Below are 144,179 nucleotides of genomic sequence, written 5' to 3' on the forward strand. Positions count from 1 at the left end.
TGATAAGATCCCTCAGGGGACCATCTCCAACTTCCCAGACTCACTCAAAATTGGCTTCCTAAATCTGACCTGACTCGATTTACCTATCTACACTGACTGACTAATTCTGGCTTCAATGTCTGTTTTAGTTTTTCTCTTGGATCCTCTGTTTAAGAGCATGAGTACGGAAGCATCTGTCTGATTGGGTTCCCTGCTTGTGTCCACAAGCACTTTTGTCAAGCAGTAAGTTGATGTCATTAGAAGACCCTCTCCATGCTCCTTTCTTTTGGTCCTGCCCACAACCTCCTCACTTGCCATCTTGCCCTGGCTGCCTAAGCCCTTTTACCTGTCCCTTAAAAATACCAGACTCTATGCACTTTATATAGGAAAGAGGTTCAGTTCTGGAAGTTCAAGAGCATGGCATCAGTATTTGCTCAGCTTCCAGTGAGAGCATCAGGACAGTTCAATCCATGATGGAAAATTGCAAAGAGGAAATGGGCTCATGGAGAAGAGTATGTATGTGAGAGAATCAAGGGAAGGTGCCAGGATCACTTGAGGAGAACCCGCTCTCACAGTAACCAGTCCGGTCCCATGAGAACAAGAACTCCTCCTGAGAGAAAAACATTACCCCCTCTTAAAGGCCCCAAGCCTCATCATGTGGTGACAAATTGTATTCAAACCATAGTACACCTTGAGCAGATAATCATCATTTCCCTCTTTTAAATAGAAGTTATTGTAATTTACTCTCTTTCTTCCTTCCTTCTGTCATTATTGACTATAGTATGTTTGAGTGTAAGCTAATTTCCCACATATTTTACAAATCTGATAATCTGTCTAAGAAACTGAAAGAAATGAAAAACTCTGAGAAGCTTGGCCCTAAGACACTAACTGGATTCAGTAGTCTGCCATTAGGAAGGGGGTGGGCTGGAGTAGAGCAGAACATTCTAGACCATAGTGGGAGGGAGGGAGTACTTTAGTTGTGTAGGAAGAAATAACTTATGCCCAGATAAATGGAATGCATAGATATTTTAAGAGGGTAAATACCTAGCTTTCAACAATAGATCCTTCTTTGAGAACCCCCAGTGAACCTACTCCAGGAGAGAGCTGCTGGGAACAGAAGCAGATGCTGTGCCCTATGTGGATTTTCTTTCCAATGATTTTAGTTTTGAAGGAAGAAACCCTGAGATTGGAGATAGTTGGAGCTGAGTCACATTTATGGCAGACCTCTCGGGAAGTTCATGATTTCCAGCTGATGAGGCCCCTGAGATTCCCTGTTTTTTGCTCATGGCCCGGTTTTAGTGATGTGCTTGTAAAATTTTAACAACTGACTTTAAAAATAAAGAATAAGGAAAGTGAAGAAAAAAGAACCCCAGTTCCTAGTGTTTGCCGATTTCTGTTGTGTAAATAATTTCACCATATGTGTTAGTTAGCTTTTCATCATTGTGACCAAAATACCTGACAAGAACAACTTAGAGGAGGAAGTTTGAGATCACAGTTTCAGAGGATCAATTCATGGTCAGCCAAGTGCATTGCCATAGGCTCAGGATAAGACAAAACACGATGGCAGAAGGACATGGTGGAGAAATGCTGCTTTACTCATGGTGGACAGGAAGCAGAGAAAGGGAAAGGGAAGGAGGCTACAGGGAATGCCCCCAGTGACCCACCTCCTCCAGCCATGCTCCACCTACCTATACTTCCCACCCAAGCAGTCCATTCAAACTAGGATGGACTGATTAAGTTATAGCTCTCATAATTCAATCATTTTACCTCTGAATATTTCTGCATTAACACAGAAGCATATCCAAACTGTAACACCATGCCTATTTTAAGCCATCACAATGACATCACCAAACAGGCAGTTGGGAAATAATGTATAGAATTGGCTCTCACAAGCCAGTGTGAACTGGTTTCAGGACATCACTGTCAACTCAACTCTTGCTTGTCTTTGGTAAGAAACTCTTCAGAGCCTTCATATATGCTCCTTTAGGGGTTTAGACAGAATAAGGGTGCTTCAGTTCCCCACAACCAAAATATCTTAACCTCTAACCACCTCTTATTCTAAACAGTCAATTCACTGAGAGTGTTATAACTTTGACTGTTTTCACAGCCACATCCTTTAAACATTTTTAACTACTTTCATTTATATGCAGAATTAATATCTATTTCATCAAATGTGCAGTCTTCACCAGCTGCAGAAAAGAATGTTTTAATCACTGAAGTTGCTTAGGTTAATAGGGTCCTCTTTGGAAATTTCTGCCCTCTGAGGTCTTGGATAGGGAACTAATTTATTTTAGCTGTGAGTTCTATTTTATTTTATTTTTGGAGCATTATAACTATACATAGTAGTGGGATTCATCCTGCCATATGTGTACATGCACATGACATAATTTGATCAGATTCATTCTCCTGTACCTTCCTTTTCCTTCCTCTTCTCCTTCCTCCGGTCTGCTAGCTCTGCTCTACTAATCTCCCTTCTACTGTTACTATTATTTTAATTAGTGCATTATATTTACATATAAAAGCTGTATTCATTGTGGCTTATTTATACGTAGACATAGCATAATTTTGTAGGTTTAGTTCTCCAATAGTTCCCTTTATCCTCTCTTTCTCCCTTCCCCTTGATTTCACAAAATCTTTTTATTTTTTTTAATTATTTATTCTTTCTTTTTCTGCCTTACCTTGTGAGAGGAAACATTTGGTTCTTGACTTTCTGAGTCTAACTGATGTCACTTAGTGTGTTTTTCTCCAGTTCCATCCATTTATCAGTAAATGACTTAATTTCATTCTTATTTATGATCAGGTAGAACTCGTTGTGTATATATACCACATTTTATTTATTCATTTGTGCCGCAGTCTGGCTGGGCACAATTCACGAGCCACTTATCAAGCAGAAATGAACTTTATTTTTAGAACACACACGCTGCTGTACCACATGAGCTCTTCAGGAATTCCCTCAGAGCCCAACTGCCACCTCAGGCACTCCCTGTGAGCACCTCCCCCAATCTCTTCCCGCTCTTGAGGCCGATTGGCTGGGTCACGTGGGCGGAGCCAAAAGAGTCCCCCAGTGAGCAGCTCTGTGTTCTGAAAGGGCGGGGAAACAGTCTAATGAGCATCACCACAGAGGAGCCAATCAGCTGGTTGCTGAGGCCAAGGTGAGCCAATCAGCTGGAAGTTTGCTGGGGCCGCTGTGAGCCAATCAGCTGGAAGTTTGCTGGGGCCACTTTGGCTGTGGATCTCAACATCTCCCCCTCTCTGTTTAATTAAACAATAAGCATGTGGCTTAGGGACTGTGCCTGTCTTAGGTTGACCAATACTACATATGGTTCTTACCCGTCTTCGGATGAGCTGACCTCAAGGCGTCAGCCTTCTGTCTTAGTTTGGTACCATTGCAATTGGATCTTACCCGTCATTGACTACAGGTCCAGCATACAGCCACACCTATAGATAGGCCTTTGTACCAGTGTGGGGGGGTGAGGTTCTTTGCCTCACCTCTGTTGGCCCCCAAATTTTAGCTGAACGACCATCATAAGCAGAAGGGAGGAGGATACACCAAGCCAATTGACGGCTCCTTTTGGAAAAATTGTACCAACGATGACACCATCAGCAAAAATACCCCGGCACTACTACAAGTCGCTGCACCAACAGATAGTTCATAATGCATACAAGTGATACATAGTCGATGCAAGTTCTGCAAGCAGTTCAGTGATAACTATTGCAGAAGCTGTAGTTTGGTTTTATCTTTGTCTTCACCAGCACTGGGATGAAGATAGGAATTCTGGCAATAATGGTTAAAGAAAAAATTAACATTCCAGCAGGCACTAAAAGAAAACAATTTTCTGAACAATTTACATTATCCTGAACAGAATTATTAAATATAATGAAAAGGAAAGGTGAAAGTAAACAAATAGATCTGTTAACCTCCTTTTTTGTTCACATATTGAAACAATCCTCAACAGCTGTTTACCCAATTTAAATTAAACCATTTAAATCACATGAATAAGAAAAAAATATTTGGATCCATTTTTTCATGAGCGCTCATCATATATGATATATGGACATACGCACATATAAACATACAACACAAAACACAAGTGTGCACACATAATATAATACATACCACACATAACATAATAGTAAAGGCCTTATAACTTTTTACAGGTGAAATCTCCATTGCAATGTTTAAAAACTTTATAGTCAAAAAATAGAACTGATCAGCAAAACATTAACCTAGGTCTGTATGAGCTCAAAAAACAAAATAGAACTTCATGATGTGGGAAAGGGCAATACTAAAATAGATATTGAAAAAAGCATTCTGGTTCTGTCGCAGATGTAAGCGTAGCCAAACTGGAGCTCTGGATATCAGCTGTTATGGATTTGAACCAAATCATCTTCTTTTTGGTCTGTAGAAATCGCTTTAGTTAATCTCTCTGGAATCCAATTCGGCTGCTGTTCTCCCTGTGGAAAACACACAAACAGACCCCTGACTCCAGACAATCACTGGGTCAGAACCTTTCCATTGTCCTGTTAGAATATCCTTCCAAAGTACCTTGGGCTTATGTACATTTTTTGGACACATATGCCTTTCCGCAGCACTAAGCCCTGATGAATCCAAATTTAAAAAGTTTAGAGTAAAAAGGGTTATTTTAAGTTTATCTTTGGGGGATATATACCCCTTCCCAATTTCCTCTTTTTGCTTTCATAAGTACACTTTAATAGTTTGATGAGCTCTTTCAACTATGCCTTGTCCCTGTGGATTGTATGGGATTCCTGTTATATGAGTAATGCCATATGATGAGCAAAATTGTTTAAAAGAGATAGAAGTATAGCCAGGACCATTATCTGTTTTTAACTGTTTTGGAACGCCCACAGTGGCAAAATTTTGTAAGCAATGAGGTATAATATCCTTAATTTTTTTCTCCGGTATGAAGGGAGCCCATCAAAAATCTGGAAGAAGTATCAACTGTAACATGCAAATATTTTAATTTTCCAAATTCTGGCAAGTATATGATGTCCATCTGCCAAATATGGTTAGGTAGGTATCAGTCCTCTAGGATTGACTCCAAGATTAACTTGTGGTAAAAAGGTCACACAATTTTGACATTGTTTTATTATTTGTCTAGCTTGTTCATTAGTTATTTTAGAACACTTTTGTAAAGTATTAGCATTGACATGGAACTTTTAATGAAAATGTGTAGCTTCTTCTAGTGTAGAGAAAATATGTATGTCATGTGTAGTTTTATCTGCTAAATCATTGCCCAAACTAAGGGCTCCAGGCAATCCTGTATGTGCCCTGATATGTCCTATGAAGACTGGATCTTTTCTGTCCCAGATTAGACTTTGTATAGTGGAAAACAAAGAAAAAACAGTAGAGGAAGGGGAAATCCTACCAGCATCTTCAAGGGATACTATAGCATTAACTATATACTGACTATCGGAAAATAAATTAAATACAGAATCTTTAAACATCACAAAAGCTTGTAATACTGCATTAAACTCTACCTTTTGAGCTGATTGTTTGGGTACTAAAAATGTAAAAGTTTGATCAGGTGTAACTACTGCTGCTGTACCATTATTTGACCCATCAGTGAATATATTTGGAACATTCATGATGGGTGTTTTTATTGTAATTTTTGGAAAAATTACAGGATAAGATGACCAAAAAGATAACAAAGGATTAGATGGTAAGTGGTGATCAAATGAAACATTAGATTTGCACATGATTATTGCCCAAGTATTTAACTCATTAGCTAACTCATCAATTTGATCCATTGTATAAGAAGTAATAATTTTATTGGGAAAAATTCCAAACACTCCCTTTGCTGCTTTTATTCCTTTGAGTATTAATTGTCCTACAGCCTCAGGATACCTAGTAAGAATAGTATTAGGAGAATAAGATAAATGTATCCATAATAATGGGCCTTCTTGCCAAAATACTCCTGTAGGAATATTTTTTGTTGGTTGTACAATAAATAATAAAGGCAAACTTATATCAATTCTATCCAAGTGCATATTTTCCATATATGTTTCAATGATTTTTAATGTCTTTCTTGCTTCAGGCGTTAACATGCGGGGTGAATTTGGATCCGATGGACCTTTTAGGATATCAAATAAAGGTCCCAACTCTCCTGTTGGTATGCCTAGATAAGGCCTTATCCAATTTATGTCTCCTAATAACTTTTGAAAGTCGTTAAGTGATTTGAGTTGATTTACTTGTATTTGAGTTTTTGGTGGACGGACCATGGTTGAGGATAATAGAACTCCTAAATAATTAATTGGAAAATTTAATTGTACTTTAAATTGCTATCTCTAGATTATAATTTTTCAATAAATTTGTAAGTGTGGCATAACATTCTAGCAATGTGTTTTTATCTTTGTGTGCTAAAAATACATCATCAATATAGTGAAATATTTGTAGTTCAGGATTTTGATTTCTAAGTGTCTGGATTGCTTTGTTAACATAGATTTGACACATGGTTGGACTGTTAGCCATCCCTTGAGGGAATACTTTCCATTCATACCTCTGATCAGGACCTTCATGATTCAGTGCAGGGATAGTAAATGCAAAACGTGGACTATCCTTGGGATGAATTGGAATTGAAAAGAAACAATCTTTAATATCTATAGCTAAAACATACCAGGTTTTTGGCAAAGCAGACAATTGGGGAATCCCCGATTGAGCAGGTCCCATAATAACCATTTCATTATTAATGGCTCTTAAATTTTGCAATAATCTCCATTTACCAGATTTCTTTTTGATGACAAAAATGGGAGTATTATGGGGAGATATGGAAGGTTGTATATGTCCCTCTGCTAATTGTTGTTTGACCAGGTCATGGGCTGCTTGTATCTTTTCTTTAGTCAGGGGCCACTGAGGAACCCATACTGGTCTTTCTGATTTCCAAGTAATTTTTATTGTCTCAGTGACCCCTCCTGAAAACCCAATCCATATCTGTCTGTTCCTTGATCTATTTATTGGTGCTGCTATACCTTTTTCTTGTTCTCTTCATCTTTTTCCTTTCCTAAAACCTTGTCTAGCCATAATAGTGGGCACATTTGAATTGATGTTATTTGTTAATGTTAGTCCTAATTGATCTAGGACATCTCATCCCCATAAATTTATAGGAAGATGATCCAATACATATGGCTGTATAATTCCCTTACATCTTTCAGGATCCTTCCAATCTAATACCATCGCACTTCTGTGGGGATTAGTCGCCACTCCTAGGCCTCAAAGCGTTTGAGTGGCTTGTTGTAATGGCCAATGTTTTGGCCATTCTTGACGAGAGATGATGCTAAGGTCTGCACCTGTATCCATTAGCCCATTAAATTCATGTTCTTGAATATTTAGTTTTAGCATGGGGCGAGAATCTAAATTTAAAGAAAGCATAGCCCAATCTACACATGTGGAGCCTAATCCCCTGGAACCTCTTTCCACAGTACAACTGGAAAATTTATCATGTAGGCTGGGTATTATTAATAACTGTGCTATTCTATCTCCTGGTGAAATTACTGATATACCCTTTGTAGAACTGGCTATAATTTTTATTTCACCTTCATAATCAGGATCAATTACCCCAGGACTTATCATAAGTCCTTTTAGAGTAGAAGAACTGCATCCCAATAATAAGCCTACTGTTCCTTGGGTAAAAGGTCCTTTTACTCCTGTGGGAATGATTTGAAATCTCATCTCTGGAGTTAGTACTGTTCTGGCGGAGGCACAGATGTCCAATCCTGCACTTCCTCTGGTTTGTCTAGTGAGGGATCTAATGGAAAATGTGTCCTGGGCACTACCCTGATGGTGTTGCTGGGTTCCTCCAGGGTGTTGCTGGGTTCCTCCAGTGCCCTGTATATTCGTGGTCATGGGCCCCAGAACATTGGGCCCCCCTGTCCATTTTTTGGCAATGGAGCCTGATGCCTTTCTCCATGATATAATGGGTAAACACCTGGTCCTTGTCTGTTTTTTGATAACAGAGTACCCTCTATGGTGGTTTGAGAACGGCATTCATTAGCCCAATGTCTTCCTCTACTGCATCATGGGCAAATACCTGGTATTCAACCCCTTTGATACCTAGTATTGTTAAACCCTTCTTCTATGGGGTAATTCCTTTTAAAATGTCCTGTTTCTTCACAATTGCAGCATGTTTTTGGCCTGGCATCTAAAGCCTGTTGTACTGTAGCTGCCAAGACTTGCCCTTGTTCATTAATGTCTCTACATAATTTAATATATGTGTGTTAAATCTTCATGTTTCCATGGTCTAATGACCTCTCTGCACCAACGATTTGCTTGCTCATAAGCCAGTTGTTTTATTAATGGCATTGCTTGTTCCGTATCCCCAAAAACTCTGGTAGCTGTTTGAATAAGCCTATCTACAAATTCAGCATAAGGTTCATTAGCTCCTTGTATTGCCTTAAATAATTGACCTTGTAAACCTCCATGTCCTTGTAAAGTCTTCCATGCCCTAACCGCATCTACAACAATTTGTGAGTATACGGCAGGATCATATGCAATTTGTTGTTGCTGACCCTCATAAGGTCCCTTTCCTAACAACATATCTAGATTTCTCTGAGGATAACCAGCTGCTGCATTTTGCCTAGCTGTCTCCATGCAAAATTCCTCATTGGCAACCTTCCATAGCAGGTATTGTCCTCCATTTAGCACAGCTTTACACATACTAGTCCAATCTGCTGGCGTCATGCTCAAATTGGTAATGGATTCAACCATGTTTACAGTAAAGGGTGTTTGAAGACCATAGATTGTTACAGCCTCTTTTAGCTGCTTCACTGTTTTGAAATCTAAAATGTGGTGAATTCGCTGCCCTCCTGCCTGCTCAAATACAGGGCATGCTAATCTTTGAGGTCCTGTCTCAGGATCCCATCTATCAACTACGGGGGTTGGGGGCCTCCCAGCATATGGAGGCAGAGCTGTTGGTTGGACACTTACGCCCTCTGGTGATAGTACGGTGTTAGTAGCAGCCTCCTATTGTAACTTTTTCCCTGATAGTCCTTCCTCCTTTAAATTTTCTTCCTCTGTCTAACTCGAGAGACCTTCTCTTTTGCTTGATCTAACAGGTTTTCTACCATAATCTGAACCTCTAACAATTTACTTAACACTCTTTTGGTTTGTTTTTTACTAATTTCTAATCTACTATAAAGATAATGCAACCCAACAAGATAACACAAAACAAAACCAAAACAGAATGAAACAAAAACGGAACAAAAATCGTTGCATCAATTTTCCTATTTTTCTTGAAATGTATTTTCATGGTCTATCTTTATCTCTTCCTTCGGGCCGAACAACTTCGAACCCTGAGCCAACCACTTTCCCTAGTTTGCCTGAAAAAGTTCTAGGGACAGGCAACTTAAAATAAAAACAAAATAAATCAAAACAAGAACACATTGTTTTTTTAAAATGGTCACCCATTCTCTCGCTCTTCCTCAGGGGCGAGCAATTTCACTTACCCCCAAGCTTCAGGCGTTCCCTGTCTGGGCCACCAAATGCCGCAGTCTGGCTGGGCACAATTCATGAGCCGCTTATCAAGCAGAAACAAACTTTATTTTTAGAACACACACACTGCATCACACGAGCTCTTCAGGAATTCCTTCAGAGCCCAACTGCCACCTCAGGCAATCCCTGCGAGCACCTCCCCCAATCTCTTCCCGCTCTTGAGGCCGATTGGCTGGGTCACGTAGGCGGAGACAAAAGAGACCCCAGTGAGCAGCTCTGTGTTCTGAAAGGGCGGGGAAACAGCCCAATGAGCATCACCACAGAGGAGCGAATCAGCTGGTTGCTGGGGCCAAGGTGAGCCAATCGGCTGGAAGTTTGCTGGGGCCGCTTCGGCTGTGTCTCTCAACACATTTGTCTGTTGACTCTTAGGCTAGTTCCATACTTGGCTATCGTGAATTGTGCTGCTATAAACATTGGTATGCATGTATCACAATAGAATGCTGATTTTAGTTCTTTTGGATAAATGCCAAAAAATGAGATGGCTGGGTCATAAGATGGTTCCAATCTTAGTCTTTTGAGAGATCCCCACACTGCTTTCCAAAGTGGATGTGGTAATTTGCAGTCCCATCAACAATGTATAAGTATCCTTATCCCCCACATCCTCACCTTAGCTGTGAATTTTAATGGAAAAAAAGGAGGTGAGCTAGAGACTCTTGATGTCTACCAAAGGACTGTCCCCAGGGTATGGAGAGGCAGGTATTATTACTGGCTCCCCAGTGTTTCTTAATGAAGTCTAGGAGAACTTAATGCCAGGGTTTCTTGATCTTGGTACCAATGACACTTTGATTCTTTGTTGTGGGGGCTGTCTTCTGCATTATAAGTTGTTCAGCAGTTTTCCTTGTTTATACCACTAGATGCCCATAGGACTCCTCCAACCAACTGTGACAACCAAAAATGCCTTCAGACATTGCCATTGCCAAATGTCCCAAGGGGCAGGAAGGGAAATGATTCCTAGTTGACAACCACTGTTCTATGCTGAGGAAGCAAATGTAACTCCTGCAACTCCTGGTCCCCATATGTGCACCACAGGAGGAAAACTTCCAGGTGCCACATAGAAAACCATCCACCTTTTTAATAACAATTGATAATCAAAATTAAAAATTAAGGAAAAACATTTCTTATGAGGCATGATGCCATCATCCACTTGTTTATTAAATGGCCTCATTGTTTAAGCACTGCCTCTGAGCTAGGTGACTTAATAGGTTCTGGGGTTGACGCAAAGACAGATGACAGTCCTGCCTTTAAGGAACTAACAATCTGAGAGTGATTCAATGGAAATATTTTCATTAACAGGTGAGAGAAAGGCCAATTCCAACTGGCTTAAACAATAGTGGGACTTTACTGGTTGCACACTTGAAAAAGCCCACAGGCAGTATAGATGTGAAGGTTGAATCTGGCCAATGTTGTCCCGGAGAGTGGGTTCCCTAGCTTCCCTGCTCTTCCTTCTCTATTGTCAGTCCCTCATAGGGCAGCTCCCAGTTCACATGCTTCCTCATATCTAGCAAAAGACTTAAAATTCACTTTGTTGGGCTCATTTAGGTAACCTGGCAACCCCTGAATTAGTCATTGTCACCAGGGGAATGTAAAGTGCCAATGGATGTAGCCTAGATCACTTATTCCAATTGTGGCACCTGTTTCCATAGAAATCTCAGGGATTCCCTAAAGGACACCAGACTGCAGGGAAGGGAGAGAGAGCCATACATCCTGGGTGACTGTGTCACTAGCCAGCCAGAGCCCTTACATGGTCTTTGCTTCTTTTCACACAGCCTCTTATAGGTGATCTCACCAGTCCCAAAGCCCTAGCACCATTTTTGTAGATTTCTATGAAAGCCTTATGACAACTTTCTGTGCTTCACTCCTGCTGCTTCTCTCATTCCATCCTCTCTTCACAGTGGTCCCTTCTCTTTTTTCAAAGCTCAGTTCAGACTCAGCACCTCTGGGGCTACACCTGCCTGACACCCTTTCTTCCTCCATACTTTCCTAGTCCAGTATATATTTACATCACATACCTTGCTCAGGTTTCAAGTTTCCTTGTCTCCAACTATAGACTTAACACCCTGACTTTGAAAAGTTTTTAAGTTTTCTGCTCAATTCTTTATAATGCCCAACAACAACAACAACAAAACAAAAACAGAATTTTTGATAGTGATTCATTTGGTGTCCCCAAATTTCAAAAATAAGGTGGTTAAAGTGTATGCGTAAGAGACAGTGAGGAAGGTAGTTTGCAGATGTCAAAAGACCACAGGATCTAGAGTCAGCAGTCCTGGGTTTAAATCCTAGCTCTGCACCTTTTCAGATCTGAGACTTAGACACCAATCAATCCCCACTTAGCCCTATTATCTCTCCTGAAAATTTATGCAGAGCGTGTTACACATTCTGTGACTTTTCGTGCCTGTGAGTATGCCTTTTTAATTCATTTACATAGGGCATGTTTGATAAAACAGTACACTTAATAAATGTTTGCATCTAAAAGTATTGTCAGAGCTGAGGTTCCCACATAGTGACTTTGGCTAGGAGAAATCCAAATGTGTCATTCCAAGGACAAAGAAAAGATCTTCATGCCCTCCCAGCTGCATGTAGTTCCACAGTTGAGGTGGAGTGGAAGAAGGTATTGAAGCCAAATTTAAAATTAGGTAGTCAGTGTAGTTAGGTAAATCGGGTCTAATATCGAGTGAAATCTAAAATGGAGGCCATATTGAGAATGAATTTCTGGAAAAGTTGAGCAACTCTCCTGGAATGTTAATGAAGTCCAGGAAACAGCCTCCAACAGATTTGAAGATAGCCCATCCCAAAGAAATGTTAATGAACAGCAAACTTAAAGATGCTGACTCCCGAAGTACCCAGATTACTTTTTTGGCCCACCTGTGTCCCACTCCTCGGGCCTTCCCATCTACATTCCATCACCGAAAACTATAAAATGGAGAGACAACCGCACTTCCATGGATTCCAGGTCTTGGGTCCCCTTCTTCCTCCGGAAGAAGTCTTTTCTGCTGTCCTTTAATAAACTTCTACTCTAAACTTACCTCGGCGTGCTTCTCTAGTGTTATACTTCAACATTGGGGAAGCAAGGACTCCTCACGGGTCAACAGTGGTAACAGTATGATGGTCCCATCCACCCACCCTGATTCCTGATGAGGCAGTCCTAGGCAATGCCATAGAGTAACAGCCCAGTGCAAGCATGTGGTGCTTACATAGCTCTTTATGCACAATATAAAGATAAGAATAACAAACTTTTTTTTTTACATGATGCAGTTTATCTTATTTAATGCATTTGGAGCAGGTTTAATGCATTAAAAGTGGGACATAGGGCAGGCCTAGGAAGATATCTAGCTTTTAAGATATTCTTATGACTAAAAATACCCTTTATAAGATTCTTTTACAAGTTGCATTTACACTGATCTGAAACATGGCCCTGTGTATTTATTGTGTCAACACACTGTGACCTTGTGAGCTTCTTGGTTGAAATTTCAGCTCAGTCACTTACTAACTGGGTGGCTTAACTTTTCTGAATCTGATTTTTCTTATTTATATAGTCGACTAATTCTCTACAATGAAGAAATCATACCTTGTGCATCTCACTATATCAGCCTGGCCACCTTTAATTTTCGTATTACAAATACATTTACCCAGACTCGCTAGAAAGCCATCCTTTCCCCCTTGGCCAGCTGTGTTCCCCAGAGGTCAGAACTAATAACTCCCAAATATAGTTCTAGGATTATTTTCTTCCTCTGCCCTGGTGCCCCACCCTGAGCCTCAGGGTCAAGCCTCTGCCCAATGGTCTTTCCACTGGCAATTAATTATCTCAGTACATCACTTTGAAAAGCTCAATATAAGCATTTGTTATTTTTAAAAGTTGGGGCTGGATCTGCAGCCTGTTCTTTGTATTATCTTTGTAATGCAACACACATTTTCAGAAAAGGTGTGAGGGCTTTTCAGAGTCTAAGAACCTAAAGTTCTATATTTGACCATTCTGAACATCTTTGGGAGAAAATCCATGACCAGACCAGAATATACTGAGAAAATAATTTATTCAATTATAAATCAGAAATTTGATTAAAAAGTGTTTAAGCATTATCATTAATTAGATCTTGAATTTGTCCATTGAGGATTTAAATTTAAGTGAATTTAAATTAAAAAAAAATCCCTCAAAATCCCTTTACCCCTTTTCTCTAAACTTTCAGGATAGATTACTTCTTTGGATCAAGATTTAAACCATTAAACTCTCCCTACTCTAGACTGGTTCCAACATATCTTGAATAAAAGAGAAGCAAGATTCTTAACTAATGTGCGGTCTCCATTTTCTTTTTTAAAGCCCACTAATTCAGGATTTTTGGTATTTGTTGGAATGTATTTTTTTTTTCAACAATTGAAGGCACAGTGAAATAGTAGAGAAAATGTAGGTTTCATTTCATCAAAGAGGTCCCTTTTGCTGTTTATCAAGCCAAGCAATGGCTCTTCAAATAAATTGCTTAAAAATGGAAATGAATGATCCAAACAGGAACAAAAGCAAAATATAAATATATGTGCATATGTAAATATGGCCTACCAACTTCTTTTACATTGATTTGCTTTAATGTGTAGGATGTCACCACTTCTCCTAGAGAAGGGTACTGATGCTCAGCTCTTTAGTCATGATAACTGGGCCTCCCATAGCTATCCCCTCATGCTTTTGTTATAAAATCAGTTAACCATTTTGTAAAATACATCTGGTTGTTACACTTCCATAGTGCAGATGGAACAGGGGAAAGTGAGGGGTCACTCAACAGGAGGACTTTTCTCCAGTCTACTCCTTGATGTCATCCCTCCAAGTTAGGATGTGATAGGCTGAGGAACCCTGAGATTTAGAACAGGTGCTTGGACCAGATAGTGGCAGATCGTCCTCTGATGAGCCCTGGTCCCCACAGGCCTCTTCAGTCCATTGTGTGCCTTTCCCTTCGCTGAGTCCATCCACTTCCCCTCACCAGGGTGCTGAAGATACAAGGCTGGTAGGCCAAATATGACTTGAGAAACACAAGAAGCACCTTCCATTCAGCTCTTTGGGGTTGAGGAGGCTGAATGCCTCCTGTTTGGTGCCTGCATCTTCAGAGTAATTTAAGTACCAAGGTCATGCCCTGTGTCCCTCCAGAGTGGCATGGCCCCACAGTGGTTAGCCCCTCTCTTTGCTATTTCATGGCAAACTCATTGTTGAGGCTTTGTTTCGTGTAAAAACTGAGCCCACTGCCTCATCAGATTCCCTGGGACTCTGAACATGCACCACAGTGATATCCATTGGGAATCTCCTCCACTCTTTCCATGGAAGCCAAACAGCATCCTGATGAGAAAAAATATGGATTACAAATGGCCCAAGGCAATCAGCTTTGAGGCCTTTGAGGATTGCCAAGGTAGGCAGTGTCCTTACTAGGGTTCTTTGGCTACAAATAAACTCTAAGCTGCTTTAGACACATCAAAACCAGGAAGACATTGGAATCAAAGGGACAGACACCCCTCCACACACAACTTATCTTGTTGCCAAACACTTCCCTTAGCACACTTTTCTTCAGTACATTATCTGACACACATAGAATGTTCTGGCTTTTCTTTGCCTATGGCAAATTCTTTTTGATTTAGCTAATAATATTTTCCCTAAACCCAGAAGAGAAGGAATTACTGGGAATTTACATCTGATTACCATAGATTAATTCTTCCATATTACAAGGCTCAAAGTACAAGGAGGAATAGTATGTGTCTGCCATGTTGGTATTTTGTTAGTATTTTTTTTTTAAAGTTAACATTAAGTGTTATTTTTCTGAGGAACTAGCCAGAATAATACTCTCTCAAATTCAGAAACCTGTTGGCCCAATTTGAAATCAGACATTATTCCTAACCAAATTATACTCTTTCTGCTGCCAAGATATCTTGACAGCTTTAATATCTGGAGGTAAACCTATATGATAATCCCAGCAGAATTCTGGGGATAAGATTTTAGTAGGTTTGTTGTGAAGGAAATACTTGTTTAGATGGCTTTCATCATGCCACTCAGCTTCAATGTGATTTTTCTTGTCCTGGAGGATTCCCTTAAAGCACTCCTGGGTGAGGTTGAGAACCTGAATGGGTGTTCCTCCAAAAATGGCTGCATGGTAATAAAAATCCCCCTCTCCAAATGGAATATATGCTGCTGACTCACTCCGCCTCTCATAGGTAAATTCATCAGGATCTGCTTTGTACCACCAGGCCTGTAGCTGAGCCACTAACTGGCCCAGAGTCTCTACACCAAAATTATCTTGGAAGACCTGGTCCACATCCATGCAGAAGAGGTAATCAACCTCATGCTGGATGTGGGTTAAGATGTGCTCCCCAATAGTCTTCATGCGCATCATGCTGATGTCCTGCCATCTCTTCTCAGGCTTGATCTCAAACACTTTGAAGGAACGCAGACGACCCAACTCTATCAAAGGCATCCTGGAGAGATCATCTATCATGATGTAAAATATGACTTTATGGCCAACCATGAAGAACCTATCAGCAGATACTATGAACTCCTTCAAGTAACGCTCAAGGTATCTGAAACAAAGAGGAAAGGATGAATTCAATCTTTGAATTCTTTCAGGAGACCACATGCCACTATGATCCAATTATCTACATTTTACATTTATAAGGGAATGATGTCTCCCCACATAGATGTATACTATCATGTAAAGGGACATCTGATAGTGTAACATTTCTGGCTACTTGCCATCGTTCAGTCACTCAGTATGGGGGAAGTGGAATGACTTATTTGATTGTCAATTTTAGAAGAGCAATTAGGCATGCACAGCCCTGTCCTCTTGCTCTTCTGGAAGCTAGGTAGTCTGAAAGAGCATGTGTTCTTAGTTGCTCTGCCCTGCAGTAGGCTTAGTGGTATGGGTTCTAGTCAAGGCCGGTTGTTTCTAATGCTGCAGGTGCCAGTTTTTCTAATTCTTCAGTCTTGTTTATCAACTGGTTCAGACTTTGGACAGTCCAAGGGGGGGGGGGTGCTAATTATTGAACCTCCTTCAAAAACCCCCATCTACACCTCAGTATTACTACTGCCAGATCAGATGCAAAGGCGATATGACCCTTGGGTCCACTAGGGATGCATTAACCAGATCATGGCACCATCTCTTCTACCTCTGTGTTTGGTTAAGCCTAGCCAACTTCACTGTCTCACCCTCTTCTGTGATACACAGAATGAAGTATGGAATGTGGATCTCCTTCAATGTCCCACAGCCATCTTGTTGGTCATCCAAAACACCAATCCACTGTCTAGACACCACCATCATAAAATCAACCTCTGATTTTACCTTATTTTAACTATGTTTTCTCTTAAAAAATAATTGATTTTACTTTTTAGAGCAAATTTGGGTTCAGAGCAAAATTTAATTGAAAGTATTGAGAGTTCCCATATACCTCCTACCTGCACACATACAGCCTGCCCCACTATGGACATCCTTGCACCAAAGTAGTAGGATGAACCTACACTGATACATCCTCACAACCTCTGATTGTTTATCTGTCTCCATAGTTTTGCCTTTTCCTGAATGTCATAGAGTTAGAAGTTACATTATGTAACCATTTCTGACTAGCTTCTTTCACTTAGTCATAAGACATTCCTCCATGTCTTTTCATGGCTTGAGAGCTCATTTCTTTTTAGCACTGAATAACAAATATCCTACTGTCTGAATGTACCACCATATACTTTACCGTTTATCTATAAGAAGATAACTTGGTGGCTTCAAAGTTTTAGCAATTTAAATAAAGCTCCTAAAAATATCAGTATGCAGTGTGTGTTTATGTTTGTGTGTGGGTGTGTACATAATTTTCAAATCACTTGGAGCAGAGTCACTAGCTTATATGGTAATAGTATATTAACTGCTGAACTTTCTTCCAAGGTGGCTGTACCAGTTTTGCTACAGACTGTCTTGTGAAGCTATGCTCTGGAGCTTATAGGGAAGAAGAAAGTCAAATGGCTTAATACAACTCATCCAAATTTAAAACTCAGCCCTGGTGAATATGGACTGAATTTAATCTACCGATCACACTACCAGCCAGTCATGATGTTTGGAAGTAACAGTGACTGACACCTAGCACTTTTCTTTTTTGGGCTGCTTGGATTTCCCTTCTTTGCTACCAAAATAAATTTTATTATTGGTGCTTTTATTCTTGGCATCTGGAAACCCAGGGATTTTTAGTATTGATTCTTTAAAAGTAGAGCATGTATCTGAGCAATACAAAGAGGGAGTTTGACATGGCTCTGAGGCTGGTGGCCAGGACATTCTTCCTTATAATGGAATTTTAAGAAAAATCTATTGTACCCCCAAAGCTTGGGAAACAATACCAGGGTGAGCAGGGGAGTCACTGTGAGGTTTAAGATTGCTTAGAGATTAAAGCACTGCAGTTGGCTCCATGCATCGTTATTTGAAAAGAAACCAAACTTCACACCTCCTAAAAGTCCAAATCTGCTTCTTGTGGGGATTTATTGCTGCTAGTACAAACAGCCCTCTCTTGCCTGGCAGACATAGTGCTGTTGCCAGAATGTGTGGTTTATGGTTTTGTTTTGAAACGTTGCAATGGGAAGGTTGAAGCCATTGTGGGGCAAGGGGCAATGTTCTATTCTTTTTGGGAACGCCAGGATCAAATCAATCTACAATGTGTTTGGCTTTTGCTCTTTTGTGCCAAATAATTAGGTGAGTTAAGCATTGGCTTCTGTCCCATAATACAGATCGTCTGTTAAAAATGTTAAAATTCCATAATCACCCTTCTCTAGTAGAGACACCCTTAGGCTGCTGGGATTGGCACATTCAGCAACATTAGAACTTGAGTAGTATTGTTCCTAACAGTGATTGCAGTGTCTGCTGGGCTTTGGGCTGGGGAAGTTTGTCTTTGGAGAACTGTCAGATCTTTACAGATTTCTCCTTGAGGCCCTACCTTGACAGCGCTCAAGTTCCAGTCAGCTGAACTTTCAATTCTTATTGTACAAGGCTGGGGGATCAATTTACCACGTGACTTTTTCCAGAAGGTACAGATGGAAAGGCCCAGAAGGCAGAAAAAAAAAAAAAAAAACAGGAAAACTGAACTTTCAGTATTATTTTAGAAAAAAATATTTTAATTCTCAAAAAGGGTAAAAGAGGCCAGGCATGGTGGCTCATGCCTATAATCCCAGTGGGTTGGGAGACTGAGGCAGGAGGATTTCAAGTTCGAAGCCAGTCTCAGCAACTTAGCAAGGCCCTAAACAACTCAGTGAGACCCTGTCTCTAAATAAAATACATAATAGGGCTGGGGATGTGGCTCAGGGGTTGAGTTCCCCAGAGTTCAATCCCTAGTACAAAAGAAAAAAAAATAGGTAAAATAGATTATATTTTTAAACTAATATTTTAGCTACAAATTTCAAGTGAGAATGACTACAATTTTTCCTCATCAGGTGTTTTGAACAAGGAAATGGAAGCTGGAACCAGAATCTATCCAACCTCAGAAATAGGAAGTTCTGACCAGTCAGGTCTCCCAGGGCCAAATCCTCCAGGATGATCAGGTGGAAGGCACCTAAGGAATCCATGGGTGGTCAGCCATGCTCCTGCATGGAAAATCACGGTGTGTAGCTCCTGTGTATCTAGAACTTGCTGTAATCCCTCTGTCCTTGGTCCTGCCCCTTAGAGAAGGAGAAGAAAGATGTAGGTTTAGGCCATCTAGCAGCTGGCACTTTTGAAATTTCCAAAGGAAGCCGTGGAGATTTTGAAGGAGGTGGCTGCAGGTGTGCTGTTGACTCTGGGTTTGGGGGGGTGTTGCAGACATTTTTTTCCTGCAACCAGAGACATTCTCCCTGAGGCAGGAACAGGGGCTCACCTACTATCGTTTTGTTCAGTTTTAGGGGCCTTAGCAGAAAGAAGACTGAAACAGTGCCACATAATTCAGAGAAATCCTAAACAACCTTCATGAAGCCATGTGTCCCCTCATAACCATTTTGATAGTAGAACAAGAAAGTCAAGGACAATTTTGTCAGCAATACCTACTTTCCAACAGCAAAAACCGTCAGCCCCACAGTGATTTTCTGTTTGGCATAATAATTTTCCAGGACAGCTCTGTTGTAAGTGCCTTCCCATACAACCGGTGCCTTCCATTCTGTCACTGTCAAAACCTCTGGGCGTTTCCTGGTGATAAAACAGTCACATGAGTCAGAATAGTTTCACTAAGGCAGGACAGACTGTCCAAGAAAAAAAAAAAAAAAAGGATGGTCATGATCTTCAGCAATTGTCCCTGAGTCCCAACTGTAGTTTAACCCCAAGCACTTGAATGGGAGGCGTGACATCTGCAGGGGCAGCCTCTGGCCTAGGTGCCTCCGGGGACTGTCCTTGGAGGCCTTATAGGATCTTGCCTATACATCCCTGCTCTCTTTGTTCTCCTTCTACTTCTAAAACAATCCCTTTCCCTTTTCCCCAGCTGCTGAGCTGTCAGTGTCATCTTTGAGTTGTTATTTATCCCTGTTGGTGCCATCTGAGTCTAAGAAGACCCTAACCCATGATCGAGTGGGATGAGAAAGTGACGCTAAAGCTGAGAAAAAAGGTTGTTTCAATTTGCCTTTGGCCAAAAAGGGATTTCTGGGTAGAAACCTGGTTATTGGCCAAAAAGGGTCCAGACTAAGGGGATTCTGTTACTATTTATTTTACAGACAAGGAGACAGCAGCATCCAGAAAGAAAAGGACTTGACAGCTTCCCAACATGGCCAAGGCCTGGGCATGGCTCTGGCAAAGGCTCGCTCCTTAGACCATATCGCCTCTTTACTAGGAACATCAAGGGGGCCAGAGGGAGATGTGTTTTCTGCACTCAGAAAGCTTGAAAGGGGGACTGGGGATATAGCTCAGCTGGCAGAGTGCTTGCCTGGCATGCACAAGGCCCTGGGTTCAATCCTCAGCACCATCAAAAAAAAAAAAAAAGCTTGAAAGGGACTTGGTAAAGCCAATGCAGACACAGAAAGTGACAAAGTATGATACTGAAGGAAAAATGCAGAAAGGGCAGAGCAGAAGAGGACCTTGACCCATGGCAGGGCTAGAGCTCCAGGTAGTAGGGGCAGCAGAGGCTAATATTATAGCTATAAATTTCAAGTGAGAATGACCTGTTAGCTATTAGCTGACACCTGTTAGCTCAGGAGGCAGCTGCAGTTCCCCTCAGGAAGAGGAAACTGGCACACAGTTGCTTAGATGCAACTCCAGTGCGGGTTCAGTCCCTGCTTGGCATTTGCTTCTGCTTCACTTGGGGAGCATCTCAGTGAACCGGAGAAGGTGGCAAGCAGTTGGGACAAAGTCCTGCTGCGTCCTAGCCTGCTGCGCTGCTGAGGCTGTTGGGAGAGACTGACAGGAACATCCCCTGCTCCTTGCAGTGTTAGGCAGGGCGTTCACTCAACTGTACCTACCTACAGCCAGCCTGATGGGCAAGGCTAGGTTACCCCTGCCTCACCCAAGTCTCAGAGGGGCAGAGGAGCCTCCAAAGATTCTCCCCCGTGCCTCCTGTCCCTGTCACAAGCTCTGCACTCTCTAACTCTTCTGCTGACTCTGCCCTCCCACCCAGCCTATGTCTGCCTCTGGGCCGACATAGCTGGGCCACCTCTAGCATGGCGCAGTGTGGCAGAGATGACAGAGTTGGGGGACTTTTAGCCTGTTCTCCTGGCTGCTCAGCTAGTCTGGAGCCTGAGACTCGGCTCAGTCCATAGCACTCCAGGTGTTCCTGCTGCATGGAGAACACAGTTGCTCTCGGTGAAAGGCGCAAGTACAGACTCTGCACCAACCTGTTTTCCTTTAGTCCTTGCAACAGTCCTGTGATGTATTGTGTGACATCCAGATAAGAAAACCAAGGCTCAGAGAAGCTGAGCAAGGCCACATAACTAATCACTGATGACAGCAACTAGCATACATTGAGCACTTCCTGTGTGACCAGGCACTGTGCAAAGGGTTCATCCTTCTGAGACAGGGCGACTTTGATTTCCATCTTACCAATGAAGCATCTATAGCACAGAAAGGTTAAGTACTTTCACAGCTATAAAGGGGTAAATCTTAGAGCCAGGTACTCTGAGCCACCACCCTATATTGTTTCTTACCTAGACATTTAATTGCTGTGCTAAAGAAATTAGGGTTTAAACCCAGTTTTGTCCTGGTCTGAAGGTAACACTACGTCCACTCAGCAGCTTTGGTATTTTCACCAGTGAAAACTGGGAAATGCTCCATTTGTATACAATGAGTTGAAATGCATTCTGCTGTCATGTGTGACTAATTAGAACAACAACAACAACAAAGACTAGAAAACGATGAACTCTTGTGTTGTTGATTTTAGAAACTTAACATGACCTAGCCTTGCTCATCAGGCTCAGCGTGGAAAACTCTGCTTTGCTGAAGGGTAGAGCAATTGTGTGAAGACCTGGCCCTCTGCAGGCTATTTGTTGGCCTCTCCCAACAGCCTCAGCAGGGTCACATGAGACCAGCCCTCAAGACTTTGCTCCAGTGGTGCTTTTAGTCCTGTAAAACCCTAAGCTTTGTCAAATGACAAATTTCAACCTGCCCCCAGACAGAAAAAGACAATGTAAACATGCACATAGGGCTCATTATTCTCCTGCCAGTGCTTTTGAACCTGAGCTTCCTTGTTCTGTCAGGCATCCACCTCATTCACTGCAGTGTTCGTTTTAGCCTGTGCAAGATCTTTCGGTAATTCTAGCCCAGCCTTCTTGCTAAGGCTTGTTGTATGTGAACCAGACATTTGGTAATCAATCAGGTAATACAACTAGTGAAAACAGAAGAAAAAGAGGAGCAGGCACACTTATTTAATACTTACTGTGCCCCTGGGGGCCAAGTACTTGGCTCGTGCTCTCTCATTTAATCTCCATGACCACCCTATGAAGTGGGTGCTGTCATCAGCCATTTTACAAATAAAGGGAGTAAGGCTAGGAGAAGGAGAAGGGGACTAAGCTTTTGGTCATTTAATTTATATAAAGGGCCAAACTGGGACTAAGTACTGGGATGAGGGAAATGAGAACAGTCCTGCCTCTTGAGAATCTTGACAGTCCCAATGGATAGTCAAGTGCGTGCTCCTCAACTGCAGGATCACTTTGACCACATCTTCTAAAAAGAAGTCAGAAACCCAGTATCCAGTTTGATTACTTGGATGGGAAGGATACCTTCAGGCAGGAAGAAAAAGTAGCAATATTAAAAATTAATGTTTAATTTAGAATTAAGGTGTGCTATTTCCCAGCTGTTAATTACTCAAATCCACTGACAATTCCCATATACTGGTGACCCTGACTAACAGCCAGATGACAGCCTGGTAAGGAAGGCAGTGGAGAAGAGGAGGTGCAGGGAGAGAGGGAGGATGAGGTTGGGATCAGCTTCCTGGGCGAAGCTCTGCGTTAAGGAGTCTCAATCATGAAAACTCACTACCCCCACCCGCCTCGAAAAAGAGGCGACTTAGGAAAACCCACACATGTGCAAAAGCTTGTCTTTGACAATGTCAATTGCCAGAAACATCCAAGATAATGAGGATGGGGCTCTAAAAGGAGGGGGAAATGCCAGCAAAGAGCTGCCCAAAGGTCTTCCTTCCAAACAACTGTGTGACCTCTGTGTGTACAGTTCCATCATTATAGGCCAAAAGCTTCCTGAAATATAATAGGGTTTCTGCAACCAAAACACACATGTTCCTAGGTTATTGGCGGCTTGTTAATTGTCTTTATTTATGGATCCATGTATGTGGTACCCAAGGGTTGGTTAGAGAAAATATTAAAATTCAATGAACCATGAAGTAGGTATAAAAGGAGGTGGAATCACACCACCTATTAAGCAGCAGCATGGTAAACAGCAAGACAGCAAAAGAGCTGATGGCAATGTGAACAGAGATAGCAGCTATGGCGTGCAGAGAAGGGAATGATGTGGGAGGGATTTGGGAGCAACTATGGGGTGGACAAAGGAAAACATCTCCTGGCCTCTGACTTGAGCTATTTACTGTGATGGGAAATGAGAAGAACAAGGGTGGGGTGGAATTGAGAAATATATTTGGGTCATGTGAGACATGCAGAGATGCCAGGTGGGCAGGTAGACACAAGTCAGGGCTTAGAGGAAATATCTGCGCTAAAGATACAAACGTGAGAGTCATTCTCTCACAGGTGGAGTATGATGCCAAGGAAATGGAAGGGAATATATTGGAACATGGTGCACAAAGAAAAGAGAAGAAGGTACACTTAGCCCCATGACTAATACCTGATAGCTGAGAAGAAGGAGATGGCCCTAGCAAGGAGGCTGAGAAAGGAGAATGGAGAGGAAGAAAATGAGGAGGCAAGGTAGGAGATTATGCCGTGAAAATAGGTTGCACGATACACTGTGATATGTCTGAGGTGTTTCACAGAAAAGGATGCACTAATATGAAATTTGCTAATTATTTCATCCAGTCATACAATTATGCTAGAAATAGACTGGTGGCCCAAGAAGGCTTTAATTTGGTGCTGATTCAGACTGATATTGTTTAAATATTTGTTTGCCATTCATTTGGAGGTGAGGTCTAGCCATGCATGGCAGAGTGTGGACACAGTGACAGCTGGCAGCCGTGGTCTCTCTCCTTTCTTCCCCTAGCAATTCAGCCTTGGCCCCCACCTTCCAAGTCCCATTCAGCAGAGCAGGAGGCCACAGTAGAACTATCCAATCCTCCTTAGAAGGTGCTTGGTCACCATTTCTGTCTCATCCAGTCTGCCTGCCCCTTTGGGGCCTTAGTTCTCTGATCTAAAGGGCTTGTCAAAATAGAATGCTTCCATCTTCTTACATTTCTAGTAGTGGTTCAGCATCTCATGGGTGGCTACCCTGTTGTCCAACTCACCAAAAGACAGATGAGAAGTCAAAATTCTCATCTTTTCCAAACTGGCATGAATCTTCTACTCCAAAACAATACACAGACTTGCAACAACATATTCAGTCCCCGGAACCCACAGTCCTTCACACAGGAATGGATAATGGTCCCTCCTGACCTCCTCCTGCTCCTACTGGTCTCCCTGCTCCTCCATTTGAACACCTCTTCCTCCTGCAGCTACTTGGATGCCAATGTCAGATGGCCTTTCCCTGGGTGGCCTCATCCAAGCCCACAGATCCCTCTGGCAGGTAGTCTGATGATGCCTCCAATCCACACCCTCCACTGGCTCCTGGAAACCCTGAGACTTTCTGTCTAGATGCCCCATAAGCACATGGATCCATGCACAGCCTTCATGGAGCTCGTCACCTCTCTGAACTTTCAGGCATTCCTTCTTCAATTCCCTTTCCTGGTCAATGACATCATCACCCACCAATCTCTCAGGTCTCACAGTCACATTGAAAAACTTCCGTCTCCTCAGCCCCCAAACCACATCCTGCCAGTCACTGATCACATCTCCTTACCAATCTTGGCAAATATTAGTTTCATATCTATCCCACATACAAGACCCAAGTGAAGAACAACAACTTCTTTTTCTTTTTTTTTTTTTTGTGTGTGTGTGTGCTGAGACTCGAACCCAAGACCCTGATCTTCTTGAATACAACCATATTGGGAGATTTCACCTGTCTTCTGTGCCTAAGACAATGTCTGCCACAGTATATTTTTTACAATAACTCATAAAATACATTTTATATCACAACCAAATGCATGCACATACTCTTATATACAGAATCAAAAATTCCACTAAATAATACTTACCCTTTGGTCTTCTATTTTAATTTTTTAAAAAGCTAGTTTTGATCTAATAAGCTAGTTTCTGAATACACAAATGAATAGTTACTGACCATTTGAGAAGTACCAACAAGCACATCATAAGATTTGGTTTGTTTTGTTTTGATTGGTGGGATGGGTACTAGGGATTGAATCTAGGCCACTTTACCACTGAGCTACATCTTAGTCCTTTTTATTTTTCATTTTGAGAAAGCATCTCATGAAGTCGCTTAGTGTCTAAGTTCCTGAGGTTGGTCTCAAATGTTCAATCCTCCTGCCTCAGCCTCTGTAGTTGCTGGGATTTCAGCTACTACATGGTAGCAATGATGCTACCATGCTCAGCAGCATCATAAATTTTTCTTTTCTTTTTTTTTTTTTTTTTGGTACCAGGGATTATACCTAGGTACCAAACCACTTAGCCCCTGAGCCACATCCCCAGCCCTTTTTATTTTTTATTTTGAGATAGGGTCTTGCTAAGTTGCTTGGGGTCTTGCTAAGTAGCTAAGGTTGTCTTTGAACGTGTGATCCTCCTGCCTCAGCCTCCTGAGCCCAACTACAGGTGTGCACTACTGCACCCAGCACATTGTAAGTTTTGATAAACATTTTTTATATGGTTGCTTAATGAATGAATTTATGGTTCTATGACATTTTTTTTTAAGTTTCAGATGGACACATCTTTATTTTATTTATTTTTATGTGGTGCTGAGGATCAAACCAGGGCCTCGGGCATGCTAGGCAAGCACTCTACCCCTGAGCCACAACCCCAGCCCTTCCATGACACTTTTTAAAAACAATTTTTTTTAGTTGTAGGTGGACACAATACTTTTGTTTTATTTATCTATTTTTATGTGGTGCTGAGGATCGAACCCAGTGCCTCACAAGTGCTAGGTGAGTGCTCTACCGCTGAGCCACAACAGCAGCCCTTCCATGACATTTTTAAAAAATGAGTTAACTTAATCTCAGAATTTCCCCCCAATTCCCAATCCTGTGGCTTTCCACAATATCTTTGGCCTATAAGAACCCATTCTAGCACTAATATTCTGTGACTGGTTGGCTGCCATTGGCCATTTACCGTCAGAATTACTGTGCTGCTCAGTACAGTAGATTCAAAGTACCTAGGTCCCTGTTTCTTATCTAAAGTCTTATCTAAAGTCTAATGCTAAATGCTAAGACCGTTTCTCCCAAGTCAGGGACGTTCTCAGGGCTGCCTGCACGGCCTGCTCCACTCCTGGTGAGCCCTGGAACCACTGCATGAGGAGCCACACTTCTTACTTCGGATTAAACCAGTCCCACAGTTGAAGCTCTTCATCTTCCTTTCTTTGTTTCTTCGCTTTTCCTTTTTCTATATCCTCCTCTTCATTTCCCTGGTAATTGTGGGTCCTGAGTACAAAGGGGAAGAAAGACAGGTAAGGCAAGGAGGGTGGTGTGTGGTGGCAGGGCAGTGGGGGACAATCTCATGAAACATGTCCCAAGGCAGAGGGTGCATGTACCAAGTGCACTGGTTGGAGATAGGCTCATGATGCTAGGCATTTATTCACAAGAACATACATGAGATGAAAACACGCAGTATTCGTCTTTCTTATTAGCCTTGCAAGTTGGCAGTTAGCAGTTTAATGACCCAATAACCCTTGGGTTATTTTAGGGGACAGGGGAGACTTGTTAAAATAGCCCTCCTAAGAACATTTCGGTTTATGATTTTCTTTCCTTCCATTTAAACTTCCATTCACGCCTCATCCTTAAGTTAGCTGGAAATTAAATGTCCTAGCCCACCCACAAAATGGATTCCTTGTATAATTTTGATAAGCCAGAAATATAAGTGACTGGAAAAGTCATGAACATGGAGCCATTTCAACCAAATTCTCCACAAAAGTTGGTTGGATGGACAAACATATCCATAGTCTGATCTCCTTACCCATTTTTTTTTTTTTTTTTGAAGAAAGAGAGAGAGAGAGAGAGGATTTTTTAACATTTATTTTTCAGTTTTCGGCAGACACAATATCTTTATTTTATTTAATGTGGTGCTGAGGATCGAACCCAGCGCCCTGCGCATGCCAGGCGAGCACGTTACGGCTTGAGCCACATCCCCAGCCCCTCCTTACCTATTTTTAAACCAGCTTGGAAACCACCAGCCCTTCTGAGTGCTGCCGTCACCAATTGGGTCCCTAAGAAGTGAAAAAGAATGTAAACATTTTTAGAAAATGATCAGTCCCCAAACTGGAGGGATCCCAAACTTCTTTTTTTTTTTTTAATAGCAGAGATCATTATTTAAAAAAATAATTTTAAGCTGCTAATTCAGAAAAGGAAAACAAAAGTGAAATCCTTTAGCTGAATGGGGGAAAGAGAGCTGAAGACCCCTCGGCCTGCTGTCCCCAGGGCAGCCCGGCACTCCACTCATCCAGTGAGCCCTAGCAGGACAGGGGAGAAAGAGGGCAAGGGGGGGCCACTGTAAACGCACAAGCCTGAGTTCCGGATCTGCCACTCACCGGCTGTACGACTGTGGTAGGAAATTTTCCCTCTCTGAATTTTTACTTTCTATTCTGAAAAGTGTTTTTAATAACAATAATAAACCTGCCATGAAGATAATTTTGAAGACTGAATGAAATACCATATGGATAAGAGCTTGATAAGCTGAGAGTGACTGTAATGAGTTGTAGTGTGAATAAAAAACCAAGCATATTTTCAAGAATCATCTGATACCTTGACTTAGTCACCCAGGTATGTAATTGCACTTGACCTTGGTCATCCCCAATAAAAGTTTTACCTTTATTTTCAATTTACAGCTGAGATATTGGCTGAGTGGATTTGAGCAATTCACCAAGGTCTTGTGGAATGTAAGGATAAAAACCAGAACTAATACCAGGTGCAAACTGCTGAGAACATGCACTCAGAGCTTCCTGGCAACCAAGCCAAAGACAGGAAAGTAAAGATTTAGTTGGTTGTAGTAGTTCATGCTGTGATCCTAGTGATTCGAGAGGCTGAGGCAGGAGGATCCCAAGTTAGAGGCCAGCCTCAGCAACTTAGTGAGGCCCTAAGCAACTTAGTGAGACCCTGTCTCAAAATTTAAATAAATAAATAAAAAGCTCTGGAGGATGTGGCTCAGTGAATGTCTCTGGGTTTAATCTCCAGTACCAAAAAATAATAATTAATTAATTTTAAAAAATTTGCACACACAGCTCTCATTTTCTTTTTAAAAAAGGTAAAAAAAAAGGGGGGGGGCAGGGTTGTGGCTCAGTGGTAGAGCGCTTGCCTAGCATGTGTGAGGCACTGGGTTCAATCCTCAGCACCACATAAAAATAAACAAATAAATGTATTTTAAAAAAGTGAAAAAAATTTCTAAAAAGGATACACACTAATTCATCAAGAAACCCAGACTTCTAGGTATGGATCATATGTCAAAATATACCCTACTGTCATATATATCTAAAACAACAAAAAATAAAAAAACCCAAACTTTTTTTCTTGCTCTTACACAGTTCTTTAGACAACGTATATAGAGAAGAACGATGGAGATTATCTCCCAGATTCTTTTTCTCAGTGAAACAGGAATATTCCCCCAAATAACACCACTTAAAGAGGCCCTTGATAAGAACTCAAGGCAAAACACAAGTTGTGCTTCTATAAAGACAAGTCTGGGGGCTGGAGGAATACAATCCAGAGCCCCAGATTCCTAGGACCCTTTCCCCTTTTTGGCCTGAGCACATCACTGGCTGGTGCAAAGAGACTGCGGACGGTGAGAGAGCACATATGGGAGTCAGCCAATGGACACCTAGAATTCAAAGCACTTACTTTGAGTGATAAATCCACAAGAAAGAGCCTTCTGGGCTAAAAGCAAAGGAGAAATAAAAACATCATGTTACTTTTAGTTCCAAGAAAGGCTATTTTGTAACCATTATCACTGAGCCCTGGGCTGAGTAGAGAGCCGGGTTCTAGCTTCTCCCAGTTTCCACCTTCCTCTGAGATATACCCAGTGGAAATAGGAATTTCCACTTGGAGTTGCTTCCAGAGTTCCAGGGGAAGAGGGCATCTGGAGATGTTTTTTTAAACAATCAGTTCTCCATTGCTCAGGGGTGGCTTCACTGAGGGGCAGAAGCTCCACAGAAGGTCCCCTCCTGCAGCCTACGCAGCTGTCTGGCAGTGAAGAAGGCCTGCAAGGTGGACGCACCCTGGCCCAGCCACTCCTCACTGAGGATTTATCTTTACCCAGAAAACAGAGCATCAGTGGCAAGGCCTACTACCACCCCCAGCGCACAGCCTTCCTCAGCGCAGTCCCCAAAGGCATTTCTTCAACTCACGAAAGCAGGGAGGCTGGGATAGGTCATTGGCCAAGACCAGTACAGTCCTCAACCTTGTGGAACATATAATGTAGGAGGGAAGGCAGACCTTGGTCACATAGTCACACGGCTACACAACCTCATACTCCAAGAAGCACCATGAAGAAAAGCATAAGCAATCACAAGTACTCTCTACTTCTGTCATTCTTCTTCCACTTAGTAGCGTTGGTTATTTATCCCCACATCCTGTTGCCCCATTCAGATCATACCTGGAGGGCAGGAGTTCTAATGGCCCATGTGCCATCCCTCATATCACTCGGCACAGATGAGGAACTCCGGAAGGAGTTGTGGACAAAGGATCAGGAGATCTGAATTCTAGTTACAACAGGGACATAAGTTCACTAAAAAGACACTTCACCTATTTGGTCTCCATTCTGTCACTTGAAAAATGGAGACTCAACTAAATGAAGGCTGTATAGTGGGTAAGTGATTGAGCTACAGACAGCCTGAGACCTAGCTCTTCCTAAAATGTGATCTTGAACCTTAACTTTTACCATTTGGGAACTTCATGTCCTTATCTGGAAACTTGGAAAAGTACCAACTGTGCAGGACTAGGATAAGAGCTGGAGATGATGCCACACACACACACTAGAAACTAGTACCTGCTGTCAAAAGATTTAATGAGCCAGCAGTGATGCCATCAGCATCACTATTATTGTAACTTTTAAGTCTAAGATTTTTTTTTTCCATCAGGCCTCAAATCAAATGCTGTCCTGGGTGATATTCTCTCAGAGTGCTTTATTGACAACAGTGTTTCGATTAACTACTTGGTAGATGTGTTCAATTTATTTGTTTTTAAGATTGTTCCGAACTCAGTGCCACCCATCCTTCTCAGGGTAATGTCCTCAGGTCACCTTAGACTATCTCATGACCAGTTCTTAAATGGCAACCATCTGCTCCCTTGAAGCCTCTTGCAGACAAGTGGATTCTGCACATCAAAGAAAGATGCAGCCAAGGTCCAGGTGCCTGAAGATGGCCCCAAGGAACAGTCAGAACCTGCTATAGCCACTGTGCTGAAAGAACATGCCCAGCACTGAAAAATAACCCCCTTTCTGAGAGGCCAAGGCCAATATACACATTTAAGACTTTGGTTCCCAAATATGGAAGTACAAATCTGGCTACAATTCAGAACATCCAGCAAAATTATCCAATCAAGTATTCAGATTCAGAGACAAACTGTCAGCCAAGCAAGTATTCCGGCAAGCACCCCAAAGGGCTCATGTTCTCTTGCTTGTGACTGCTGGAGTCATCTCTCTCGGTCAAAATCCCCTGTCATGTTTTGCCCTCAGCAGCAAATGATGATGGTTGTGACTGTTATGAAGTGAATGTTCATGTCCCCCCAAAATTTATGTATCGAAGCCCTATCCCCAGTATGATGGCATTTGGAGGTGGGGCCTTTGGGAGATAATTAGATTAAATAAGGATGGGGGCCCCACGATGAAATTAGTGTCCTTATAAGAAGAGGGAGATACTATAACTTGCTTGCGGTCCATCATTGTGGATGTTTTGGGAAAAGGTGACTGTCTGCAAGCCAGGAAGAGAGCCCTTATATGGGAACTAAATCAGCTGGTGCCTTGACCCTGGACTCCCCAGCTATAGAACTTGGAGAAGTAAGTTCCTGTTGTTAAGGCCCCCAATTTATAGCATCTTGTTATAATGGCCTGAGCTGAAGAGGAAGATGCTGGTGATGGCATTTGGCATTTATTGAAGGCTTATGAAGTCCAGCCACTGAACCTGGTGCTCTGTACACAATAATATTTAATCACAATGAAGCAGGTAATATTATATTCCCTACCTTTAAGGGTAGAGAAACCAGAGAACAGAGTAGTTGAGTAACTTTCCCAAGGCCACCGAGGAGGTCCCCACACCTAACTTTGAGTCATCTCTTCTTTGAACTCATTTCCTCAATTCAAAAGACCTAGTTTCCAGATGCTTTTAACTTGACCACACTTAAGCTTGTCCTATTTTCCTTAAAATTAGTGATTCAGAATGAAACAAAAGAACATTCTAGAAGTGGCTAGATCTGTCCACATCTGAAGATTTTGTTTCTGCATTTTGGAGATTCCTCCTGCTATTGATGCACCCAAAGTTGCAGTTTTTTTTTTTTTTTTTTTTTTTTTCCAGTAGCAAAGACAGTCCTGCTGGCTCATTTAATCTTAGAATTTGATGTCTAAAAGTAATATTCAAATGTTACACCAGGCTGCCATCTTGAACTTGAGGGCCACTAAAACATTTCACCCTGAAAATAATAATGGTGCTGAGACAACTCAGCACAGTGGACTTACTGGAAACTGAAGGCTGAGCTTTATCATTATATCTCAAGTCAAAAGCATCACACATTTCTGTATTTATGTGGAGACTTTGGGTCAGAAGCCTCTCTAGCTAGAATCTCCAAGGCAAGGTGGTTTCAAAAGCACAGAGGTAGTTCTTATATTTGAGTAGTCCACAGATGAATTTGAAAACTCAAAAACATTCTATTCATTCTGCTCTCCAGAGTTAAAGATAGAGAGAGGGAGAGACCCAGAAGTTTCAGCCAGGCACAAATGAATCACCAGCAACTCAGTGTGTATTTTTGAGCAAAAGTCAATAACTCAAATTGTTCTGTTAAACTCTACAGATATCTTAGGATTGCAAAATTCAGGGTGGATTTCTCATGGAATTCCTGTCTGAATTTCTTAAGATAATTTCTTTATCTAATCATATAAACCATTTCAGATCACATTTGGAGCTTAATTGATTTTCCTCTTTCTGGATCAAGCCACCAGTATAAATGTCAAAATAATGGGAATACAGCAGGAAGAAGATGATTAATTACCCCGAAGTCACTTGGGAGCCTGGTGATTTTTAACAACGATCCAGGAAGATAAGAAGGGTGGGCCCCATTATTTATGGTTTCAGTTAATCTCAATCTTAACTTTACTTGATAACTTGGCTGTAACTAGTAAAACAGAATCAAAGCAATATTTCATCATGTTTCATAATTACCTGTTGATATATTCCCAAAACACAACAATCACAGTTGAGACAATCAGCATTGACAACATTAATTTTCCTTTGTCATTCATTATTTTCTCCTGGGGAGAGGGAAGAAGAGAAGAAAAATAGATTAAATATAATGAAATCCAGAGTGATACATGGTTTTGAAGAAATGCTTCTGTCCACATCCTAAGAAGATAAATTCATGAATAATTAACTAGGGCTGAGGAGGGTGTTCTACCTTAAATTACATGAGCCTGCAATGGCAAATTAGGCCAACTCAGTTAACAAGGAGGCTGCCTGTGTGGGAGGGAAGCCAAGGCCACATGGGACCACATTGGGGCTTAGCGGGAAAGTATCCTGATCCACCATTGATATAGGAGAGTGGAGTGGAGGAAAATGGTTCCCAGAAATTCAGGTTACCTCCCATTTCAGCTCGACCTTGACATGTGACTGCAGGGAGGTGTACTGACTACATGTCCCCTGCACAGTCCTTTACAATCTAAGCCTCCCCAACCTCCCAGCCCCAGACATTTCGCCCAACCACACTCATGGGCAAGCAGTTGGCACACAGCAGGTACATGGATTTTTTTGGATTACTGCGTGAACTTGTGATCAAAAGGAAAGGGGTGCTGTGTGGAGAATAATGGATTGGGAAATACTACCTGAATTATCAGGTGGTCAGGGATGGCTCACTGCTAAAGGGACATGGAAACTGAATCTCAAGAGATAAAGACAAGATGAAAAAACAGGACGTGTGTCGTGAGAAGGAAGAGAATCTAATAACAGTGGAGAAGAGAAACAGCTTCTGTGGTTAAGGAATGAAAACAAAACAACCAATAAAAGCTGAACAAGAGAAATATACTGGTCTCACAGTGGTTGGAACAGGAGGGATGTTGGTGGGCAAGAAGATGGCGAGCAGGGGCAGACGGAACCTTAGAAGGTGTAGGTGGGGCGGAGGACAGGGAGCCACTAGAGCTTTTGAAGGCAGAGAATGACAAGATCCAGAGTCACTCAGGGGGACCTTTCTGCCTGCTGGGCTGTAGAGGATGGATGTCAGGGGAATAGGAGTAATAGTTGAAGAGGCACAGATTCATCTAATGGCCAAAGAGAGGGGTGGATGTATTTACATTTAGACATCTTTAAAATTTTTTCTGGGTAGGGACAGACTACCCTTCCCAGGGCTCTCCAGTTCTTAGGGAGAGCAAGGGCTTAGCCAGGAGGGATCATGCCTTGGATATACAGATGGTTATGGTTCGGGTCTGGAATGACCCCAGAAACTCATGGTCCCCAATGCAGCAAGGTGCAGAGGTGGGGCCTTCAGGCAATAATTGGGTCATGAGGCTCTGACCTCATCTGTGGATTAATGAGCCATTGATAGCTGCATGGAACCCTGGGAATTGGGACCTATTTGAAGGAAGCTGGTCACTGGAGGCCTCTAGCCTCTCTTGCTCGCTCGATCGCGCTCGCTCGCGCTCGCGCTCTCTCTCTCTCTCTCTCTCTCTCTCTCTCTCTCTCTCTCTCTCTCTCTCTCTCTCTGTTTTCCAGCTGCCATGAGCTGAGCCGATTTCCTCTGCCACACCCTTTTACAATGAAGTTTCTGTTTTGGAGCCAGCTGACCATAGACTTAGTCCTCTGAAACCGTGAGCCAAAATAAATCTTTCCTCCTCTTAAGTTGTTCTTGTGGGGTATTTTGGTCACAGCAATAAAAAACTAACACACACACACACACACACACACACACACACACACTAGCCAATCTAGAGCAATGCCAGGTAGCAATATGAATAGGCCTTCATCATCCTGGGGCCAAGGACCAAACTATTAGAGAACCCCCCCCCAATAACTTAGAGCCTGCCAAAGTTATTGGGACTAACCAGTCCTGAGCTGTTCCCCCTGCCCTCCACTGCCTTTCCACAGAAACCCCAATAAGGGCTCTGGCCTCTTGTTTTCCCTTGTTCCCGACTCCTGCCCACCCTGGTGTGCCATGTCTCCTTGCCTAGGTCCTATGAGTATAGCACATTTTGCTTTTTCCTGAGCCTGTTCTCTGTCTCCTTTGGGGTACATACCTGACAATGGAGTAAAAGAACATAGAATGATGCCCTGGGCTAAAAAGGAGGCAGAGAAATGGGCAGAGGGAGATTCAACCACAATGTACTTTGGAGCCAGGCACAGAAAGACGTGCCCGACAGGATCTCATTCATGTAGAATCTGAAAATATTGAAAGTGGATCTTGTAAAATTGACTATAGAATGGTGGTTATCAGAGCCTGGGAAAGTGGGGGAGGGGCTGAGGAGAGGCTGGTCAGTGGGTACTAAGTTATAGTCAGACAGGAGCAAGAAGCTCTGGTGAAGCCAGGTGCAGTCCAGCAACTCTGTAGACTGAGGCAGGAGGATGGCAAGTCTGAGGTCAGCTACTTAGTGAGGCCCTAAGCAATGTGGTGAGACTCTGTCTTAAAAAAAAAAAAAAAAAATTTTAAAAGGGTTGGGGATGTGGCTCAGTGGTAAAGTCCCTGGATTTAATCCCCAGTACTAGAAGAAGAAAAAAAAGCAGCAGCTCAGGTGTGCAATTGTGACTACAGATAACAATGAGATTCTGTATATTTCAAGAAGCTAGAAGGACTTTGAAAGTTTCACCATTAAAAAAGTAAACATTTGAGGAGATAGATTTACCCCAATGTTTAACATTATGCAATGTATACATGTCTTAGTACATTACATGGTAACCAAATAATATGCACAATTTTTATGTTCTTATATATCAGTTTAAGCACACTTTGGAGAAAGAGCTGGCAGGAATTGGCTGGTAATTTAGGTATCAGGGCTGAGGGAGGGGAGAGAAGCAAGGATTCTGCTTGAGCAGCTGGATGGACAATTGCAACATTTCCTAAAGCTGTAGGGCAGGTCAGGGAAGGAACTGGTTTGGGGGATAAGAGTCCCGAGTTTCCACTTGAATGTGTTAATTTCAACAAGTGCAAGTGGGTATATTCAAGTTGGGAGTTCAGCCGACCTGTGGGCTGACGTGCCAGGGGAGGAGGTAATCAGGTGTGGAAGGTGTGTGATGTTAAGGAAATGAATGAGGTAACCTAGGGAAGGAGGGTAAAGAGAGAAGCAGGAGAGAAGGTGGCCCAGGCCTGGAGCCTGACAATGCCAACAATTGAGGGAGGAAATTCGAAGGAAAGGCCCAGGGGGTCAGAGGGAAATCAGGAGTGTGTCCATCTGGAGGCTAAGGGGAGACAATGGCCAGCCAATGCACCAAGTATCACAGCTCTGTGAAGCCACTCTTACTCCCACCCTGACTCCTAGCCCAGCCCGTTTTCTCCCTGGCTGCCTGGTCACTCCGCTGTGCTGTATGGAAGAGGCACACACGGCTGCATCCTTACATGGCTCTGTCTCCTGTCTGTCTGTGGCTGTCAGTCTGGGAGCTTCTGGAGGGCAAGAACCTGGTCGGATCCTGGATTCCCACAGTGCCACCTAGATCAGGAGGACCTCAATAAGTGATCAGTGAGTGAATGAAATGAGATTTGCACTGAGATCCGCCCCTTTGCGGTTATTTTCCAATTTCCAGGTTATTTTCCATTTCTTTTCTAAGAGAGTTCTTAAATTTCATCACCTCATCTTTCTCTCAGGTCTCTCTCACATCACTTTTATCATCAAATCCACTTTGAAAAGGGAGGAACAGGGCTTTCAACTACATTATTCTACTTCGCTTAAACAAAGAGCTGTGTTGGAAAGAGAAAAGCCAAGGCTAAATTCAGTGCCATGACACAACTTCCAGCTTTCAGTACCACTGAGATGGGTGGTGCCCTGGCACCCTGAAAAGATGAGTCTGCTGGGCCACATGTAAACCTCAGCCCGGGGCTTCTTTCCTCCAGGTACCATGCGAGCTGGCACAGACAGCTCACAGCCCACAGCAAGGTCAAAACTGCAGCAGGCCGCATGGAATGCAGCCCCCTCCTAACCTAAGTAGGCCTCAATAATACTAGCATCGAGTGCTGAAAGAGTCCTGGATTTGGGAGCCTGTAGATCTCCATCTGAGGCAGTACATGGGGGTTTGAATCTCAACTTTGACACAAGTAATTTTATATCTCCTCAGGCCTTCATCCACAACTACCAACCACTCTGAAAAGCAAATACCTTTTTATAATCTAATTGGTATTAAGGCTCCAATCAATATGAGGACATTTACAATCTTTATCCCACTGAATGAAACTGTTTAAACATTTGTATGCATAACTGTTGATGTATTAAGTGGTGTTGCTGTACTAGAGATGCTACATAATAGACAATTTATAACTCACATCCAAAGACTTCTGAATTCCAACATGTCTACCCCAGGGTTTCTGATAAGGGATTGTGGATCTCTACCGGACCATATTAAATTGATTCCTTGTCTTTAAAATGAGGATACAATAGTGATTATCACGACAGATAATGCCTATAAAATGCTCAGCACTGTGCCTTGGCATAGGATAAATGCTTAAAAAAAAAAAAAGCTAGTTCTTATACTGGTGCTCATAAAACAGGCTGTTGGGAGGATTAAGTGAGACAGCAGCACAATGCCTGGTATTAACAAGTGCTCAAAGTGTATTTGAAGGAAAAGGAGCGAGTGTTCCGGAATAAGAGCATACTATACAATGAAGTGCAAATAAATGCAAATAAGAGACTGGAAAAGCTTACCCATCTGTTCTGAGTCTCAGCCTGATTAAAAGCCATTGGGAAGTGGGACTAACTTTTCCTCTGATCAAGCCCCAGGCTCTGCTACAAGACTGCAGGCGTGCTGAGAGGCAAGAGTGCCCCTGGCTGAGTGGCCAGCTTTACCAACCCCACCTGCTGAGGATCAAATGCAAATTGTCTCTCGACTGGAAAGAGCATTAAACAAAGCCACAGGAAAACTCTCCTGGTGCAGAACATTGATGCTCATGTCAGAACCCAACTCGGGCACACTCCCTAATCCTGGCCCCAAATGTGCAGGTGTTGATACCTGTTTTCATTTCAGGAATAAGCATCAGAGGCAACCCATTTCTTTCTGGCCCTCATAGATGGCTCAAATCTACTTACTCTTTTGCTAAGGCCAACCTTTATTCTGGTACGAGACTTATAATTGAAAGCTGTCTGAATGAACCAATTTTGTATCCTGTAGCAAAGCACTAGAAATGGGTATCGACATGCTTCCTGCAATCTGGAAGCCAAGTCTCCAGGAAAAGAAGGGTTGGCAGGGCAGCCAATATGACTTTTTAAACATTTTTTTCTCTGTGAACAAAACAAGGCATTGGACAGCCAGTATGGTCAAAAAGTCCTTCTTCTATATGTTTGTCTCTCAGAATTTTCAAAACTGTGTAATTCTGAAGCCTGATGGTGGACTGTCACCTAATGGGGAAAAAAAAAAAAAAAACATCAATTTGTTTCTAAATTCTTGTGAAGGGCAGTCCTCAGAATTAAGAGCTGCCCAGTACCAATACCCTGTTTTAAGTGGGAGAGTGGAGCTCTGACGTCCTCTGACCCTACTGCTGGTGAACTCAGCCAGCCCTGGGTGCACAACCTGTGGGATCTCCTGCCACCTCAGAACTCTGACTTAACACTCATGTTTCTCTCTAAATCCATTCTGTAGCCCCACAGGGGCTGCTCTCAGACCACTCCCAGGACTTAGCCACCCAGAACTCGGTTCCTGTACTTGGCTTCCAAATAGAACCGCTCACATCCTAGAACGTGTGCAGATCAAGCTAAAGATGTGGGGCATTTTGTAAGGCAGAGTCTCACTGTAAAGCCAGCATTTTACCACCTCCGCTGCTCTGTGTTCCCCTCCTCCTTTTCTGCTGATATTTCCCTGAAGGGTCAGACAGACCTTTCCATGTGGTCCCTACATTAACTCTCTCCTCCCCACCTCCTTCCTGTCTCACTCAGAACAGCACACACTCCTTCAGAGAACCTCACAGGTCCACCCTGACAGGGTGAAGTGCAAGTATTCCTTCCAAACAGACTTCTTCTCTGGAAGAATCCTAGTAGACAGGGAAAACTCTTGGCTAAATAGTCCTGCACTCAGAGGTCTGAAAACACCATTATCTCTGAGTATAGGAGTCAACAGGGTGAAAATGCTGGCAGAGGAAACCAAACCTTCACTTTGCTGCAGCCCAACCAGCCCAGGTTCTCTTCTCTGCCCATGATCCCTCTACTGTGCCCTGGAACCCCTCTCATCCCTGAGGGGTTACCACTGCTTTGTGTTTCAAGCATTTGTGGCTTTTGGAATGGACCCAGGCACAGCCCTTGGCCCCTGGTAGGTACATTCTGAGTTCTTGTGAACAAATGAGTAAGGAGAACCCGAGGAGCTTCAGTCCTGCTGCCCCATGGATCCAACAATCGACACGGAACTGAGCTACTGTGCACCAGGTGGTTCTTGGACTTGGAGACCTGTGAGTAAAGACCACCATGGAGCTTCTTCCATTCCTGGGACTCAACAGGGTAGAGTGTCAGGTGGTGACAAGTGTAGCAAAGGAAATGAAACAGTAAGTTGTCCCTGGATGTTGATGACCCTGGACAAGACTCCATTCCTTTTTGTTTTGTTGCTGTTGTTTGGTGGTGCTGGGGATAGAACTTGGCATTGCACATTTGAGGCAAGCTCTCCCACTGAGCTCCAGCCCCAGCCCCAGCCCCAGCCTGAGATTCCATTTTTTGGTCCCCCATGCCATCCATTATAAAGGAGGGTGTTTAGATCCAGCATTCTAGGTAAAAGTTAGCTCTAAGTCTAAGACCTACATCAGCAGAATCTTTGAACAAGCCACTTTCACTCTCTGAACCTTTGTCTAATATGCAAAATGCAGATGCAAACACCCTCCTCAGAGAGAGTTCTGGAAAGGACAGAAGTAGACCATGACTATGAAGCACATCATGTCCAGCAGTCAGAAAATTCTCCATAAAAGGAAGCTGTAATAATGATGGTGCTTCTGTATTATTATATATAATTATTAGTGCATATTAATTGTACAAAATAATGGGTTTCATTATGACAATTTCATATGTGCATATAAGACATTCTGATTGCAACCACTCTCCCTATTGTCCTCTCTTATCCCCCCCTCCCCAATAATGATGCTTTTTAAGGGAAAAGACTTGAGCCCTGCACGCAGAGCTGTGGGTTTGCCAAGGACAGTATCCTTGGTCCTCCAGAGCAGCTGAGGGCACCAGCAGCCACTGTGTATTGTGATAAAGCCTGGCCAGCTGCATGGCTCCTCCTGTTTGCCAGGTACTTGCGCTAATGTGGGGCTGGGGAGGAAACTAGGCCTGCTTCTCACAGGAGACTTGCTGGTTAGCCTAGTGCCTCAGTCTCCTTGTCTATGAAACAAGTCTTTGGACCTAGACTTCCCTCACGGGCTTTCCTGATTGACTCAGGACCCAACAAGAAATTAGCTGCAGGAAAGGAAGCCTCATTTTTTCAAAAGAATAGATCACTCGGCCATATGAAGAACATCTTGCTGCAGTGCCCATGTGAATTCCTTGATGCGGTGAACAAATAATAGGATTCCTCAACCAATGTGTACAGGTTGCAGAAGCGACTAATCAGGAGCTAATGAAGCTTGGGCATGGGATCCCTCGCTGCATGGGTCCCCTTGCAAGACCTGGCCTGATTTCTATTGGGGTGGGGATAGGGAAGTCCCAAATGCTTCCTAGATGCAGAGGGTGCTGACCCTGCCTGGAAGAATCACTGCCTAGCTCTGGTGGCCTCTGCCTCTGTAGGCAGACATGAAGGGCTGACCTAGCTTGTATACCCACTAGGGTCCTAGGAACAATCTGCCCAGGCTTGAGCACCCAGGATCCTCCCCTTGGGTCCCAAGGACAGGAATTGCACTATGCATGCTGCCTTCCCTGCTCAGGGGTGGCTGTGGTCCTGGCCCCACAGCCACCGCATGCCTGCCCCATCCAGGAGGTCCAGCTGCTTACTGTGCCCAGAGAGGATCAAAGGGTTGAGTTCTCTGGAGACCTGGCTGGAGCCACCTGAGTGAGAAACTACCTAAAGCTTTACAGATATAGCATCACCAATAACAAACCGTGAAGCCGAAAGAAACTCTTCTAAACTCTCAGTGATGAAAAAAAAAATTAATTACCACTGATGAGCTATACTAGAGGCAACATTGATTTATCTCGTGTTCAGTCTTCTATTGAAGATGACACTAGGAAATCTGCATCAAGATAATGTTATGGGCCAGGCCATATGGGCAATGACCAAACAGACTCCATTTTACCCTGAGACTTCATATCATGTAAGAAATGCTTCTCCCTTGGGAAAGCCACATCCCTATACCCATTAACAGTTACCTAGCATACTTGGCATAGCATACTTGGCAACACAAAACAGCAATTCTTATACAATGAAAATTGTTCTCTTTGGTTTCCATTTTTCTTGGGTAATGCACCTTGTCAGAGATTAATTGTCTAGACGTTAGTAACCATTCTCTAACTTGTACTGAATTAGGGTCATTTTGACCCCCTTCCCTTCTGCTTGTTTGCTGCTATGCCAAGCTGGAAAGTCCTGTGGGAAATACCAGTGTACCCATTGCATTGTCTCGCTAACTGCCCAATCCAGCTTCTGTACCTGTTTGCTTGCAGCTACATCAACCCAGATGTAGTTTTTGCCTTTAAATATCCTAAAATTCTCAGGCTTGAATTATCAATTATCAACATAAAACCACGTGCCATATCTCAATATCAAACCACTTTATTTGTGTGATCCGTGTTAATTACAGCAGTACTATTACTCCTGTCTCTTCCAGTTCTTGCGGCAGGAATTACTATGCTGCTTACAGACCGTAATCTTTTTTTTTTAAATATTTATTTTTTTTTTAGTTTTCGGTGGACACAAATCTTTATTTTATTTGTATGTGGTGCTGAGGATCGAACCCAGGACCTCGCACATGCCAGGCAAGCGCACTACCGCTTGAGCCATATCCCCAGCCCCAGACCGTAATCTTAATACTACATTTTTTTACCCTGCTGGAGGTGGAGACCCTATCCTCTATCAACACCTATTCTGATTTTTTGGGCATCCTGAAGTATATATTCTTATCCTTCCAGGATCTGGTATAATTTCTCATATCGTAACATATTACTCAGGAAAAAAGGAACCACTCGGTTATATAGGAATAGTATGGGCTATAATGTCTATTGGTTTCCTTGGATTTATCGTATGAGCCCATCATATATTTACCGTTGGAATAGATGTAGATACTCGAGCTTACTTTACATCCACAACCATAATTATTGCTATTCCTACAGGAGTAAAAGTTTTTAGCTGATTAGCAACCCTGCACGGAGGAAATATCAAATGATCACCAGCAATACTATGAGCACTCGGCTTTATTTTCCTATTCACTGTAGGAGGCCTAACAGGAATTGTCTTAGCTAATTCTTCATTAGATATTGTTTTACACGATACATATTATGTTGTAGCCCATTTCCACTATGTGTTATCAATGGGGGCTGTGTTTGCCATTATAGGAGGATTCGTTCACTGATTTCCCCTTTTTTTCTGGTTACACACTAAATGACCTATGAGCTAAAATTCATTTTACTGTAATATTTGTCGGAGTACATTTAACTTTCTTCCCTCAACATTTCTTAGGATTGTCAGGTATGCCACGTCGATACTCTGATTACCCAGATGCATACACAGCATGAAATACTGTATCCTCAATAGGTTCATTTATTTCTCTTACAGCTGTTATAATTATAATCTTTATAATTTGAGAAGCATTTGCATCAAAACGAGAAGTCCTCACCGTAGAACTAACACCAACTAACTTAGAATGACTACATGGGTGCCCTCCGCCCTATCACACATTTGAAGAACCTACTTACATTAAGGCCTAAAATCAAGAAAGGAAAGAATCGAACTTTCTAAAACTAGTTTCAAGCCAGCCTCATAACCATTATGACTTTCTTCATGAGATATTAGTAAAATAATTACATAACTTTGTCAAAGTTAATTTACAGGTTAAATTCCTGTATATCTCTATGGCATATCCACTCGAATTAGGATTTCAAGACACCACATCTCCCATTATAGAAGAACTTTTACACTTTCATGACCATACTCTTATAATTGTTTTCTTAATTAGCTCTCTAGTCCTTTATATTATCTCATTAATATTAACTACAAAATTAACTCATACAAGCACTATAGATGCCCAAGAAGTAGAAACTATTTGAACCATTCTCCCCGCTATTATCCTTATTCTAATTGCTCTTCCCTCCCTACGTATTCTATATATAATAGACGAAATTAATGACCCATCTTTAACAGTAAAAACAATAGGCCACCAATGATATTGAAGCTATGAATATACAGATTATGAAGACCTTAATTTTGATTCTTACATGATTCCAACTTCAGATCTAGCCCCAGGAGATCTACGACTTCTAGAAGTCGACAATCGAGTCGACTTCCAATGGAATTACCTGTACGAATGCTAATCTCATCTGAAGATGTACTTCACTCCTGAGCAGTCCCATCTCTTGGATTAAAAACAGATGCTATCCCAGGCCGACTTAATCAAGCTACACTTACATCAACACGACCAGGACTTTATTATGGGCAATGCTCTGAAATTTGTGGGTCAAATCATAGCTTCATACCAATCGTTCTTGAATTAGTTCCGTTAAAACATTTTGAAAACTGATCCTCATCAATACTATAAATTCATTATGAAGCTAAAATAGCATCAACCTTTTAAGTTGAAGATTAGGAGTTAAATCTCCTCATAATGAAATGCCCCAACTAGATACATCTACATGATTTATTACAATTCTATCAATAATTCTAGCACTTTTCTTTATGTTTCAACTTAAAATCTCAAATCACTCTTATCCATCTAATCCCTCCCCTAAAGATACCAAACTAATTGAGCATAAAACTCCTTGAGAAGAAAAATGAACGAAAATCTATTTGCCTCTTTCATTACCCCTACATTAATAGGTCTTCCTATTATCCTTTTTATCATTATATTTCCCAATTTACTTTTTCCTTCACCTACTCGACTAGTAAATAACCGCCTAGTATCATTCCAACAATGACTAATCCAACTTGTATTAAAACAAATAATGGCTATGCACAACCCAAAAGGACATACCTGATCCCTAATATTAATAGGGGCTATTCCTTGCAGAAACAGTTATGGGTCCTGCGGGGAGCAGCCGCCGGCTGGCCGGTTAAATAAAGACTCTTCAATTTGAACAAAACTGGGACTTGATATGTTTTCTGAGCGACCTGCCCCACAACAATAAGAGGTAGAGAGTATGCAGCCAAAATACGACAGGTGCACCCAGCAGCCAAGAAGGAGGAGTCAGCTTTGTCTCATTTTTCCAGCATTTTATTATTGTGTTATTTTCTGGGGTTTTGTCATACTTGGGGAATTTGTCCCTTTTGTCATTTGTTGTGATATCCCTTCTCATAGTCTCAATATTCACTCCCATACCTAATACTGTATTTGCCACTGTGCATTTCTTTCCTTAAGGAGGCTCCCAAATGGAATCAGTGCAAGCCCTGCAATGCCTGGAGCTTTCTCGACTGAGCCAGGCCAGGCCAGGCCCTGGGCTCAACTCTTTCCAGCATATTTTACAGATGTGAAAATGGAAGCTGAGAAAAGTTAAATAACTTGTCCAGGGTCATACAGCATAAAGTGGTGAAGCTGGGGTTCAATTCAGGGAGCCAGCCTCTGTGCCCTCTTTTAATCCCTCAGGTGCTCCCATATCATGAGGGCTTAGCCACAGAGTCACCGTTCATATCTGCTTGGGGCACCCTCTCTTCTTGCCTCTTATGATTACTACTTAGCAGGTGACCCAAAGCTAGCCAAACACCAGCTGGACTCTCTGTAGATCCAGCTTTTCCTTGAACCACCTGGGGAACCTGACTGTATCAGGTGTGGGGCATCCTCATACACATCATCTTGTTTATTCCTCACTATGGTGGCTTTCTTTTGGCTGAGCAGACTGAGCTTTAGGGAAAGGGAGTAGCTAGCCTGAGATCACTAGGCACACCCAGAAGTTGTGGATTTTAAAGGCGGACCCTCTGCCTGCAGGCCCCTCTCAGCCCTAGGACCATACCTGGGGGCGGGGGGAGGGAAGGGACAGGGCTATATCATCCTGAAACCACTCCAAACTGTGGTACAGGGAAACCCTCCCCACTGAAGGAAGCCTGGTGCGATCGTGGGGGAAAAGTGCAGGGAAGCCTGTTTTCAGGTCTGTTTTTCATTATAAGGGTCAGAGTAAACACAGACACAGGAAAATGAGAGACAGGGCTCAGACTAAATACATGGCTAACCCTCATGCAGCCATCACAAACAGAACAACCTGTTCCCTCAGTTACATCTTGTAGTGCCTTTTCTTGAATCCCTTTCAGGAAATCTAAAGCCTGGATCCAGCAGCAGCTTTTACTTGCTGCCTGGCCCAGAAATCACTGTGCGAAGATTTTCCAAAGGGAACCAAAGCAAGAGGAAGGTGCTGCACCATCCTGAGGGGGCTCCACGTCCACCCACAAATCCCACCCCCAAGATCCCAAGACTCACACTCTGCCCCTGCATTGTCACCTTGGATCCGTCAGAGAAAAGTCCAGGCCACAGCCACTGCCAGCCACAGCCCTACGAGATCCTGCCAAAGGAAGCAAAATAAAGTAGAACTTACAGCGAAAGACCCTGAGCCAGCATCCCACCAACTACTGCTTCCAGATCCAATCATGGGGAGAAAGGGACTTGGTTCCCTTCCAAAACTACTGCAGGGACCAGGCAGAGGCTAGGGGAATAGGTCCTTCCCCGGGTGGGTCCACGCGGCAGCCTGCTCGCAGTTCGCAGTGACCCAGGCTTGGCAGAAGCAAATCATTTCAACATTTCACATACCTCATTGTCTGCTTCTTTCCGTACAGAGCAAAAGGCAAAACAACAAAGTTCTGTCGAGCTCGGTCCTGCAGAAAGAGGCAGGGCTCAGAAGAAGGGAAGGTAGCGCATTCCAGCTCCTGCCAAAAGAATAAACATCTGTTTCAGGAAGAGGCTCTAGGAAATGGGCGGTTTGTCAGGTCTAGAAACTAGATACAACCATTAAAGGTTGGGCCACCTGCTTGAGAACTTTAGCTTCAACGGCTCTCCTTGTACAGGAATCAAAAACACTAACCTTTGGATCTCCTATCACAGTCCACTCTCCATATCACCTCTGTGAACTCAAAGGCCTTCAAACTCTTCCTCCCTCCAGGATTCTTTCCCATAAAGTTGCCCTTGTAGAGGATTCTACACTGACTTTTCAACCCTGTCCACTGATTAATCTGGCCAGTCTTCTCCCTTCTCCCTCAAAACACTCCCATCCTCTGTTCCACTCCTGTGTAGACCCTAGAAGAGCTTCTACCTCACCCTACCCACATTCGAGAGAGGCCCCTGCCACAGGCCACCTGCACAGTGTTTACTGATGGAAGCTCTTTTCTTCATGAGGGCACCCGCAGGGCTGGATACGCTGTAGTATCCTTAATGAAATCGTTGAGGCCAAGCCTCTACCCGGCAACGCCTCCAACCAACAGGTGGAACTTATCGCTCTCACGAGGGCCTTCGCCCTAGCTCAGGGCTACACCCTTAACATTTACACCAAGGCCAAATATGCTTTCCACATCCTCTTGTCACACTCAGCCATACAGGAGGCGGAGAGGGGACTCCTCACCACCAAGGGGACTTCACTGGTTAATGCTTCCTACATCGTGCCCCTGCTGGAGGCCTCCCACCTCCCCACTGCAACTGGAAGACCTCACTGCAGATCCCATCAAACCGACACTTCTCCCATTTCCAAGGGAAACCACAAAGCTGATGAGGGAGCAAGACAGGCAGCCTTGGGTCCCCCCGCAGAGGCCCCCGTTAGGACACTGTCTTCCTCACCTCAGACCCAAACCCCAACCACCACTAACTTACCTACATAACCTCTTTCACCCCAACCTCTGCCCTGTGAGAATACATGGAGTTCTATATTCCCCTCTCCCCCAAGGACTCAAAATTCCTAAAGACCTTCTCTGTCTCTTGCGACATCTGCCAAAGGTCTAATCCCAACTCAAACCTTCGCCTCCCTGCCTTCCGGTCCATCAAGCCCAGGGCCATTTGCCCGCATCTGATTGGCAGATGGACTTCACCCATATGCCCACAGTAAAGAGATTTAAATATCTCCTGGTCCTGGTAGATACCTTCCCCAGCTGGACAGAGGCCTTCCCGACTACAAATCAAAGGGCCCAAATGGTAGCTGACACCGTAACAGAAGAAATCATTCCTGCTTTGGGGTTGCCTTGGTCACTGCAGACTGACCATGGCCCGGAGTTTACGTCCAAATATCCCAAATCATTTCAAAGGCCCTCAATATTCCTTGGCCTTTTCACATTCCCTACCATCCTCAGTCGTCTGGAAAGGTGGAACGAACCAATCGAACCCTAAAATCAACCTTGGCTAAACTATCACTAGAATTACATTTAGACTGGCTTAAACTTAAATTTAGACTGACCCTACTTAGGGTTAGGGCCCTACCAAGAAAACCCCTTAACATTTCCCCCTTCGAGCTAATGTACAGCCGCCCCATGCTCCTCCTGCATTAGCTCACCAACCCCCACCCCCCGGCCTCTTCTAATGACCCCTCTCACACTGACTCAGAAATTCACTATGAGCCCACGCTGATCACACCTGCCCAATCCTAAGGCCCCGTGCTCCTCTGACTCCAGGAGTTCCCTTCTCTCTAGTCCTCTTCTTTCCCCACCACACTTCCCTCCTTCACTAACCTCAAAATGGAAGGGACACTCAGGGTAATCTTAACTACCCCCTCTGCAGCCAAACTTGAGGGCATTCCACACTGGATTCACAATTCCCATCTCAAACTGTTCACACCGTCTCACTATACGGCAACCCCCACAGGACCTCTGTCTTTGTACATTTCCAAAACCTTGACTTTCAACCCTCCAAAGCTCCCCGCTGATTCCTGAAGAAGACTCTTCTAGGTCAGAGGAGGCCACTACAAAGACTACCAGCCCCTGACGCCCAAGACGGAGACATACGACTCCTCCAACTCCTCCAACTCCAGAGACTCTGCCCCTACCTAAAACCCTCCGTGACCCCCTTGACAGGAATGAGATTCTTCGCCCCTAACCAACAGGAAGAAGCTACAGAAGAAAGACCATCGTCCCCAGCCCCAGTATCTATAAAAACAAAAAGGAAGGATATTGGCATCAGATTTGCCATTTTATCTAGAGGCTCCCAGGTTTCAATTCTGAGGCAGTGCTGCTTAACTTCCCACAAGAACCTGTGCCTGCTAAACAATCAGCCCCACCCCAGCTTATGACACAACTCCTAAGCAGCTTATGGAATTCCTCTTGGGGCTATAAAGCAACTCTGTGAGGGCCGACATGCAGCTGCTCTCCTGGGAGCCACAGCCTTGTGGGTTTGCTTCATGCTTCTGACAATAAATCTCTTGCGTGAGATTCCAGTGTGTGGCGTGGTCTTTGAACTTTGCATGGACCCTGCGAGTGACCTTTCGGTAGAGAGGGCTCTTCGCCACTTTCACAGACGAGGCTCTGAGAGGCTGGGGTGTCTCCCTGGTGACACAGTGCTGTTCTTCCTTCCTAGGGGCCTCCAGGGGGCTGAAGGCTAAGGCTCCAGGCTGGTTAAGCCACAGCACTTCAGACCAGCAGGGCAGGATGTGACCCTGCAATTCCTGGAGGATTCAGTCCTAGCAGCCTTCCTCCTCCCCTGACCCACTCTCCTCCTCTAGCTCTCAAAACAAAGGAGCACACGATTAGGGTCATTCCTCAACTCAGAGGCAGGGGACCATAGGTGCTCTGCCAATCCAAATCCAGGGCTGCCCAGCCACGAACCGAATAAGGAATCTCATCACTCCAGTCCTGGCAGCACACAGATGTGTCCGAGGGCAGCCCACGTTCACCCCTTGTCCGTCTTCCACCTCCCAAGTCAGAAAATCCCGGGGCCTCAGCACTGGGTGGAGGAAGCCGCAGCCCTGTGCTGGGAGCCCTGGCTTTGCATCCCTGATCACTTCCTGCTGGGAAACAGGAAGGTCAAGATTTCCACCCTGCTTGCCTCTGTGGCAGGGTGAGGGTTAAGTGTTCTTGGCAAAAAACATATAGAAATGAAGCTTGAAAGTTGTCATTGTTTGTTTCATCCTAAATGTTTAGGTGGTCACAGAAGACATGCTTGCTGATGCTTACAAGTGATAAAGCAATTTGGTTGGTTTCCTGCTCTGAAATGGGAATCATCACAGTCCCCACCTCTAAGGGTGACTGAGGTGCTGTAAAACACGCTGATACTAAGGACAGACTGCCTGACTGCCCGACTGTGTATCTGGCTCTGCCCCTTATGCTGTGCGATCCTAGGCATCTTACTTAACTTCTCTGTGCCTCCACTTCTACATCTGTCAAAGGGAATGATAGCATTTGGAGGGTAGGTGCTATATATAATACCCATCATTACAAGAATTAGGTAGTCCTCAAGGACATGCTGCATCTCAAAGTGCTCAAGAATTGTTAGCCCCTGATATTCAACTAACCCAATGTTGTCATCCTCTCATTTATACATTTTTGTAAAAAAAATACATTGTGATCACATCAGTCCTGGAAGAGGCAGTGGAAAGAGAAAAAGAGGTCTTCCATGACAATAAGAGCTAGCTGCAGACTCGGGGATCTAGCTGAAATGATAGTGGCAGCTGACCTGACAAACTACTGCAGTCAGAAGAGTCTGTGCCCATAGGCTGTGTCCCCACCGAGGCCAGTCCAGGCTGGAGGAATGAAATCATCATGACTCTCTCTAAACAACACACAGCAAGCCATCTTGAGATCTAGCTCTGTCCCACCCAGTCTGGGACAAACTGCACAACAGCCATGCTGGAGAATTCCTTCTGTGGCCACAAGCCTCCCTCCCCAGCTATAGTCCCTTGCATAAGGAAGTCCCTCCCTGGGACTAATCCCCTTCTTCATGCTGTAGGTTAGTCTCTTTCTAGATAAGAAATTGGCATTGTTGACATCTTACAAGAGCTCCCACCCAAGGACAAGACTCAGAGCACAGATGGCAACCAGTGGAGGATTTCCTCAACCTGCCCTCCTTGGGTTCCTACCAACACTTCCTTGGGCAGATGGCCCTAGGTGGGGGTGGGAAAAGGGCCCCTGATGGCTCTGATCATGACCTAAACCTGACCTAATCCAGAAAGCTGCCCTCCCCCTCTAGAAAGGATCACCCCTCCCCTGGCTTCAGAGAATCTTGACAAGCCATGCAGGCCAGCCCCCTGCCTCAGAACTACATCTTTAACAGATGAGAAGCTCAGCTTCCATCAAGGGCACAGTCACATCCGGTTTAGAGCCTCTTGCTATCAACAAAGCCTCATCTGACTTTCATTCAAACCCAAGATAAAGATTATGATAGTCATGAAAAAGGAAACTGAAGGTCAGGTCAGAACCCTACCCAGTTGTGTGGTTTCTATGGGGTCTTTCCTTGACTCTACCCCACCTTGACCTCTTCTACCCCTGTCGGTGAGGAAGTCAGACCAAGCCAGGATGCTAATGGGTGTGGTTCAAGGCAGGGTTGTCAACGTCACTCACTAGAACAAAACTCCGATCAGACTGGGACAGTCTTGCCCTTTTGTTCACTGCCGGCTTTTCAAGTTCCTGGAATAGTACCAGGCCCCTGTTAGGGGCTCCTAGACAGCTGTGGAGTGTGAGTGGAAATCTACAGGGGCCCGGGCGTCGAGGATGCATGAACTGACCAGGTGCAAGACAACGGGGAAGAGTGGGCAGGCGTGCGGGCCACTCGGGAACTTCTGCCAAAATCACAGCAGAAGCAGATTTTTTTTTTCTTTTACATATTTTTTCTTTTAAATATTTATTAAGATAAAGATCTGGAGGAAGTGGGAGGAAAAAATATAAAGATCTGGAAATTAACGAGCTGGAAAGCCTACTTTATTAGAAAAAGAACTGGAGAGTAGACCTAATGGAAAAGAGGAGCATGCCATTGCAGCCCCACAGACGTTCACCAAGGACATCCCGTGGCTCATTTCAGCAACCACTATGTCCAGACAAGGGCCGCATTAGGAAGGGGACCTGCAGGCCATTTTTCACTTATGAATATGAAGAAATCAGATTTTCGGAGGAAAGACAGACAAAACAGCTCTGCCCAGTGGCACTTCCCCAGCTGCCGAGTGGGGGATGTTGCCCTTGGCGATTCTCCCTTCAGGAGAAAGTTTTATGCAGGATGCTAGAACTGTCAGGATTGCTTGTGTGACTGAGGCACGTCCCCCTCCTTTGCCAGGGCTTTCCCCTCCATCTGTGAAGTAGGTGTCCCTTCCAACTCCACTGTACTTTGCCTGGCCAGCGCCTGGAGTGCCGCTGAGATCCAGGCTCCCACAGAAGTCTATCTGGGGAATCTCTGGAGGCTCCCTGGAGGAGGTGACGTGGCTGGACCTTTCCAAATGGGCTTTTGGAACCTTCTTCCTTCCAGAGGCCAGGCCACCCAGGCCCTGGGCCCTCTCCCCCTTCCCACATGCTTCCTGACACCAGCTAGGAGGCCGCCCACTCTGCAGGATTTAAAGCCTCCTCCACTCAGGCCTGGCTCCCTGCAATCCTTCCTTATGAACCGGCCAGCTTTAGCTTTCTGTGGGGGACAGAATGCCACAGAATGGCCAGTCCACTCAGGGGCTCCCTGATCCCTCCCCAGGGAAGTCCCAGTGAGAGAAAAGAGGAACCAGGAACCAGGGCTCTGGTTCTGACACGGAAATGGAGGCCAGCAGCCACGCAAATCGCGGGGGAAACCCAGCTTCCTGAGACAGAACTCAAGGTCTGGTAGGGCCTGGAGAGGACTTCCCTCCCACGCAGGTCATAGCAAAGGCCAGGGTGAGGACACGGCAACTCTGGAGATGACGGAGCATGCAGTGGGCCTCCCTCCTACCCAGCCTGCAAATCAAATGGCTTGAATTGAGAAAATGTTAAAAAAAAAAAAAAAAAAAAAGAGTTTAAATCAACGCTAACAATACAACTAGCAAAAAAGAGAATCCAATAGCACATGTAAGAGGCCAATGGCCAGGTTCCTAAGCCACATGACTTTGGGCAAGTCCTTTCCCCTGCTTGACCCTCACAGTTCCCACCCAGACACAATGAGGTGAAACAGCATTCCCGGAATCCCTTGAGGCTCTTTGATTTGTTACTTTTTAGGTGGCAAGGGCTTGGCAGGAAGAGCCCATTCTCACTTGCATAGCAAACCTGGCTGGGACACGTGCAGGCTCACAACCCAATGCCACCTCCTCACGGGTCTGTTTTCTGCCAGAGCAAATAGTCCCCTGGGTCCCCGTGGTCCATGTGTGGCTGCTCCTTCCAGGTTCCTGTAGCACAGGAGGCTGGGCCTGCCTCCATCTTCCCTCCAAGGTTCTCAAGGACAGAGTGATGTGCCTTCTACCTTGAGGTGGTCCTTGCACAGGGCCTGGAACTGAGGAGGTGGGGGGAATGGAGGACAGGTGGACGGGCAGTGCATTGGCTTTCTGGAGCTGCAGTGACAGGTTACCCCAGACTGGGCAGCTGAACAACAGACATCTGTTCTTTCACAGTTCTGGAGGTCACAGGTCCCAAATCAAGCTGTTGGCAAAGCTGGGTTTTTGGAAGGCTCAGAGGGAGAATCTGTTCCATGCCCCCTGGCTTCTGGTAGTCTCGGGCAATCCTTGGGGTGCCTTGTGGCCACCAACCTTTAAACTGCCTCTGTTGTCAGGAGGTATCCTACCCATATGTGTCTTCTGTGTCCCAATTTCCCTCTCTTAGGAGGATGCTAGCCATGGAGTGGCACTCACCACAATCCATTGTGATTTAATTTTAACTTGAGGACACCTATAAAGACCCTCTTTCCAAAAAGGGTCACATACACAGGTACCAGGGGTTGGGACTTGAACATGTGTATTTTGGGAGACAATTGTAGCCTCCAGAGGAAGTTGCCAAATAGCTATTGCCTTTAACCTCTGGCATCAGGAAACTCAATGCAAGTGCACAGCCCAATGCTACGTTTCAGTGGGCCCCTAAGTGAAAGTCAGGTGAGGTCACTGTAGGGACCTCTTTCAAGATGCTTGCCTGAGAAGGGTTGGAGATAGGGTGTCAGCTAGAAGAGACTGGAGAAAAAAGGGAAGTATTTCCAGAGTACAAAGCAGATGTGGAAGTCATCTGAGAAGTCTGAGCCAGGGGGAGAAGGAGCTGGAAGGTTCAGAGGGAGAAGACAGAGTTGAAGGCATTCCTGCTGGGCCAAGTGGGGTTGCCCCAGGCACAGGAAGAGAGCAGAAGGCTTCTCCTTCATGCAGAAGGAAGGAGATAAGGATGGGTGGTTGCTGGTAAGTTCAGGGTACATATAGGGAACAGGAAGTTGAGAAGTTCTGGTCCAGAGCAGCTGGGTGGGCAGCGGGGAGGTGGGAGCTGGGAGGAGATGGAGGACCTCGCAGAATCTCATCATGAAGCTGCATTTCATCCTAATAGACTGGGGGATCCTTCTGTAGCATTAGGCAAAGCGTCCTACACGATTTCCTTTTTAGCTGTAGGGTGAGGGTGAGTGGGAGAAGGAAAATCTCCAGCCTGGAAGACTAGCCAGGAGGCACTGTCAATGTCCAGGGGAAAGACGACCAAACCAACGGAAGTGGCTGGAAGATAAGGAAGCAGCAGTGGTTTGGGAGAAATGAAGAAAGTGGCATCATGTGAACTTCTGTCACATGAAATGAATTCTCTTTCAAATTTTGCTTAAATGTCACCTTCTTGGTGATACCTTCCTTGATTTAAAGTTGCTTTCTTTTGGTAGTTTTCTTTTCTTTTTCTTTTTTTAGTTGTAGATGAACCCAATATCTTTATTTCATTTATTTATTTTTATGTGGTGCTGAGGATCGAACCCAGTGCCTCACATGTGAGAGGTAAGCGCTCTACCACTGAGCCACAGCCACAGCCCTGGTAGCTTTCTTAATTGTCTTTTAAATTTCTTTCTTTCTCTACCAGAATGTAAAATTCGGGGGCAGATATTTTTTGCACTAATGCGGAAGCTCTCAGCAGTCAGTAAGCATTCGTAGGTTAAAAGTCAGGCCTCCTATAGGGCTTGGCACCCAAGCGTTCCATAAATGATATTATTATCATAATAAGGATAACAGTAAGCAGTGGGATGGAGGAAAGGAGACAGGAGGAAAGAGCCCAGCGTTGCTCAGTATGGAACACCAGCAGTATCCACTGACCTGGAGCCTGATAGAAACGCAGCTCCCTGGGACCCACCCAGGGCCATCAAACCTGAATGTCAGGCCTGGGAATCTGCATTTCAGATTCAGGTGGTCTCAGATGACCTTCCCCCCACACACACTTCCCACTATAGTTTGCAAAACTCTGCTCCGAGCCGATGCCCAGCCTTCTGGTTGCAGTCGGTGGTGAGTGGTGTTGCCATTGGCTGAGAAACAGAATAAGAGGTTGAGAATGGAGGAAGTAGTGGGTTCTTTTAGATGCACTGAGTTTGAGGAACCAACTGAAGACAGCCCTGCAATGGAAGAGCCTTCTGGAGCCGGATTTGGCAGTTCCAGTGTGCTGGCAAAAGATAAGCCAAGCTGGGCGCAGTGCTGCACACCTGTAAGCCCAGTGGCTTGGGACAAACCTCTGAGACAAGAGGATTGCAAATTCAAGCCCAGCCTCAGAAACTTTGTGAATCCCTAAGCAACTTGGTGAGACCCTGTCTCAAAACAACTAAAAGGGCTGGGGAGGTGGCTCAGTGGTAAAGTGTCCTTGGATTCAATTCCCAGTACCTAAAAAAGGGGGGGGAATGGGGAGAGGTGGGCAAGTCTGATGTGGGCAAAGACAGAGAAATGGAGTGGGGAAGGGGGGAGGGTGGTCCTTAAAGGGCACCACCCTGAAACGAGAAGGGCACAGTCAAGTGGCAGGACATCCGGGAACAAAAGCATCCTGAAGGCCAGGGGAGGACCCCAAGTGCTGCCAAAAAGTTCACCCGTTGGAGGGCTGCAAGTTTGAGGATGGGAAGCTGCCGTGGGGTCCAGGCTGGATTCAGTGCCCCACCTTGGCCTGCTCATCTGACCTCTGGAAGAGAGAAGCAGCAATGGATGTATGACTAGGCAGGGTGACTGCTGTCTAGCTGGGTGTCAGGGTGACAAGATGTCATAGGACATGTCTGAGGACCTAAGGTGAATATCAACTCGTGCTACACAGGGGAGGCCCGCAGGTGTGGGAACTGAACCTAGTGTGTGGTTAATTTCCTCCACCCGATCGCTCTGCGGATGACAAGGTTGAACAGTGTCTCTCACTCTGCATTTGTGTCGCAGCTCTAGGGGCTCACGGTGCACCCAATGCCCAGTCAGACTTTAGGAAAGACCTGGAGCGGCTGAGCGCGTGGATCTTTCAGAGCCCTGGGCACAGGCCACAGCTCAGAGCCTGGCATGGAGCGCAGAGGCCGCCTCGGCACAGAGGAAAGCCATCTGCACAGGGAGCTGCACCTCCCCCAGGCTCCATGTGGCTGCCCTCTGAACGCTGGGAGTCAAGTTCTTAAGAAGCCTTCTCCTTCCTCAGCCAAGCTGCGAAGCCCCCAAAGCAGCCAGCAGCCATTTGGTGGGAGAGAAGTAAAAAGTTTCAGGCTGGCTCTGTGCCAGGGCTATTCCTCAACTGGCAGACAGCACAGGGACAACTAAGCCACTCCAGCCCACCTGGGCTCAAGTCTGTCGGGTTCTTATGCCAGTAGTCATTTCTCAATTCCCCCCAGTGTCCTGCTCGCCCAGCCTCCCTCCCGGGAGTCACCCCATGTACAGCACTCTGCCAGACAGTCTCTGCCTGAAGCCTACTAGTGACGGGACTCACCATCACCCCAGGCAGCGTTTCGTCTCTAGACTCTTCTGATCCTAAACCAGTGTGGGCTGAGCTGGCCTCCCAGGATGTTATTAATAATGATAAAGGCTACAGTTTGTTTCCATCCATGGTTTCATTTAATCCTTACTACCTGTCTGCTTCCCAGACAGGGAAACTGACGCCCTGTTTCAGGAACAAGAGCGCAGAGCAGATAGTCCCACCTGTAGTGTGAGCTGTGCCCTCCCCGAGGACATAACAGCGCCTTGGAGATCAGGCTCCCTGACTCCTCTCCCAGTGTAGCCCCTTCCCCACACACTTCAGGAACACCTTGCCCGCCAGCTCTGGTCTCCTCCAGATGTTTGGTGGGCACTCCTCATTCTGAGGACGGTGCATGGGAGCAGACCTACTCCCTGCACAAACGGGAACAGGTGTGCACAAAGATGCCCAGGGTACCTGTGGACCCTGACTCCCAGTGACCCGCTGCCAGGCCTGGTATGTGTGTAGCAGGGTCCCCGATGCCAGCTGATGGAAGCCCTGCTGCTGTCTCCTGGGGCCCCACCCCCTGCTGTCCTGTCGTTTAGCTAGTGTCCTAATTTTGCGTTGGCGCGTGCCTCTTTACTCCTGGCGCAGGCATTCTCTTCCCTTTACAGATGTAGAAGTGAGGTTGGGGAAACCCCTGTAAAATCAGGGTGGTGGGGCTCTGGTTTGTTCTTGCCCTGAATCAGTTGACAGGTAATTTTAGTTCTCCCTTTTATTCCCTGACAGGCATCCATCTGGAGGATAAATCACAGGATCATCCCATGTAAAAATGAAATCATAAAACAATTCAATGAAGTCTTCTTCGAGCACCTTCCAGCTTGAACCCTCTGGGATTCAGGGCTTGTTTTTTTTTTTTTTTAAGAGAGAGAGAGAGAGAGAATTTTAATATTTATTTTTTAAGTTTTCGGCGGACACAACATCTTTGTTAGTGTGTGGTGCTGAGGATCCAACCCAGGCCGCACGCATGCCAGGCGAGCGCGCTACCGCTTGAGCCACATCCCCAGCCCACAGGGCTTGTTTTTAATGCCTACTGGTCCCTTAGGATGCAGGGTACTTCCTGTGGCTGCTCAAAGGTAGTGCAATCCCAGCCCTTGTGTGAGTCTCCCTAACCTTATTTCTCCTTCTACCTGTGTCCCAACCCTAACCCTAACCCTGTGTCCGCTTCCTGCAGGACCCACTCAGGCTCCCCCTCACTCCTGTGTGCTCACAGCCTCTCTAAATTGGTTCCCTGCCAACTCTGTTGCTCACCAAGTGAGGTAAACTCAAAGAGGTGGCTGCATGGCCAGGGGTATTCAAAGTCTAAGAATTCACTAAAAATCCTGAGGTGGTTTTCTCTTAGATTTATTTTTTCCTCTATTAGATTTTCCTGGGTCTCTTGTCATAAATTGTCTCAGCATAAAAAACATTTCAAGAATTAGTCTCTAACGAAGAAGTTGCAGGAACCCTAGCAGGAAGCTAAAAGCAAACCAAAACAATCTCTCCAAACAAACAAATGAAATAAACACCATGAGAACAGCTTTTCTTCCTACCCGTTCTTAGCATGAGACAGCCTCAGCTTCAAATCCCAGGTTGCTGTGTGAACCTGGGTTAAATCATTTCATCCTCTCTGAGCCTCAGTTTACTCATCTATAAAATAGGGACAGTTCCTTATTCGTGGGTTGCCAGTGTAGCTCAGTGGTAGAGCATTTGTCTAGCATGCAATCCCAGTGCTGCAAAAAAAACACAAAAAGTAGCAGGGCCTCAAGTGGTTCACGCTTATAGTCCCAGCTACTCAGGAGGCTGAGGCAGTACCACCCCTGGTGCCTAAGGGTCTCCACCTCCTCATGGGCCAGCATTTGAGAAGGCTCTGGCTGTTGACTAAGGGCATTTGGGCCAGTGACTTGAGCTTTCTGAGACGTGGTTTCTTTCATCTGTAAAATGAGTATAAGGATACCTCTCTTAGACCAGAGACAAGATGTGCCCATAAAGTGCTTGGGGCAGGGTCTGGTATTAGCAAGTGCCCAATAAATAATAGCTCCTCAATTCCTGCTGATGATTATTCCAGAACTCTCTGCCACACAGGCTCTGGCAAGCACAAGCTACTCTGTGTATCCAAGGAGTCCACTGTGTGCCCATGTCCTCAAATGGGACTTGGCAGTTCCAGAGCATTTTTTAATCCTCCTTCCTGCTGGGTCTCCACCACAGCTGGAAGACAGGGCCATGCTGCTTGGTGCCCTGTGCAGCCAAGGAGCCTGGGACTTGCCCAAGGTGACTCAGTTGGGATTGGAGCTGGGTTTAGGTAGAGTCAAGGACTCCCTGACCTTACCCCACAGAAAGTCTGCAAGCCCTTGATTCAGTCCCAGGGACCTATGTGTTCATCTGTTTATTCACTCAAATATTTATTTAGCACCAATATTAGCATCCACCATGTGCCAGGCACTGTTGGGCTGTTGGGTTTACAATGACATGGCCTCTGTTTGCTGGAGCTCACTGTCCAGTGGGAAGCTGGGCCCCGCAGCCAAACATATGCTTCTAGACATGTTCTTCCACCCAGGGAGTGCCCTGTGACAACCAGGACGAAGGCCTCCTCACCACCACATCCAGTCACCCCCTTAGTCTAAGCTCCATGGACTTCTGGATGACTCCGACAATCTTACATGCCACTATGCTGGGTTGTTCTCCTCCCGAGCATGTCCCCAGCCTTCTGAGCTACACCATTTTACACATGAGGCCCCAAGGGAGGGATGTGACTTATCCAAGTCCACTCAGTCTTGAAGTGAGGAGGCTGGGAGGGATTGGCACCTGGGAATCCAACATGGCTCTGCTGTAAAGTGTCTCTTAACCACAGCACAGAAAACCACTGAGACCAGGGAAGCAGCTGGGTGTTGCTGTCCATCATCTCCTTCCTGAGTTTCCTCATCTGTGCCCTAGAAAGCCTCAGAAACCTCTGTGAGAGATGGCCACCTTTCTGTCCTTTCTTCCTCACTGCTCATGATTGGTCATGGGATGCCCTGCCGGTAAGAGCATAGGGTGCCATGGGGAGAAGTATGCATGGGCTGGGGGTAAGCAAGGTATAACATTCAGAAAGAACATCATCACTCAAGCAAACCACAAGACAGAACCAGCAAGAATACATATTCTCAGAGGCACTCCACTCATGAGATGGCGCAGGGGCCCTTCTGCAGAGCCCCATTCCAAAATAGATCCTACCTCATCACTTCTGCCCCCTGCAGGGATTGTACCCCCTGAAGGAGCCTGGAGCCCGGCAGGTACTGTCTGCCCCCTTGCTGGTTACCTCCTTCCTTGTCGAGCTTCTGCCTCTTGTTTCTGCAGAGCTGAGGGCAGCCACGGGCACCCTTTGGTTCCTCTGCTTAGTGCTACAGACTGAGAAGCAGCTTTGGGGTTTTTCTTGTCTAGGTGTGGTTTCCTAGCACTCACAATGGAAAGCCCACAGGCTGCTCTGTCTGTGGGACCCAGGCCAATACCTTGGCTGACTGAACTGACATCAGCAAGCTGGGCTCAATGGGGAACATCCAACTTAGGTACTTTTTAGTGCTGTTCTCCAGATATTTCCAGTTCCCTACCTTCACAGGATTTCGTTTCCTGGCTGCCTTGTGGTTGGTTGGGTAGGGCCAAGCAGCTAGTCTGACCAAAAACATGGGAGTAGGCCTAAGCATTTAACTGCCTGTGCAAGACCTTCTAGGGCTCTCTTAGTGCCATGGAACATTCAAGAAGACAGGTATTCCATCAGCCTAGTTCCTTGAACATAAAGTATAGCCTCAGCTGGCCCAAGATGCTCATATTAACTGAACACACACACACACACACACACACACACACACACACACACACTGGGGCCTGAAGATGTAGGGGTTGTTTGTTACTGCAGCCTAACCTGCCTCATCCTGACTGATAACACTACCCATCTCAGAGAGTAAGAGTATGTCTAGATATTAGTGATTCTTTCCTAGAACACTTTTCTTTTTAATAAGAATAATGTGTGATTAAGGAAAACAAAGTGGAGGCAAGAACATTTCTCCAATGCACTGTGGAAATCCCCTTCTCCTTTTGTCTCCAGAGTGGAGAACATTGAGCTGAATTGTAAAGGAGTTACAAGGAAATTCAGCATGTTCTCTCTGGCTTCCCTTTCCTATGAAATAGGAAGGTCGGTCTTTTGGTCAGAGCAGGTAGGTGGAGAGCAGCTTCCATAAGCCCTGAGGCAGGACACTAACCAGGGATGGAAACACAGGTGCCACGCAGCACAACAACCTACTAGGGTCACCACAGAACCAGCCACACGGTCCCATTCACCAGCCCGGTGAATAGTGGCAGACGTGGTAACTGACGGATCCATCCACAGTTAGGGACTGACTGGTCATGTGAGAGCGCCAGAAAGGCAAGGAGTGGGTGATGCCTAAAACCTGGGATGGGCATGTGATCTAGCCAGTTGTTCACAGGAGGGGCGGTGCTCACAGCATTCCTGGGAGCAGATTCTATTATCTCCATTGAGACAGAAGGAAATGCAGTCTTAAAGAGGTTCCGCCCCTTACCCATGCTCAGAAGGCCAAGGGTCAAAGCCAGGACTGCTCTGAGGCTGGCTGGCATAAGAGCTTAACGGCTAATGTTCTTCTCCATTGGGGGCAAGTTCAGTCTTTCTGAATTTCCTTGCTCTTTATTGGGCTTCTTTTCTGCATCCTTTACCTCATTCATTAATTACTACCACATCTCTGTCTTCTCTCCCGTTCCAGCTTGTAAACTCCTTATAAGCAGGGATCTGTATCTTACCTAATCATATTAATAATAATAACAATTGTAATAATAGCAGTAGGAGCAATAGCAAAAGTCGCTATTAATCATGGGCTCCCACACCAAGCCAGGTTCTAAGCACATTCCGCTCATTATTTCATTCCAGTCTCGCTAACTCTATGAGATCAGTACTGGAATCCTCCCCATTTTCAGATGAGGTCACAGCTCAGTTCAGCCAACCTGAGATTCAACCCCTAGTATCAATAATAACTACTGTTTAACATGACTCATTTCTGCACTCATCCTATTTATTTCAAATTTACATGTAAAACCATTCTCAAAAGAGGTCTGCAGGGTTTCCAGGATGCTGAAGGGGCCCAAGGCACAAGACAGGTCCTCCATCCATCCCGATGGAATCCAGAGGTCCTGGATGAGACAGAGCAGAAGAATCCTCTGTCAGGTTTGCCCAAGGGCGAAGAGTGACTAATCACTACTGCAGGACATCCACATATCATAACCTTCTTTGAATTGACACATTTGTAACATTCATCATGATAATTAACAAGTTCTACTTTTTTTAAAAAAGCACTCTTCTTTTTTTTTTAAACACTTATTTTATTTATTTTTATGTGGTGCTGAGGATCAACCCCAGTGCCTCATATGTTTTAGGCAAGCACCACAACCCCAGCCCCACAAGTTTCACATTTTATCCCCAATAAAAAAAATCAATTTTTAACCCCCAGTGTGCTAACTTGAAAAACACCAGTTGTTGATCCAAAGACAGGGTACAGGAGGGCTTGTAGCAGCCGCCCCTGGAGGTAACACGGGCATCCTGGAGGGCAGGTTTGCTGACCACCCCAAGGGGACCTGCTTTCTTGGCCTCTCACACTGAAGTGGGCCTCACATGCTATCCCATAATGTTTACTCTGAGGTGTTGGAAAGTAAATTGCAGGTATCAAAACAGGTATGCCAGGTCACAAACCATGCAGAGCTCCCTGGGGTTCAGAAACCCCTGAGCTGGAGACTGGCTTCTGCGGGACTCAGGTGGATGGGTTCTGGAGACAATAGTCCCTGACCACACCAGATAGCTGCCCTCCTTGTCGGATGGTTAATGCTGGGAGCTGGGCCCTCGACCCTTGAGCATCTGATGGGCTGCATGACTTCCATGCTGCCCATATTTGGACCTTGGTTTTCAAATCCTCCAAATAGGGGGTTATACTAATTCCAGTCAATAAACAATGACTAAGCACCTACTGTGTGCTTGGCACTGGGGGAATACAAGGATGAGACAAACCCCTAAGCTCTCCTCCTAGGAAGCTTACATTCTAACAGGGAGCTAGGCCTGGAAATTATGAACTGCTACCCAGGACTGAAGGAAAGAAGAGTGGGTGAAGACAGAAGTTCCATGTTCCGGGGCCACAGAGGAAGAAGTAAGTCATCCCACATGGGGCTATGCAGGTGGGTTTCAAAGAGGAAGGGGCAATTTTGAACTCGGCTTCAAGGGTTAAGGGCATCCTCAGGTTGAAGGACAAGCACCTGCAAATGTAGGCAGCTGAAATGGGGAGCAGCACACGAAGTCCAGGATGGACAGCAGAGGTAGGAGCTCCATCCTGGTCTCTCTCCACACCTACTGCCAGAAAGAAGAGTTCTGAGAAAGAAAGAGTTCCCAAAATAAGAGTTCTGAGTGATTCTGACATGCAGGTACTGAGTAATGACTGAATGAATGAAGAAATGAACTTGACCTCAGGCAAGTCTCCACCTCTCTTGTAGTGTCCAGCTCATCTTTAAATGAAGGCACTGGACTAGCCTGGTGGGCTTTACATTATGTTCCAAAGAACCTGAAGTCCTCCAGAGACCATGGAGAAGAGACGGGGTCTCAGGGAGTAGACCCCCCAACCCCCCATCTCTCCTTCACGCTATCCCTCTGTTCATCTGTCTGCTATCATTCATCGTGCCTCCGTGGGCTGGCTTGTTTGAGTAAGAGTTCCTTGGCTTAAAACAAAACAAAACAAAAAAACCTTTAAAAACCACTGAGTTGGATGAGCCCCAAGAATCATCCAGGAGAAATGGAAAGAACTCCTTGAAGGCATCAACCTGCATTGTTACATATTTCTCAAACAAGTAATGTACTGTTAGGCTATTTACCAGAAACAACTTATTTATCACCACCATTTAAAATCTTTTGCTGAGGTCTAAAAGTCGATGAGTGGAGAAAAAAACTGTGACCCAGCAATGCAGTGCAATATTATGCAACCTTTCGTATATGATGTTTTGTTAAGAATAGTGAATCAAGAGAAAAAGTGAGAAAGAAAGTCATGTATTAAACTGTACCAGATCTCAACCATGGAACTGATACACCAAAAATGCTGGACAAATATGGCGGCACCTCAAAAAATCAAACATGGAAATACCAGATGATTCAATAATCCTGTTCTAGTTATAGCACCACCCGCCCCCCATGGTGAAAGCAGGGGCTCAAAATTGGTAATTGAATATCCATGTTTAAGCAGCATTACTAACAAGAGCCCAAAAGGTCAAGCCAGCTCAGCTATCCAGATGGATAAATGGATAAATATGGTGTAGTATGCACACACAATGGCACGTTTTATTCAGCCTCTGAAGGAATGAAATTCTGACACATGCTACAAGATGAGTGCAGTTGTTAGGCTGGTGTGGTCGTTACGCTAAGAGAGATAAGCCAGAAACAAAAGGAAAAATAGCGTATGATTCAACCCATGTGATGTACCAAGTCAAATTCATAGTCAGAAAGTAGAATGGTGGTTACCAGTGGCTGGGGACACAGAGAATAGGAAACTATTGCTTCATTGGTACAGTTTCTGCTTGGGATGATGGAAAACAGCAGCGATGGTTATATAACATTGTGAATATACTTGATGCTACTGAATTGTCCACTCAGAAAGGGTTAAAGTGGTATACTGTATTCTGTGTGTATTCCAAGAATGCACTGCTGCTTGGATATGAATGTGAGCTTCATTTTCTGTATTTAACGAATTCAAGGGGTCAAGTTCAGGGACACCAACGAAAGTAGACTCCAAGCTGCTCAGTCCAAATAAGGCTCATCGTTCTCATCTATATTTAAATAAATTTGAAATAAAAACAGAACCAAAATAAATCCTGTAATAAGCCTCCCCAGAAGCTGTCTGGCTTGGAAATATTCAACCACAAACTGAAGAGAAAAGGAGAAGTGCAGAAATTGGGCAGTGGAGAGTGTTTTTTCGGGACGTCAACTCACTGCAGCTGGGAAAGTGACTTTGTCAGGGAATTTCTGTCCTTTCTGCTTGACAAAAGGTTCCTGTGTAGGGCAGAATCCAGAATCCAGGAGAGGCCCACCGCTCTTACGCATTGAAAATCCATTTCCTCCAACACTCCCCACTCCAGATAAATGTTGAACAAATATTTAAAGAATATTGGTTTGAAAGGCAGCCAGCATCTCTGCCTGTCAGGGTGCCCTATGTCCCCGCCACAGCGGTCCACCTTTCCTGGTTCCTGGGCCTTCTGCTCAGGGTAGAGCCTAGGCAGACAGAGCAGAATCAGCCTCCAAGAAGGGTTTGGGGGGCTGAAACACACCCCCCTGAGTCGCTCTGCCCCACCTGACTAGGTGACAGTGTCCTTAGGTGGTGTCCCTCAGAGCTCTGGGGTTGCTACTCCTTCCAGTGTGCAGAAGAGTTTTTGAGGTGAGCAATCTGTCATGCATGTAGTTCAAGTTCCTTTGAAATACACATCTTAAAGAGGTGGCTAGGAGGAGAGGAAGTTGCCAAGTAGCCAGCTGGGGGAGGGGCAGGTTAGGGGATTACAGTAAGACAAGGGGGTAGAGGCAAGACTCCCCAGACCCAGCCCAGGAGGGGCGCCCTGCAGCACCCTGCCCTGCCCCAGCGTCTGCACAACTGGACACAAACACCCCCACCAAGGCTGTGCAAGACCAGCTAGGCTCCAATCCCCAGATGAAGACAAGGACATTACTAAGGTTCCCATTCAAGGTCACGGTTAGGAGACAGCCAGTTTGAGGGTTTTCTAAAATTCCCTTGGCCTGAGGGAGGAGCAAGGTCCTGCCACCAGCTCCTTGTTGTGCTCATTACCTCCGCCTCTTTCCTTAAAAATAAATTTAAAAAATAAATTTAAAAGGGAGGCAGTCTTCAGCTTCCTCACCCGTGATGAGCTGGGGCTGAAGGACTGGCCCTCCTCACCACTCAGGTGCTAGGTGGGAGGTCCTTCCCAGAGGAGGTCTCCCAGGTCTCTCTCCCTCACAGAGCCCTCTTCTTCTTTAGGGCGCTGGCCACTATTTGGACATGCATGATTACCTGATTGATTTTTTGATTTATATTTGCCCCCCCTGGACACAGTCCTCCTTAGTCAGCAGCCACGAGCTCTCCATGGCATTTGTTACATGCTCATTGGAAGTGTGTTCTTCTCTGGGCTGTGCCAGCAGCCAGCTCTGGAATCGGCAGAAAGTCCCTTCCCCACCCTGCTCAGATTCTCCTAGAAGGCACATGGACTGGGGAACCTCCGAGTTTTCTGCCAGCTCCCACATTCATGGCTTTATCATTTCAAAATTTAACCAAAATAAGTAAAAAAAAAAAAAAAGAGAGAGAGAGAGAGAGGAGAAAACTCGTGATTCCGGCACACGTGTGAATTAAGTCAGGTTCTCACATTCTTCAAGGCTCAGTTTCCCCATCTACAAAATGAAGGTTTAGGCCGAGTCTTCTAGGCCTTTTCCACATCTGACCATTGTGATTCGGCAAAGGAAGTTCCGCCCTCCCCCACCCTCCTAGCCCTTCACCTAAAACTCCACTTAGGTCCCTATGCACAAACAGGAAATGTGCCCCAACAGCGGATGGAGCAGCTCTCGCTCTGTCGCATGCACCAGCTGAAAGGGAAATAAAGAGGTTCTGAGCTTTCCAGCTAAAGCCAGACTCCAGGTCCCAGGACCTCTCCTGGCCTGTGTGGAGGATTCTGTGAGCCTTGGGCTGGGCCTCCCTCGCCATGGCCACCCTGTTTGCACACAAGAGGCTTCTCAGCATGTAATGGGCAGATTAGCAGCTGGGGTGCTACCCAGCCCCCAAAGCAGATGGGACAGGACTCCTGGGCTCCAGTCTGGTTTTCTCTGGGCTGGGCTGGGCTTCCCTCACTCCCTGCCACCTGAGAGGTTTTCTTTCTGCAGGTGGTATGGTACCATGCTACTGCATGCATCTTAACCCCAAATCTCTTGTCCTGTGTGACCCTAGGACATTTCGGAATCTCTCTGGGCCTCTGTTTCCTTATTTACAAAACTGGAACAATAACAATCCTCATCATTGTGGTTCTTGAATGGAAGGTGGGCCTCCTAAACAGTGTCTGCAGAGTGAAAAACGCCCCCCACACACACACACACACATCCCATAGGCAAGATCTATCATTTATTTTAACTGGTTCCTGGATCACTTCTCCTTCCCCATTTGTCCATCTGTAAAAAGGGCAAGCAGAGCTCCCACAGCCCTGTTAGCTCTGCAGACCACAGCCCCGCCCCCCTCAGAGAAGGTAAACATGGGCTCAGGTGGATCCCAGCATGCAGAAGGAAACTGTAGGCCAAAGCAGGAAATCCTATAATGCTGCTTCAAAGCAGATGGCTTTGGGGACTGGCTGTTGTCCTGGTTGCCTGAGAGGCTCCGGCTGCACCCAGACTCAGAGGTACCGGGAGAGTTCCTGGCCCAAGCCCAGTCCATCCCACAGAACACAGCAATTGGAGGTGGCAGAAGATGCTGGCTCTGGGTTGGTCTCTGCTCCTACTCCTTCCCTGAACCTCATGGGTGCACAAGAAGGCTGGACTCCTTCATCTCAGCTTCCAGAAGAATGGAAAAGGGTGTGGTGCCTCTGTCTGGTGGGCTGCTGTCTCTCATTTCTGGGGCATAGAAAGGGTGGGTGGGGCCGCGTCCTCCTGCTCCTAGTGGGGAGCGCCTAGAAGCCTGCATGGCCTCCCTGTTCTCACCTGCCAAGTACAGAGACTCAAATAGAGTCAATTTTTTGACTTTATGGTGATACAAAAGTGATATGCATAGAAACTGTAAGTTGAATTTTGACCATTCCTCGGGGTAGTGGTCCGTGGTAAGCTACCCTGCTGTGATGCCGGGCAGACACAGCGCTGCGATCACAATTGGCACTCATAGTGGCCCATGCTGCTGTGCTAGGATGTTCAGCAGGTGGGTGTATGAAATGCATTTTCAATTTGTGATTTTTTTTTTACTTAAAATGGGTTTATCTGGATGTAACCCCATTGTAAGTTGAGGAGCTTCTGTTTTGGCTTTGCCAGTGGCTGGGAGAGTGAAAGCCAGAGGCAGCTGGTGTCTCCCAGAATGGTGGCTCTCAAAGTGTGGACCCTGGACAGAGAGGCTGTTTGTTCCTCCATGAGGAAGCACAGAAACCGAGTCACTCATTTTTACTGGATTTTATCAAAATCCCAGTCCCCAAAATTTTGGAAATAAAGGAAGAACTGTGCTAAGATGGAAAGCAGACCACCCTGCCTCCGACAGCTGCCCATTTGGCTCCACTGGGCTCTGTGCTCAAGATGGACCTGTGGGTCCCTAACTCACTGGACCCTCTCACCCCGGAAGACTGAACTCCTTGATCCTGGAACAGCTTATCCAGGGGCAAAGGCCATGGGCCTCACAGTATCCACTGAGAAACAGGGACTTTGTCATCTTAAGAGGGCTAGCCCCCTCTCAGCAAAGCCCAGAAAGCTAGGCTGGGCCAATCATGACAGCCAAAGGAAGCCATTTTGAAATCAGTGCTAAATAACTGCCCTCAGAGGAGAGGACAAAACAGATGCTCTAAGAACCAGCGCCCTGGCTCCCACCCTTGAAAGTGCTCAGTTGAGGATGTGCATTGGGCTAGGCTATGTGGAGAGATGTCTCCATCAGGACAGAGACTTTTATAGCTAAAGGCAATCTTAGGAGTCTCCATTCTAACCCAAAAGATGCCCATTCAGAGAAGCAGGGTGCTAACGAACCCTTGCAGTCTCCTTGGCCTGTCTCCATTCATTCAAACAACCCATGTTTTTTGAGGGCCTATTACACGCAGGCCAGTGCTGTAGTACTGTAAGCACTGGGGATTCTGCAGTGAACCCAACAGGCAAGCAGACATTCCAAACAGGCAGACTGACTGGTAAATGTGCCAGTCAGTTTTCCATCTCTATGACAAATACCTGAGATAATCAACTCATAAGGAGAAAAGGTTTATTTGGGCTCACAGTTTTAGTCTGTGACTGGTTGGCCCAACTGCTTTGGGGGCCTATGGCCAAGCAGCAAGTCAAATCAGGAAGTCCCTGGCAGAGTAAAGCCACTCAACACATGGCTGGGAAGCAAAGGAGAGGAAGAGAAGGGGACTGGGGTCCCATTATCCCCTTCAAGGGTACAAACCCAATAACCTGAAGGTCTCCCACCAGGCCCCACCTCTCACGGCATCTACTACCTCCCAACAGCACCACCCTGGGGACCACGCCCTTAACATGTGGGCCTTTGGGGAAACTAAGGCTCCAAACTGCAGCAGTAAACAAATAAATACAGGAAACAATTGCAGGCCTCAAAGATGGTGATAAAGCTGGGCTGGTGATGTAGCTCCGTGGAGGAGTGCTTGCCCAGCATGCATGAGGCCCTGGGTCCCATCCCCCCACCGCAAAACAAAAGGTTAAGGAAATAAAAGATGTTGACATGACTCAAGATGTGAGGAGGCCCTGTGTTCAGGGATGGCCTCTTTGTGCTGGCTCCTCTGTAGGATCACTGAGGCCAGTAGTGTGACAAAGCAGATTCACAATGGCTTGCATGAGCCACATGTTAAAGTTGTTGTTTTTCTAATTCACACACAACCATTTATACACATTCATGATGTGCAGTGTGATTTTGTTTTTTTCAACTCAGATATACAACATTTAGTGATCTGATTGTTAGAATTTTCAGGAAGTTGGCAAGCCAGCTGTTAAACACAGCCGATACCAAAAACTTAGATACATTTAAATGAGTTACACTAAGAACAAAGAAAATAAGAACTCCTCACTTCCTAATCATCTTATTACATTGTACCCTATGGAGGTTACTTATCTATTATATCCAGGCAGAGCGGAAGATACCAAACCACAGGGCAGGGCTGCACACCTTCTCTCAGCTCCTGGAGCAGCAAGTGAGAAAGGGCTGGGGTGGACATATTTACCCCATGGAAACTGGCCTGGCCTTTGGGTATTGAAGAGCTGGCCACCAAACATCTGCAGGCACCACACCACCCCCCAGTCCTCTGTGTCTGAGGGAGGCTGCATTTCCCAGTGGGCAGCAGGGGGCTAAACTCTCCTGGGGACAAGGTGGGTGCCCCCTCCCTCTTTAGGCCTCTGCACTGAGGAAGCAGGTCTGGGATGCTAAGCAGACCATCTGCCCTGCAAGACAATGGCCCTCTGCAACTGCACGGATCAAAGATGTGTAAGAGGTGACTTCCTGTTATTTGTTTCTTTATTTTTGACAAATCAAATCCTGTTTTTATGAATCCTAGGGAGATGAAGATTTAGAGGAGCCTTGCTGAAAATCTCCTTGTAAGAAACGCCTATGGCCGCTCCTGAATTCCTCTAGGTTTTCATACATTGGATTTCTTTCCTTTGAGGACACGGCTATGGTCATAATAGTTGAATGAGGTCACTCAGCTGTTCTACAGCCAATAATGACAACAGCAGCTGCTACTTCATAGCGACATATGGCTCTAAAATCAATCCAACCCATTTCACACATGAGAACGCTGAGGTTTCAGAAGTTCAGTGAATTGAGTGAGGTCAGGCTGCCCCTCTATAAGTTCCCCTCAGGGCTCTGTGCCCCCCTCTCAGACCTGTCGAATTCTGAAGCACTATGAAGTCCCCATCTCTGGTGGCACTGATGAACTTGGTGGCTGCCCAATTAGTGTCAGGAACCTCCCCATCCACTACCAGGGAAAAACAAGATGGAGCCTCTCCTGTTCATCCATCTGCACCTGGAATGCAGGAGCAGGACCTAGGCCTTGACCAGTCAGCATCCCAAGGAGGTGGCAGGGAAGCTGATATGGAGACACGCTGTGTACAGCAGCCCTGGTGGCCGCTCCTCCACAGGCCCTGCGGTGTGTATTGCCCAGCCTTTGTCGGTTCTGCTGGCCTGGTTTTCCAGGGAGCTGTGAAGGAAATCTTTCCCAGGGTGCCTCTTCTGTCTCTGGGAGCTACAGGCTCCTTCTGTTGCTTACAACCACAATGTCTGACGGCTCCACCTTCTTCTCAGTCCCAGTCACTGAGCACTTCCCATGAGGAATTTACATGATGGCCACAGAATGAATTCCATTCAATTTGCATTAGAAATATCATTTCCCCCTTTCTTTACCAGCTCTGGCTGACATACGAGAACCGAGTTTGTTACACAAGATATCAATCTAGAGACGGCCATCAGCAAACCCAAACCCTACTCCCGTTCTCAAGGACCCAAGTCCACATTAAAAGGAACCCTGTCCCTCATTTTGGAAGAGTTCTGGCTTTCCCTCAGATGCCAGGGACAGCTGGCCTGCCACTTGAGGACTCGGGATGTCCCTGAGACAGGAGGAAGACAGGCAGCTGCTCTTCCCACATTGCCAACCCCGGCGTCACCACTCTGGGCAGCTGTTCGTCATCCTGGACTTGCTTCTTCCTCTGTGTTCCTCTGTGCCCTCCAGTCAACGGGGCCCTCCTTCTGGGTTCTGGAGAACCAGAGGGACAGCAGGATGGTTGGTTCTCACTGCCTCTTCCTTTGCCTGAAACACAATTCCCTCTGCACCCCCAATGTAAAGGTGATGTCCCTGCCCTGGCCACCTCCCCACAGAGGATCAGGCCCCTGTGACAACATTCTTCACCTCTCTCTATACAATTATCTCTTCACCACTGTCTCCCAAGCTGAATTCCAGCCTCCATACGGGCAGGGATTGTGTATCTCATTCACCACTACATCTCACTTCTTGCCCAACACTTCGTAGGTGCTCAGTAAATCCTGGGTGACTACTAATAGTGAAGGAAAGGACGGAAGGCAGCTCAGTGGATGTTGAACAAGCACAAGTCCCCAGAACAGGTGCATCTCCTAAAGCCTTAGCTCCTGGTGCCCAAACTCCCAAGAGGAAGCTGAAAACTTGGGGTCCCTCTGGGGATAACAGCTGCTTCTTCCTTGTAGGTTTGGGTTTAAGCATCCATTTCCTGTGGGTTTGGACTTCCTTTTCCTGCTTTTTGTCCAACTGCAGAGAGAAGTTTGCTGGGTCTGTGCTTTGTGCCATCTGGCTGACAGGGACACTGAGGCAGCACCAGCACTGAGTGGCTACGACCACCTCACCTTCAGCCCAGAGCATCTCATCCCTAGGGAGAGCCCCACCCAGGGTGGTTAAAGCAAGACTCCCAAGGATGGGAGCACCCAGGCTGAAATGGGTAAAAACTGGTCTCAGAGTCTGGCCTCTTACCCCAGCCTCTTCCACCTCGAGCTTTCTCTCTGGCTGACTTCTGTCTGAGCAGCACCAACCAGGAACCCTTTTCTGTGCCCCAGTGAAGGTCACTACAGCTCCCCCCAGCATCCCTCTACCTTCTGGGAGCCACCAAGGGCTCCAGCCACACTAGAGGCAAATCTGGCTTTCAGGCCTCAGTTCTACCTGTGTGTGGGGGGGGGGGAGGTGGGTACTGGGGATCGACCCAGGGCCCTCCACCACTGAGCTACGTCTCAAGCCCTTTTTCTTTCTTATTTTGACACAGGGTCTTGCTAAGTTCCCCAGGCTGGCCCTGAACTTGTGATCTTCCTGCCTCCACCTCTCCAAGTCTCTGGGATTATAGGCACGTGTCACCTTGCCAGGCTTCTACCATTAATTCTTTGAAGAGTCTTTGTCCAAGGCCTTAAAACTGGAAGCCTCAGTTTACTCATGTGTAAAATCAGGAAATAATGTCAGCTCTTCCAACCTCACAGGGCTTTTTTTGTGAGGCCCAGGTGAGATAAGTATGTGGTCTCTCACTTCTCAAATTGTCAAGCAGTATAGAGAACTGTCATGATAATGATTCTGAAGTTAATGTTCTGTTTTCCCCACAGTCTTACTGTCATCCAACTAAGTTGACCTCTCTGGGCCCTTCTTTCCACCCACCGTCTCTATACCACTCAGCTCTCTTGGCCACATTTCCCAGAAGCCCTCTCTCTGAGCTGGGCCTTGCTCCAAGTGGCAGTTCTATATCTTTTCCTGTCATTCACATCTGCCAACCACACACAGCTTTGTAAAAGAGCCACAGGAAGCACGTGCCTCCCACCCAGGTCCCTTGTGAATGCTGCTGAGGGGTTCCCCCGGGGCACAAAACTGTGAGCACGAGGCACTGGCTCTCCACTCCCTGCTACCCATGCCTCTGCTTTATGAGACTCTGTTTGGCAATAAAAGTTAACATAAAGGTTGCCAAAGCCCTAGTCCAGGAAACTCCCATGGCCTGTCTGGACTGCATGTCCCTGGGTTCTGAGGCCTCTGCATTGCGTTAGGATAAGCTGAGCAGATCAGCTCTTTGGCTGGAGATTATCACAATATAGTTTAACTTCCTCTTTTTTTTTTTTTTTTTTTCTTAACTGGAAGGACTTTCAGAAATAGTTCTGGGTTAAACATACTGACCTTCTGCCTGCAACCCATGCACTAAATCTACATAGCTCTTTGACTTCCGAAGGGAACTCCACCGGCCTCCCTCTCAGGAGTGATGCTCCCATCAGCAGACTCAGGGCACAGGCAGAGGGGTGACACACCTTGCCCCAGGTCTGACAGTCATTAAAGATGCAGCTCAGGCAGCAGGTCCCCCAGGCCACACTGACCACCAGAGTGTGTCAGGTACAGAGCTCTGTGGTCATGTGAGTAGTGTACTCTTTGAAGGGAAGAAAGAATGACATGTGGCAAAACTGTAGCTGGGGCTGTGTGTGGCAGGATGCCCAGGTGCTGGGGCATGGGGCAGGGGGAGGAGGGGATGCTTCATTCATGGGGTGGGCGCAGGCGCAGGATGAAGGCACTGGCCTCCCAGAGAACGAGCTAATGAAGCTAGATCTTGAAAGACGAGTGGGAATCTGCAGGTGGGTTTGTGGAGGGTGCAGCGAGAGCGCTTTAAACAGGAGCCGCAGCATGGAGGAAAGGCTGCAGGTGTAAGCCAGGAGGGGGGTTCCAGGAACGGCAGTAATTCCTGAGGCCAGAGAAGATGTTCTGAGGAGCGGGGCGAGGAGGCCAGAAGTTCAGAGTGCAACTTGTGCAGGATCTTGGATGTCATGCAAAGGAATATGTGCTTTGTCTTGAAGGCAGAGGGAGCCTTGGAAAGAGCAAATCACCCAATGAACTGGTGCCTGGCAGGAAGACTTCGATGCAGTGTTGAAGTGTACTGGGAGAGACGGGCAGGAGACAACAGCCACCCCGGCTGAAGGGGGTGCATCTGAACTAAGTGGGAGCAGTGGGGCTGGGCTTCGGAGGACTCTCTGGGGAGCTGGTAGAGATGAGCCACTACAGCAGGCCAGAGATTTGGTGGTGGGGGTTGGGCGCTGTAGTTGGAATAACTTTCCTCCCAAGGCCCTTGTGAAAGCCTTGATCCCCAGCTTCTGGCACTGCTGGGGGTGGCAGAAGCTCTAGGAGGTGGAGCCTGCAGAAGTTAGTCATTGGGGGTGTGCCTTTGGAGGGCACATTGGGACCCTGATTCTTTCTTTTCCTCTCTCCCTTTGCTTCTCAGCTGTTGTGAGGTGAACAGGCTTCCTCTGTCATGTGCTCCTGCCATGATGCACTCTGCCTCCACAGGTCCAAAGCTTCAGGTCCAAAACCACAGGACCAAGTGACCATGGACTGAAACCCCTGAAACTGTGAGCCTAAACAAACCTTTCCTCTTTTTAGGTTGATCCTCTCAGTTATTTTGTCACAGTAATGGAAAGTAATGGGGGATGACACCTAGACAGAGAGATTCTATTCCCAAAGATACAGAGACTTGAGAGGACATCACCGTGTTTGAGCAATTGTCTCAGACAGTAGGCTGTGTGAAGGGGATGAAGTTGGAGAGCAAGAGTTAGGTGGACACCTGTATCATTGAGTTTTAATAGTAAACTCTTATGGGTAGTTTTGCTTTGGGGGGGGGTTTAATTACTTATGATCAGCCATTCTGAAAGCATTAAATTGAAAATTCCAGAAATAAGCAAGTCATAAGTTTTCAATTGTGTACCACTGAAATGTGCATGCTAGTACAAGAAGAAATCTACCGCCATCCCACTCTGTCCATCCCAGGAAGTGAAGCATCCTCCATCCAGTATATCCCCCACTGAATATATGTCTGACTTTAGTTTCTAAATAGCTAGAGGAAAAACCATAGTGTCCATAGGGTTTGGTACTATCTAAGATTTCAGGCATCCACTGGGGGTCTTGGACTCTATCCCCCACAGATTAGGGATCACTAGTATATTAGCAAACATATGGTCAATTGGATTATTGTTTCCAAATATTCATTCCCTGCCAATAGGCAAAGTATACATCTCTATCGAGTTGACTTTGGATCTGGTTATATGACTGACTATGACCAGTAGAAAGAGGGAAATGGCAGAATGGAAGCTTTAAGAGGTATCATATCATCTCTTTCTTATTCCAGCTTTCACCATAAAACAATATTTACCAGACAGAAGCATCTCCCTCAGCTTGGGCTCCAGAATGAGAAGCCACTTGGAGCAAATCTTTTATCTCTCCGGCATCTAGAGCAAAGCCACAAACCATGCCCTACAACTGTTCTGCAGCTAATGCCTTACGTAAATAATAAATAAACAGCTCAGAAGCTAAGCTTGGGGTTGTTTGTTTTGCAGCATGATCGCATCAAAAGCTAAATGATACACGCTATATACATGAATGAGAAGTACACAATATAAAAATCCACACGTGCCATGACAAGGAGTTGTGAGCTGTGGGGAATCAACAAAGAACGTTCTCATTGGTGAGTCTTTGCATCTTACGCACAACCAGTTTCACAGAAGGAGACAATCCATTCTGTTTCAAAGTCATCTCTCCCCATTGCCTCCTGCTCCTCCTAGCACCTGGTTTTATCCACCAGCCCTTCCCTCTCCTGGACTGAATCCTTCCCCTGAACCTATTCTTCACCAGTCTTTTCCATTTTAAAAATCCTTTCCTTTTCCCTGTCTCCCTACAGCTCCCTACAGTTAAGTCTCTCTCCTGACCTTCTCAAATAAACTTCTTAAAAGAATTGACTGCACTGTCTCCATATCTTACCTTCTCACCTATCAGCCATCTAGCTTGCTAGTGCTTCACCAAACCAGAACTGCTCCTAATCTCCTTATTGCCCAATCCAACTTCCAGGCTTTACTTGCCTGGACTGCTTTCCATCATTTGGCGTGGAACTCAGTTCATTATCATCCCCCACCTTAATTGCTCAGCTTCTGAGCATGCATCAGTGATCCATGATAGAAAGCCACCATGAGATAATGAATTCTTTCCTGGTCTTGTTGAGTTTACAGAGCCTTTCGACATACAAGAAGAAATACTCCAGGGGCAGTTAAACATGGATTGGGAGCCCAATACGTGAGGTGAGATGAATGCTGCAGAAGTCGCATCTAAAACTATGAGCATTCCTCAACTTGTCCAGTTTGTAGAATATGTAAAGTACCAAGTCTGTAAATCCCCACTGATATACAGAGACCTCTCCGGAGCCCAGAAATCCCTATTCCTGTGGTCACCGTGCAACCACCACTTGGTTCCTTCTCTGCTAAATCATGGTGCACAATGGCTCTCACACCACCATCTACATTTCACCCCTGCTCATTCTGTCTTCTCCAAAAATTAAAATTTGATTAGAAAAACAGAAAGTAAAAATCACCAACCAGTTCATCAAAATAGCTAAATTCAAAAAGACCATCAACACCAAATACTGTCGAGAAAAACATTCCTAGTTGTCACATATTGCAGGTGTCCCAGCAACTCCACTCCCAGACTTGCACAAGAATGATCACATAATAGCGTCAAACTGGAAATAAGCAAGATATTCATTAGCAGAAGAGACAAACTGAGGTATATCCACACCTCGGAATACGATTCAGCATTAACAAAGTGCAGTTTGTTTCACATACAAAACATCACACCCAGTGATGTGATTTGAGACCCGAAAGAGTACATTCCAACAACAGGCAAAATTAATCAGTAATAAAATCAGAAAATGGGGGCCTCACAGGGTAGAAGAAAAATTAACTGGAAATAAGAATTTTCTAGACTGATGCAGATAAATATTTATGTCTCATTTGGGGCGGCTACACAGATGGAAACAACTTCAAAACTCATGGAACAAAACTCTTCAGATTGGTGGATTTTAGCATATGTAAATTATACTTTAGTTAAAAATTTAAAAATAAGCATCTATAAACAATCACCAAAATAAAAAGAAAGCACAGGGCAGAAAACATTCATATTCAAACAAAATACTATTTCTGCTATGAATGCACCTGTATAAATGCCTAGTTAATACATTTCCCCTTTCAGCCATTGTCCCCCACCCCTACCCTGATCTGGATGACATCTGTCCCTTAGCCATTTTATAGTCATCCTGAGAGATGCTGAAATGGAAGAACTCAAGCCTTAGAGTCAGGCGGAAATGTATTCAAATCCCAGCTGCGATTTAATAGCTGAGGGGCCGCTAGTGAGTTACTAGCTCTCTGTTGAATCTTCATCTCCTCTACTATAAACCGGTTAGTGGTGCCTAGCACCCCCTGTTAGGCTGGGAAACCTGTGAGACCAACCCATATTTTAAAGTCCCACTAAAGGCCTGGAAGTACAGAGATCGAGAGTCATTTCTTCTCTCAGAAGGTTAGGAAGGCAGCCGAGGAGCCCTGGAGTTTAAATATAGGTGAGCTGGTGCCAAGAGCTGGGGGAAGCAGCTGCCAGAATCACCACCGCCTGGGGAAGGCCACTCCTGGCCTAGGACTCCGGAGACAGGTTTCCCAGCAAGGTTCACCCACTGGAAGCCCTTCCCCTAATTGCTTTGCAGACCTTTGACCTCAGACCCTTGATCTCCACATAAAATGACCAGAGAAGAAGGTATAAGGACACCTTCCCAAACACCCTCTGGAACTCACCAAAACAAAGAAGAGATAAAGGTGGACCTGAACTGGTTTTGTCAGAAATGAGAATGGGGGTGGGGTGGGACAGAGCCCTGCCTTCTAGGTTCCCCTCCCCCACGCTGATGCTAGGCCTTCTGGGACACAATTTGAAATCTCCTGGAGCAGGAAATCCCTAGGGAGTCTTTCAGCTCTGCCTTATTCAGCCATTGAACATCTGTTACCTGTAACAGAGATAACTTAGACCTGCCTCCTGCCCCTTCTGGTAAGAGAGGCAAGGTACTTCCCCCCAAGAAGGTAGAACAAGTGCTTAGTATAGCCAGAAAAGCAGAGAAGTTAATTACGTCCTTTACCTCAGTCCCTTTCAGGTCCTGGTCTCTGGCAATACACTTTGCATTTGCTTCCTGGGAACAAGGTCTCCAGCATAATCTATTTCTCAGTGGAAGAACCTGCGGGTCTGCCTGGGAAATCGTCTGCCTGCAAAAGCAGCAAGGCCAGGCCTCCACCCAGCATCTCCTGCCTCCTGAGACACACCTATTCCCAGGTACAATGACGGAGGCAGCCAGGCCTGCTCAGGAGCCAGAAGGAGTGGGCGCAAACAGCAAGCAAAGCCACAAAGCCTGGGTCTCAGTTCCTTCCTGGGGGGAGGAGCAGCACTGACACCCTCCGCCCCGCCCCCACCCGCCAGAGGGAAAATCGGGGAATCTCAAGTTGCTCTGCTTTCTCTCTCTGCGCGCTAACATTTTCCCCCCTTTACTGTTTCTTGGATGCTTTTCAAGAGTTTGTGCAATCATTCTGTTTAGCTGTTTTCCTGCCATTTCCAAACGCGGGGTGGTGTCCTTCTTGAGTGGGAACGAGGTAGTTTGAAAAGTTGAAGGGACCCTTTGCCTCCCTTCACCCCCACCCCCCGCAGCAAGCACTTTGGCTGCCCAAGTTATAGTGTCCGGAACTTTCCGCAGGCTGGGTTTGGCCCTTGGCTCTGCGAAACCCTGCTCTCACCCCAGCCCCCCTTTCCCAGAGGTACCCCCTTCCCATCGTGTCTCGGGCAAGAACCAGTCTCTGTCCTGCCAGGACAGACACCTCCTGCCTTTCAGGACTTCATGGGAGGGTCATAACCTGTGCTCCCCGCAACCCCCCGCTCGTGCCATCCCTACCCTACGAACGCCAGGAGGGGCAGACCTGGGTCCGCAGTCTTGCAGGCCGTAATCTCCAAGGCTGGACAGAGGCAGAGACAGGCACAGTCTGGCGACAGACCGGATCAGATCTGGGCACCAGAGCAAACCACCAGAACAAAAGCTAGGGCCAGAGGCAGGGCAGGCACCGGGCAGGGCTGGAGCGGCGGCCCGCCCCGTTCCCCCACCCCGCCACCTCCGCCACCCACCCGCGGAACCCGGAGCCTGGCCACTCAGCGCCAGGCTCTCCACGCGCGGCTCTCAGCTTCGGGGCTGGACCGGCGCCCGGGGGACCCACCTGATCCTCAGAACCTGAGCGCCAGGGCCCGCGCGCGCGGCCGCCGGCGCTCGGGGCAGGAACGCGCCTCGGCGGGTGGTCCCGGCGGCGCCCTCCGCTGACCGAAATGTCGCCGCGCCGCCAGGGCCGGAGGCGGCCGGGCGTGCCAGGGCGGGGTGCGCGCCCGCCCTCCCGAGTGGGCCCGTGGCCGGCCGGCGCCTCCTCCTGGCCGCGGGCAGCAGGCAGCAGGCAGCCGGCAGCCGGCAGCAGGCAGGGGCGCGAGGAGCCGGCGTGCGCTGGACAGCGAGCGCGCTCCCCGTCCCGCCGGCCCCAGCCGGCCGTGCCAAGCCAGTCCCCGCCCCGGACACCGGCAGCTAGGAGGCCGGCCGCCCGGGCGCGCGAGGGCGAGGGCGTGTGTGTCGCCTGCTGGGGAGGGGGTGGTGTTTGTTTCATTTTCACTCAGGCAGAAAAAAGCCTGAAACCAGCAAAAAAGAAAATAAAGTCCCCGGTGAGGGTTGCTGAGCCTCTTTTGCCTTTGCAGGCCCGCACGTGGTGATGATGGTGGTGGCCGCCGAGAAGGGACCGGGCGGGGTGCGAGGGGGGCCGTTGAGGGGTGATCATCGGAGCGCGGGGTGGGATCTGTCACCCTGTACTGCGGGGAGGGGCTCGGGGGCCCTGGAGCACAGCCAAATGCTGGGAAAACTGACAGCCTGGGAGGTCGGGTCCACCGTGTGCTTCCCGGGGAAGGAAAAGGGCAGATAAAGACAGCAACAGGCTGGGAGGGCTGCTCTGGTGCCTCTGCTGGGGATGGGGTGGGGAGTCCCCCAAGTCCTGAGCTCCGGAAGTGAGCGGCTGGTCATCGGGCACTTAGCGCAGGGCCTGCCTCTGTTCATCCACAGACTCCATGGTCTTTGAGCCCAGAGTTCCTCAAACAGGGCACCACACAGCCTCAGGGATTCTCTTCTAGAATTATTTAGAAGACAAGCAAAGAAATTTCTATTTCAGAGTTTGAGTTTCTGTGGTTCACTTCCAGTGAGTTGATGGAGGCACTTCAGGCTGCCTTCATTTAACTTGTCCCATCCTGCGAAGGACAGTGGCCACCCTTGAGCTCATATAGATTTACTTTACTGGTAGAAAACTCAAAATTTTCTTTGCCAGGATTATTTGCCATTGAACATCATTTTCATAGGCTAAGAAATTAGCTTCTTAAATAATTGAATATGTTGGAACTGTAACTTGACCCCATGTGAATGGCACAGAGCATGGGATGACCTATAATGTCAGTTGTCTCAGGAACAGAGGCCTGGTTGAATACTTGAGAGACAGGACACACAGAACCAGGACAGGACAGGTGATGTCACGGAACTTCAGAGAATGGAGTTTCCTGGTGGGCCCACAGAGTACAGTGGTCGGAGAATCTAACCACCAGCCCCACACAGCCTCTGCGGAATGAGGAGCTCACACTGCCAGCACAATGGGCCCTTTGCTAGAGGATAAATTGCGCCATTATTGTCTTTTGTGAACATACTTGCCATAGTTCATTAGCAGTGAGTGCCACAGTAAACACAGTGAGTGACGTGAGGCTAAGTGCATTATTTCCCACTTTCCATCACTGCATTTGAGAGAGCATTGTTCAAATTGCTGGACCCATCTAATTGGATCATAAACATAAAAAAAAAATAAGAGTGTGAGAGTAGCTCAAATGATAGTCCATTGTGATCAAAATCAAAAGATGACACAGAAAATATAACAGCTCCCCAAATTACTCTACTCCTGTTAAAGCCAATGTCAGAAGCTTACTTGGTCTCTTAATATGGTGATGATTGGAATTTTTTTAAATTGGCTTGTGGTTCTGTTTGTGTTTGCTTTGAAGACTTGTGTTGGTTTTATGTTGGTTGATAGAACCATGAGCATAAGAAAGTCAAGTTTAATTTTAGATTTATATCTACTTTAGTAAAAATTTAAAAATAATGTGAGTCAATACTGGTCAGTTTTTTGTTGTTGTTGTTGTTGTTGTTGTTTTTTCATTTTTTGAGAGGAACCATATAGTTCTCAAAGTCAAACTAGCAATTCTACTGACCAAATGTCTGATCTGGAAAATACCACAAAGTTTATCCGTGTTGGGTTTGGGGTCAGGAGCTCTGGCTTGAAGGTCTTTGATGAGTCATTCCGCCTCTCCGAGACTCCTTTGCCTCATTTGAAAATTTGGAGTAAGATGTCTAGTTTGTGGGAGAAATTAAATAAAAATGAGATGGTTTCAAGGAACAGACTTTTGTAGCCTCCCAGCATCACACAGCTGAGAGCCTGAGACATTCCTGGAGGAGAAGAGTGGGCCAGGCAAAGGCTTTGGTAGCCCTGACCACTTAATAGACATGGCTCTAGGACCTTTACATCAAGACTGGTTTACTCCCTGGCCCAAGCTATAAGGTAGACACTAATCACATCACATCCCCTTTCCCAGGGGAAAAAGGAGAGACACAGGAAGTTCTTACTTTGCCATCTCTAGGCATGGCAAACACCCTAGGGCCTGCAGACTGTCCTCTCTCACTTCCTTTGCTGAGGATCGAACCCGGGCCGCATGCATGCCAGGCGAGTGCGCTACTGCTTGAGCCACATCCCCAGCCCCCTTTATTCTTTCAACAGATATTTAGTGGTTCCCTGTATCTGTCAGCATGGAGGTCACAGGGCCATAGCTCAGGAGGAACTTGCAGCCTCCCAAGAGGCAGATAGCAAACCAGGAACCACCCAACTCGTTGGGTCAGGACAGGGACGCCTGGGGCTCAGAGGGGGATCCAGGCTACAGAGATCTCTCCAGAAACAGATAACTGAGACCTGAGGAGGGAGTTGGCCAGAGGGACAGTGAGGGACAATTAACCCCAGCAGAATGGTGTGTGGAAGTCTCAGGCTGGGAAGAAAATGATTTATGAATTTTCTGGGAAGTTTCAACATTACGAAGATGGAAATTCTCCTCAAGCCACTGAAAACCCAAACCAAAGCCCAGTCGAGTTTTTGTGAAGTTTGATGAGCTTCTCCTCAAATTCATATCAAAGGTAAAGGCCCCGAGTTAAATAAGACAGAGAGGGGAGGGAGGGCAGTTGCTTGACCAGTTATCAAGATGCACCATGCAGCTGTAACGGTTTAGGCGGCACACCCAAGGGGAGGATGTTCCAAGGTACCCAGGGGATGCCTCACTTAATTTTTTGACTTTACAGTAATGCAAAAGTACGTCTGTACAATCTTTCTGTTTTTCGCTTTCAGTGTAATTCAGGAAATTACAGAGGTATGTAATACTTTATGATAAAATAGGCTGTTGCATGATTTTGCCCAGCTACTGGCTAATGTAAGTGTTCTGAGCACATTTAGGGTACGCTAGGCTAAGTTATTGGGCTTCACAAACAAAGTGTATTAAATGCATTTTCAACCTACATGGGACGTACTCCCAATAAGTCCAGAAGCGTCTTATATAGAGTACTACAGTTTTTCCTGTGCCTATGTAGCTCTGCTGTGATAAACTTATAACTTAGGTCCAATAAGAGTTTCACAACAATGATTACAACGTGTTATAATAAAATTATTTAAAACTTGTGAATCGTTTATTTCTGGGATTTTCCATTTAATATTTTCAGTCCAAAGTTGACCCTGGGTAATTAAAACCCCAGAAACTACAGTGTTAATACTAGGATGGATAATTAGACCAATGGATCAGGATCAGAAGCCTTGAAAGAGAGACTCACACATGTGTGGAGGCTGGGTCTGCTACAGAGGTGGAACTGCAGATCTGTGAGGGGAAGAACAGATTGTGCAAAATGTGTAGTTAGCAACTAAGATCCTTGGAAGCTGGTGTGCAAACAAAGCATTCATACAGAAATGTTTGCGGCATAGCCACTCACAACAGCCAAAGAGTGGAATCAGCCCATGTCCATCAACAGTGCGCTGGATAAACAGAATGTGTCCTGTCCTTGCCCTGGAATATTACACAGCTTCAGAAGGAATGGAGGGCTGCGACCTAGTGCAACAGGGGCGAACTTTGAAAACAAGGTGCTGCGTGAAGGAAGCCAGACTCAGAACACCATGTATTGTATACCTTCATTTATCTGAAATGTCCAAAGTAGGTGAATTCATAGAGACAGGAAGCCGGTAAGTGGTTGCTGGGGCTTGGGGTTGGGGAGGGGCAGAGCCTCCCTAATGGGAACTAGGTTTCCTTTTGAGTTGATGGCTAAGATGGCTAATGCTCTGAAACTAGATAGTGGTAACAGTTACACAATGTTCTAAATGCTGCTGACTTAGGCACTTGAAAATGATTTAACCAAGGTAGGTGCGGCTCTGCACGTTTGTAATCCCAGCTACTTGAGAGCCTGAGGCAGAAGGGCCGCAAGCTTGAGGCCAGCCTGGGTGGCTTAGAAAGATCCCAGTCTCAAAATAAAATAGAAAGGGCTGGGGATGTAACTCAGTGGTAAAAGAGTCCTCAGTTCAATTCACGGTACCTCAAAAATAAATAAATAAAATGACTTACCATTGAAAATATGATTTTACGTTATATGAATTAAACCACAATTTAAAAAAGTGTTAGCTATCCATACAAAAAATTAAAATAAGATCCCTTACACACACACACATACACACACACACATACACACACACACACACACACTCTCCCTCTCCCCTACCCCCTGTCTCCATGTACCATGTGGCTAAAAAGACCAGAAAGAAGGAAATTGAAAGGTTTTAGAAGAAAATAATCTTAGTGCCTCAGAATAGATAAGCATTTATTTAAATGTGCACACACACACACACACACACACACACAGGAGCACTGCCTGTGAAAAAATATAGATCAAATTTTCTACGTTAAAATGCTGAGCATACAGAAAAGATACCTCAGCAAATTAAGAACCAGATTCAGAGATCAAGAGAGAGACTCGCAGCCGATGATTGGCATGACATAAAGAACTCCAGCCCACCATCAGGGAAAGACAGTCTTCCTCCATTTTCCCATCAGACTGAAGTTCTGGATGACGTGTCCCCTGGTCAGGCACTCTGTCACAATGCAACAGACACAACTTTTTGACTAGCAGCACACCCACAAGTCGGTGGCCCCATCTCAGCCTGGGGCCGCACCCCCAGGACACACTCCCAGGCACGCAGAGAAACTAAACAGGTGCTGCTGATGGGGGACAGATGCCTGAGAGAAGGCAGAGCATGCCGGGAGATTCCTAAGGCTCGGGCGGGGCCTGGATGGCGGGCTGCTTGAGGGCAGGGTCACCTTGGGCTCATTCTTTTGACCTGTGACTTGGTAAACATCTTGTCCACTCCTACAGGGTGTCCTCTTCCGGGGCCACTTGGCCTCCAGCCTCCACCTCTCGGCCTGCCTTCCTCTCCATCAAAGTGCTTTGCTTCCTCAGCTTCTCTGTGTCAGGAGCACTGAGGTGAGGTGGCCTCTGGCAGCAGGGTTTGGAATGCACAGCCAGAAGGTTCTTGGCAGGGAAAACTGCCTCCTAGGGACCATGGCAAGAACCGTCCAGAAGCATGAGCAGAATCACTGTCCCTGAAGTTCGATGGGTCCTTCTCACAGAAACACTGAATGAAGAGCATCCCCAACTTTCCTAGAACCAGAAAAACACACAGCCCTGGGCCCCCAGAGATGGCTCGTCCGGCCTCATTTACAGATGAGGAAATGAGATCCAGATGGGGGAGTGACTTCTCAAAACCACAGACAAGGAATTTGCAGAGCCAGGATTCTTTCCTAAGGCGCTCGCTTACCCAGAGGCAGGTGGGGAGACACCCAGGTGCACAGGGGAGGGACCTTTCTAGAAGCAATCAGAGGGTGGAGATAGCCAGGAAAAGCCAGGTGAGGTGAGACCAGGCTCTGGGAGGAGGTGGGCGAGCAGAGCTTTGGGGAGAGGACTCCAGGCAGAGAGGACTCCCTGGAGCCTGGTGCAAGGAAAGCAGCTCCAGGAGGCGCTAGGGAGCTGCATGGTCAGCCAGGGGGACACAGTCCAGGGATCACCACAGCCAGGCTTAAGGAGAAGACCGGGGGTGCACATTTTATCCCATCATTAGAGAGGAGGCTCTAGAAGATTCCCCAAGAAAGGAGGGTAAGCTGCGTACAGTGGTGCACACTTGTGATCCCAGCGATACAGAGTCCAAGGCAGGAGGATTGCAAGTTCAAGGCCAGCCTTATCAACTTAGACCCTGTGTCACAACAAAATAAAACAAAACAAAATTAAAAAGGGCTAGGGATGTAGCTCAGTGATAGAGCTTCCCAGGGTTCAACCAGAAGAGGAAGGAGGTGGGGATTAAGTTGGAAGGGAAGTCTCCTGCCCTGGCCAAGCAAGAGTCACTGCTGGGAAGTTAAGTTATAGGGAAGGAAAGAAACAAGGGAGGAGAGGAGAGAGAGAGAGACTAAAATAAAGAGAGGATGGACAGGGGTCGGGAGGAAAGCAAGAAGGCAAGCAAGAGAGGCTTTCTGGCTCAGGACTGGCCACAAACCATAGCTTTTCTTCTGGTTTGACCATAAATAAGATGAGCTGCCCATCAACATCTCTGTCCCTCGTTGACTCCCCCAAAGAAAGTGCTGCTAAAACCATTATTTCCAGGGGAGGGAATGTTCTCTCTCTTTACCTAGTTGTGTACTTGGAAGTCTTCCGTTTTCTAAGGTTATTAAATTCCACCGCTGGCATTTACATATCTAATTTCAAAAGGCAGAAACAAGGAGAGAGCCAAGTATTTTTATACCCTTGGGTTCATTTTTTAAAAACTGTCTGTGTTCCAGGGCCAAAGAATTCGACCAGTTGAAAAAAAAAATTACCTGCGTAACCAAAATTTATAAACTCACATTCCATCAGTTTTAAAAGTCTCCTCTTCCCAAGCTTTACAAGTAAGGTCATAGAAGTAATTAATTCACTTGAGTGAGAGGAACTTTTTGCAGTAAATCATTTTATATTTTATATTTCTGGATTATTTCTCCATGACAATGTATTACCTGTTTTTAAAATTAAGTACATAAACAATATGTGAAAGCACAAATATAAAACGTTAATGTATTGGATCTTCTCAAGATTCTGAAGAGTGTCTTCTTTAGAAGTAAAAGATGAATCTAGTAGGATGAGCCTGGGATCAGTCTGGGTTCTAACTCCATCACCACAATTCCATAAGCTGTGCAACTTTCAGAGGAAAAAACCTCTCTGGGCCTCAAAGCTCTTATCTATACAATTAGAATAATCATCTTCCTTCCCCAGGGATTTGCAAAGATTTAAAAAAAAAAGACACAATGTATGTGTATGTTCCTGCAAAAGGGACTCTAAATACGACAAGTCACCAAAAAAATGTGAGCTCCTCTTATTCGTTATCTAAACAGATTTTTTAAAACAAGTTCTTTAGCCACCAAACCCTGTGGGAACGGGGTTCCCCATCCTGCTGTTCTCTCTTTGCCAAGTTAACCTCTCACGCAGGTCTCAGCTCAGATACCACCCCGCTGTCTGGTGGTCCCCTGCTACCACTCTTCCCTACTGGGAATGCTGGCCACACGCTCCTTGGCGTCATCTCTCCAACAGATCAAGCCCAGCCACACCTGGCCCTTGCGCCTGCCCCTCCTCCGCCTGGGACCCCCTGCCCCCTCACCCCTGGGCTTTCCCGATCCCTGTGTTCAGGTCCCTGCAGAAGCCACGTTAGAGCATTTGGCCTCCTCTGCCACCCCTATGAGTGACTTGCCGCCTGGTCACACTCCCCATCCTCATAACCCACCCTGCTTTCTCTTTCCTGTGGCACTTAGGTTCACGACATTCTGCTCTAGATGGAGGTGGCTGGGAGGGGCTCCTCAGGAGGACAGCAATTCCTCAGCTCCTGGCTCTCAACCTGTCTTAGTTAAGGTGATGGTTGGATCACAAGCCACCGCTCCCTGCGCAGCCAGGCCTGGGGCAATCTCCTATTATGCACCTTGGAGCATCCGTGAACAAATGAGTGAATGAAGGAAAAGGTAAGGCCCTCCTGTGACAATGAGGATGACGGACAGAAAGACAAACCCCTGGGCCCTGGGTGAGATTTCCAGCCACAGAATAACCACCTATGAAGCAGCCCACCTACGGACGTGCCTAAGTCATTTTGAAACAGGACTTTGATTCCTTGAAGCTCCTAATAGACACCTTTGATCTGGTCGGAAACATGGCCCCTGTCTGGCCGCCTTGGACCTGAGTTCCGGTGGCTGATGCTGTTTGCCCGGCCCTGGGCTCTGCTTCCTTAGTAACATTATCCCATTATCCAAGCACTCACTTGGAGCTGGCTCCTGGTAATTCACCTCTGAGGTTAGCCAGTTTCTGAAGGGCCCTCAGGTCACTGCCATAATAGAAGTCGCTGAATACCACTCCTCCCACACTTGGCTCTTACTTTTGTTTTCAAAAGCCTGACTCTGCCAAAGGCAATTATGCCAGGAGGTGACAGGCTGTTACTTTGGAGCCAGGGTGAAGAAGTGGGAAGGGGTGGAGAAGAGGCCATTTTATTTGTGGTCCTGGGGACTAAACCCAGAGCCTCCCACAGGGTAGGCAGGTGTTCTAACACTGAGCCACATCCCTGGTCCTTTTAATTTTATTTGGAGGGAGGGTCTTGCTAAATGTTGAGGTTGGCCTCAAATAAACTTGCAATCTTCCTGCCTTAGCCTCCTGAGTTAACTGGGATTACAGGTGTGTGCCACCATGCCCAGGCCAATCTCACGTATCTTTGACAACAGGATGACTAAAGGCCAGAAAGTTCTTCAGGTGGGCTAGCCGAGCCAATGGGATCTAAGCTGGCCACCAGACTGACCACCAGACAACCTCTGACTTCATAGAGTTCCATCTGCATGGTAAATGACACACCCCAGTGCCATGACAGTGGCCAATTGCCATTTAAGGACCAGAAAGAATCATAAAAGGAGCATAAAAGGGGGTGCCTGAAATCCCCAAATCTGCCCATTCCCAGAAAATACATGAACGTTCCTCCCCTTTATTAACTAATCCCGCCCCCTTTTCTTTTTCTTTTTTTGGTACCGAGGATTATACTCAGGGGTACTTGGCCACTTAGCCGCATCCCCAGCCCTATTTTGTATTTTATTTAGGGACAGGATCTCACTGACTTTCTTAGCACCTCGCTTTTGCTGAGGCTGGCTTTGAACTCACAATCCTCCTGCCTCAGCCTCCTGGGCCACCTGGGATTACAGGCGTGTGCCACTATGTCGCGCTCCCCCTCATTTGTTTTTCCATATATCTATGACCTCCTGACCCCCCAAGGATGGAGAAGTTGATTTGTGAGTTTATCCCCCCACTTTCCTGTTCTTGCCCCCAAACAAGCCTTCCTTCATTGTTCAGTGAGCACTTGGTCTTGTTATTAGTTCCATTATTTCAGGAGGGATAAAGGACCCAGTTTGGGGTTAAAAAATAATTGGTAACAGAGGTCCCCATCTCAGCCCAGCAACCACTGCCCCGACTTTATCCAATAACAGCTGAGAGTTCCCATCAGCCTAGGGAAAGCTGGGTGATGTGACTGGGTGGCAGAGGACAGAGCCACCACGGGCATGAGTCTCCCCCGTTTTACAGGTAGACACGGGGCCTTGGCAGGGGGAAGCCCACGTCCCACGGCTCCTGAATGGCATGGCTGGAACTCAAAGCCAGGGCTCTGCAACACCGATGAATCCTCACGACAGACAACAATGTCAGGAGGTCACTGTTATTGTCTTCATTTTATCCCCATAACGAAGCGGAGGCTCAGGCCAACGTGCCCTGGGTGTGTGCACACCTGAAGGTGAGGGTTAGGACTTGAACTGAGCTCTGTCTGACTCGAAAGTGGCCCATTACGTTAGGTTCATCTGTTTGACTGTGCCGAAGAGGAAAAAAGACCCAATGTGATCTCTTACTGTGTGCTGGGCTCCTTCCTCGTGTCTGGTTTCTCTTTCATGTTCAAATGGAGGAAAATCAAGTCTCTTGCTCCTGAGAGCAAATTCGTACCCACCACACATACGTTAGAGTTCTCGGGACCCGCCCTGGGAGCAGGGTGGAATTCTTCTCATCTTGCCGAACAGGAAACTTAAGACTCAGAGGAGTGATTACCAAACCGTAGCCCTAAGTGCCAGTGCAGGCTTCGCTCAGGTTGGGAGGATCCCAGAGCCACACAAGGATGAAAGCTTCAATCTGCCACCAGGAAGCAGGTGGTAGCTGGCCTCATGCCATGGTCCACTCTGCCAGGCCCCTCAGGTCAGGGGCAGGTGTGTTGGAGACTCCTCTCTGGGTGGTCACGGGAGCCGTGGTGGTCTGGGCCCAGGCTGGGGCTACTTTTCATCTGAACACACTCTCTGATAGCCTCCAGCCCTGCTGGTTAGGTGAGGGTGCAGCCTGGGCAAAGTGGATGCCAACAGATTTGGGATGATGTTGGTGACCTTCGTATATCACCTCTGCTCTCCCCGATTTGATGAGTCATATGCCACGTAATGACATTTTTTTTTTTTTTTAAAGAGAGAGTGAGAGAGGGGAGAGAGAGAGAGAGAGAGAGAGAGAGAGAGAGAGAGAGAGAGAATTTTTATTATTTATTTTTTAGTTCTCGGCAGACACAACATCTTTGTTGGTATGTGGTGCTGAGGATCGAACCCGGGCCGCACGCATGCCAGGCGAGCGCGCTACTGCTTGAGCCACATCCCCAGCCCCACGTAATGACATTTTGGTCAACAAAGGACAGAATGTGTGCTGGTGGCCATCCACACAGCCTGGGCTTGCAGTAGGCTCTGCCACTGAGTTTGGGGCAAGTGCCCTCTGTCAGTCCTCCCTATGACACTCCCAGAAAATGGCACCTATAACCATTTACGCAGCGAACACACTTACCACCACCCCAGGCAGCTCTGACTCATTGCAAGCCCTTCCTTATTCTCACACGTTCTTAGTCACTCAATCAAATATTGTTGGAAGTACAATCGGGCGGCCTCTGTTAAAACTGCAAGTGCTCATGGTCTTTGTCTCCACCCCTCCACTTGAACTGCTCTGTCCTGTAGCGCCATCCATGCACATGGACATATCTACAAAGATGCCCATTGCTTCCGTGTTTGAAATATCTGGACACAACCTCAAGGTCAGTCAGGAAGGGACCAAACAGGTGTTGCCACATCTATTTAATAGACTATAATGCAATCAGTGGAAAGAATGAGGATGATTTACATGACTGAGGGGAAAAGCCTTTTGTGATGTACTAGTAAGTGAAAAGAGGGAAGATACCCAGGAAGAGGCAGAGAGTCTCATTTTTAAAGTAGATTCCTAGAGAAAGGCAGAAAATAATTGGTAGGGAAACAGTTTCACTTTAACCATTTCTCTACCTGTTAGCAGGTACTTCTTAAATGCTATTTATTGAAAACAAAACAAAAAGCTCTGTCTCCAGCTGGGTGCGGTGGCCCACACCTGTAATCCTAGCATCTTGGGAGGCTGAGGCAGGAGGGCCGTGAGTTCAAAGCCAGCCTCGGCAAAAGCGAGGCACTAAGCAACTCAGTGAGACCCTGTCTCTAAATAAAATACAAAATAGGACTGGGGATGTGGCTCAGTGGTTGAGTGTCCCTGAGTTCAATCCCTGGTACCAAAAACAAACAAATAAACTCTGCCCCATTGATCCTGGCTTTTGATCTCTGGGGCTGTAGTAAAGCTCCAGGCCTGGAGCCCTGGTTGGTTTTCTGCTTTGTAACGTTGTTAGGAGGTCCCTGAGCAGAGGCCCTGTGCCCAGGTCTGTATCCCACATGGGGCGACCCCATGGCTCCCCACATTCTGTGCCTTCTATCTCTCCATCTATGTCCCCAGGTTTACACCTGGCTCCTAGAGGTCATCTCATTTCCAGAGCAGAAGTCGCTGCAGCCCTGAGAACCCCGGAGCTGTCAGTGGAAGCCCGCACAGAGATGCTCCCATCCCGCCTGTCTCTCCCAGCTGCTCAGTGCAAGGAATCCTGCCTCTCAGGATTCAATGGCTGGGACACATGACAGTATGTGACTCCTGTGATGATATGTCAGGGCACTGAGGAGTGAACCGTAAGAGGTGGAATGTCAGGAACTGTAACGGGCAACTGGGAAGGTACAGGGCTGGGTGGGTGGTGCACTTTTGGACCATCTCATTTCACAGCTGTGGGCCACAGCCATCTTCTCAAACCCAAGAATCCAGCCCGTCTCTCTTTGCAAAGGAAGGTGTGGGGCGGAGATGATCTCTCTATTTCGAATGCTTGCCGCATGGCTGGTTTCCCTCCATCCCACGCATGGTACATGCTGGGGTCCTGGACAAAACTGAATTGTTGCCTTAATCATGGATCATTTCTGGAGAATGTCATTGTTTTTATCTGCCTTGCAGTTGACTATAACTGTGGCTCCTTTCCTTTGTAAAGTGAGTGCAATCCATGTAAGATATTTATTGAGCGTCAACTATGTGCCAAACTGTTCACAAGCCGTTCATGGGTTGCATGTGGGTCACTGCGCATGGAAGCCTTGTGGATAGAGACATCTGGTGTCCGGGAATAACCAGTGGACATTTCCTCTGGCCAATTGTCCAGGGACAATGGGAATCTCTTTCCCACTCTGCTGTGGCCCACACTGCACCTGACATAGGTGTGACCTGCCAAGATGTCAATCAGCCTGCTGACTGTAAGACATCAGGAAGCAAGACTGCCCTTGAAACCTTATCCCTGCCTTTGAGGTACCCTTTAAATAAACCACTGTAGCCATTTTCCCTTTGTCTAGCTCCAGAACCCATGTGGATTAGATCTATGAGGAGCTTCACATTATGTAAACATATTCCTGAGTATCTGTGTTTTGTTACTTATTAATTATCCGAGTTTGTAAGTTTTAGGGTGGCTTGGATTACTGGGTAGAAAGAAGGACCCCTTATTGAGACGCTGGCCATCATTTCCCTCCCCTGAAACCAGACCCAAGACCTGTGATATAAGTTCAATCTGCTTGATGACAGCATTTTGACCCTTTTCTGTGGACCCTTTTCTCAGCCCTGTCTCTTTTCAGGGACAGGAGGGGGATAGCTGAGTGCCCATCTTTGTTTCTACAAGCTTGACAAATGACATTTATGTCAGGCGCTGACTGACTCTACTTAGCCCAACCAAAGCAAGACTCCTTCTGCCCTGTTCCTGGCTGGAGTCCCAGCTCTCCTGAGAAGATGCTCCACCATTGTCTTGCTTTGTAGACCAAGTACCCTTCCATGGGCCCCAGATGCCCCATTTGTACAAAGACCCAGTTGGGGGGAGAGTCTCTGCTGGCCCATGGGCATCTCTGTCAGCACAGTGTTCTCTGGGTTTAGCAGAATATTACTACTTATGTGACAGTGACCAAATGACTTCACCTTTCTTTGCCTTCTTGGCAAAATGAGTGTAATAATTTATTAGAGTTGAGAACAACCTTATAATGCTTGGAGTGAAGTAGGCACTATGTGTGAGGCACTTATCCTCATTTCCACCACCATCATCATCACCACTACCACCATCATTATCCATACCATCATTACCACCACCATCAGCAACGACAGCAGCAGCATGACCACCACAGTCATTATTACCATATCATCATCACTACCACCACCATCATCACCATCATCATTATTAGCATCACCACTACCATCACCACCATAATCTCAGCACCACCACCATCATCACCACCACCATCATCACCACTACCATAACCACCATACCACCGTCATCGTAGTCATTGCCCATCATCATCACTACCACCAGCATCATTATAATCATGACCACCATCATAATCACCACCATCATCAACACCATCATTACAGTCATGACCACCATCACCACCACAACCATAGTTACCACCATCCTCATCATCTAACCCCGTTAGGTTGCTGGTGGATGACGCTGGTGTGGGAAAATCTGCCCAGAACAGGATAGCTTGACACCTGGGTACAAGCCCTTGCTTAAGCCAGTTCCTGCCTCTTCCCCAACCTTAATAATCCTCATTCCAAACATGAAGGGATCTGTCCTGATGGTTGGTGCAAGGGATGTATCTCGTGGTCAGAGACTAGACCCTTCTCTGGGTACAGATGGAATCTTTGGCTCTGTGGATTTTCAAACATATTCTTCAAATGTTGGACTCCAGGTCAGATTTCACTCTTTTCTTCCATGAGGTCATGTCCTCAGTCAAAGGCAGTCTGGTTGATCTGAATCAAAAAAGAAGGTTCAAAACAAGGAAGGGCAAGAGAGAAATCTGGACCCACAAGGTTCTCAGGTTGAATTTCTTACCAATGTAGCCCAACTTTGTAACCACCCATCCCCCGAGGTAGACAGGAGACACATTGGGGCAAGGAAAGGAGGGGAGGGGAGGACAGAGGAGGGAGGAGGAGGAAGGCGAGGCCAGAGCAGGAAAGGCAGAGAGGATGTGGAGAAGGTAAAGGGAAGAGGTCCCTAAGGTTTGCCTCTCTTACTAGAGAAGCATTGTCTCTGGTTACTGAGAAATCAGATAAGTGTGTTCCTTCAGGACACTCTTCCCTACCCACTTGTCATCTGTGTTTGTATATATCTGAGTGCTTGTGACTGTGTGGGCTTGACTATGCATCTTCCTGTGTGGGGGCGTGTTGAATGTGTCCCTGTGTACCGTGTTTCCCACATTCGTGGATGGTGGCTGGCGAGATGCTCAATCAATGTTTGGTAACCCCGTGAATGTGTGCAGGAGTGTAGGTGTGTACTTGTGGGAATTTGCATATTGATGCACATACGTGGCTGTGTGCATTTCTGTGTGTTCACCTGGATGTACCTGTCTGTGCTCTGTGGGGGTGGTGTGTGGACTGTGTGTCCCTGGGTATGTGTCCCTATGCAGCAGGCGGGCTGGTGCATTTGGAATGTGAATGTGGGTCTCCTGTGTGCCCTGAATGGCTGAGTGAGGGAGCAGGCCCTTGGGTGATGGCAGGTGTGGCTGTGTGCATGTGTGTGCATGCATGTGTGTTAGGTGGGGGGTGCCTGAGCACCTGCATGTGCAGGGAGCTGGTGGTCTTGGGTTGGTTTTCCCTGCCCTGAGTCAGCAACTGCCTGTGGTTTATCTAGATGGTCAGTTCCCACTTCACTACGTGGGAGGAGTAAGGGTTTCTGGCAGCCTTTACTGGTTCTCACCCACTCTGGTTATTTCTGTTTCCTTTGTGGGAAGGAAAGGGCACATATTTGCAAGAGCTGGTCTGTGTTCCCTGACTCTGGGCCTGGAGGCAAAGACCATGACTCTGGTTCCAAGGAGGGAGTCCCTGTTGTGTCCCCTCTTTCTGTACTCCTAGTTCTCCTGGTGTGCAGTGGGGAAGGGTCCATGCCCCAGGCAGGTGAGCTGTAGTACCTGCAGGAGGAATGGATGGGGCAAGAGACAAGGAGGCACCACCTGAGTCCAGGTACTGCTTCCACCCTGGGGTGACTACTAGGCTTTGGACAAGTTGCTAAATGAATGAGACTCTTGATACCAAGGTTTCAGTGAGCCTGACCCATATCCTTGAAGGCATGTAACAGGTGCTGCCAGGGCCCTCTCCTGCAGTCCTCTCTGCCTGGGCACCTGGTGCCAGACTCTAGGAGATCTGGCTTCCAAGGTCACAGCTGCCCTGTTCTTTAGGGAATTGTTCTGGGTTGACTGGAAGTTGCTTTGCCTTAGAGGTCAAGTCTGCCTCAGGACACTGAGTACGTCTCATCTCAAGATAAAATTCACACTTTAGAGAGCTCACCGTGGTGTCGGGACTGATAACAGCAACCAAGATCCCAGCCTTCCCTAGGTCTTTCCCTGCCTCTGCCCTGCATCCTCGGTCCCCTGATCAGGAGAGCACGCCTTCCCTCCAGGGAACCCCAGAGTCAACAGCAAGCACTTCCCTGGCCTTGTCTCATCTTATTTATACACACAGAAGCCCAGGAGCTTGCTATGAGTCAGCTGTTATCATTCCATTTCATGATGAAAAATGGAGGTCAGAGGAGGATTAAATGAACTAATGGAGAAGAAAGTGCTTAGAATGCATTGAGAAGCCCAAGAACTGGGCCTGGCAGCCCACAAACAGCCCATCAGCAATTTCTTATGTTCCCCAGCCCTCGGGGTTCTTGAGATTGAAGGGAAACCTGAAGCTCATCAGGCACCCCCACCAATGCCAGTCTCCCCTCTAGACACCGCCCACTTCAGGCAAGGGTTCGTCTGTATTTTAATGCTTCTAGGGGATGGGAGCCTCACTCTCTTCAAAGAAGCATCTTCTACTTGTAGGCAGCTTCACTCTGCCTTTCATTCATTCACTCAGCAAGTGTTTTTTAAGCACCTACCATGTGCCAGCCCTTATACAAAGCTCGGAGGGTGCCGGGCTGGTGAAGAGAGAGGACCAATGAGAAACAGGCACAGAAATTAAAAAATGTGACCTTGAGTCAAGTTGAAGGAGGAGGACAGGTGCCTGGAGGGCTTCTGATGCCGAAAATCTAGCCTCACTTAAGGAGGAGGTCAGGAGGCTTTGCTGAGGACCTGATGGCTGAGCTGGTATCTGAGGATGAGTGGGAAGTAATGAGGGGGGGAGAGAAGGAAAACTGTCCAAGACAGCAGGAATGGCATGTGCCAAGGGCTGTGGCAGGCAGGCCCGGAGAGTGACCTGAATGTAGCACTTAAGGAACCAGAGAGAGGGCTCAGAGCACGGGCTGGAGGGGGATGGCTGGGAGGAGGGCATGCCCCAAACCAGCTACCACCTGAGCGCAGCAGAGGCCCTCCTCCTCCCAGAGCCTTGGGGCCTCGTCTTCCAACTGTTCTCAGGACAAAATGACCACTCTGCCTGCTCTCAGCATTCCCATGCCCACCAGGATTCCTGTGCAGGCTCCAGCAGGTCCCCTCTGCACACTGCTCGCCCCAGGTGACTCAGAACGCAGGCATCTGAGGATCTCAGACACACCTAGAAGTGACTGCTGCCACCTCAAGCTGTATCAGTTACAAGTATCAACAGCGTGAAGGTGACGAGGTGGCACCAGGAACAGAAAGGCACGTTTCTGGGAGTTGGAAGAACCCCTGGGGTTCTCCTCTGGGGCCCCCTCACTGTCTCTGTGGGTCCCCCACCCCACCCCCGGCCACACACGTGCACTTCAGGCCTGAGTGGAAACCCATGGCCGTGGGGCGCTCTGGGGTTCTGGTTTGTCTGAGCAGGAGGAGGAAGGGGAGGATGTAGCTCTGGAGGCAGAGGAAGAAGAAGGCCCTTTGGAAACAGATGGGTCTGTAGAGCGCTGACCAGGAAACCTCTGCCTCAGCTCCCCCGACCCAGCCTTTTCCCCAGTCCCCACTTCCTCTCCTGGGCCCCTGAGCTCCCAGCATGCCTTGCAGCAAAACCTGCTGAATAATGAGGTTTGGGACTGATGACTAAGGGTGTTTTAACATAGGTGATTGTAAGTTCTATTTCAAACATTTTGTATGTGCACACACCTCTAGATGCCCACCCAGAGACACCAGCTGTGTGCATATTCAAATGTGCCACAAACACCCAGGCATGCACGCATGATGCCAACCCAAGCCTGATCAAACATAATCGTCAGGATTATCAGAGGAGCCTGTCCCTGGCCACAAATATCAGTTCAGCTCATGTCCTCAGGGAGGCCCAGGAACCTGCCCCGTAACAAGGTGTGGAAGGAGATTAATGGCTGCCCAAAGATGTTCACACCTTAATCCCCAGAACCCATCAAAATGTAACATTACATGCCAAAGGGCCATTGAAGGAGTGGATGGAATTGAGGCTGCTTGTTGGCTGACTTTTAAACAAAATGTTGAAATGCTGGATTATCTGGGTACAATGGACTGAATGTCTGGATCCCTGTAATATTTATACAATTAAACCTTAAGCCCCGGTGTGATGGTATGAGGAGGTGGGGGCTTTGAAAGTAATTAGGTCATGAGGGTGGAACCCTTTATAAATGGGAGTAGTACCTTTATAAAAGTGATCCCAGAGTCAGGGTGGTGGTGCACCCCTGTAACCCAGAGACTTGAGAGGCTGAGGAAGTTTAAGACCAGTCTCAGCAACTTAGCAAGACCCTGTCTCAAAATAAAAATATAAAAAGAGCTGGGGATGTGGCTCAATGGTTAAGTACCACTAAGTTCAATCTCTAATACCAAAAAAGGTCCCCCCCCAGGTCCAATTCTCAGTAAAATAAGAAGAAGAAGAAGAGGAGGAGGAGGAGGAGGAGGAATAGGAACTACAGAGAGCTCTCAAATCTATCCATTGTGTGAGGATAGCATGGGCAGATGGCAGTCTGTAACCTGGAAGAGGACCCTCACCAGAACCCACCAAGCTGGTACCCTGACCTTGGAATTATAGCATCCAGAACTGGAAGAAATACATTTCTGTTGCTTATAAGCCCACCCATCCATGGTACATTGCTGTAGCAGCCCTGATGTGCTAAGGTAATGGGTGAGCCCAAGACAAGTGTCTAAATGCAAAAGAAGGAGGCAGAAGGAGTTTGAGTCTGAGCAGGCAGCAGAGGCTGGAGTGGGACCAGGCCAGGACTCGGCCTTGGTTACTGACTTTGAAGATGGTAGGAGTCCACGCACCAAGGGAGGCTGGCAGCCTTCAGAAGTTGAGAAAAGCAAGGAAACAGTTTCTCCACTGGAGCCCTGGAAGGAACACAGCCCTGGGACACCTTGGTGTTAGCCCAGAGAGACCCGAGTCCGACTTCTGACCTCAGAACCACGAGGTCATGAATGAGCGTGTTTGAAGCACCCCGTGGCGACTGTCATGGTAGTGGTAAGAGACAGGCACACGGCACCAGTCATGCTGGTGCAGAGGCCTGGGACCCCCCGGACTCCTCCAGCCAGCCAGTCTCTGCTGTGGGAATGGGCCTCCCTTGCCGAATGGAGGCAGGCACTGGGAACAGAGCCTCTGGCTTTAAAACAGCTTTCGGGGGCCCTGGGTGGACACAGACTCTTCCTAGCACTGCTTGCCTTCCATTAGGGCACTGTCCATACCAGCTACTTACTGGAGACACTGATCAAGGAGTTGCCCTGAAGATTCGAGAAATACCGTGGCAACCAAGCCCAAGTTCCAGCTTCTGGGAAGCTTATGGGCCCAAGGAGAAACAGGCATGGGAACAAGTTGGAATCAAAAGCCATTAAGACTCAGAATAATTAAGCCATTAAGACTCAGAGTAATTAAGTCCCAATGACGGAGTATCGGGAAGTGGCACGGATGGCGTAGGAGCCTCCCCTGGCTTCGTCCCAAGCTACACAGTCTGCCTTGGAACAAGATGACCCGGCACCTGTCCCCAGCCCTAGGAAGCTATGTGACCCAGCAGCTGCTTCCTTCCTGGGGCCCAGGCTCCTGCTGGGGAACACGGCACCTTCCTCTTTTCAGTCTTTCTCCTTCTGATGCTGAGCCGGAGAAGGGAAGAGGGATGGGCCTGCTGTCAGCCAGTTGTCCTCAGAGGTCTCTGATCGCCTACACTTGCCGGCCTCAGCTGGAGGTCACACACACGTATTTTGTAGTGATTCCTTAAAACACTCTAAAGCAATTCAGTGAAAGAAGCCAGACATGGAGAACAGCTATCTCATGATTTCCTTTATGAGGAGTACTTGGAAGAGGAGAATTCATAGACAGAAAGGGACACAGTAGGTGCCAGGGGGTGGGTGGGTGGGTGGGGACTGGGGAATTGGTGTCCTATGGGTGCAGATTTCATTTAGGGATGATGAAAAGGTTCTGCTGGTGATGGTCACATAAGAATCTAAATTTATGGGATGTTGCTACACCGTATAATTTTAAAAAGTGAGAATGGTAAATTTTGTGTTATATTTTACCATAATTTAAAAAAATGCTTTAAAGCAGAAATGATTCATCCATTTTATAGATGAAGAAACGGAGGCTTAAAGAGATACACTGACTTGCCCAACAGCTTATAGCAGAGAATAGAGGAGTTGGCATTTGAACCTATGTTTGGCTCAAAATCCAGGGTACCTCCCCCGCCCCGACCCCATTCTCATGCATAGTGAAGGGACAGAGAAACAGAGACACAGGCGGGCCTCAGAGATCCTTCCACAGATGAGGAACAGGCTTGACTCTGAGGTCATGAGCAGGACTAGAGGAGGAGTCTGGGGCCCCGCCCTCTTACCCCTAGGACTTAGTTTCCCTTGACAACCTTTGTTTTCCCCAGTGACATTGGGTGCAGCTGGCCTCGGAGAGCAGCAATCCAAAGCCCCTTTGCAGGAAGAAGTTTATAGACACACCTGAATCCTCTCTGTAGCAATGGTCACTAGAGAGAACTCTGATAATCCTGCCACCCAGAGGGAGGGAACACGAGGGAGGTGGGTGTCCACCCAGAGTTGCCCAGCAAACCTGCAGAAGTTTTTAAAATCAGGACCCAAGTCCAGCTCGGTTGTTAGCCTCTACTCAGGTGGGATGCTCTAGACTCAGAGTTTGACACAGAGAGAAGCTGGGCCATCTCATGGGACAGACAGGTTCTACCCTTGCACCAGAATATTCCAGAACACAGAGGGGCAGGTGGCTGGAGAACACGCCTATTGGCAAATAGGAAACAGGAGCCCAGGGAGGGCAGGGCTACTCCCAGGGGCCTTCAGAGTTGGTGAAAGAAATAACAGAGCCATTGTTAGTTACCCCCCTCCTCTGTATCAAATTACTCCAAAGCTTAATGGCTTGATACAACCAACATGAATGATCTTAGTTTCTGGGGTCAGAAATCTGGTTCCATTTAGTGCCTCTAGCTCAGCGTCACTCAGGTGTTGGCCGCGGCTGTCATCTCAGCAGAAGACGTTCCTGGGGTGGGGTGGGGGTGGGGCTGTTAGGGTTTAAACATTGGGTGTCCCCCAAAGCTCGTGTGAGACAGGTTTAGAGGAGAAATGAGTGGGCTATGAGAGCCTTCATCCAATCAGTGAATTTATTCCCTGAGAGGGATTAACTGAGTGGTGACTGAGGGTGGGTAGGGTGTGGCTGGAGAAGGCACTGGGGGCCTGCTTTTGTATCTGGAAAGTGGAGACTCATCCTGCTTCCTGGGGTGATGTCCTGAGCCCCACTCCTACACCACACTCTTCTGCCGTGATGTCCTGCCTCATCTCGGGTCCCAAAGAATGGAATTGGCTCTCTATGGACTAAGACCTCTGAAGCCACAAGCCCCCAAATAAACTTTTCCTCTTCTAATTGTTCTTGTCAGATCTTTGTGTCACAGCAACAACAACAACAACAACAATTGACTAAAACAGGGGCATTCCCTTCTTGGTTCATTCACCTGTGGGATTTACCTCCTTGTGGGCTCCTGGACTGCAGGTCTTCCTTGGCCAGAGTTCTTGCTTAATTTCTCAATATGGCACTGGCTTCCCTCAGTGGAAACAAGTGAGACAGAGCAAGGGACTGAAGACAGTCTCTGTAACCTAATGGCAAAAGCGACATCCATCACTAATTCGGGATACTACTGTTAGAAACCGGCTACCAGTTCCAGTTCACTTTCAGGAAAGGATGACCCTAGGACAGGGATATTCATGGGACTGGTTGGGCGCCACCATAGAGGCTGCCTCCGCTGCCATCCAGTAGTTACTCCTGAAACAGTCCTTTGGGATGGAGCTGGGACGGTGGTAATGAGGGCCACCACTTAGCTTGATGGGTGCCGCCATCTTGAAAGAGGACTGAAAGACCAAGAGTGAGAAAATACATGCTGCATGTATGAAGTCACGAGACATTATAATGCAAAAAACACCTGCCTTCTGTGCTGGGACACGGTTAGTACTGTCAAAGCCATCTATGTATCCTCCACCCTGTCCCCTGTTCCCCAGCTGTCACCATGACCTAAGTTGTGCTCTTGATTTGCCTTGCTTTTCTGAGATGGTTACACTCAGATGGCCACTCCTAAACACCATTATTTGGTTTTGCGTCATCTTGAAGCTTTTACACCCAGAGCACCATGTTGCATATCTCCTGGGATTTCTCTTTTCCCCTCGACACTCTGTGTCTCAGGTTAACAGCGCTCTGTTCCTGGTTTCAGTTCCTTCATTATTGCGGCTATATCATAGTCACTTGTGTGAAGCGGAACTGGGAACTTAAATTGTGATGTTTTGGGAGTTTGCTTTTTTCCCCTTGGCATATAATTGACAAATTCTTCTTGGGCAATTCTGTGAGTATATTCTTCTTTTGTTTGGTGTTAAACTTGTGTCCATACCCAGAATAACTTGTTTGTTTTTAGTTGGTGAGACCCAGAGCCTGGAGTCCCCCCCCCCAGGTGTTCAGCAATCCTACCAGTTAGCCCCCCACCTCTGCCAGCTCTCCATTCTCCTCCAGCTATTCCGTGGGGCCGGGTGCTCACTCTTTCCTGCAAGGGTCTGACTACCTTGAGTTGAGGGAGAACCTCCTTTGGGAGAAGATAGTGGGTCCCTCCTGCTCCTAACATACAGAGCGGCCTCCTCTCCCCACCACCTCCCCAGATCCTGCACCCCACCCCCACCCCACGGGCAAGACAAGATTTCCAGCTCTCCAGCCCTCGGGTGGCCCTGCTTCCCTGCTCCACCCACCTGGGTGTAACTCAGTGTCCCCGTGGCGGGTCTGGATAACGTCACACTAACAGGTAACCCTCAGTCCCACAAGTCGGAAGCCTTCCGAAAGGATCCCTCCCGGCTCAGTCCTGGTTGCTGCTCCATGTCGCAGCTGGGGCTGGGGCTGGGGCTCTTGGAGGTGGAAGGTGACGGTGCTGCTGACTCTGCTGCTAGCTGAGCGGGAGACACGTCATCTGATAAAGCCATCCTCGGTGCCTCTCCAAGGTCTGTCACCAAGATTCAGCCTGTGGCGCTGCCACCTACACTCACAGATGCCACAGTGCTGGGCTACATGTTCTCTGTCCCCCAGCCCAACAGCCAAGCCCTCCTGGGTTAGAGTTTAGTGAGACAGCTCCTACGGTTTCCACAGGGTTAGGAGGATGAGGCCGGTTCCCACAGCAGCTTCTGGTGTCCCCTGCATCCCTCTCCCCTGCCGGCAGCTGAGCCTGCTCCAGCAGATGGAATCCCTGTCCCCTGGATGAAGCCCTTGAGTGCCTTGCCAGCTGGCTTGGTCCCCACTCTGCCATTCAGAGTGTGTCTCCCTCGTGGGATCCTCAGCCTCCAAGCAGATCAATAGGTGTAACGAGCATGGAACTGAGGACAGGATCGCCTCACTGAACACGCGTCCCAAGGTGTCTCATCCCACCTCTGACAAGCCAGGACCCACGGGCTGCAGAGAGGATGGCCTCCCTGGCCGCCTCCTACTGACAACCACACCCACCTGCACTTTTGTGTAAATAAAGGCAAGAGAAGAAAAGACGGGTTTTGAAACTTCTACCTGCTTAGTTCTAAGCCTCCAGGAGATTTGTGTCCTCTAGGGGAGGATGCAGCAGATTGGGGTCCACTCAATGAGAAACTGCTATGGCTTAGCCCTGGGGAGGTACAGAGAGTTCTCATCTAGCTGAGAAAATGCACAGTGTTGCTAGCTCTCCTTCTGTGGCTGAGACCACCCTCTGCCTTGGAATTTCTTTGTGTAAGAGCCCACTGGGACAGAATCCATGCCTGAACCTTGACGGAACTCTCCTAGGACCCAGATTAGTGCTTGGCTCACACCAAATCCATGATCACAGGAACCAAGAATGTTAGAGGGAAAGAAATATCTGGGACCCTATCATGCGGCTCCCTGCTCCCAAACCGTCAACGGCTCTTAGCTGTAGGATAAATTGCAAGCCCCGCCATCAGACGCTCATGACATTTTGGGCCCCAGGCCAGCCCCATGTCTCTATCGTCATTCCCATCAAGCTCCCCCATGTCCGCAGTGCATAAGCCAGGGCTCACTGGGAGAGGCAGAACTACTTGTGAGATCAGGAACAGAGAAGTATTGGAAGGAGCCAACTGCATGCAGTTCTAGGAACTTGCACATACTTGCCGCATCCTCGGTCTGTGACAGCTGTGGCTTCTGCATCCAGTGCTCTGTATGAGGCCAGCAGGGAAGGTGACTGGGAGAAAAACGCACAAGTCGTGAGAGCAAGGACAAGCTGGAACCCTCTCTGGTGTCCCATTGTGCCTGAGCCTAAACCTCCTATGGCGGGGTTGTCCTGCAGGAGAAATTAGAGTTGTTATCAAAGAAATTGGCCCCAAAGATGAAGACACTAAAGGAGAGGGCCCAGTGAGGTCAGATCACATGGAGACCCTGCTGCTACATCAGCCCAGAATGGGGCCTGGCAGGTTGGTGGCAGCGTGTGCAAGCGGCCTCGCTGGCTCTGCGCTGACCTTCCGAATAGCAACGCAGCAGCTCGATCTGAGTGAGCTTCACTTCTACTTTCCAGACCTCATGCAGAGTTTCTTAGGGCCAACCCTAACTCAGAGGAAATTCCAGGAAGCATACTCACAGCTCAGCCAAATTTGCCCAGACACACACTTCCCCAGCCGTTTCCCTTGCCCAGAATAATCTTCCCCATTCTCTTCCTGAATGACTCCCACTCTTCCATCACCCCCCACACACACACACACACACAGCCTCTCCTGTCCTCCCTGACCCCTTCCATGTGTCCCTAGGACACTCAGCACCCACCTGCCATATTACTGTATCACCTGTTCCAGATAACTGTCTAACGTCTGTATTCTGTTCTCAAATGTGGGGGCTGGGTCTGTGCCCCTGTGTGACCTCAGGACCAGATACTACTAAACAGCACTGTAGTCAGTCTTCATCTAGAAGCAAAACGGTTTTATCTTCCTCATTTTACAGTCAAAGAAACGAAGGCTCCAGTACTTGCCCAGCTGATAAGGCCTCTCTGACTCTAGAACGCAAATTCTGTTGTGTTTTGTTTTGTTTTTGGTAGTAGGGATTGAACCCAGGAGCGCTTAACCACTGAGCCACATCCCCAGGCCTTTTTATTTTTTAAAACCGGGTCTCACTAAGTTGCTTAGGGCCTTGCTAAATTGCTGAGGCTGGCCTTGAACTTGAGATCCTCCAGCCTTAGCCTTGAGCCACCAGGATTACAGGCATGTGCACCACACCCAGCCCAAACCCAAATTCTTAATCGCCAAACAATTCTTCAGGAAGAAAATATTAGAAGTGTGTTGGAAGTGGAGTCACTCCCTGCCCCCCCCCCCCAATTGCTGAGGTCTGAGGGTGTTCTTGGAAGGTGAGATCTTCAGTTTTATATTGGACAAGTGGATCACTCTAAGAGAAAGTGCTGTGAGTGCTAAAAGGCAGGAAGGGGAGCTGGGAGCCAGGGAGGGTCCAGGGCTCAACCCGTCTTGAGGAATTGGACTTGCGCACTTGGTGTGAGAAGGGAGTTTTGTAACTGGCTTATTTGTTCTGCAATTTCTTCTCCCTCAGGCACCAGCCCTGTTGGTCTATAAGAAAGCAATCCTGGGCAACCACAGTTCTATGGTTACTGGCTGCTACGGAAACTGGGGAAAGAAGATGGAGCAGCAGCTAAAATCCAGGTCTTGAGGCTCTGGGCAGCTTGGAGTCCCCAGGCAGGAGAGAGTGCCTACACTCTGCCAACTTCGGGCAACCTGCTTCTCGATTTGTGTTATACGCTTTCTTGGTCTGTAAAATGAGAACCTCAGGGTAAAAATGAAACGTGAAGCTCTGGAATCATGCAGGTCACCTAAGAAAGCCAGTACCCATCCCTAGTCACAGCCCAGCCTTGTGTTCCAAGGCCAGGCCAACTCCATCCTTGAGCAGCTTTTCATCAAATGAGTTCTTTGCCCCCCACTTCCACCTGCAATTAAGTACTGAGAATTGAACCCAGGAAAGCTCCACCCCTGAGCTGTGTTCCCAGCCCTTTTAAAAAACATTTATTTTGAGACAGGGTCTCAGGATGTAGCTCAGCCTGGCAATTCTGCTTCAGCCTCCCAAATAGCTGGGATTAGACCTGTGCCAGTCCTTCCTACCTAGTGTCAGTTTTCTCCCAAGTAAAGTGAGGTGCCAGTGCCTTGTCCTGGGGTCCCTGGGAAGGTGAACAAAGGCACAGATAAAGTCGTCTTCACAGCTGGCATCTTTCACCATAGCAGCAATGAACTGCTTTTATTTGGGGACAACACTCTGCTCAGCTTCTTGGTGAGACACCCCCCCCCCCGCCCCGCCCCAGGTTGGATGTGGACAGGCCAGCAGGGCAGAGAGAAGGCTTTTCTGAGAACAGAGGCCTCTTGAGAAGGAGCATTAGGGACAAGGTGGGGAGGCAGAGGAAGGGCCAAGAAGAGCCAATGAGACGAGGGAAGGGAGAGGGCCCAGCCCTAGATCGGAGGACAATCCCAGTCAAGCAGTGGGGTGGCTGAAGGAAAATTCTAGAATGATAGTGATAATGTCACTTTTCTCCAGAAGTTGTTTGTAATAGCCCCTCTGTTCTCTGACTGCTCCCAAATCATCAATAGCAGCTGCCAGTCCTTCCAAGAACTTTATGCAAGTGAAAAGTATGTGTGTGTGTCTGTGTGTGTCTGTGTCTCTCTGTGTGTGTGTGTGTGCGCACGCACGCGCCTCACTCAAAGATAGCTACCTTGCCCATTCAGCTGAGGCAGTATAAAACAGAGATCCCACGTGAGGAAGAAGATGCCAGGGACCTGAGAAAGCTTGGCTTGGCTCAGACTGTCATTCTCTCGCTCTTCCTGGGCCCACAGCTTGGCTCCACTCTCCAGCCTCCCTTGCCATGAGGTGTGGCCAAGTGACAGGGTTGGAGCCAGTGGAATGTGTAATGAGGGCCGCCTTGGGCCTGACCAGGAAATGTCCCACACCAGCCTCTCCCTGTGCCTGGGATGGATGGCCTTGACAGTCCTGCGCTGACAACTGCAAATTACTGCCAGCCAGGGTGGCCCCATACCCACCCACCCGGAACCCCCAGGACCTTACTACAAGAGAAAATGGTCAGCCCTATATTCTGAGTCTAATGTTGAAGAAGCTTAGCCCACAAATGATGCATTTGGGGATGGCTTGGGACTTTGAGGGACTATAAAATCAGGGGGGTAAAGGGGCCGGGGGGTGTTGGATGCCCATCAGCAGACCCACAGGATGGGAAGCATCATCTAACGTGGGGCTCGGCCTGGGGAGTGTTTTGCCAGCACTCAGCAAGAAATAACCACTGTGATGACGTCGATTCCCTGGGAAGAGCTCGTTGGCCTCTGAAAAGAATTCTTAGGCTCACGAGCCCCACAGCTGTGGATGCTGTCATTGGCTCGAAAGCCACCCCTTAGACAGCTCGACTTTAATCCTGTTTCTTGCTGTTGGGGAAAGAAGCCTCTTTTGCTGAGCTGAGCTTTGTACAGTGCAGGGAAGGGAGATTACTTAGCTCAGGAAGGAAAGGAAGACACTGTTACCCTGGGGGAGGCCGGAGGACTCCTTTACCGAAGAGAGAATCTGAGCCTTTTGTGTTTAAGTCCCAGGCTTCCTGATAAATCCTGAAGCCTGCATCAGAACAGGGTAGAACATGCCTTGAGTGTCTCTGGAGGTTGGAAAGGACAATGTCCTGCTTCTGGGGGTGGGGGTGGGGCCTCTGGGGACCAGGGCCTGGGTAGTGGGTGCTAAAGCCTCATGGGGTGTGGACACTGCCAAGCCTCAGGGTACCAGTGGCCAAGCTCAGCAAAGTGGAGATGAAATTTCTAGTTGAGGCCCCTCCTCGGAAGGGTCATGGTGGCCTGATCCAGAAACTGGGCCATGAGGCAGCTGCAGGGGACAGACATCAAGGACTGTCACCAGAGCAGCGCCATCCAGCAGCGAACAGCACGGCACTGGCAGAGGGACCGTGGCTGCAGCCACCCTCAAGGACGTCTGCTCCAGGCCTTTCCCAATCCGAGAGCCTGATGCAGGACTTCCGGGACAGCTGGTTTTCATTTAGCCTGAAGGATGGGGATGGGATAGGATCTGCTGCCGGCAGGAGTGAATGAGTCTGCATGTGTCTGTGCGACTTAAAGAGAGGGCTGCTGGTGCCCGGTGACACCTGGGAGAGCAGGGGCAGGTTGTGCCCGCCAACCCAAGCCCAGGTCTCTTTTCCTGCCAGCTCTCGCTGGCTCTTGTCATCGCAGGCTCCTCCAGGGGCAAACCAGAGTGGGGTTAGTGGTAGGCCAGGGACCAGGGCACAGCTTCCCTGAAGTGTGTGTCCTGGTTCCAGAGCAGGGGAGGCCGAGGGACGGGAGCCAGGAGGGAGGGAGGACGCCGGCTGCTGGCATTCTGTGGGGCCGAGATGGCCTGTGGGGGCCGGGTGGGAGAGTGGGCAGCATGTCCAAATTCCACGCATCAGGTAGACAACCTGTTTCTCCCCACATTGGAGATGAGCAATAGCAAGTGAGGGCTTCAGGGAGCCAACTAGCGTTCTGTACAGAGAAGTTTAAAGGGGAAAACCATCCCTTTTGGTTCATGGTCCCCCACCTTCCAGAAGCCACACCTGCATTTAAGGTGAGCTCAGCTCTCAGGCCCACAGCTTTCCTGTCTGGGAAGGACAGAGGAGCTGGAGTCTGCCGGCCAGGCTTTACATCCCTGCTCCATCACTTGCTAGTACTGTTTGGACAAATTACTTTAGGTTTCTGAGCCTCAGTTTTCCCATCTGTAAAATGGGGATTATAATAGTTGCCAGGAAGGGTTGTTGTGGGGAATCAAAAGAAATAAAGCATGACAGTCATTTATTACAAACTACCTCGTTATGACTCAGAGAGTGAGTCTGTGATCTGTGCAGCCCTTTTCCTGTATAATCTCATTTAGTCTTCATTGGGATCCTATTTGACGGATGAGGGAGCTGAGGCCCAGAGAAGCAGCCAAAAAGTGGCACAGCCTGACCTGAAACCCAGCAGTGGGACCCCAGCGTTGGGCTCCGGGTCTCCCCCTGTGCTTCTCAGCCAGGGCAGGTTGTGATCCATGCTCCAGGTGAGGTTGAAATCCACAGTAGCCATGTACGGAAAGGAAGCATCATTCTGAGAAAGGTTCTCCGAGGGGCCAGAGTTTGAGCTGAATCTTTCCAAGGAGAGAGAGAGGGAGGGGAGGTCGCAGCTGCAGTCGGAGTGAAGTCTGGGAAGTAAACACTCGTGAGGCAGGTTGGGGAGCAGCCGGTGCTACAGCCACGCGGCCACAGCCAAGGCCTCCACAGTAGCTGACGGAGCAGGGCCTTCACACGTGGATCTACTTCTTTACAAAAAGGAATTGTCGCCTGGTGTGATGTGCCTATCTGTGATCCCAAAGACTTGGGAGGTTGAGGCAGGAGGATCACAAGTTCGAGGCCAGCCTCAGCAACTTAGCCAGGCTCTAAGCACCTTGGTGAGACCCTATCTCAAAATAAAAATTGAAAAGGGCTGGGATCGGCTCAGTGGTTAAGCTGGTCTGAGTTTAATCCCTAGTTCCCCAAACACAAAAACAAACAAAACCAAAAAGGAGCTATCATTTTCTCCCAGGTCCCTTGACGAATCCATCAGACTGCAAATTCCGTGAAGGCAAGGACTGCCCAGCCCAGTGCCTAGACCACAGGGGACACAGACAAGCTTTTGCTGAATGAATGGAGCTGGAAGGCATGTATCACAGTCTCAGCCATCTCTTATTTTTGCCAGGTTTACAACTGTGTTATCCTACAACCACATTTCCCCTTGAAAAGGGGGCAGTCTGTATCAGGAGTTGGGTTAAGCCCTAGGGGAGGGATATGAGAGAAACTCAAGGCCCTTGACAAGCATCTATCTAAGGACACAAACACCCCCCCTTCCCCATATACGTGCACTGGGGTGCTATTGGGAGACGTCAAGGGCTCCCAAGTCTTGCAAGCAGATCCACTGACTTCCCTTTGTTTTGGACTATTGTTTCAAGGACACTATATGGCAAACAGCCTTGGAAAATAGACTGTCATTCTCTGAAGCAAAGGACAGACAAGCTTATAGCCCATAATAAAGTAGCAATGTACAGAGTTGAGTTCTCTAAGCTCAAGGTTCATCTCAGATAATGCAACCAACTATGAACAGTCATCCAGCTGGACCTAGGATGCTGCCCCTGTGCAGGTTTGACTGTTAAAATACTAGATACCCAGTTAAACTTGAATTTCAGATAAACAATGAATGCTTCTTTAGTATAGGAATGTATCATGCAACATTTGAGACGTACTAAAAAAATCTACTTGTGAATCTGAAATTCAAGTGCAGCTTGATGCCTCATATTTTTTATTTTCTAAGTATGATGACCCTACCCCCACGGGATCTGGGAGCAAGAGGAACCAATGCTGATGTTTGTGCTATTTGTTATGCTGTGAGTAATGACGTTCTTTGTGTCTGACCCAGAAGGCTCAAGTCTTCTGCCATCATCCAAGTTAGCGCCTAAGTAGGGTCAAATTTCATACCCTTTTAAGTTCTTAGTTCTCTCTCTCTCTCTTCCTGTCTTTATCTCTATTTCTCTTCTTTGTGGTACTGGGGATTGAACCAGGGTCTTGAGCATGCTAGGCAAGTGCTTTACCACTGAACTGCTGCTTCCCTCGGTCCCCCTTTCCAGTTCTTGATTGGTTGCCCCCAGCCTAAGCTTATACCCTGGCCTAGAGCTGGCAGCCAAAAACATTTATGAGATGAATGGTTGTCAATCCGTAAGAACTGCTGCACGCACAAAGAATTCCTCTGGGATTTGGAATGTGCTACTGGTGGTTGGTACAGCAACTTCACATCTCATTCGTGCCTCACTGTTGCCATGGTTACTATAACTACATAGTGTTTCATAGCTTCCAAGGAACATTTTCATGCATTATCTCCTTCAATGTCCCAATGACTTGCTGAAATAAAGACATGATTATTCTTACTTTAGGGATTAGAAATGGAAGTTCAGGGTCAAGAAGTACATTGCATAAGGACGTAGAGCCAGTATGTAGCACAGCTGAGAGTCACTGAACCACAGAGGACTTACTGGAATCTACTATGTGCCTAGTGCTTGGTTAAGCACATTATACCCTTTATCTAGTGAAAGCCTTATAGCTTCCTTATGATAGGGCCATAATCAGCCCCAAATGAGTCATCACAACACACAGATTCACATTGCTGGGGAGAGTGGCAGAGTGGGAATGAGAATTCATTTTCACTGGATGTTAGACCCTGAGCAATAATGGTCCTAGGCATTGGGGGTGGGGAAGCTCAGGGCCCTGCAGGGAACTGCATTCCTGGTGGCCACACCCTTTATAGCAGTTCCCCCAATCAATAGGCAGGGGCAGGAGGCAGAATCTAGGTCCCAGAGGTCACACTAACAGTGAATAAGCGGGTCAAATATGCTGAAGTTTGCAAAAACTGTCCAATCCCTGCCAGAACATGCAGCACTGGGTGGGGACCTGGGGCAGCTTGGCTACTCAGACGAGCTCAGCCCTGCAATCCTACATCCTGGGACTTTAGAAACTCAAGGCCCTTGGCAAGCATCTCTCTAAGGACACAGTCATTCCAGGGCCCATGGGTTGCTGGGCTGGGCTGCCTCAGGGTCCCCACAGTCTGAGGGATAGCCCCATGACTCAAGCTGGGAGGGACAGTCAGGGAAAAATGGTGTTTTCTGTACCTCCTCGGAGAAAGTTGACTTTTTCAGGAAAATGTTCATCTATGCCAGAGATCCCTAAAGTATTTTTCCTGAAACATTGGTTTCCAAAAGTGGGGGGAAGGAAATTATACAGTTAAATAAGTTTGAGAAATACCATTGCCCACCTGGCCCTTGATTGACATAGAGTCTTCAGTACATTGACAAGTCCCGGAGCAGAAAAAATGGCTACATTTTATTTAACCTGAAAGTTAAATTATCTGGCCATGACCTTCTCTCTCATCCAGTGATTTTAGTTTATTTTGAGGGTAGTAAATCTCATTAAGATGTTCTGGAAAATGCTGGAATTGCAAGAATTTAGAGGCATACTGTTTATGGAAATTCTCCCTTTTCCCTATTTTTGGCAGAATGAGACCATGATTTAGGGTCAGCACATGAAGAAGGACCACCACACCTCTCAGTTCCAGGGGACACCACTAGCAGGGACCCAGAGAGACACTTTATAGGAACAGTGCCACCTGGAGCTGTGCGAGGTGGCAGCCCTCGGCACCAGTCATCATCAGACAGAGGTGCTCTGACAGGCCTGCTTATCTCCGGGGCCTTTTCCATACTTCTATTAAGCCCTACAGGTAGCACTTTATTATTATTATTATTATTATTATTATTATTATTATTATTATTATTATTTCTGACAATTGAACCCAGGGGTACTCTACATCTGAGCTACATCCCCAGTCCTTTATTTATTTATTTATTTTTAATTTTCAAACAGGGTCTCGCTAAGTTGCCAAGGTTGGCCTTGAACTTGTGATCCTCCTGCCTCAGCCTCCCAAGTCACTGGGATTACAGGTGCAGTGATGCCCAGTGCAGGTGACATTTTTTAATATAGCAGTGAAACCATATTTAGCAAGTTGCCTCTTGAGACAGAGGAAATACAGCTGAGGCTAACCTCCCTCACTACGTAAAAGGGGAAAGAGCATCATGTTGCTTCTAGAACTATCCTCAGGAAGCAGAGGAAGCAGCTGCTGGCTGAGTTTGATATTCAGTGGTGCCTGATCCTTGCCAGCTCTTCCAGGTCCTGTTTTGGCCTGTGGACGGTTTCCAGGCTGCAAGTCCTCCTAGGAAAATTACAACCCCAGAAAGCAGGCCTTCTTGGATCACATCATCCCTGAAAGCCCAAGGGTGACATTAGTTAAGATATGGCCCCAAAAAACTAATGCACTGGCTGTTGGCAAGTGTTACAAGAAAAAAATGGCTCCATGCTTGCGTAAGTTCAGGCAGCTCTGCATCCTGCAGGCCCTCCATGGAGAGTCACAGTGAGCCGAAGGGCTGAGAGGCCCAGAGGGATAGAAACTTTGACTTACTTACGCATAGAACAGCTATTTATATCCACCAAGCATGGGAAATGCTGGGTATGAGACATTCAGTCAACAACCCATGAAGAATCAGGCTTGCAGAAACAGACCTCAGGGGCAGGAAGCGTGTTTTGCAGATACATGACCATGCAGACTCAGATGTCAGAGAGGCACAAGTTCAAGTCTTGCTACCACAATTTAGAGCTGTGCAGTCGGGGGCAAGTTACTGAAGCTTCCTGACTTCAAAATTCCTCATCCATAAAAGAATAGCAAAAGTTCCTTCTGCATCCAGTTTTGGGGAAGGATTAAATGAGATATTAAATAAGACAAATGCTTCATTACCCAGTGGCCCTCTGTTCACAAATTCTGTGTCTGTCTGGTTCAGAAAAACTTGGAGCAGAATGATGGAAGATAAAGATGAAAAAGAGGAGGGCGGACTGGGGTCGTGGCCCAGTGGTAGAGCGTTTGCCTAGCATGGGTGAGGCCCTGGGTTCAAATATCAGCATCACATATAAATAAATAAAATAAAGGTCCATCGACAACTAAAAAGTATTTTTAAAAAATGAGGCAGGTAGAAATGAGGAAGAAGATGGAAAGGAGAAAAAAGAGGAAGAAGGAGACCAACAGGGAGAGGGAAGAGAAGAAGCTGGACGCAGAGACGGGAAGGATGGCAGAGATGAAAAGAACCCGAAGATAGAAAAGAAGTTGAGAAAGAAGATGGAGAAAAAGAGGAGTCTAGGTGCCGTCTAGAACCGCCCAACAAAGTTGAATAATTTGGTAACATGTACCTTCGTTTGGTGGTGATGATAAATATTTTACCAGGTATTTCATAAACACTGCTTTTCTCTAGCATCGTTTAATTTCAGAACATCTTCACACCGATTATTAGTCACAAAATGCCTGACAGGAAGTCTATGCCCATCGATTTGGTGATTACAGTAGTGGAGTGTCTAAAAGAACTTGCTTTCAACTTTGTCAATGAATCCCATTTTGTGTAAGTTGTCTATTAAATATTTTATTTCTATATATATGATAATTTCTACAGAGCAGAAGGATTCCAAAAGAAGAGTTTCATCCAACATTCTTGTGATTCCCTAAGTTGCTTTTATAGAGAAAGGAAAGTATTTTCATGTTATGCTAGAAGTTAGAATTCTCTTTGCCAAATATGACTTTATTATTAGCTTGGGGAAAATATAAAGTTGCAATCCTGTATTTTTTTTAAAAAAAAATACAAATGTTTATTTCAGTAGGGCAGTTTTGACTATATGTGTATGCACAAAGTTTTACTGGATTTATCTTGATAAAGAGACTCTTCAAATTTTTTGGTGGGGGAGGGGCAGTGCTGCGATTGAACCCAGGGCCTCACACGTGTTAAGCAAGCACTCTATATTGAGCCACATCCCCAGCACCCTCTTCAAGAAAAGCTTTTGGAAAAAAATGTTGTATCCTATGCTGATAGGCCTGTGTATCTGACTGAGCACATACGGATGGTTTTTTCTTTCACTATTACTTGAACAATAAGAATAAAAAAATTATTTACCTGGCATTTGCATTGTATTTGGTTAGACATCATCTAGAAATGACTTGGAGTATATGGGAAGACCTTGCCCAATGGCACAGCCCCTATCATCCCAGCAACTTGGGAGGCCAAGGCAGGAGGATCACATGGTCAAGGGCAGCCTGGGCAACGTAACAAGACCCTGTCTCAAAATAAAATCTAAAAAGGGCTGGGGGTTTAGCTTGTAGTAGAATACCCCTGGATTCAATCTTTAGAACAACAAATAATAGACAAATAAAATCAATAAATAATAAAATATATGGGAGGGTGCACAGGTTAGACAGAAGGGACTTGGGCATTCATGGATTTGGGTATTCACAGGAGCCTGGAACCATCCCCCATGGATACTATTGGGGTGACTCTATTAGTATCATTATTATTGTTGTTGTTACTGGTTTTTGTTATTGTTTCAAGGATGTTCATGAAGGAAGAATAGGGAGGGTGGGTAGCAAGAAGTGGGTGAGGTTTGGAGGGAAGGAGGGGGAAGGCCCGACAGACATCTCTGTGACTTGGCACACCCGGTCATGTCAGAGTGGGAGGAACTTCCCTGGCTATGAGATCGGGACAACTGAGGCTCAGACAGATGAAGAGCCTTTTTCCAAATCATAGAGTGAGTTTGTCTCGAGTCAACAATCCATTCATTCATTCCGTAACCATTTACTGGGCACCGACTCTACCACGAATGATCTAAGAAGCATACACAGTCTACACCAGAATCTCAGGCTTGGAATTTGCCACATAGACACTTTGGCTGAGGGTTTTCAAGAAAAACTTATTCTTTAAAGGGATATAAATAATGCACAGTGTCTTTACTCATTTGAGTAAAAGAAATACAGTGATAAGCAGGCAATAAGGAGGTCAGCCATCTACAGTGGCTAGGTGGGGGGCGGAGGGGCAGCAGGAATAGGGGAGAAGGGATGGGGCAGTGGAGCTTCTCTGAGCGTAACTTTTGTGTAACTCCAATTCGTAGCCCCTTAGCAACATTTCACATCACCCCAGAATGAATAGACAAAAACCAAGCTACAGGGGAGACCCCAAATGGGATACAAAGCAGTGGCTGAATGAACCCCTCAGTGTTCTAGATGAACGGCATCCCTGCCCTGAGAGGATGAGGAAGAAGAGGACTCAGCGACTTTGGAAATAGTCATTGGGATCCAGATACAAGTCTCTGAGTAGCATCTATTTACTGAGGAAAGATGTGTTAACCCTCTACCTCTCCCCCCAGACTGCAAGGGCTACATAGGCAGGAACCTGTCAGTTTACTGTAACTGCCACCGAAAGGGTCTGTCCATGTCACAACGGCCAAGCAGTTCTAAGAAATGAGGACTCAGGAAAAACAAATGGAAGGGGTTTTTTTTGTTGTTGTTGTTTTGCTTTGTTTTTTGTTTTTTGTCCCCAGAATGCTAAAAAAAAAAAAAAAAAAAAAAAAAAAAAAAACCTCTTCAGAGGAAGGGAAATGGTGAAATGGTACAGGTCAGAAACTCAGATCTAGATAAAGATAAGTTGCTCAGGGCTTCACTGAGTTGCTAAAGCTGGCTTTGAACTTGTGATCCTCCTGCCTCAGCCTCCTGAGTTGCTGGGATGACCGGAGTCCACCACCACCCCCAGGAGTGGATAACTTTTTATTTGAAGTCATGATAGCCACATGTATTGGATGGCTGTAGCTTAGCCATCAGTGAAGTGAAAGACAGGAGAGGAGAACTGGGGATAAGGGTGAGCAGCCCTTATGCCAAAGGCTTGGATCAGAAGTGTTTCAAATTCCAGAGTTTTTTGGATTTTGGAATATTTGCATAGATTTTACTGAATGAGTAATCCTATTACAAAACTTTGTGAAAAAAAATGCTGCCTTCACTGGAAACAGAATTCTGGGTTAGAGAGGGGTTTTGTTTTTATTTTCTGTTAATACTTAGAATATTTCCCTTTTCTTTCTTCTTGCTTATGTGGTTTCTAACAAGTTGGATGTAATTCTTCTCCTTGTTCTTCTACAGACAAGGTATTTTCCTTCTTGGGTTTCTCTTAAAATTATTTCTTGGTCTTTGTGCAGTCTGAATGGAGGATCTATGCCTTGAAGTAGATTTGTTTGGTATTTGTCCTTTCTGGTATTCTCTGAGCTTTCTGGGCCTGTGGTTTTGGTGTCTTTCATTAATTTTGGGAAATTCTCAGCCATTATTATTTCAAATATTTCTTCTTTTCCTTCTTTTCCCCTTCTCTTCCTTTTATTCCCATTACATATATGTATATTCTGTTCCTAATTTTCTTTATTTATTTCCTCTTTGTATTTCAGTTTGGAATTTTTCTATGGATATGTCTTCAAAGTCACTGATTCTTTCTTCAGCCACATCCAGTCTCAAAGTCACTCTTCATTTCTGCTTCGGCGTTTTTTTATTTCTGGCGTTTTCTTTTGATTCTCCTTAGAATTCCTACTTCCCAGTTGATATTATCCATTCTTTCTTGTGCGTTCACTTCTCTTTCCATTGCAACCTTTAACACTGTTGAAGAAAATAAAAATGTATCCAAACACTCCTTAAAGATGGTAAGGTTGATTTTCTTCAAGGAAGGACATGGCTATAGGTAAAGAGAACATTGCAACAGGGTCTTGCTGTGCAGAAGAGATTGGACCCAACCCGACTCCAACCAGGACAAGTGGAGACTTACACCAAGGGGGTGGGGAGGAGAGAGATCAGTGAGTGGAAAATAACTAAGAGGCAACATCAAGGACGAGTGTGTTCTGCCCCAACTGCCTTGAGAGTTTATCAGGCAGATCAGGATGAGAAGATGTTGAGGGGGGTCAGACAGCAGAGGTGGGGGATTTTCACCAGTTGACCTAATAGGATCCCTGATCTAACTGGACTCTAGAAGAACACAGGGAAGGTCGGGCCAGTCAGGGAGAAGTCTTGGAGGAGACTCACTCAAGTTTTCATCCAAGGAGAGAGTCTTTTTTCAACATATTTGTCATAGTTACTTTAAATCCTTTATATGATCCTTCCTAAATTTGTATCTAATTGGTCTTGTTCTACCACTTGTTGTGAGTGTTCTTTCTTGACTTTGAGCCCATTTTCTGATTTTTTCTTTTTTTTTTTGGTTGTTGAAACCACCCATGATGTGGCCGAGAATAGCTTTTAGTGAGGTTTTACCTTCCTCTGAACAGACACTGGGCAGCCTTGAAGATTTGCTGTTACCTCGCATCAGAGGGGTCAAATAAATTCCTCTAGTTCCTTGTGGTGCTTGTTCTCCTCCTCCCCCGCCCCTGCCCTCCTCCTTCCTCTCTTTTGGTTCTCCCAAGGATTCTCCCTTAACCAGTCTTTGTCTTACATGGCTCTGAATGGCAATCCACCTGCTGGTGTGGTGGCGAAGATCTGGGCAGGGGAAGGTGCTGTACTCTTATGGCTCGATTATGGTTGGTTGATTTAGTTTTAGTAGGCCCCTCAGAAGGGTTTCTTAGGATTTATAATGGTTCTTCCTTCCCTTACTCTGTCAGGGAGGCTAATAGAGGGTGGAGTTCTGTGCTTGCCTTTTCTCCAGATCAGATAAGACTCAGCAAGTAGCTTACCTAGGGGACAGGGCTTTGTGACACACAATGGTCTGTAGATATTTCAGAATGTCCCTTTCCTCCTGCGCCTGGGGAAGCAAGGCATGTGTATCTCTAATCTTCACCATGAGGTAGGTTCCTGGACATAAAACCCACACCAATCTGGGGGGTCCCGTTTCAACCTTGTCCAAGCCTGCAGCTTGCGCTTCCAGTCATGGGCTCCATGGGTGTTCCCGTCTTGGTTGGGATTCCCTCTTCTTCCTCCTGCTTTAAGGATGGTGTTGTGCCCCGGGATTTAAGACAAATTCTTGATTTTTAATTTGTTCAGCTTGTTTTTTTTTTTTTTTTTTTTTTTGGTACCAGGGATTGAACTCAGGGGCACTCGACCACTGAGCCACATCCCCAGCCCTATTTTGTATTTTATTTAGAGACAGGGTCTCACTGAGTTGCTTAGCGCCTCGCTTTTGCTCAGGCTGGCTTTGAATTTGTGATCCTCCTGCCTCAGCCTCCCCAGCCACTGGCCTTAGCATGTACCACCACAGCCGGCTCAGCCTGTTCTTAATATGAGAATGGAAGCGATGAGCTCTTTAGATGGTGTTGGAGTGAAACTGGAAGGTGTGTGTGTGTGTGTGTGTGTGTGCACATGTTCATGTCAGTTCTCCATATCTTCAAGTTCCAAATTTGTGGGTTCAACCAATAGAGGATCAAAAGTATTCAGGGAAAAAAACTCATAAGCTGAACATAATGTACACATTTTCTTCTTGTCATTATTTCCTGAACAATACAGTATAACAACTTCTTGCACAGCACTTCCATTGAATTAGGTATGATAAATCATCTAGAGATGACTTCAAATACTCAAGGAGATGAGAAGTATTTATATGCAAATAATAATAATCTGAATATATACAGATTTGTTTTTTAGAAAACGATTTTAGTTGCTGTTATTTGTAAACTGACAGATTCCGGGCCGGGCCGAGGCACCAACGGTCTGGAGGGCAGGGTAGAGAGGAAATGCATAATCCACTGGGAGATAAATGCTGATAGTGGTGCTGAGGCTGAGAAAGTGAACAAAAGTCCAAAAGGTCAGCCCAGAGGTCCCTGCAGCAACCACAAGGTTCTGCAGGGGGCTCAGGCAGAGGGGAGGGGACAGGAGGAGAAGCAGGAGGCCCCAGCTGGTTCTGGCCCAGAGCTTTCCCCCGCCCCTCTCTCGTCACCTCTCTATTCAGCCATTGTCACCCTTGGCTTGATGGAACAACTCTGTGTCCACCTGGGCAATTAAGTTGAAGCCATTTTTTTCCAAGCAGGTGCTGTCTGGAGCCTGTGCTGGGGTGACAGATGGCATCTGGAAGATCATTCTGGAAGAAGAAAGCTATAAGGAAAGCTCTGGTCTCCAGGCCCTGCTAGCAGAGGCCTGGGGAAAGGAAGGGAAGGCCAGACAGCGTCCCGATTGCTACTGGATCCTGGTAAGTGTTAGTTCTCCCCTTTATCACATACCCTGGGAGAGAAGCATTGCTCTCCACATTTTTTGGAGAAGAAAACTGAGGCTCAATGAGAAGGTTGTGCATTTGCCCAGCACCTGGCAGCTGGAAAGGTGCAGGGCTGGGATTGAACCCACAGTTTAGGTCCAAGCTCCCTCCCGCTCCACCAAGGACCAGGCTGCCCCAGTGTGACAAAGCTATGTTCTCCATGGCCTCAGCTGCCGGCGCCTGTCCCAGATGTACAAGCAGATGCTATGGGTGAGTTAGCAGCAGGCCTGCTGGAAAGTTGGCTGGGAGCCTCCATTGTCTCAGCATTTTGAAATCTGGTCCTGGGCAGAGGGCTGGGGTGGAGGCCACTTTTCATGGGAACTCAGGCAAGGAGGGAGTGTGAACCCTCAGACTGGGACCCAGGCCAAGAGAGCAAGAAGAAAGCTGGGGCTCCGCCAAGCTCTGGGCCCCTGGGAGCATCCAGCTGCACAGGGCCATGTGGGCTGGGCCAGATGTTGGGGGGGGGACATGGTGAGTCACATAGTTACCAAGGACTCCGACTCCTCATCTTCGGGGGAGAGAGATGATGAATAAGTTTTCGGGACAGTCCTAAGGGGGAGGCACCACCTTGTAGGCATACCTGGGTGCCTCTGGTCACCCAGGAAAGCAGCTGATCCATCTTGAGAGAGAAGAGAGTTTCTTGGAGAAAGAGACCCCCCTATTCCTAGACCCAAAAGAAGAACAGAAGTTGGGCAGAGCCAGAAAGGGGATGGTCTATGTGGCACGGTGGGGCAGACAGCAGGTGGGAGCTTCTGGGGGAGCAAAGGTCCATCCCACTTGGAGGGGTTTCAAGGGCTTCAGTCTGTCCCACATTTCTGATGTGAAATACAGTATAACAAGAAACAAGGCTGGGGATGTGGAGAGTGTCCAGGGCACGGCAGGCCTGACGCCAAATATTGCATGAGACATACTCATACTAAAAAAAAAAAAAAAAAAAATTAAATTTATTGTTTATCTGAGATTCAAATCTAGTGGGATATCCTGTGTTTTTATTTGCTAAATCTGACAGCTTCAGCCTTGGGGGCAATTTGGATGTGATCCCTATACCATCATGACAGTTTAGGCAGGAATAATGTGATCAGATTTGCACATGGACAGGAGATGGACAGCAGTGTGGACCCAGGGGTGTCCACTGGGAGGCTAAAGCTGAGCTGAGGGGAGGGTGAGTGGGTGGGAAGGTAGGGTTGATTAAAAGAGGTCAAGTCAATGGGCCTTGGCGATCCATTGGGTGTGGACATTGAGAAAATGGGTCAGCTGAGGATGGCATCCAAGTTTCTGGGCAGCAAGACAGATGGTGGAGACCTTTCCTGGGCTGGGGGTGCAGGTTTGGGAGGAGGGAGGAGCTGAGTCCAGTTCCAGCAGGATGGACTCAGTACTGACGGGCCCGAGGCCTTTCGAAGAGGTGGAAGACAGCTAGAGCCGTGGGTCTGGAATGCAGGCTCAGGGCCAGCGCTGGAGGGCGACATTTGGAAAAGCTCAGCCTTTGGAGTAAAATTGAAACCATGGGAATGGATGAGCACACACAGGGGGAGCTGTGGGCGGGGGTGGGGGGTGAAGAGGGGGACCCTGAGAAACAGGAACCGTTTTGAGGAAGCAGAGGAAGAGAAGCCAGCAGATCAGACCCAGAGGCCTCGGGGATGCAGAGAATTACACGAAGGTCTTAGTGACACCGTTTCCCTCTGGAAGCTGAAACAGGAGAGTTGGAAGGAGAGCAGATTCCAGCGTCAAGGCTATAAGACATGGAGAAATACCAGGACAGCAGAGCCAGTGCACATGGCTGCTGGAGACCTGGGAAGAGACCCTGCAGTGAGCCAGTGAGGGTGGAGGGTGAGTGGGGCAGAGACAACTCTGAGCCACTCCTTTCCCTCCCAGACCAACTGGCAGTAAAGGTATAAACCAACCCACAAGAGCAAAGAAGCCAAGAGAAGGAGGCATCCGCAGAAGAAAGACTCCAACAAACCTGGCAAGAGGGGATGCTAATAGAGCCATGCGGCTACAACCCGAAGTGCCCACGGAGGAGAAATCGGTGCCAATGTGTACTGAGAACTCCCCGGAGGCTCGTGACTTAGAGAAACCAGAGGTAGGTGGAAGTCTGAAGACTTCCTTCAGAGCAGTTGTCCTGCAGGTCTTCTCCCCATCCCATGTCACCAGATGACTATACCCGCAGGGGTCAGAACTTCCGTTTCTTGGAGTGATTAAGCCAAAATCCCTCATCTCTGCACAGACAGGGCTGAGCAGAGAACAGGACTGCAGGCAGGGATTAAGGCTGAATGACGAGACCTTCAGCCTTCTCCCTGGACTGCTTCCAGAAGCTCAGCAAGAAGTATACCCACCATGCCACCACTACAAGATCGGAGGACTTTTCTTCAAGTCCCAAAGGATGGACCTCCACTAATGATGGTGATGGTGGTGATGGAGATGATGGTGATGATGATGGTGATGATGATGGTGATGGTGATGATGTGATGATGGTGATGGTGATGATGATGGTGTTGATGTGATGATGGTGATGGTGATGATGATGGTGATGGTGATGATGATGATGATGGTGATGATGATGATGATGATGATGATGGTGATGATGGTGATGGTGATGATGATGATGATGGTGATGATGATGGTGATGGTGATGATGATGATGATGGTAATGGTGTTGATGTGATGATGGTGATGGTGATGATGATGGTGATGATGATGGTGATGGTGATGATGATGATGATGGTGATGATGATGGTGATGATGATGGTAATGGTGATGATGTGATGATGGTGATGGTGATGATGATGGTGATGGTGATGATGATGATGATGGTGATGATGATGGTGATGGTGATGATGATGATGATGGTAATGGTGTTGATGTGATGATGGTGATGGTGATGATGATGGTGATGATGATGGTGATGGTGATGATGATGATGATGGTGATGATGATGGTGATGATGATGGTAATGGTGATGATGTGATGATGGTGATGGTGATGATGATGATGATGGTGATGATGATGGTAATGGTGATGATGTAATGATGGTGATGGTGATGATGATGGTGATGATGATGGTGATGGTGATGATGCCGTTGCTGATAGTTTCACATACCCTTCAGTATCCGTTCATTGGAGCTTCCAACCACCTTTTTAAAGCCTTACATTTAATATCTTTTCTTTAATAGATTTTTGAAAAATTTTGAGACAGGGTCCAGCTAAGTTTCCCAGCCTAGCCTCAAACTTGTGATTCTCCTGTTTCCGTGTTCTGAGGAGCTGGGATTATAGGCATGCACCACTATACCCAGCTAAGCCTCACATTTAAATGTGGACATCCTGCCGTGCTATGAGGAAGCTCAAGCAGCCACATGGAAAGCCCATTGAAGATTCAAAGAATAACCACCATCGAATGATTGAAATGACTCTATGAGTTCTCTTTAGCCTTTGGGCCTTTAGTGCCGGAAAGAAAGAGAGGATGGTATCAGAAAATATAAAGTCTCCAGAAAGAGTAAGACCTGCCCAGGCAAATACTGCCCAATTCCACTTATATGAGAAACCTAAAATAGTCAAACTCAGAAGCAGAGATGAGAATGGTTTTGCCAGTGGTTGAAGGAGGAGGAAATGGTGAGAGTTGTTCAATTGCAGTTATGCAAGGTGAATAAATTCCAGAGCACTGCTGTACAGCATAGGGCACAATACCATATTGTGCACTAATGAGCAATCTAAGAAGTTAGATCTCACGTTAAGTGTTCTTACTACAAAAATGAAAACAAACCAAAAGGGTACGGGAAACTTTTGGAAGTGATGAATATGTTTGTCACCTTGATTATAGTGATGGTTTCATAGATGCTTGCACATATCCAAGCTCATTAAATTGCACACATTAAATTTGTGCAGTTTTTTTGGTAAATTGATTATACCCAACCACGTCATTGAAAGCAAACCCAAAACACAACAAAACAAAAGGAACCTTGTGCAAGGAACAGAAAGAAGTTCCTCGGGCTGGTGGCTGAGCAGAGGTAGAGAAAAAAAGCAAGAGAGAAAGCGGAGAGGGGAAGTGGGCAGTAGCCGTGAGGCACCTTCAAGGCGCTTGTTTGTGGACCAGGGTTCTCTGGCGTGTCCTCAGAGCCCCTGCTGGATGTTATGATCTATGATCAAATAAAACGGCAAACGCTGAGCATCTCGGTTGTGTGGGGTTCTTGGCTGCAGGACTTCTCCGAGTCTTCAGTTTGCTAAATGCTCCTCAGCTCTCTGGAGGGAGACGGGTGTGTGGCAACTCCAGGATTTCTTTGACCACACAGTTCCCCTTTTCAGGGCTCCTTGGAACCCACTTTGGAAACCCCTGGTGGCTGAATGAGGCCTTCCTGGGTTTGAGGAGGACTTCATTTGCACTTAGGAAGCTCCTGCTGGGCTGGTATATGGGAAGGTTTGGAGGCAGGACTGGAGGCCAGGACGCCATGAGGAGGAGGCTGGTGCAGGGAGCCCAGGGGGAAGGGCATGGGGCTGAGAGCAGTGCAGCTGCTGCAGAAGAGAAGGGGGATCGGGTGTTATTTGGGGGAGATGAGGGGGCGCACTGACTCCTAGGAAGGGGGACTTGGGGCATCTCACAACACAGGAAGCTTCTGCAGGAGGCAGAAACCTTAGGGAACTGTCCCAGGAAGGATCTTTGAGTGGCAGGGAGCTTGTTCCAAGTTCTGGGGCAGATGAGACCAGCACCTGGAGCTGAGCTGCCCCGAGGGCCCCAGGAATTGCTGACCTTGGATGAGAAGCTGACACCCAAGGCTGGCTGAGGGAGGGCTGAGGGAGGCAGAGCTGGGGTCATGGTGGAGGCAGGAGGTGGGGACATGGCAGCAGACACTGAGGACCTGTGTTGGCCCAGGGCCAGCTCTCAGGACGATGGTGCCTGAGCCAGACGGCCTCCTTCTGTTGCAAATGACAGGAGCCCAGACTGGCTTCAACCACAAAATGACTCACAAAGTGGGATAAATCTGGCTTCAGGCATAAATGGATTCAAGACCCAAAAAACAATGTCACAGGTCACTGGTCCTGTCTGTTTCCATCTTCCAGCTCCCAAGGGGGTGACCTCACAAACCCCTATCACCACCAAGTCCAGTGGAAAGGGCAGCACTCGTCCTCCATATCTTAAGCCAATGTCCTGGGGTTGACACTTTCATCCTGATTAGTCTGACCTAGGTCACGGGCCCATCCCTGAATTAATCATCACCACAGAATCATGGCAAGCCCTGATTGGTTTAGCCACCCTTGTGCTATTTATGAACCAAAGGGCTGGGGGAAGGGTCCCCCTAAGCAAGGTCCCCCTAAAATCAGGGTGCTATTGCCCCAAGAAGGGAGAGTGGATGCTGAGCTGCTAAAGTAATTAATGTCTAGGACTGACATGGGGTCCTGATTCTGGGAACCTCTGAATCCTGGGGACCCCTGATCCTAGGCACTTTTTTTTTGTTTGTAGGATAGATAGATGGATGGACAAAGCCATCTTTCTGGCTTCTGGGGAGATTATTCACTGGGTCCCCTGCATCTACTCTTTTAAGGTTATTATTATTATTATTAGGCACTGAGGATTGAACCCAGGGTTGCTCAACCACTGAGCCATACCCTCAGCCCTTTTATATTTTTGTTTCAAGACAGGGTCTTTCTATGCTTCCTAGTCTGGCCTCCCTGATAGCTGTGCCTGGCCCTCTGTTTACTCTACCATTATCCTAGCACCAGGTCAGATTCTTATCTCACTCATCGCAGCAGCCCCAGCACCAGCCCATGGCCTGGCACGGAGTAAAGGCTCAGAACAAGGAAAGTCATCTGCAGGCAGAGCTCGGCTCGCTCCCTCGCCCTCTGAGCCTCATTTCACCATCTGCAGCCAGTGGGTGTGCTCTGAGCATCAGGCATGGTGGCAACATGTTCAGCGGCTCCACAAGCCACTCCCTGTGGATGGCACCGGTCCCAGCAGAATCAGACTCTCACACTGATCTTTCCAGGAGAATCCTGAGCTGTCATGGAAGCAGTGAGTAGCCCACCTGCACGCAGGGACACTCAGCTGTACCCCTCCCCCTCAACTGCTCGCCAGATCCAGAATCTAATTGTGCAAAGCCTGGAGGACTGGTCCATTTAGCAGTAGCTCCTCATCGTGGTGAGCCAGCGAGGTGAGGCCTTATCGATGGCCCCTGGGAATATGTTCAGCTGCTGACTGGAAAACTTCTGGCTCATGAGTTGTGTGCCTGCATGAAAAAGGGCATTGTCATGGACAGAGCTGAGCAGGGATGGAAGGGCGGGGTTCCCTTAGAGGTGGTGAGCCCACCATCCTGTAGCATTCACAGACCAAGGACACCCACTTGAGGGGGGAGCTGAACGAGGGGCAAGAACAAGCGCATCTTTCTATCCCTAGATGCTTAGAATTCAGATCCAGCCCAAGGTGACAGGTTGTCTTCTGGTCCTGGCCACTGTCCAAGAGCCACACACAGGCTGGCTCACTGAATCCTCCAACAACCCAAGGAGGGCATTCTCCATGACACCCCTGTGCAGAGAAGGAAGTCAAGGCTCTGTAGGATCAGAGCCCCATGTCACTCCACTGTCGGTGGCACTAGTGACAGGCAACCTCGATCTGAACTGGCTACATCAAACACCTTATTTATGTTACTGCACTGAATCCTCACGCACGACTGTTCTGTGAGGTAGGTATTACTCTCCCCATCAGACGGATGAGGAAACCGAGGCTTGGGAGATTCAGTGATTTGCCCAAGTTCAGCAGGCAGCAGCACTCAGGTGCTAACCTAGTCCAAGATCTGCCTGACACCAAAATCTAACTCTTCACCAGGGCCGCAGACACAGACCCAGGTTTTCGGGTTCTGTCTGTTGTTCTTCCTGTTGAGGCTCACATCACATGGCTCAGGCTCCTGGCCAAGAGCCCTCCCTCCGGCTTCCTGTGCTGGGAGGGAAGAGTCAAGGCCACGGGAAGGTGGAACAAGCTGTAGCTATTCCTACGGTCTCTTCCCAGTCCCTGAACTTCACCCCTGAACAAGCAGCTACATCAGAGAACCAAAGGTCTTGTCTAGCAGGTGTCTGTCCCTAGGTGTGTCCTAGGAGAGTGCAGCTCAAATGCCGGGGGAGTAGTGCCAACCCCAACGTGGACATGGAAGGGGGCCTGGGCCTGGTCCTTCAAGGACCCTCTCCTAGAAAACTCTGGGAGGACTCCAGCATTCCTGAGCTCCTGGGTGTCGGGCACTACTCTCCCATCCACCCTTGACAGTGACCTAGAAAGCTCCTCTGACATTATTAGCCCAGGAGGTCTGAGGTTCACTCCATCCTGCAGGTCACTGCTGTACCCAGCTCTCTTCTATCCCAGGCCCTGCCCTCCACAACCTTCAAGGCCCCTCTGCAGCCACTGTCCCACCCAATACCTCAGGTGGCCCTGGCAGGACATTTGGAAGCTGCCCTACTGCCACCTTCTGGCTGGTGCTAGAAGGACAAGGGCCCAGGTCTTGGCCTCGTCCACCTGATGCAGGCTGCAGGGCCCAGCAACCCAGTTGTGGGTTGGTCACCTGGTTGGCTTGCTCCCTGCCCCACAGAAAGGGTCTCAGGAAGCTTCCAAGGATGCAAAACCTACAGTCATGAAATACACGTGAGGGAAATAGGAAGGGGAGTGTGAGGGAGGCCGGAAGAAGGTAAAGTGCAGACCAGAAGGATCTGCTGCTTCCGAGACCACAGACTCTGAAAATCTTGGAGATGACTTTTCTTCTCTACTGAAGGCATAGCGGAATGAGGGGAGCACTCACCAGGCACGGCGGGGTGATGATTCTTATTCTCAACCCATCAGTTCTACATGGTCAACTATACACAGGTGCAAGGCCCAAAACACACACCCACACACACATACATTCACCACCTCCTTTGGGAAACCACATTGGGATGTACAGAGGAGGGAAACCCTAATGATGTAGATTTGGAAAGTGATGCACATCAAATTCACAAGTGATTTTGAAAACAGAGAGAGGCGGTGTATTAGTCTGTTTTTCATTACTATATGGATATACTCAAGGCTCGGTATTTATTTTGGCTAATGGTTCTGGGGATGCCAAGTTGAGGGGCCGTATCTGGTGGTGGCCTTATTGCTGGCAAAGTCTCAAGGTGGCACAGGGCATCACGTGAAAAGAGACAGGAAGCACATGTGTGTCTGTTCTCCTGACCTCTTTTGTAAAGCCACCAGGGTTCAGTGACACGAGTCCCACTCTGCTGACCTTATCTAATCCACCTACCTTCCAAAGACTACCTCCAAACAGCAGAGCCAGACGGAGTTAGTACCCTCTCAATACCTCACGTGGGGACTGAATTTCAATCTATGAAGCCTTGGGGGACACCCTCTATCATATCCAAACCACAGCTCACTGTAAGCAAAATGAGGTAAGTGTTCAAGTGAAAAAAGATTCAGATGCACACTCAAAAGACAGTTTTCATTCTGAGGAACAAGGGGAATGTAGTTTGGAAGAAGTAAAACATCAAGGATGTTTCTGTTGAGTGGAATCTGTGACATGAGGCTCATTTGACATGAGGGGGCTGGCTTCCCTCAGTGGGGGGCCACATGGGACTGAACTTCCTGGTGGGTGACACACAAAGGGAAACATAGCCACTACACCATCCCCGAAGTCTACCAAGGAGGATAAACCAATTGCTTAAGAGAAGCTGGTACTAAGAAAGGGAAAAGATGCTTCCGAGACGGGAGAGGGTGGCAGGGGACACAGATGGGGTGGGAGAAGATGGATGATTTAGTCAGCTTTTTCGCTGATGTGAACAAAATACTTGTAAGAACAATTTCAGGAGGAAAAGTTTATTTAGGGGCTCATGATTTTGGAGGTCTCAGTCCATAGACAGCTGGCTCCATTCCTCAGGGCTTGAGGTGAGGGGGGACTCATGGTAGAAGAGTGTGGCAGAGGAAAGAATGTCAGGACAGGGCCACCAGGAGGAAGGGGGCAACACTGAATTCATTTGCCAGGGATAAAATATAGACCCCCAAATCAGACCCCACGGACCCACATCCTGCAGACCCACCCTGCCTGTCCATGGCCACCACTCACTAACCCTATCAGGGGGTTCATGCACGGATTAGGTTAAGGCTCTCATAACACAATCACTGCATCTCTAGACCTTCTTGCATGGACTCACACGTGAGCTTTCGGGGGACACCTCATGTTGAAACCATAACATTCCACCCTTGACCCCCCCCAAAGCTCATGCCCATTTCACAAAGCAAAATCCATTTCCAAGAGTCCCCGTCGTCTCAACAATTCAAGGATTGCCCAAAAGTCCCAGTCCAAAGTCTCCTCTGAGACTCAAGGCAAACTCTCAGCGTGAGCTCTCATAAAGATCAAAAGCAAGTTACACACGTCCAAAACATAAAGGTGGAGAATAAACATTTCCCATTTCTATTCCCAAAGGAAGAAATCGGGGCATAGAAAGAAGGGATGGGACCAAAGCAGAAGTGAAACCCAGCTGGGCAAACAAACCTGCACCTGGGCACATGGCGGCACGATGTTCTCTTCAAAGGGCTGTGCCGCTCCAACCCTACAGCCTTGTGGTTGCCGTCCGCATGGCTTCCCTCTTGGCTTGTCTATGCTTGACTCCTGCAGCTTTCCTCAGCAGTACTGGCATTTCTTAATCTCAGGGGTCTCCGCTGCATTTTCAATTTCCTCCTCACATCTCCACGCATCACCCTCTTGGGGGGCTGCTGCAGAGACCCCAACCCTGCTGCACACTGCCTGACCTTCCAGACCTTCCTCTGAAATCTCAGTGAAGCGCTCCATGACCCCCTAACTCCGGCATCCCACATTCCTGCAGAACCAGCACCCGTGGTCATCGCCAAGGTCTGCCACCATCTTGAGGAGTGACCAATCTTTCAGGGACCAAGGCTGCAGCAGCCTCTGTGTGCCTGGGTGGCTGAGCACATTGAAAAACCCTCCTAGGCACCCCCACAAGCAATCAGGATGCCCCACTGTCTCTTCTCAAGGGGATTTTTACTTTTACACCCTGGAGCCTGAGGCGGGTGTGGTCTCGCCAATTCCTGAGATGCCCTCCACTCATCCATATTTCCTGTTGTCTCTGGGCACAGTTTTTAGTGTTTCTTTAGTGGCTGTTTTGTCTCTAACCACCACATTTTCCTTGGCTCCAGTTTTACTTGCAGTTTTCTGGCCAAACTGCAAGTTTTTCAACTCTTTCTGCTCAGCTTTCTGCTCCTGATTATCACAATAAACTTGGCTCAAAGTTACTAGCAACACCCATGCCACCACCCAAATGCTATGCTGCCTAGAAATTTCTTCTGCCCGAACCCTGAAAACTTCTAACCCACATGGTCCGGTGAGTCACAGCAACAACCCCCTTCCTCGGTACCAATTTCCGTTTTAGTTGGCTTTTTCCCTGCTGTGATCAAAAGACCTGACAAGATCAATTAGAGGAGAAAAAGTTTATCTGGGGCTCGTGGTTTCAGAGGTCTTGGTTCGTAGGTGGCTGGCTCCATTCCTCAGGGCTTGAGGTGAGGCAGGACATGGAGGCAGAGGAAAGCAGCTCAGGACAAGACGATCGATCGGGAAGCAGAGAGAGAGCTCTTTACAACAAGGACAAAATACATACCCAGAGGACGCTCCAGTGACCCACTTCCTCCAGCCACACACACCTGCCTACAGTTACCATCCAGTTAATCCCTGTCAGAGGATGACGGCACCCGGTAGATCAGGCTCTCATAACCCAAGCGTTTCACCTCTAAGCTTTCTTGCATTGTCTCACACATAAGCCTTCGGAGAACACCTCACATCTACACTGTAACAATGAACCATGTCCTTAGTGACAGCCTCCCATGAGGCACTTCAGGGACATCATGTGAACCAAAGACAGTGTTAATCTGCTGATGGGGTTCAGATCAGGCGGGCTGCATGGCCCACTCCGCTTCACTCACCACCTCCCGGAAGCTGTTCAGACCATCAAGAAGACCCGTTCCCCTGGGTGGTTGGGTCTGCAGGGGGCTGTGCATACACTGGCTTGCGTGTCCTGCAGGAGCCTGATCTACTCCCCAGGCCTCCGGAGCACTGAGCTGCTGGGGTTAGCAGTCTTACTCGCCTGCCTTGCAGCATCACGGGCTCCAGGGCTTCTCTCTCCAATAGACGCCTCTGGGATCCTACCTGGGTGGCCCCCTGGATACCACCAGTCTCCCCTGAGGGTCCCAGACCTACCATCACTGAGTCAGTGTCTCAGGTCCTGGGTTCTGTGTAGGCTGCACCAAGGCTTCCTCTGGAGCTGGCTAAATTGGTTAAGAGACCTGCTCAGACAAGCTCACCGAGAAGGGTATGGCAGGAGCACAGCCCAGGCAGCCAGGAAGCTGGACGATCCCAGACTTCCAAATTGGCCAAAGCCTTAAGTTAACCCCAGGAAAAGAAGGGAGACAGGAAGTATTGGCTTAGATCTGGCTTCAGGTGCATCTTGATCCAGAGGCTCCAACACTGCCCCGCCCCCCCGTGCTCAGTCTTGCTTCATTTGCTTCCCTCATCTGCTTCCTCCTGCTTGTTCAGTTCTCCTGCAGGTACCCCTGAGGGACCCATATGGCTCTGGAGGGCAGGATGTTGGGAAAACCACAGGCTGTGCAGTCAGACAGCAGGTTCAGACCAGCACAGCACCCACCAGCTGGGTGAACAGGCCTCGGCTTCCTCCCTGTGAGCATCCAGCCAGGGCTGCTGGGAGGTTTGTGAAACAGTGTTAAGCACCCAGCCCCAGCAGGCCTGGGGTCACTGCTGTCACCAACATGGTCCAATGGAGGCCAGAGGCTGGAGTGAGTGAGGTGGTCAGGGGAAGCCCAGTTGCACCACAGCAGCTGCCACGCCTGAGCACAAGGTAGTGGGGTGTCTTAGCCCCTCCTGGGCCTCGTGCATGCCAGGCAAGCACTCTACCATCTAGTTACAACCCCCAATGTCTGGATTTTTTTCTGAAAAGTCGTGATGTCATGGTGATGTGGTGAGGAAATGTGGGGAAAGGACCAGATTGGAGCATGTCTTGAGCCAAGCAAATGTGCCCTGGGCTGGGGTCTGCTCCCCACTCCTCCATGACTGGGGATTGAATCCAGGGCCTTGTACATGCCAGGCACGTGCTCGACCACCAAGCTACACCTCCAACCCTCTGTGATTTTAAGACAGGGTCTCGTTAAGTTGCCCAGGATGATCTCAAACTTTCCACCCTCTCTTCATGCCAGAGAACAGCTGCTCTCTTCCCATGAGTTCCCTCATGGTCCCAGCTAAGGTCAAGTCTCGTTGGGCAGGCTTAGGACACACGCCCTTCTCTGAACCAATCACCATGGCCAAGGGCAAAGAATTACACACTGATTGGCTAGGTCTGGTTCTCTGCCCACTTCTAGGCAACCCAATCACCTGGACAGAAGTTTCAGAAGTCCCTAAGGAAAACAGGGGTCAGTGTCCAACTCGAGGGTGCTAGGCAAAGACAAGGATGTCCTCTCTGCCTCTCAGGAGCCAGAGCCTGGGGGTAGCCAGGGGCAGAGGGGCCCTGCAGGGCTGTGGGGCTCTGTTCCTCTCCTGTGTCGTCCCTGGCCTTCCTTTGATAGCCCCTTGACTTTCCTTCCTAGGTTCATTCCCCTCCCACCACTGGTCTGCAGATATGGAGTCCCAGGCCACCTGGAGCCAGGTGACACGGGCTCATGGGTCAGTCCACATGTGTTTGAATCTCAGTTCTACACTTATTAGCTGAAGGGATGAGTGGACTTCATTGTCTTTCCCTGCCTGCGAGGCAGGGCCAATAGCGGGGCCAGCCTGCTGGGTGGAAGCTGCCAGTGTCCCGAGGGAAGACACCAGAATACTCAGCACGGCCGCTGTGGAACCCGGTTTGGAAGCTCCTCAGAAAGTTAAACAGAACCACCTGGGATTCCAAGTCCTACTGGAGGTGTGTTCCAAGACCATTGGCTCGGAATCTGTAGATATCCAGACACCCGTGGCTGCCGCCAACATGTGGAACAGCTCGAGTGTCCATCAGCAGGTGAACGGATAAACAAAACGTGTCACACTGACGGGGTTCAGGACATACTACCCCAGATGTGGCCCATGAGTATTTTAAGCCAGAGGAATTTAGGAATTGCATGAGCTGGAAGGACTTTATGACCTTCTCCTGAAGCAGGTCACAAAACCCTCATGGGAGAAGGGCTCTCCCTATATTTGGAGGAAAGAAGTTTTCCTCTCTCAGCAGGGGAGGGGACTGCAAGAGGAACCTGAGTGGACAGGCCTGGCTACATGTTCCCAGCTCGTCCCACCTAGCTCTGCATTCCACCACATCCTCCCACAACTCCCCCCTCCAATCAAACTTGAATAAAGACACCCAGCACAGCTTTTTTTCAGGCCCTTATTTCCTTATGAAGGTTCTTGGGTCACATGAAACTTATTTAAAACTCCATACAGCAGCAGTGATAAGTATTCACAGCTTTGCTTAGATTGGTTTAGCATTTGCTCCAACTGTCCTCAGTCCTGGGAGGCAGGATTTTCAGTGCAAAAATCAAGCATGCCTATAACGCCAGCTATTCAGGAGGCTGAGGCAGGAGGATGGAAAGTTCGAGATCATCCTGGGCAACTTGATGAGACCCCGACTCAAAATCACATAGAGAGGGGGGCTGTGGCTCAGCGGTAGAGCGCTTGCCTATCGCGTGTGAGGCCCTGGGTTCGATCCTCAGCACCACATAAAAATAAATAAGTAAAATAAAGGTATTGTGTCCAACGACAATTAAAAAATAAATATTTTTTAAAAATCACATAGAGGGCTGGAGGTGTAGCTTGGTGGTAGAGCACGTGCCTGGCATGTGCAAGGCCCTGGATTCAATCCCCAGCCTTGGAGGAGTGGGGAGCAGACCCGAGTAGGGCACATTTGTTTGGCCCAAGAAATCTCCAATCTGGTCCTCATCATGTCACCATGACATCCTGACTTTTCAGAAAGGACTCAGCAGCTGGGGGTTGTAACTAGATGGTAGAGTGCTTGCCTGTCATGCACGAGGCCCCAGGTTCAATCCCCAGCACTGAAAAAATAAAAGTTTCAGGAGGGGCCCAGACACCCCACCACCTTGTGCTCAGGCATGGGGGCTTCCCCTGACCACCTCACTCACTCCAGCCTCTGGCCTCCATTGGACCATGACCCCAGGCCTGCTGGGGCTGGGTGTTTCACAAACCTCCCAGCAGCCCTGGCTGGATGCTCACAGGGAGGAAGCCGAGGCCTGTTCACCCAGCTGGTGGGTGCTGTGCTGGTCTGAACCTGCTGTCTGACTGCACAGCCTGTGGTTTTCCCAACATCCTGCCCTCCAGAGCCCCTCCCTCTAGAAGTCCAAACTCTGGATTCCCAGGACACTAGGGAGCTGGCCTCTCCAGAGCCCGCCTCTCTGGGCCTCCATCCCTTCTGAGAGGGAAGGGGCTGTGGGTCACCAGGAGTGGCCCATAGGGAGGGAGGGGAGAGGGGCTTGGCTGCTGGGCATGGCTGGGCCTGGGCCAGGTGTTCTACGCCAGGGTGGCTTTCCCACCCCAATGCCTCTTCACCTCTGTGCTAGGATCTCCAAGCATCCTCCTGGGGAGTCCTCACAAGGCCCAGGGGCTGAGCACCATTCTCCACCCTTTCGCTTTTCAACTGAGACCACGGAGGCTCACAGGAGCATGTGGTGAGACCATCATGCCACAGCCAGGCTTCTCCAAAGCAAGGCCTCAGAGTGTCCCTGCTCCCTCTCTGTAGGCTCTGTCCCTTCAGGACTTTCACTCTCCCTTGTCCTCTGACCCTGCCTCTTTTTTTTTTTTTTTAAAGAGAGAATTTTTTAATATTTCAACATCTTTGTTTATATGTGGTGCTGAGGATCTGGCCGCACGCATGCCAGGCCAGCGCTTGAGCCACATCCCCAGCCCCTGACCCCGCCCCTTAACACTGATCCCGGAGCCAAGTCTCCTGGGCCAGACTCGGGCCAGGCCGTGTCTTCCTGATCCACTAGGGGGCGTGCGAGATCCTTGCAAAGACCTCCAGGGGCTCAGAGGGAAGGGTCTGAGATCTGAGGCCCCGCAGTCAGAAAGGTGGAAAAGCAGGGTGTGGGCTTCAGGTGGGGAGGGACAGGAGCCTGCCCGGACCTGGGAGGTCTGGCTTGGTGGCCCTGACACTGCTTTGCAAGTGCCCTCCCCTCTCTGGGCTTCAGTTTCCTGTGTGTGAAATGGAAGGTGGGGCTTGCTAGAGCTGGGCCTCTCGGCCTCTCGACCTCTTAACGCTCCTGTGAGTCTCCTGAGAATCCTCTTAAAGGTAGATTGGGCTTCAGTGGGTCTGGGTGGGTCCTGGGACACCGCAGTTCCAGTGAGCACCCGTTCTGGGAATTGCTTCTGAGACCTGCCAGCTCTCACGATTTGGAGTTTCTGGTTGAGCAGGGGAGACTCCTGTCCTCCACTTCCCTGCAGAGGTGGCCCTCAAGTGTTCAAGAGCTCACTCCCTCATTCATCAGAGGCAAATTTTGTGCCTCTCTCTGTGCCGGGGGCTGGGGACATGGGGACCCTGAACTGGGCTCAAACACACCTGTGGCCGTGGGAGGGGTGTGAGCCCCGGGGCAGGCAGCCGTGAGGAAGGGGGGAGTGGGCCTCCCAGGGGAGGGGACCTTCCACCTTCTCCTGAGCAGTGAGCAGGAGGGGGCCAGGCACAGGGGAGACTGGGGAGGGGACAGGGCTGGTCCAGGCAGAGGGAGCTGGGCCCCAGGTGGAGAGGGGCCAGACACCACCACATCCACACACACACACACCCGCCTCCGAGCATGGGTGTGGGTAGAAGCTGCATCCTCAAGGAGCTGAGAATTCTTATTCAGGGAACTTCCCAGAGCTCCTATTAGAGTGGGGTGTTGTGGGATGGTTTCCATGGCAACCCCCGGCTGTCCTCCCCAGAGACTGCAAGGACAACTTCCTTCAGCTGCACAGGGGATGCTTCCCCAGGCACCAAAGTACAGAGTCCACCCCCACCCCAGCCATCTCCTCCTCCCCACCACACAACCCCCCTCCCCCCATCTACCCCATACTCTGCCTGCTCTTCTCCACCTTTGTCCTCTTGCTCCCCCCCCCCAGAAACTCTGGGAGGCAGCTCTCCATCGCCCCCTGTGGAGGGCACTGAAACTTAGACACAGGTGGACATTCACCTCAGCTTGACTCTGGGTTCCAGCTCTTTCCCCCCGGGGAGGGGGACGATGATATAGTCTACAAAATGTCAAGGTCCACCCCTGGCCTGGCCACACCACAAGGCATTCAGTCATCCATCCCATCCCTTCAAAGTTCCTAAACATCTCCATTCACCTGGCCCCATGCTAGGCCCAGGGACCCAGGGCTAGGCCCAGCAGCTCACAGCCTGGTGCAGATGAACTTTGAACATCCTGTGGGTGTTCACAGGCCTGTGGTATCCCAGCACCAGGAGACAAGAGGGCTGTGTGTCCTGAGGCAGAGAACTGAGGACTCAGACCAGGCCTGGGAGGAGACACCCAACCCCACAATTTGAGGATCCCTTAGATGGCCTGGGCTCCTTTCACCAAGAGGAAGAGAGGGTCTGGACAAGCAAGGGACTTGCCCCAGGCCATTTAGTTGTAGAGCTGAGATTAGAAACCAGCCCCCAGCCAGGGTCCCCGTTTCCCTTATGGACCCCCAGGGCCACCACTGCATACCCATGCCTGTGCACACACCCACACACCCCAGGCTCTGGACTCCGCCTGAACATGTTCCGACTTTAAGACCTTCATCTCTTACCTGGATTGCCTGGAGTAGCCTGGGGCACCTCTCTCTTTCCCTTTTAGGTACTAAATGCAGACTGGGTAGGGAGCCTCCTCCCCCAGGGCCAGGGGCTCCAGGTAGACAGCGCCCCTAGAAGGACACCCTTGGGATGCAGCAATGGGGGTCACTGGGCCACCCTGCAGCAATGGGTCAATGGGCCACCTCTGCCCCTGCCCAGCAGGAAAGTACAAGTGGGTGAGGGAGGACTTGGGCCAGAGCACCTGCCCTGTGCCCAGAGCTGTGCTGAGCATTTTCTTTGCAAAACTCATTTTCTTTAATCCTCAACCAGCATCCCAGGGAAGCACCGTCACCTCACCCCAGTCGGTGCGGTGGGACTGTCTTTGCCCTGTGGCTTGCTTTCTTTTCCTTTTTAATTTTTTTATTTTTTGGTACCAGGGATTGAACCCAGGGACACTTAACCATTGAGCCACATCCCCAGCCTTTCTTATTTTTTATTTTGAGACGGGGTCTCACTAAATTGCTGAGGCTGACTTTGAATTTGCCATCTGCCCAGCCTCCCAAGCCCCTGGGACTATAGGCAGGCACCACTGTGCCCAGCGCTTGTAGCTTTCTCCTAGGGAGGGTCTCTGGTAGGACAGAAGGACTGATTCAATCTTGGCTAGTATAATTGTGAAATAGGAATCATAATGGGATGTTGGGACCCTAGCAGAATGAGGAGAGCATACCCAGAGCGGGCCATGACTTGGGAGATGTTCCCCATGCCCATTGGTTATTGTGCTGGGCTCCCTGCAAGGTGGCCTCCTGTGGTCGTCACTCTCTGCTTTGAGAGAGTTGGCAGTTCCCTCCCACCTATGTCAGGGTTTGTAGGGGTGACCAAAAAGATCCAGCAGAAGGATAATGTGTGATTTGAGATTGGATCACTAAAGACCCTGCCTCCTCCACCTTGTCTCTTGGAGTACTTTCTCTGGGGAAGCAGATGGCCAGGTTATGTCCTTAGTCTTTAACTACACCAACTTGAAGTTTCTAATTTTACATCTTCAATTCTATCCATTAGTAAGAGCGAGGTTGTGGTTTGAGGAGCCATTTTGAAAACAAATCCTCCAGCCCCAAATAAGCTTTCATTCAACTAATTACAGCCTGAACCATGAGAGATGAAAGGTCCCAAGCCAGAATCCCCCAGCTAAGCTGCTCCCAAATGCCTGACCTGCCAAAACTAGGAAATAATCAATATCTTTGTTGTTGTGGGCCACAAAGCTTTGGGGTGATTTGTTATGCAGCAAGAGGTGGCTAATATAATGATACCTAGATTGATCAAATACCTGAGGAGAAGTAAGCATATCTGAAAAACTATTCTGGATTTCTCAGTATTGGAGAAGGGGATTTCAAATACGCAAAGGTAGAAAATTAGAAAAGGTAGAAAATTAGAATGAACTCCATGTTGAACAGAACCTAGAGCTCATGGTTTTCAATATCTAAAGATGGATGCAGAAATAAATATAGACATAAATATGAGCCAAGGAATGTGTATAGCAGGAATAAACACACATATTCCCAGCTCTATCCACTGAGAATTCCAAGTGCAGTGAGCACACCTATTGCCCAGAACTTGGTATCTAAGTATCATTCTCTGTTAAAAAGAACCACGGCTCCCCAGAGAAATGGCTGTGTGCAGAGCAGGAACAATGAAAGCAAGATGAGCCTGAAACAATCTTACTTGCCAGAAAGTAAGATCGTGTGTAAATAGGGGATGTGTCAAAAGGAGCTCCTCTGGCCAAATCTGAAAAAAGTCTATCATCACAGCAAGTAATTCTAATGACAAATTATAATCCACTGAATAAAACAGAAGCCCATGAGTCCACACCAATAGAAACAAGCCATTTACTGAAAGCTTGATGAAGAGTTGCCTATTGATACATTTCAAAGTGCCTCCCTCCAAATATTCATTAAGTCCAAATGGAAAGAGTTATTTTTTAGTGGAGAAGCTTAGACTTAATTAAGCCATCAATAAAAAGACAAATAAAAATCCTGAGGTATCTGATAGAGTGCAATAATGAGAAGTTAGCATACTTCTGTGATGTCCCTGCAGATGTGTGAGTTTTTAATAATTTTTTTAACTGCTGGGTCTATCAGTTACTGAAAAAAAAACTGTGCACTTTCTCTTTTCTCTTTTAGTTCTCTTGATTTTTGCTTTATATATTTTGAGGCTATGTTATTAGTTGCATGCAAAATTAGATTCGTATCTGCTTCATAAATCTATTTTTTTTCCACCGTGAATATCTCTGTTTATCTTTAACGTGGCTGTTTTCCCCCCTTAAACTCTGCTTTTGCTGAGAATAATGTAGCTTTGCCCACTTACTTCTGGCTAGTGTTTGCTTGATATTTTGCATCTTTTTACTTTCCTCACTTTCTTTAATCCTTATAATTGATATGTCTCTCTTACAAGCCACACATGTTTTTTTACACAATATCTTTTTTTTTTTTTTTACTGCAAAACTATCCTTTTCAATGTCTTTGCTTCAGTCATTGGGAAGAAAAAAAGAAAAAGACAAACCTATTCATAGGTTGTGACATTTAATTATTTAACCTTTGGGGTGCCTGCTGCATGTAAAAACTGAACTAGATTCTGTGACTTTATAGATTACCTAATGCAAACTACTGAATGTTGCTAAGCTTGCTTTTTTTTCTTTTTTTAAATTTATTTCTTACATACATGATAATATTGGAATGCATTACATTCATAATTATCCATTTACAGCACAATTTTTCATAACTCTGTATATAAAGTATGTTCACACCAAATTATGCCATTATACATGAGCTCTCTTATTTTTTTTATTTTTTTGGCATACAATTCTTTTTTTTTTTATTGGTTGTTCACAACATTACAAAGCTCATGACATATCATATTTCATACATTAGATTGAAGTGGGTTATGAACTCCCAATTTTACCCCAAATGCAGATTGCAGAATCACGTCGGTTACACATCCACAATTTTACATAATGCCCAATTAGTAATTGTTGTATTCTGCTACTTTTCCTATCCCCTACTATCCCCCCTCCCCTCCCCTCCCATCTTCTCTCTCTACCCCATCTATTGTAATTCATTTCTCTCCTTGTTAATTTTCCCATTCCCCTCACAACCTCTTATATGTAATTTTGTATAGCAATGAGGGTCTCCCTTCATTTCCATGCAATTTCCCTTTTCTCTCCCTTTCCCTCCCATCTCATGTCTCTGTTTAATGTTAATCTTTTCTTCCTGCTCTTCCTCCCTGCTCTGTTCATAGTTGCTCTCATTATATCAAAGAAGACATTTGGTATTTGTTTTTTAGGGATTGACTAGCTTCACTAAGCATAATCTACTCTAGTGCCATCCATTTCCCTGCAAATTCTATGATTTTGTCATTTTTTATTGCTGCATAGTACTCCATTGTGTATAGATGCCACATTTTTTTTATCCATTCATCTATTGAAGGGCATCTGGGTTGGTTCCACAGTCTAGCTATTGTGAATTGTGCTGCTATGAACATCGATGTGGCAGCATCCCTGTAGCGTGCTCTTTTAAGGTCTTCAGGGAATAGTCCGAGAAGGGCAATAGCAGGGTCAAATGGTGGTTCCATTCCCAGCTTTCCCAGGAATCTCCAAACTGCTTTCCATATTGGCCGCACCAATTTGCAGTCCCACCAGCAATGTACAAGAGTACCCTTTTCTCCACATCCTCGCCAGCACTTGTTGTTGTTTGACTTCATAGTGGCTGCCAATCTTACTGGAGTGAGATGGTATCTTAGGGTGGTTTTGATTTGCATTTTTCTGACTGCTAGAGATGGTGAGCATTTTTTCATGTACTTGTTGATTGATTGTATATCCTCCTCTGAGAAGTGTCTGTTCAGGTCCTTGGCCCATTTGTTGATTGGGTTATTTGCTATCTTATTGTCTAATTTTTTGAGTTCTTTGTATACTCTGGATATTAGGGCTCTATCTGAAGTGTGAGGAGTAAAAATTTGTTCCCATGATGTAGGCTCCCTATTTACCTCTCTTATTGTTTCTCTTGCTGAGAAAAAACTTTTTAGTTTAAGTAAATCCCATTTGTTGATTCTTGTTATTAACTCTTGTGCTATGGGTGTCCTATTAAGGAATTTGGAGCCCGACCCCACAATATGTAAATCATAGCCAACTTTTTCTTCTATCAGGCAAAGAGTCTCTGATTTGATATCAAGCTCCTTGATCCATTTTGAGTTAACTTTTGTGCATGGCGAGAGAAAGGGATTCAGTTTCATTTTGTTGCATATGGATTTCCAGTTTTCCCAACACCATTTGTTGAAGATGCTATCCTTCCTCCATTGCATGCTTTTAGCCCCTTTATCAAATATAAGATAGTTGTAACTTTGTGGATTAGTCTCTGTGTCCTCTATTCTATACCATTGGTCCACCCGCCTGTTTTGGTACCAGTACCATGCTGTTTTGGTCACTATTGCTCTGTAATATAGTTTGAAATCTGGTATCCCTATACCGCCTGATTCACACTTCCTGCTTAGAATTGCTTTTGCTATTCTGGGTCTTTTATTTTTCCATATGAATTTCATGATTGCTTTATCTATTTCTTCAAGAAATGCCGTTGGGATTTTGATTGGCATTGCATTAAACCTATAGAGAACTTTTGGTAATATCGCCATTTTGATAATGTTAGTTCGGCCTATCCATGAACAGGGTATATTTTTCCATCTTCTAAGGTCTTCTTCTACTTCCACAATATCTTTATTATATTTGTTTATTTTTATGTGGTGCTGGGGATCAAACGCATATTAGGCAAGCACTCTACCACTGAGCCACAACCCCAGCCCACATATGTTTGTTTTTAAAGCATCCAGTTGTCTTTAAATTGGAGTATTTATTCCCTTCCATCTTATTATTTGTCTCCTGTTTGTTTCACTTATTCTCCATTACTTTTCTCTCCTTTCTTGCCTTGTCTTTCCAACCTGAAATAATACATGCAACAAAAAAATACCCTTCAAATAGAAAGGCAAAACAGAAACTTTTCATACAGATAAAAATTGAAACAATTCATCACTAGCATACCCCCATCAGAGGAATTAGTAAAGGGTGATTTTGATTTTCAAGCAAGAGAAAATTAATCCCAGATGGAATCTTGGAGAGATGCAGGAAGAAATCAAGGCCAATGGAGAGAAAATATTTGGTTAATTTAAACAAATATTGTCTATACAAAACAATAATAATAATGTCTTGTGGAGTTTGAAATATCTAAAAAATTCAAATAGCAGATGGTACCAGATGATAACAGCATATAACTCAGGAGGGGGTAAATGGAGTTTTAAGTGGCTTAAGGTTCTGCCTTGTCACAAAAGTGATGAGATTATTAGTTTATATTAGACTTTAGAAAGTCAAGGATACATATTACCATGTTTAGAAAGAAAAAGTGGCAAATTAAACACTGGCATGAATTAATAAGAAACCAAATTATTCCAGAAAAAGTTAAAAATGGGGAAATAAACATGATATCTTTTAACATTTTAAAAAAGCAAGGCATAAAGGAAACCTAACAGCTAATAAAAATGTCCTTAAATTGGGTGGTTGGCACAAAGTATTCACTTCAACATGACTCATATACTTTACATATATCAAATAAATATTCTTTAGACTCCACAGTTAATAAAAAAAATTAAAAAGCAAAGTGAACAGCAGAACATTAGGTACATATAATAGGATCTCATTTGTGTGCATAACCTAAATTTTTGTAGAAAAAAAAATCAAGCCTATTTGCCAAAATGCAATCAGGATTTTTTCTCAAAGTTAAGGGGTGTGGAGGTGGGGGGGGGGGTGCAGAAAGGGAAGGGTGTGGAATTCTGGAAAAAAACTGTCCATTTCTGTTTTATGTCGTGTGTAAAACTTGAATACTTTGTTTACTATGTTCGTGTGACTTAATAATTGCAAATCACCAACAGTCCAAAATATGTTTCCATGTTGAAAAAATAATCTTAAAATAGACAAGGAAAGGCTGTTTCCTAAGGGTGTCCCGAGCGACCCGATCTCCTGTTGTCGTGACACATCTCGACCACACGGCGGCGCTGCGGGGCGGCCCAGCTGCTCCGGGCTCCGGGCTGAGCGGACGGTCGCTGCGGGGAGAGGGTGGCGTGTCTTCAGGAGCAGATTTATTTCTTCAGCGTCCCGCCGACAGCCTTGCCAGGTGGCATCCGGAACGCTAGCTCGCAACAAGTCAATCGTCCCCGCGGGTGGCTCCGGAGCGTTTCAGGCCAGCTGCCGGGCCGTGGTCCACGCGGCCCTGAGCTAAGGGGCCTGGGGTCCCCATTGCTAAGTCTGGGTTGCGGGAGCCATCGCGGGGCCCTCTCGACGCCTGCTCAGATGTGGTCGGGGCCATCTCCAGGGTTCTGGGTCCCTGGAGGAGTGCAAACCATGATGAGCCACCTCTCCTGATAAGGAAGCTACAGAAGGGGAGGGGCGTCGTGGCTGAGATGAGCCCGGGTCCCTGTGGTCTCAGAGTGGGTGGTTCCCCCTCTGAATTCTCCTGCATGTGACCGGGGCGTGTCAGTTTCTGCTCTGGATTCTCCTTGACTGCTCTCATCCTCAGAAGGTTCAAGTTCCTAAGCTTGACTCCTGAAGCTCTTTAGGGCCACCTCCCAACACCCCATCCTCGTCACCCCGAATCCTCTGGTTGCCTTCCACCATCAGGCTCTTTCTCATCTCTGAGCTTTCCCTGTGCTGTTCCCATTGACTCGGCAGCTCTTCCATCTCCCCTCCCACTTCTTCTTGCCTGGCAGGTGCTCCAAAATCACGGTGCCAAGTATAAGCCTTGTGAGCGCGCATGCAATGGTGGGGACCCTTGCAGGAGGGGTGCAGCTGGTCAGGAAGGAGCACAGTACAGCAGCCTGCCTAGAGGAACCCAGGGCCTCCCTGGGTTCCCACCACCTGGCGAGATAAACCAAGATGAAGGAGGCTGCCAGGTACCCCCTGCCTGCCTCAGCACACAGTGGGACCTCAAGCAAGCTGCCTTCAAGCAGCACCAGGAGAAAGGTGGGTGCATGGGTTGGCTCCACCCATCCTGGCTGGACCTCCACCCTGCACAGGCAGTGGACTCCCAGACCCCACTGTCAAGCCCGTATGCCCAGCTGACCGTGGACATCTCCTCACAACGCCCCCCTGCATCCTCAAGTCATCTGAATTCATCCTTCTCCTTGTTGCCCACCTAGGAACTGGCTCTGCCATCTTGCAAGTCACGGCCTGCCCCATCCCTCTTCCCGCCACACACCCACCACTAAAGCCATCTGCTCTGCTAACCTCTCCAGGGTCTGGTGAGGATGCCACCCTCTCCCACCCCACCTCCTCTCTCCTGTGCCCCTTCCCCACTGTAATGCCAGACCATCTACTTTAGATCCCCAAATAAGCAGTGGTGGCCATCCCTGCTGACTTGTCTAAGCTGTCCCCTCACCCAGGGCCTCCCCTTTTCACCCTGGAATCAGGTATGCACCCCTCAGGTTTCTGCTGAGACACCCCTCCTTTAGGCCTCCACGGTTTCTTGCAGCAAACCCAGTGGTCAGCGTGTAGTCCTCCCTCCGCGGCGGCTCAGCTTCTTGGCCCAGCTGGTCTTGGCCTCCTTGCTGAACTCCCTCTTCCCCGGCTTCCAGGTCACAGTGCTGTACGCTGTCTTCCTGCTCCCTGGCTACTCGGTTCTCAATGCCAGTTCTGCCTCACCTCCCGCCCTTTAACATCAGCCTCCCATCCTCTCTCTCCCCTGGTGCTGACCTCCAGGCACATGGCCTGCAATTCCATCTGCTGGCAGCCCTGGAATTCCAGTCTCCCCAGCATTAACCTGCCCCAACTGCAGGATGGAGTCTCTACCTGCCTCCCTACTTGCTGTCCAGTGGGCGGCTCCACCTTACCACGTGCAAATCAGGCTCACAATTCAAGCCCTCCCCACTGCCTCTCCGTAGACTCCATCCTCTTGGTCCATGAACCAAAACTGCAGTGTGGTTCTTCCCCCCTTTTTTCCACCCCATCCCATCCATCGGGAAAGCCTGTGACTACCTTCAAAGTGCCCCCCCAGACTCCCATCCCTTCTCACTGCCTCTGCCTGTCCAACCTGGTCCAATATCTCTTGTTGGGGTCAAGGTGCAGCCTCCTCCTGACTGGTCTCCCTGAATCAACCCTGGTCCCCTGGAGTCTATTCCCAATTAAACAGTCAACCTTCTCCTCTGCCCCAGGCCTCCTGCAGGCCCCCACCTCACGTGGAGTAATAGTCGAGCTCTTCTCTACCTACAAGACCCTCGGTAGCTGACACACTCTCCCTCATGCCCCTGGTGACCTCTGGGCCTTTGCACTGGCCGTTCCATCTGCCTTTGATACTTTTCTCTACATCTGCACAGCTCCCTCTCACATGCCCTCTGACCTCTGCCCAGAGAGGTCTCTCCTGGCCAATCTTCATACAAAATGACTCCCCAGTACTTCCTGCCTTCCTTACTAGATGGCTCATGTCTGTCGTATTTGTTTATGTTCAATATCTGCGTCCTCCACTCGACTGTAAGTCTGGAAGGACAGGGACTTTCTTCTTCTATGATCACCGCTGTAGTCTCAGTGCCTACAGCAGTGCATAATAGACCCTCGGTAAGTAATCACTAAATACTTGCACTTCCACCAGACGGCGGAGACTGGAACAGCAAGAGCCTGAATGGGCTCATGGATGTAGCCTGAGGACTCAAGTGGGAATCGGTGCTCAATAAAGACTTGCTGAAGACATGGATGGATGGTTGGATAAATGGACAAGGCACTGATTCTCCCCAAGGGTCTCCACCGGGTGGGTATCCTGCCTGAATCTGCAGGGGGAGGCAGGTCAGTCCACTCTGAAGACGCCTGAGCCCCGGAGTCATCCAGGACAGTCAGGCACGAAGGTTCCTGAGTCGACAGGCAGGGTAGGATTTCCCCAGGCCCCAGGAAATTTGCAGTGCCTGTTCCTAGCAGCGCAGGAAACTGCTCCCATATGCCACATGGACCCTGATTTCAAGTTGTCCTGCCCTTTGATTCAACAATTATGCTTCAGAGAATCTTTTCTGATAAAAAAAAAAAAAAAAGACTAGCCCTGGCATACAAAGATAGAGCTGTGTGCAGGTTGGGGGTGGATCGTGACGGCTTCGTGTGTAATCACATAAAACAGGACCCAGCCTGGATGCCCAGCGATAGGCGGCCGTCTGGGTGCATGTGGCACAGCCTAGAGCCCGATGGACCACACAAAAAATCAGAGGATGGATCCACGAGCCGAGAGGGAAGATACCGGTTAAGATGCTAAGTGAAAATCATGTCATTAAACACTCGTCCAGGATGAGCCACCGTTAGTGTAAATAATGAAGCCTCTGGATGGAGTTCATGTCCATGGGCATTAGAAAGGCCTGGATTCACCCTCATCCACCCAACCCCTGGGTGATCACCCCAGGGTGGGGAGTTGGATTTGAAAACAAATTTCCCCTGATTCATCTATTTACTTCTTCATTGACTTGTCTTTAATGATAAGCTGATACTCTTCTGTAATTATATTTTAAAAGAAAATTTCCCAATATATGTGAAAGACATTGATCTAAATACACATTTTCCTAGCTTCTTAACGGCTAGCAATGGCGTGATTGGCAGACAGGTTAGAAGGAAGGCAAGTTGATGAATTAAGCGATTCATCATCCCGGGCCGTAAGTACGGCACCTGCTGCCAGCCCCTGACCATATCGCCCTGAAAACCTTACTGGAGAATTCCAGTGCCCCGGCACCATCTCCCATTATCCCGGCACATAACCAGCTGGGCTGTGCTCTGTTGCCTGTTCTTGGAACACCTGTGGGCTAAGAATGATTTTTACAGTTTTAAATGGTTAGGGGTGGGGGATCAAAAGAAGAATATTATTTGTGACACAAGAAGAAACTATGAAATTCCAATTTGGGCATCAACAAATAAAAGTTTTATTGGTACGCAGCTGTGCTCATTCCTTTGTGGGTTGTCTATGGCGCTTTCCACTAAACGTGTTTGAGTGCTTGCAACCGTGATGGCATGGCCCACAAAGCCTAAAGTGTCTACTCCCTGATCCTTTCCAGAAAGCTGGCCAACTCTACGGCCTCTCTGTTCTGAGCCACTGGGCCAGCTCTGTGGTCTGACCAGCTGGGCCTTTGCTCTCTTGAGTCCATCCACCCGAATGCTCTCTCTGCTGCCGCTGGAAAATTAGCCCTCCCCCAGGCGCGTGTCCCCCACCCCCAATCTGAGGGGACATGATTATGGGTTGTTCTCTGGCTCACTAGTTTCTGGGTTTCCTGGCTAAAGTTTCCCAGATTGCATGGGCTGCTGCCATTGCCATGTCAATTTCCAGGCTCCTTGAGGTTTTTCTGGACTTGCCAAACCTGAACACTAGCCAAGAAACCATGGGGAGCAAGGAAGTCA

The 144,179-nt window shown here is 47.2% G+C and overlaps 1 protein-coding gene across 3 annotated transcripts; it reads right to left on the reverse strand.

The window, feature by feature from the left end:
• Positions 1-13,533: 13,533 nt before the first annotated feature.
• Positions 13,534-77,731, reverse strand: Ggta1 (glycoprotein alpha-galactosyltransferase 1 (inactive)). Of its 3 annotated transcripts, none has more exons than XM_026410358.2 (9): positions 77,643-77,731; positions 45,362-45,477; positions 45,056-45,116; positions 32,491-32,579; positions 28,961-28,996; positions 27,274-27,336; positions 26,447-26,554; positions 19,486-19,623; positions 13,534-16,024 (listed from the first exon to the last, which is right to left on the reverse strand). In XM_026410358.2, the coding sequence occupies exons 4-9, from the start codon at positions 32,568-32,570 to the stop codon at positions 15,331-15,333; spliced, it is 1,119 nt and encodes a 372-aa protein (XP_026266143.1). In that variant the 5' UTR covers positions 32,571-32,579; positions 45,056-45,116; positions 45,362-45,477; positions 77,643-77,731; the 3' UTR covers positions 13,534-15,330. The 3 variants fall into 3 exon arrangements, with proteins under 3 accessions (XP_026266143.1, XP_026266141.1, XP_026266144.1); XM_026410356.2 differs by having other exon boundaries at positions 45,035-45,116; XM_026410359.2 differs by lacking the exons at positions 45,056-45,116; positions 45,362-45,477; positions 77,643-77,731 and adding an exon at positions 35,864-35,927.
• Between the last annotated feature and the right edge of the window lie 66,448 nt (positions 77,732-144,179).

Source organism: Urocitellus parryii, chromosome 4 (genome assembly GCF_045843805.1).
Source record: "Urocitellus parryii isolate mUroPar1 chromosome 4, mUroPar1.hap1, whole genome shotgun sequence".
Classification (NCBI taxonomy): domain Eukaryota; kingdom Metazoa; phylum Chordata; class Mammalia; order Rodentia; family Sciuridae; genus Urocitellus; species Urocitellus parryii.

Excerpts from the sequence above, each read along its gene's own strand:
- Ggta1 (XM_026410356.2), bottom strand. Across the intron at positions 27,337-28,960 it reads TTGTGGATTTATCACTCAAA|GGACCCAATTGGTGACGGCA; the intron begins GTAAGTGCTTTG and ends TTCACTTCTTAG. Across the intron at positions 26,555-27,273 it reads CCAAGCTGGTTTAAAAATAG|GACCCACAATTACCAGGGAA; the intron begins GTAAGGAGGGGC and ends CTTTGTACTCAG.